General features: G+C 44.2%; 1 protein-coding gene across 1 annotated transcript; it reads right to left on the bottom strand.

Annotated features, from left to right (window-relative positions):
- Positions 1 to 72,149: 72,149 nt before the first annotated feature.
- LOC122923879 (cytochrome P450 2G1-like) lies at positions 72,150 to 129,866 on the bottom strand. Its single transcript, XM_044274729.1, has 10 exons — positions 129,780 to 129,866; positions 122,093 to 122,300; positions 121,346 to 121,508; positions 121,088 to 121,237; positions 108,612 to 108,772; positions 102,792 to 102,968; positions 100,853 to 100,994; positions 98,809 to 98,996; positions 72,488 to 72,629; positions 72,150 to 72,361 (listed from the first exon to the last, which is right to left on the bottom strand). The coding sequence occupies exons 2-10, from the start codon at positions 122,270 to 122,272 to the stop codon at positions 72,207 to 72,209; spliced, it is 1,458 nt and encodes a 485-aa protein (XP_044130664.1). The 5' UTR covers positions 122,273 to 122,300; positions 129,780 to 129,866; the 3' UTR covers positions 72,150 to 72,206.
- Between the last annotated feature and the right edge of the window lie 14,313 nt (positions 129,867 to 144,179).

The raw sequence follows: 144,179 nt of genomic DNA, 5'->3' as shown, positions 1-144,179 counted from the left end.
ATAAATGTTAAGTTATACATCTTGGTAGTAATAATCTCCGTGCATTATATGTCCTAGGGGAGGTAACACTGGGGGAGTAACTTGTAGAGAAGGATATGGGTGTTCTTGTAGATCACAGATTATATAACAGCATACAATGTCAATTAGCTGCTTTTAAGGCTTCCAGGATATTGTCATGTATTAAACGAGGTATGGACTCATGGGCCAGGGATGTATTACTACCACTTTACAAAGCTTTGGTGTGGCCTCATCTGGACTATTCAGTTCAGTTCTAGGCACCAGTCCATAGAAAGGTTTGGTTAAATTCTTAACAGTAAATGACATTAAAGCTAATGAAAATGTGTAGAAATCTGAGTCTTACTTCCTTCTGGGATTCACGTCCCCACCTATCACTTGGATGAACTTGATGGACTATTTTCAGCCGTATTAACTATGTAATTAACTATATGTGTCAAGACACGGAAAGTGTCCAATCAGGGCTGACAATGTCAGACTATGTAGAACAGTACTATTGACAAGGGGTATATTATGTAGGTCATCAAAATCTGAATGATGGCGGTCCAACTCCTGACACTCCCACTGAATAGCTGTTTGAAGGGGTTGCGGCCTCCTCACAGCCTACCGAGCACAGCTCCGTACATTGTATAGTGGTTGCGCTTGGTCTTGTAGCTTAGGCACATGCCACCATTGACCTAGGAAGAGGCCACAGTGCTGCAGCTACTTTAGAAAACTGATTGGCGGGGTGCTGGGAGTCGGACTACCACCAATCAAATATTGATGACTTCTCCTGAGAGTAGGTTTATCAATGTTCTACTCCCAGAAAAATCCACTTAATTTAGTGAACTTTCACATTAGCGGCAGGGGACTCCAGCAGGCTGTTCCGGCGGGTAACAGCCAGTCGAATCCGTCCTGCCGCTAGTTCACGTGTGCCCCCGAACTGCCCCACCATCCCCATTGACTATAATGGGGGCGAATTTCCGGCGGCGGCACGGCAGCACACGGCGAGAGGCAGCCGGACTAAAAGTACTGCATGCACACGGGGGCAGACGGGAACTAGCGGCAGGACGGATCCGACAGGCTGTTCACCCGCCGGAACAGCCTGCCGGAGTCCCCTGCCGCTAATGTCAAACTACCCTCAGTACGTATTCAGGAGAAGGAAATAAAAGGAAAGACACCAATCAAAGGTCTGACGAAAGACGCTCTAGAATTGTTATTTACAGATCTACATTAAACGGGAATATCTTGGCTGATGGGTTTTGTATCTTCCTCCCTGGTTCATGGGCAGGTTTATCTCATAGATTCCTTCACTGATTTGTATTTTTCCATCCAGAATATGGAGTTTCAGACTGAGATAGGTAAGAGGAAGAAGCTTTTAACCTGTAGAAGCAGTCTTCTGGAAATGATTTAAGGTTTAGAACGCTATAAAGTGAGCTCTTTCCATTTGATATCTCAGTTTTTGCAAGATATTTGCGATTTTATGCTGCCGGCAGCTATATCATAGGTGTTATATTTCACCACTGGTCCGCCACGGGAGATGACGAGGAAAATGTTTTCACTAAAAGCTTCTAAATCATCCCAATGACCTTGTATATATAGTGTACACGTAAGTGCATAGTGACTTGGTATACTATTATGGTGTAATATATATAGCAGAGCGGTTTATAAAAGCCAGGGCCAAAATCTACAGCGTGAATTAAACACACATATTCACCAATTTGTATCTAAAGCTAGAAAGGGTTAATTAAAGGTACATATTACTTAATTGGCCTTCAGGATGCAACCTTTTTATTTTATAGTCGCCCTGCAAGAGCCATTACATTTTACTTTCTGCTGACGTAGCTGAATGAGGGCTTGTTTTTGCAAGATGAGTTTTATTTTTCAAGGGCACCAATCCGAGTGTTTAATACCAATAGCCTATCCTCAGGATAGATCATTAATATCAGATCGGTCAGGATCCGACTTCAGGCACCTACGCCAATTAACTGTTTACAGAGACCATGACCGCTGCCGCCTCACGTTTATCGGTCACATGGCTTAGGTACAGTTCAGTCTCATTCAAGTGAATGGGCCTGGGCTGCAATACCAATCACAACCACTATACAGTGTATGGCGCCGTGCTTAGTTAGCCACTAAGAGGCTTCTTCAAACAGTTGATGGGCAGAGGTGCCAGGACCCCCCACTAATGAGATACTGATGACCTATTCTGAGGATAGGTCATCATTATTAATCACTCGCAAAACCCCTCATTCTGGGGGAGAATTGAAAAAACAGCAACTCTACCATTGGTTTTTGGGTATGTACATGCTAGGACACAGCTCTAGCCTCACCATGCTGATGTGTAGCCCTGTCAAGGGGAGGTGGGAGTGTGCAGAGCACAGGGGGTGTTACAAAGCAGTGCTCCAAGGATTCAGCCCCGCCTCCCGGTGCTTGAACTTCTCTTTTGCATATGAATAAATTCACATTTCTCTGCAGCTGTTTAGCATACAGACAAAAGAAAGGTATCGCTTTAATCAGCAAGATGAGTCCTAACAGCCAGTATGTGTGATTTAATAGGATTGATCCTCCTGGTGACAGAACCTCTTTAATGTTTTACTACTTTTGCACAATAACAATATAACAAATTTCATGGCTATTGTTGCATATAAGATAACAATAACAAATGTCAAGGCAAAAATTGTTTTCATATTGTTGCATTCAAAGTGGTATCATTTGTTTATTTGCCCGTCAATGTGGCCATACCAGGCTTTTTTTTTGTGGGAGGAGTTTATTGGATTTTTTTTTAGCCGCATATAAATTATTGATTACCGCTGAAGGGGTGACAGAGAGAACCCCCCCTTTCTCTGTCTGTTCATCTAAGGGGACAAAGACAGATAGAAGGATGGATGGGTAAATAGATGATGGACAGATGGAGATAAACCACACAACTCCTATGTGGCTCAGGGAGTAGGGCCCGAAGGTAAACATTGTCTTCAGTTCTTGAAATAAATCCGTGCATTTTCCGTCAGCTGCCACTAGGAGTAGCTCAGTGCAAGGAGATTTTTAGAGCTTCCATTAAATTCCATGGTAACTATATAATTTCCTAGTCGCAGAGCTCCCTCTGGTGGTGGCTACAATCAGCCAGATTAATCTTGTACTATTTGAAGGGAAACAGAAGATTTAAAGCAGTAAGGGGTAGATTTATTAGTATACCAAAACCATTTGTCTGATGTAAATACATTGAGTAATATGGTGCATAACATATTTATGAAGCACATGTTCAACTTTTTTCAGCATAGAAGTTGGGTAAAATGGGTAAAGTGAAACACAACTTTTTTTTTTTAATGAAAATTTCCTTTGCTTAATTAACCACGCGGTACTTTACGGCAGCCGACTGCGCCTCAAACAGTTCACGGCCACGCAGTGCTGTTGTACCCATAGCACATTTAACTATTGGACATCAGGAATTTGGGCACAAAAGTATTGGGCATATACCACAGATATTGATAGAACCATGGGGGAAGGGCTTACATCGCCCCCTATTATCCCACAACGGGTTTTCAGACTCCATTTACCAAAATATGGATGCTTTCATCCAAAAATGGTGCCACACCTGTCTACAGGTCAGGAGTGGTATTGCAGTGCATTGCCATTCACTTCAATTGAGCTGAGCTGTAATATCAGGCACACCCCATGGACACGTGTTGCGCCGTTTCTGGTAAAGGGAAGCCATTTGTTTCCAATCCTGTACACCCCCTTTAACAGACCAATACTGTCATTTAGCCTATGCCTAGATTATCATCAGTAATGTTCTTCCGCTGAACCTTGCTGACAAATTCACACTAGAAAGGAATGTGGGCAGCGACTGCTAATTAACTTCTAATCGTATGGGAGGAGGGGGAGAGAGCAAGGCCGGATTAAGAGCATCATGGGCCTGGTGCTGAAGATTTTAATGGGCCTTTTTATAGAAAAAAAAAACGCAACGCAGAGCAACTTTTTATAGCACAAATAAAGTGTGAATTTTCGCAAAATTACACATGTGAAAATACGCATGCATAAAGTTTGAAGTGTGAACGGGTCTGCGTAATCCCATTCAAGTCTATTGGACTAAAGTTCATGCGTAATTTTGAAGCAGATTTACGCACGGGTTTGCGTGTGAAAAATCTGCTGTGTGAACTTAGCCTAAGTGTACATCTCTGGCCACAGTTTAAATATACAGCCATCTATATAGATGGCTGTATTATGTATAGCCACCCCCCAAGGAGTTAACTAGTGCTGCTGGATATGTCATTCAGGAGCATGAAAAAGCTATTCACGTCTATCTTTTCCATGCTCCTGAATGGCATATGTGTTTATAAAAGCTAATCTATTATAAGCAGATATGCCATTGAGGAGCTTGGAAAAGATAGGTAGGCAAGAAATAGTCACCTAGCTTTTCCATGCTCCTGAATGGCATATCTGCTTATATGCATACATGTTTATAATAGTCAAGCTATTATATGCAGATCTGCCATTCAGGAGCATGGAAAAGCTAGAGGAGAAACAGTCACCTAGCTTTTCCATGCTCCTGAATGGCAAATCTGCCTTTAGGCATATCTGTTTATAATAGCTGATCTATTATAAGCAGATATACCACTCAGGAGCATTGAAGAGCTAGGTGACTATTTCTCACTTAGCTTTTCCATGCTCCTGAATGGCATATCTGTTTATAATAGATCAGGCTCAGCTATTATAAAGATATATATGCCTATAAGCAGATATGCAATTCAGGAGCATGGAAAAGCTAGGTGAAAAAATCATCACCCAGCTTTTCCATGCTCCCGAATGACATGTATAAATTATACAGTACACAGTATAATAGGTGAGGTGAGCCAATGCTGATTTACTTACCGCCTATGAGTTGTTTTCTGGGCAGTACACTGAAGGCTGCTGAACGCGACTCACCGCTGGCAGCACCCCTGACTCCACGCAGGAAGAATTTTGAACTTCCCGCGCGCAGCAGCCGTCACGGTCTTTCTCTTTACGGCATGGCCTACCTAGGCCCTAGGGGAGGAGTCTGACGTGACGACGCAGCGCGGCGTGCACAGCTGACCTGTCACCTGACCTGATCTGTCAGCTGTCACTGTCCTGGTGAGTTCTGTAAAGGGCCGGCCTGGGAGATTTCTTCTTGCGTGCCGGCCCTGTCATCATCTGACAGTCAGCACGGTTCGGTCCTACTAAAGGGTTGCGGGGCGGCCGCCAGGCAACCCCAGCGAGGCAGCCTATGCGGGCTGCTGGGCCTATTTTCATGCAGGGGCCTGGAGCTGCAGCTCCATCCGCCCCTACGTTAATCCGGCCCTGGGAGAGAGGCAGTGATTGCTATCCTTGGTGGGCATGGAAATTTGTGTTTCATGTTTTGCCATTATACAGTTAGTAAATTACAATATAACAAGCACTGATTACTGCTGGAAAAGTGACAGGAACGAATGACAGGAGACGACCTGCTGACACCTACAGTATATACTATATACAGACTGTATTTTACTGGCAGTGGACCTGTCAGTTCTATGGTTATGACTGTTTTAGAAGTAACAATTCCAGAGCATCTTTATCTTAGGATACTTTCACCCATCCATGGTGAGTACAATAAAGGAATTCAAGAGGGCCCTGGACGTATTTCTGGAGTGTAATAATATTACAGTCTATAGCTACTAGAGAGGGGTCGTTGATCCAGGGAGTTATTCTGATTGCCTGATTGGAGTCGGGAAGGAATTTTTATTCCCCTAAAGTGAGGAAAATTGGCTTCTACCTCACAGTTTTTTTTTGCCTTCCTCTGGATCAACTTGCAGGATGACAGGCCGAACTGGATGGACAAATGTCTTTTTTCGGCCTTATGTACTATGTTACTATGTTACTTGAGGCAGAGGATTCCGGCAGGCAGTTCCATCGCCGGAACTGCCTGCCGGATCCGTCAAAACTTATGCAAACTGATGGCATTTGTCAGACGGATCAGGATCCTGATCCGTATGACAAATGCATTGAAATGCCGGATCCGTCTCTCCGGATATGTGTCATCCAGAAAAACGGATCCAGCATTTATTTTTTCACATTTTTTGTGGTCTGAGCATGCGCAGACAGTAATGCGGGATCGGTTTTGCCAGAACACTCGTGGCCGGCATTAATGCATGTCAATGGAAAAAAAATGTTGCTTCTATCTTCATTCAGCAGGACCTGCGCTGACGTCACCGCGCTCACCACATGGTGAGTGCGATTACGTCATCAAAGGTCCTTTGGCAGGTCCTGAAAGAAGAAGATGCCGGCTGCGCGAACAGGATGAGGTGAGTAAATTTTTTTTTTTAACCCCTCCAGCCCTATTGTACTAAGCATTCTGTATTAAGAATGCTATTATTTTCCCTTATAACCATGTTATAAGGGAAAATAATACAGTAAATTGACTTCAATTTTGATTTACTATCATTTCCTACCAACCATGCGTGAAAATTGCACTGCATCCCCACTTGCTTGCGGATGCTTGCGATTTTCACGCAGCCCCATTTCTACGGGGCCTGCGTTGCGTAAAAAAACACAGAATATAGAACATGCTGCGATTTTCACACAACGCACAAGTGATGCGTGAAAATCACCGCTCATCTGAATAGCCCCATTGAAGTGAATGGGTCCGGATTCAGTGCGGGTGCAATGCGTTCACCTCACGCATTGCACCCGCACGGAATTCTCGCCCATGTGAAAGGGGCCTTAGGGTACTTTCACAATTGCGGCAGAGGATTCCGGCAATCCGGACGCAAACTGATGGCATTTGTCAGACGGATCCGTCTGACAAATGCATTGAAATACCGGATCCGTCTCTTCGGTGTCATTCAGAAAAACTGATCCAGTATTAATATTTTTTTACTTTTTTTAAAGGTCTGCGCATGTGCAGACCGGAAAGATGGATCAGTTTTGCCGGAACACTTAATGCCGGATCCAGCACTAATACATTTCAATGTAAATTAATGCCGGATCCGGCATTCCGGCATGTGATCAGCATTTTTGGCCGGAGAGAAAACTGCAGCATGCTGCGCTATTTTCTCTGTCCAAAAAACGTAAGAGGGACTGAACTGATGCATCCTGAATGGATTGCTCTCCATTCAGAATGCATTAGGATAAAACTGATGAGTTTTTTTTCCAGTATTGAGCTCCTGTGATGGAACTCAATACCGGAAAACAAAAACACTAGTGTGAAAGTTCCCTTACTTTGACAACAGGAAGTTTCCCTACACAGCAGTGATTGGACAATGTCAGTCTGTGTAAGGACACACCAGTAAGGCTACTTTCACACTAGTGTTTTTGCTGGATACGGCAGGGATCAGAAAAAATGCTTCCGTTACTGATAAAACAACCGTCTGCATCCGTTATGAACGGATCCGGTAGCATTATCTTCAACATAGCCAAGACGGATCCATCACGAATCCGTTTTCTATTGTCTGAAAAAACTGATCTGTCACCATTGACTTGCATTGTGGGTCATGCCAGTCAGATCCGTTTTGCTCCGCATCCCATGACAAAATATGGGAACACAACCAAATGGAACGGAATGCATTTTGGAACATTCTGTTCTGTTTAGTTCCGTTTTGTCCCCATTGACAATAAATGGGGACAAAACGGAAGCGTTTTTCTCCGGAATTGAGATCCTATTACGGATCTCAATACCGAAAAATGTAAATGCAAGTGTGAAAGTGGCCTAACACTCAGTTCTCAAGTTATTCCTACATTTCCTATAGGAATTGCAGAGGAACAGTGTAGCACAATGTTCTAAGAAAAGGTGCTCCAGGATGATTACTTTATGGTAGAGATGAGCAAATAGATTCTAAACAAAATATTCTTTTTTACGAATTTCCACCAAAAATTGGGTTTCCAACTAATATACATTTTTTGGGATTCGGCCCACACGATCACACAAAATGTTGGCCACTGTTTTACAGATCAGAAGACGCCTATCCCTATAAGTATGACCACACAGTGTAGCTTAATAAGACATTAACGTTTATTACGTACATAATAAAATACATATAAGTTATTAAAAGGCAGCAAATCACATGAGAAAAAGAGAGGACCACATATGTTTTAAAAATTGAACCTTAAAAGTCTATATATAAAAATGTATAGAAGAGGATAGCAGCAATATAACATATAAAGGCTGCATAATGGTATGAAGAGAACCCAAAATAAGAATATACATTCTAAAGGTATCTGGGAAATTTATGCAAGTAGTAACAACCATATAAAACAAGTCTATACTGATCATAAATGATGGGACCTCAACCCATTCAGATGAAGGCATCTTCCACCAAAAAGGCATCATTTTTGGCCTTTTTTTTTTTCATTTTAAAAAGCATTAAAAAATCAGTTATTATCGCAGCTGTTTGTTACCGCTGGCTATCATCCCTTTACCCTCAGACAAATACTGTATATCACTGTCACTCTGACATTACTAATGCCGCCTCAGTGTTAAAGAGGTTGGATACAGTTCTGGGAGACCTCAGAGCTTCATATATGACAGGGCAATTATACCACTTTCAATTCAGACAAATTAATTTGGACCAAGTCGAATCTGATGGCCTAATTCTACTTAACTGAACCTTAAACATATTTTGGGAAACTCACTATAATTGATGGCAAATACAAGTATTTAGAACAAAAGAGATGTCAGGAGAGCTGGCGAAGGAAGTCCCATCCATTAGAAAAGGGTTACAGAGTCTTTCCATGGGCTCTAGGGCCTCATCAAATATCATTATGTGACAGAGACAGGCAAGACTTGGAAGAGTAATGAATCTTTTAAGTAATGCTCAGCCATCCAAAATGTAACCAAGAGTGCATTGAAAGTGTATTCTAGGGGCGGCCATACACATTCAATAGCTGTCTGTTGTGGAAATTTTATTATGCGGACATTTTATCTTAGGATGTGTGTGTGTTTTTATAGATTGTCATCTGTCTCCCTGTGTCGGATTTAACCGAAGAACGCTCTAGCAGAGGGTACTAGGGTTGAATCAGGACCAGTGGTAAAACCGTCAGTATGAAAACCTTCTCATGGGCTTGGAGACGTGTTCTCAGTGTGTAGGGGGGCGTTTGCCGGTTTGTGAGCACTAAGTGCAATGCACTGGGCTTCTTCCCTTCAAATGTCTATACACATTAGAGAAGTGAAGTCTGCATAACGAGAGATACATATTATACCTCTGCTGCGGCTTCCCTATCCCTTTCTGGATACATATCTGCTTTTAAGACATGCATATCTGCCTTGTCAGTATACTCGTACCGTATACTGACAATAGCCGTAGCAATGTCTCGCAGATAATCTCAAACCTATAAGAACCAGTAGAATGATCTTCACTAGATACTGGTCACTTTGAGCAGTATTGAATGTGGTCCATGCTGACAGTGATGGGGGATGGGCGGCCACCTGGCTGATCAGACAATGGACATGACTCATCCTTCCTTATACAGGGATGGGGTGTGTGCATTGCACTGTCCAGCCACGTTGATGCCCTCCCCTGTCCTTTGACAAGTACCTGAACTTTCTCATCTTCCTGTGTCATCACTTCCTGTATCCTTGTTACATGAAGTAAGTGGTCGGGTGACTGGCCAGCCCCTTTTCTATTGTTACTGTGACTAAATAAAAGGTGAGCAGACTGTGAGGAGGGGCAGTTGCTCAGAAGAACTCAAGATGGTAACACCTTTGTCTGACTGCGGTTGAGGGATTTGCCTTTCCTTACACAAACTTTGATGAGAGCGGATTTCTAAAATTAATATTTCTACAACACCGTCCAATGAGCAATCTTTCACCCGACAGCTATCTCTCCCGGCTCCTGCACAACTGCCTTATACATATGTATTCGGCTCATCCGAATGCGCATGTATATTCAATGGGAAGACGATCCTCCAAACACTTCTGGGATTAGATACTCTTCCAGGAGAACAAGAGAATAGTTATGTAATGTTATGTACTATTATCTAATGTTCCGTACACCCAGCAGGACCTGGTATGTTGGCAGGGACAGGGTTAGCCATCCTTTTCCACCCCTCTTGGCAGGAATGGGCTGCTTCTACTTCCTGACTAGCGGGGAAACTAGTCTAGTAAGTGAGGAGGAAGGAAGCAAGTCCATGTGCTCCTTCTCCTTAGGTTTCAGGATCCAGAGAATAACAGATCTCTGTGAAAGGTTTTGCTTCTGGTACAGCAAGAAAGAAAGAAGGATGAACTCAAAATCTGCATGGCCAAGCATTGCAGTCAGCAAGGCAACCTGGCACTACAGATAACCAGACTTTGCTGCTTGTGAGGGATTACAGTTATGACACTCATCACACTTAATCACATCCTAGCCAGTTGTGCCTCTAAGACCCGTACCTCACAGTGGACACTACAGCCGCAATTGCCAGATTACAGTTGCCAGCCACAGATTCTAGTGAGAGAGACTTTAGCAAGATAGCATTCCAAGAGTGCCATTATTTGACAGTTTGCCAACCTTCATACCTCACCATGTAAGAAAAGGATTTGCACTGTGTATAGATTATTGTTGGACACACTACAACTCCTATTTTGAACTCAAGTAAAATGAAACATTTAATCCTTTACTTATGGTCTGGTTCCCTGACTCCTACCACACCATGCATTGGCCATTGCACTACCTCCAGGAAACCCATACAACTACCAACATCAAGGGCAACCCAAACTACCGTTAGGTAGAAGCCCCAACTACAGGGAGTGCCTTGAGGGAAAAAAGGGTGCACCTTTCTCTCACTGCCCCACCCCTAGGGAGCAATGGCCTGAGGAAAACCACTGTGACACATCCTATTGTCAGAGCCACTGCCACTCCCATCCTCCGCTACAGTTCCTCAAGGGATTGCTGCACATCAACCCTCATATAGATTTTGCTTTAGAGTCCAGAAGCTTCATGTTATGCCTAGGTGAGTATCTATAGTACTAAACACACTTGATTCCAAGTTTGTCTCTGGTGCTGCATTCCTAGGAGCAAACAACATGTATTGCTCTTGGGAGAACAGGAATCTGCAGGGAACCCTTGCAATGGGAGATGTAGCTAAAGGGGCACAAAGATCACTGTTGCACCCAGCTTCTGGTACCTGAGAGGCCCAAATACCCCTTTGCCACATAGACAAATGCATCATAAATGGCACATGATAGGTGGAGGTCCATGTCACAGATTGTTGAGGCTCAGGTTTTTCCACTACCTCAATGCCCTTTTTCTGTGAATCAGATAAACTTAAAAGGGTTCTACTTAAAAAAAAAACTTTAGAGTTTGACAGACGGACCTCCTGGTAAGAGGAGCTAGAAGATGGGTGGTGACGAGAAGACAAGCTTCAGCGATGTGATGATATTCTCAGTGACAGATAATTTTGTTACATCTGTGTACATCTCCCAGGGATAGGAGAAACATGTGTTACTTGTCAAACCATACACATGGAATGAAGCAGTGGAATCCTATGCAAGTCTATGCCTCCACCGATCTGCAGATGTACTGTACAGTAATTACTAACATAAAGCAAGATGTAAAAATGTTTGGTTATATTATATGCAATTCTTTAATGAACTGTAATGAGCCAAATTGTTCCTGTTGCAAGCAAGGGTGATAAGAATATAGAGCAGGACAGATGCTGGGAATACAGTTGCTTGTGTCTTCCCTGCAGGCCATCATAAGCAGAGTTCTATAAGTAATAGGCCTCATTCATAAGGCATTACGGTGTGCTCAGCACCATATTGTAGCCAGAAGGGCCTTTATATAAAATCTGTTTTGGAGCTTTAAATATGACACATAAGTTCTGGTTTTCTTTTATGAGTTTTGAAGGGATGATATTGAAGGGATAGCAGGACACAGGTGTGACCAAAACTTCTGCATTCCCCATACTTACGCCCCCACTGTTCAGAGTTAATATGGGTTCCTATTACAGACCTGTACAAATGACATGTTACCTGATGGTATCTATGAGATATAAAACATATTGTCTCTATATGGAATCGAGTCTATTCCATATTCTCCTAATGATAAGACGTTAAATTGCAGGTTTTGCCATGACATGTATTTACTTGCAGTGGTGAGGTAATGGGGTGTGCTTGCGTCTTACTGAGCTTTACATGGTCCTTGTACCATTAAAAGTATCACGCATAGACAGTCAATGGCCCCCTCCTATCCTTAGTCTATGTTATTTAACTCGTAATGGACCATAGATCCTCCTTGTTCTCGTCTGTCTGTAATAACTAAAAATGAAATATTTGTTTTGCGCTGCAGTGAATGTGAACACGAACGACTCGTGCTTCTCTCCGGGGAACAATTGCTCTTTTCCTCACAGCTGTTGTTTTTGTCTTGGTGTTTTTTATGTTTTACATTGTATCTCAGAAATATCTGCTGGGTATTTCATGCTTTGGTCAGTTGATGAAACCTGACACATTATGTGAGAATAGAAAAACCATGTGGAAAATTCCACAGATTTGTATTAAAGTGCAACTCCAGGCATTGCTCATATGAACATGAGTGAGTGGTATAATAGATATTCCCAATTCCCATGTTAAAAAAACATTAAAATATAGGCATTGGTTCCATTATCTTCAGTATATTTGTTAGAGGGGTTGTACAGTAAAATATACATTTTTGCAGATGACACTAAACTATGTAAAGTAATTAACACGGAAGAGGACAGTATACTACTACAGAGGGATCTGGATAGATTGGAGGCTTGGACAGAGAAGTGGCAGATGACAAATGTAAGGTTATTCACATGGGAAGGAATAATGCAAGTCACCCGTACATACTTAATAGTAAAACACTGGATAACACTCACATGGAAAAGGACCTAGGAATTTTAGTGGACAGCAAACTAAGCTGTAGAAATCAGTGTCAGGCAGCTGCTGCCAAGGCCAATAAGATAATGGGTTGCATCAAAGGGGCATAGATGCCTGTGATGAGAACGTAGTCCTTCGACTTTACAAATCACTAGTCAGACCACACATGGAGTACAGTGTACAGTAGAAAGGAGCAAGTTTTGAAAAATTTGATTTGGCCGATTCGTTCAACTTCAACAAAATCCTAACTGATCCAAGCCTGAATTATCTTTATGAAGGTTAGACTCTCAACATTTAGGAAGGAAAGATGAGTTCTCTTAGGGGTATATGTGATGAATACCACCCCTCGTGTCCGCTGACGTCAACCACGTCGAGCTCACGAGACCTGGTATGATCACGGGGTTTACCAAAAACGTGAAGTTACGCCCTCCAGAGGAGCACGTAAGGTCAGGCTGGTATAGTTTACACACACACCTCCTGTCCACGCGGGCACAGAGAGGCAACAAGCTGGAAGGGCCTTTTCACTGCCGCAGTGAAAACAGCCCACACTCAGCCCCGGGTAACTGCCACCAGTTTCTCGTTTGATATAAGCCCGGTCCGCTAACGGGATTATATAGGGTCAGAAACCAACCCGCGGTAGCTTATAACTAGGCCAAAACACGGACGTGGGGATTCGTGATCGAGATACAAGATAGCACAAGATTAAATTATATATTTAATCGCTATAAGAGCACACTAGATATAACACACTATACACAGACAATATATACAGTCATGTGAAAAAATTAGGACACCCTTTGAAAGCATGTGGTTTTTTGTAACATTTTTAATAAAGGTTATTTCATCTCCGTTTTAACAATACAGAGAGATTAAAGTAATCCAACTAAACAAAGAAAACTGAAGAAAAGTCTTTTCAAGATCTTCTGTAAATGTCATTCTACAAAAATGCCTATTCTAACTGAGGAAAAAGATAGGACACCCTCACATGTATTCCCTCTTAAATTGGCTCAGATCTCACACAGGTATATCACACCAGGTGCACATAATTAGTAGATCGTTACTCTGCATGTTGAATGAGGCTTGCCTATTTAAACCTCAGACATTTAGTTTGGTGTGCTCCTGACTGTTGAAGTGAGAGTGAGCACCATGGTGAGAGCAAAAGAGCTGTCAGAGGACTTCAGAAAAAAGATTGTAGCAGCCTATGAGTCTGGGAAGGGATTTAAAAAGATCTCAAAAGATTTTGAAATCAGCCATTCCACTGTCCGGAAGATAGTCTACAAGTGGAGGGCTTTCAAAACAACTGCCAACATGCCCAGGACTGGTCGCCCCAGCAAGTTCACCCCAAGAGCAGACCGCAAGATGCTAAAAGAGGTCTCCAAAAACCTTAAAGTGTCATCTCGAGAACTACAGCAGGCTCTGGCTACTGTTGATGTAGAAGTACATGCCTCTACAATCAGAAAGAGACTGTACAAGTTTAACTTGCATGGGAGGTGTGCAAGGAGGAAACCTTTGCTTTCCAAGAGAAACATCGAGGCCAGACTGACATTTGCCAGAGATAAAGTTGACAAAGACCAGGACTTCTGGAATAATGTTCTTTGGACAGATGAGTCCAAAATTGAATTATTTGGACACAACAGCAGAGGACATGTTGGCGTAAACCAAACACAGCATTCCAAGAAAAGAACCTCATACCAACTGTGAAGCATGGAGGTGGAAGTGTCATGGTTTGGGGCTGCTTTGCTGCAGCAGGACCTGGTCAGCTCACCATCATAGAATCCACGATGAATTCTACTGTGTATCAGAAGGTGCTTGAAGAACATGTGAGACCATCAGTTAGAAAATTAAAGCTGAAGCGGAACTGGACCATGCAACATGACAATGACCCAAAACATACTAGTAAATCAACCAAAGATTGGCTGAAAAAGAAGAAATGGAGAGTCCTGGAATGGCCAAGTCAAGTCCAGATTTGAATCCCATTGAGATGCTGTGGGGTGACTTGAAAAGGGCTGTACGTGCAAGAAACCCCTCAAACGTCTCACAGCTGAAAAAGTTCTGCATTGAGGAGTGGGGTAAAATTTCCTCAGACCGATGTCGAAGACTGGTAGATGGCTACAAGAACCGTCTCACTGCAGTTATTTCAGCCAAAGGAGGTAACACTCGCTATTAGGGGCAAGGGTGTCCTATCTTTTTCCTCAGTTAGAATAGGCATTTTTGTAGAATGACATTTACAGAAGATCTTGAAAAGACTTTTCTTCAGTTTTCTTTGTTTAGTTGGATTACTTTAATCTCTCTGTATTGTTGAAACGGAGATGAAATAACCTTTTATTAAAAATGTTACAAAAAACCACATGCTTTCAAAGGGTGTCCTAATTTTTTCACATGACTGTATACAGTGGTCTGAGGTTACAGATTACAGGGTATATGGTTACACTAGGATTAAGCAGTGTGAAAGTAAGTTACCAAGTATGATGAAAGTTCCTTGTACGGCATACATATTAGGACATCGTCAGACATCATCCACAACTCCATCCTCCGTCAGGCAAAACTCCATCAGCCCTCAGACATCAGACAAAACTCCGTCCTCCGTCAGGCAAAACTCCATCAGACATCAGACAAAACTCCGTCCTCCATCACCCAAAACTCCATCAGACCTCAGACATCAGACAAAACTCCGTCCTCCATCAGGCAAAACTCTATCAGACCTCAGACATCAGACACAACTCCGTCCTCCGTCACCCAAAACTCCATCAGACCTCAGACATCAGACAAAACTCTGTCCTCCGTCACCCAAAACTCCATCAGACCTCAGACATCAGACAAAACTCCGTCCTCCGTCACCCAAAACTCCATCAGACCTCAGACATCAGACAAAACTCCGTCCTCCGTCACCCAAAACTCCATCAGACCTCAGACATCAGACAAAACTCTGTCCTCCGTCACCCAAAACTCCATCAGACCTCAGACATCAGACAAAACTCCATCCTCCGTCACCCAAAACTCCATCAGACCTCAGACATCAGACAAAACTCCGTCCTCCGTCACCCAAAACTTCATCAGACCTCAGACATCAGACAAAACTCCGTCCTCCGTCAGGCAAAACTCCATCAGACCTCAGACATCAGCTAAAACTCTGTCCTCCCTCAGACATCAGCCAAAACTCCGTCCTCCCTAACTCAAAATTCGCCCTACTACACACACTCTTCACCTGACGGAGCTGCTAGCTGCTGGAGAGGCAAAGGACCTGTGATGACGTCATGACCATGTGACGAGTCACGTGTGTGGGAGGGGTCAGATGTGCACAGCAGCTGGTAGAGTGTACAGAACAGTAGCCATCAAATAGAGCTCTGCACTAGAGATGTGTGTGTAACCTGCATGTAGCAGAGCTGTGTACTCTGTTACAGAGATGTATGTGTAACCTGCATGTAGCAGAGCTGTGTACTGTGTTACAGAGATGTATGTGTAACCTGCATGTAGCAGAGCTGTGTACTGTGTTACAGAGATGTATGTGTAACCTGCAGGTAGCAGATCTGTATGTGTAACCTGCAGGTAGCAGAGCTGTGTACTGTGTTACAGAGATGTGTGTGTAACCTGCATGTAGCAGAGCTGTGTACTGTGTAGCAGATCTGTATGTGTAACCTGCAGGTAGCAGAGCTGTGTACTGTGTTACAGAGATGTACGTGTAACCTGCAGGTAGCAGAGCTGTGTACTGTGTAGCAGATCTGTATGTGTAACCTGCATGTAGCAGAGCTGTGTACTGTGTAGCAGAGCTGTATGTGTAACCTGCATGTAGCAGAGCTGTGAACTGTGTAGCAGAGCTGTATGTGTAACCTGCATGTAGCAGAGCTGTGTACTGTGTTACAGAGATGTATGTGTAACCTGCAGGTAGCAGTGCTGTGTACTGTAGCAGAGCTGTGTACTGTGTTACAGAGATGTGTGTGTAACCTGCATGTAGCAGAGCTGTGTACTGTGTATATAGAGCAGTGTGTAACAGCATGTAGCAGAGCTGTGTACTGTGTTACAGAGATGTGTGTGTAACCTGCATGTAGCAGAGCTGTGTACTGTGTAGCAGATCTGTATGTGTAACCTGCAGGTAGCAGAGCTGTGTACTGTGTTACAGAGATGTACGTGTAACCTGCAGGTAGCAGAGCTGTGTACTGTGTAGCAGATCTGTATGTGTAACCTGCATGTAGCAGAGCTGTGTACTGTGTAGCAGAGCTGTATGTGTAACCTGCATGTAGCAGAGCTGTGAACTGTGTAGCAGAGCTGTATGTGTAACCTGCATGTAGCAGAGCTGTGTACTGTGTTACAGGGATGTATGTGCAACCTGCAGGTAGCAGTGCTGTGTACTGTGTAGCAGAGATGTGTACTGTGTTACAGAGATGTGTGTGTAACCCTGCATGTAGCAGAGCTGTGTACTGTGTATATAGAGCAGTGTGTGTAACAGCATGTAGCAGAGCTGTGTACTGTGTTACAGAGATGTGTGTGTAACCTGCATGTAGCAGAGCTGTGTACTGTGTAACAGAGCTGTATGTGTAACCTGCATGTAGCAGAGCTGTGTACTGTGTTACAGGGATGTATGTGCAACCTGCAGGTAGCAGAGCTGTGTACTGTGTATATAGAGCAGTTTGCCTAACTGCATGTAGCAGAGCTGTGTACTGTGTTACAGAGATGTGTGTGTAACCTGGGAACTATAAAAAAAGTGTAAAAAAAACCCATAAATATTCAGATCACCCCCCTTTTCCCAAAATTAAAATAAAAGACACATCATGCGTTTCGCAATGTGTAAAAACGCCCATTGTATAAAAATATATTCCCCATACGGCAAACAGCAAAACAGAAAAAAAAAGAGTCCAAATGTCCGATTCGCCGTTTTTGGTCACTTCATTTGCTAGAAAAATGTAAATAAAAAGTGATCAAAAAGTCTTAAACACCCCAGAATGGTATCAGTAAAAAGTTTAGATATTTTAATTTTTTTATCACTATTAAAACGCAAGAAAAACTATACATATAAGGTATTGCCGGATTCGATCTGACCTGTAGAATAAAAGTAACCAGTCAGTTTTATCGCACATCGAATGTTGTAAATAAAAATCACGTAAAACTGTGGTGGAATTGCTTTTTTTTTTTTTCAACAGGAAGAATGGGCAGTTTTACCATCTGAGAAAATAAAGAGCCTCATCCATAACTACCACAAAAGACTTCAAGCTGTCATTGATGCTTAAAGGGGGCAATACATGGTATTAATAACTGGGGTGTGTAAACTTCAGGGTCATTTGGGGAGTTTGTGTTGTGATTATGATTTATAAAGAGTAAACACCAGTTGTTTGACATAAATGGCTTCAGCCGACCACTAACCGTGAGCGAGAGAGAAGTGTCTGTGGTATCAATCATATTCTCTGAACAATGGTTAAAGGGGTATTCTCATCTTAATGATCACTGGTAAATCTGTTAATGATTTGACAGTGATAATTTTTCTAAATACATTTTATTACCCAATTCCCATCCTTTTTTAGAAAATAAGTCCCCTCTTACCTGATGTTGTCTTTGGTCTCCCCTGGTCACGGCCACCTCTCCTGTCGAATCCAGCCGGGCCACGCTTGCGCAGAAGACGGAAAATTCTCTCCCGGCTGGGCCGCGCAATGTCCTGAACGCGCATGCCGCCGCGCATGCGCCATGATGACTTCTTCCTGGCCAGTATAGTACAGAGGCGCGAATGCGCACGCCGACTCTGTACTATACAGGCCAGGAATAAGTCACCATGGCACATGCGCGGCGCTGTGCGCGTTCAGGACATTGCGCGGCCCGGCCGGGAGAGAATCTTCAGTCTTCTGCGCAAGCGCGGCCCGGCCGGGAGAAGAATACAGGAAGTGAACGTCACGCTCAAGGAAGGTAAGTATGAAAAAGGGAAGATGAGAATACCCCTTTAAGAAATCATAAATTCTGCAAGGGTATGTAAACTTATCAGCACAACTGTAAGTAGCTGTGTGATATAAATCTGTGGAATATGGGAAGCACAAGAGGATGTGCACCTTAAATCCCATCTTTGTAAGGCCTCTTGCACATGGTCGCTGTGTGCCTGTGGTCGTATTGTGGACCACATACGGCAGTTCCGCAATACACAGGGCACCAGCCGTGTGCATCCCGCATCCGTGATGTCGACCCATTCACTTGAACGGAACAGAAACACGGATCGGATCCCCACAGAAGCACTACAGAGTGCTTCCGTGGTGTTTCTGGCCATGCCTCCGCACAGCAAAAAAGTAGAACATATTCACGGACCTATTCAAGTTGAATGGGTCTGGATCTGTCCCGGCTGCTGCACGCACGTTGCCCGTGCATTGGGGACTGCAAATTGCTGTCCCCAATGCACGGAATGGACCAACAACGTTCATGTGCAAGAGGCCTAACACTTGTGATCTGTGTGAAGCGCCATATATGCATTCATGCTGCATGTATTTATTAATTAGGGTTACCAATTCTGAGTAACTCGGAGTAACAGGAGATTTACAGAATCAGATTTATTTTTTTTGTCGTCATATTTTGAGCTCTATAACTTTTTTGTAATTATGTGTACAGAGCTGGATGGGGGCTCATTTTTTGCGGGGCAATCTGAACTTTTCACTGATACCATTCTGGGGTGTTTAAGACTTTTTGATCACATTTATTTACATTTTTGTAGCAAATGAAGCGACCAAAAGCGGCGAATCGGACATTTGGACTCTTTTTTTTTTCTTCTGTTTTGCCGTTTGCCGTATGGGGAATATATTTTTATACATTGGGTGTTTTTACACATTGCGACACCCATGATGTGTATTTTTTTAGTTCTTTTATTTTCATTTTGGGAAAAGGGGGGTGATCTGAATTTTTATGTTTTATTTTACACTTTTTTATAGTTCCCAGGTTACACACACATCTCTGTTACACAGTAAAAAGCTCTGCTACATGCGGTTACACACACATCTCTGTAACACAGTACACAGCACTGCTACATGCAGGTTGCACATACATCCCTGTAACACAGTACACAGCCTGCTGCATGCAGGTTACACATACAGCTCCGCTACACAGCACACAGCTCTGATACATGCAGATTACACATACAGCTCTGCTACACAGTACACAGCTCTGCTACATTCAGGTTACAAATACAGCTCTGCTACACAGTACACAGCACTGCTACATGCAGGTTACACATACAGCTCTGCTACACAGTACACAGCTCTGCTACATGCAGGTTACACATACAGCTCTGCTACACAGTACACAGCTCTGCTACATGCAGGTTACACATACAGCACTGCTACACAGTACACAGCTCTGCTACATGCAGGTTACACATACAGCTCTGCTACACAGTACACAGCTCTGCTACCTGCAGGTTACACATACAGATCTGCTACACAGTACACAGCTCTGCTACCTGCAGGTTACACATACATCTCTGTAACACAGTACACAGCTCTGCTACATGCAGGTTACACATACAGCTCTGCTACACAGTACACAGCACTGCTACATGCAGGTTACACATACAGCTCTGCTACACAGCACACAGCACTGCTACATGCAGGTTACACATACAGCACTGCTACACAGTACACAGCTCTGCTACATGCAGGTTACACATACAGCTCTGCTACACAGTACACAGCTCTGCTACATGCAGGTTACACATACAGATCTGCTACACAGTACACAGCTCTGCTACCTGCAGGTTACACATACAGATTTGCTACACAGTACACAGCTCTGCTACCTGCAGGTTACACATACATCTCTGTAACACAGTACACAGCTCTGCTACATGCAGGTTACACATACAGATCTACTACACAGTACACAGCTCTGCTACCTGCAGGTTACACATACAGATCCGCTACACAGTACACAGCTCTGCTACCTGCAGGTTACACATACAGATCTGCAACCTGCAGGTTACACATACATCTCTGTAACACAGTACACAGCTCTGCTACATGCAGGTTACACATACATCTCTGTAACACAGTACACAGCTCTGCTACATGCAGGTTACACACACATCTCTAGTACAGAGCTCTATTTGATGGCTACTGTTCTGTACACTCTACCAGCTGCTGTGCACATCTGACCCCTCCCACACACGTGACTCGTCACATGGTCATGACGTCATCACAGGTCCTTTGCCTCTCCAGCAGCTAGCAGCTCCGTCAGGTGAAGAGTGTGTGTAGTAGGGCGTATTTTGAGTTAGGGAGGACAGAGTTTTGGCTGATGTCTGAGGGAGGACAGAGTTTTAGCTGATGTCTGAGGTCTGATGGAGTTTTGCCTGACGGAGGACAGAGTTTTGTCTGATGTCTGATGTCTGAGGTCTGATGGAGTTTTGGGTGACGGAGGACGGAGTTTTGTCTGATGTTTGAGGTCTGATGGAGTTTTGGGTGACGGAGGACGGAGTTTTGTCTGATGTCTGAGGTCTGATGGAGTTTTGCCTGACGGAGGACGGAGTTTTGTCTGATGTCTGAGGTCTGAGGTCTGATGGAGTTTTGGGTGACGGAGGACGGAGTTTTGTCTGATGTCTGAGGTCTGATGGAGTTTTGGGTGACGGAGGACGGAGTTTTGTCTGATGTCTGAGGTCTGATGGAGTTTTGCCTGATGGAGGACGGAGTTTTGTCTGATGTCTGAGGTCTGATGGAGTTTTGGGTGACGGAGGACGGAGTTTTGTGTGATGTCTGAGGTCTGATGGAGTTTTGGGTGACGGAGGACGGAGTTTTGTCTGATGTCTGATGGAGTTTTGCCTGATGGAGGACGGAGTTTTGTCTGATGTCTGAGGGCTGATTGAGTTTTGCCTGACGGAGGATGGAGTTGTGGATGATGTCTGACGATGTCCTAATATGTATGCCGTACAGACAAAAAATGTGAGTTTGTGAGTTTTAAGTGTGTGTTTGTATTAAGTGTGTTTTTTTAAGATTAACGGGGTCATTTATGACCAGATATGGCGTACATTTATGGCATACATCTGGCGCAGATTCTGTTAGACGCCATGGTGCGTCAGAATCTGCAACTTATTCCCCACTCACACCAGGTCTAAAAAAATGTGGGCTTGTCAAGTTCAGAGTGGGTGTTTAGTGCGGTGGGGGCCATAGTTATCCCAAGAAGTATTTGCCTGTCCACCCAAAATGTGGAGAGACTAACCTTTGTCAAGATGAATCAGGTGTGGATCAGCCAGGATTTCCACCCACCAATGCATGATGCATCAGACTAGATTATCCATGGTACCACACCAACACTTTGACAAAAGAGACCGTTTTCGTGTGGCTATCTGCCTCAGCTACTATTCTGATGTTGCCACCCACCTGATGCAACACATTTGATGCCAAGTGCTCTTCTTTTACCCACCATCTTCATCTGGTACTCGTATTGCCACCCACCACCCCACTTTGTCACTGGGTCACTCTGTGGTCTTCTCATGCTGCTGCCACCTCCACACTATGTCACTTTGCCACTCTGTGGTCTCCTGATGCAGCTGCCACCTCCACACTATGTCACCTTGCCACTCTAGGGGTGTACCTGTAAGGGCGCTGTAACCCAATAAATCCTAGTAAACACACAAAGTGAAAGTGAACACACAGTGAACAAAATAAATTACTAAAGTAATTGTGCGCCATTACAGCCCAGACATTCAGCCGAAATTATAAAAGTTCCTCATCTTGTCAAGGCTGAAACCAAGCAAAGAGAGCTGAGTGTGCTCAAATGTGTGAAAGTGAAGTGCGTGCAAATGTACCATCACTCAGTGGGATCCCACCCCCAGTGAGTTCAGGCACCCCAGGGTCACCACTCCTGGGGCACTTCTGCACCTCGGGTTTCCAAACAATTCAGCCCATGGCTTCAATCCAGCAGAGCCCTTTGTCACCTAGCAAGGGTGCACTATGAGATATTCCAAACCAGCTCTCATCTGAGAACCAGTAAACCTCAAAGTTATTTTGCATCTGTTGGCTTGGGTGGACATGCACACCTAAATCAATATCATTAGGGCGACAAAAAGTTTTCTGATTGTCCTAACTTAATATTAACTAACCTTTCTATACAGTTTTGTCATGTAAAACTCATTTGCATAAACATGGGCATATGGGAAAGACATGCAAATGAGCAGAATCTGCCTTGTTTTTCAGCTGTCATAGGACTATAAAACCAATAGATGGTGCTATTGAGTTATGAACAGCGCCATCTATTGGTTTCACAGTCTTATGACAAGAGTAGACTAATAGTTTTGTCAGAAGACCATGAAACCAATAGATGGTGCTGTACATAACTCAATAGCGCCATCGATTGGTTTTATAGTCTTCAACAGATCAACAGATGCAAAATAACTTTGAGGTTTACTGGTTCTCAGTCAGATAAGAGCTGGTTTGGAATATATCATAGTGCACAAGGCAGCCATTGTTAGGTATGCTGGCTGTTATCTGTCTCATGGATAGATTGATTGCTTGCACATACCTGGCTTTTGGTATATAGCCTTTGTGTGGTTGTCTATTGTATGTCATACATAATAGGAGTCTAAGATGCATCCAGCTATCCTCTTAATGCTGTTTCCAAACAATTTTTATGGGCTTCCATCAATTTCTAACCTTTTTTTATGAACCAGACACCCTCTTGTCTTCCGACCAGGGGGTGCCTGGGGTTCTCCCATTGAATTCCATTGTGCTCGGTAGAACACACGAGCATACCGATGTGCTCGGCCAGAATGGTGTTAGAATGGACTGGAAGGTTCCATTTTATTCTATCTACTGCTCTGCCATACTCGCTGCCACCTGGTGGTAAACCAGGCACATAACATTTGAACATAAACAGATGCAAAACAGGAAAGGCACAATATATGGGATGTGGAATAAATGTATAAAATTAAATTGAGATTGCATACCCAGATATAAATAGGGCATAATTGTGGTAATGCCACTCAGGCATTACATTTCCCCTTACTTAAGAGGCAAGCCGTCCTCGGGTTGTGCTTAGGAGGTGCTTTAAGAGTACCAAATAAAAGTTAAGGTGCTCCATTAAACTATGTGCTGTTACTAATTGATAAAACAATGGCTACCAAAAAGGTCTCTGCCCGTATGAGTACATTTCATTCACTGTCGGTATAAACCAGAGAACCAAAAGGTGTGCAAAAAGTGCGCATTGCTGGCTTTCTTTTGAATATTGTGGCTACTAATGCCAAAGAAAGCATGGGGGTGTCTTCACTTGATAATCCCACCATTATGCAGTAAAAACATCTGTTGGGTAACCGCAAAAAATGAGGAGAGTGTCAAACAAGTGACGTGGCCCTAATAGTATTGATGCTGGTGTTGGTGCAGGGAGAAGACGTGGTCGATCTGTGCCAGCTACACGCCCAAGTGAAAGACCTTCCTCAGGTGCGAGTAGGCAAAAGAACCTTAGGCGTTATTTGGTAGGGCCGAATGCGGCTCTACGAATTGTGAGGCTAGAACTAGTACAGGTGATAGTAGATTGGGTGTCTGACAGTGCCTCCAGTTCCTTCACATTGTCTCCCACCCAGTCCCCTGCTGAAAGATCAGATTTGGCACCTGCAGCCCATGGCCAATAGTCTTTCACCTCACCCCCTTGCAAATCAACCAAGCAGTCTAAGCCCCAAGTCATGCACCAGTTTCTTTTGCTTTTTGATGACTCTGCTGACGGGGTTTCCGTGGGCCATCCACATAGCCCTGCCCCAGAAGTGGAAGTGATTAAGTGCACTGTTGTCCAACCACTTATGTCTCAGGATGTGGGCTTTCTGGTGGAGTGGGTGGAAGATGATGTGGAGGATGATGAGGTCCTAGACCCCACATGGAATCAAGGTCATGCGAGTGATGTGTGCAGTTTGGAGGAAGAGGTGGTGGTCACACAGCAACAGCTGCACAGCAAAAGAGGGAGCAGGGTGCAAAATCAGAGTGGCCATCACCTAGCCAGTATGCCTGCCCTGGCCCACCGCACACCTGCACTGCATACGTGACAGGGAAAAGAATATAGTTAATTTGTCTGTTAGTTCGGTGGGTGACCTCAAAGAATGAGGAGAGCATAAAATAAGGGATGTAGCCCTGGTCGTGGTGCTGGTGGAGCTCCTGTTGCAAGGAGAGGATGTGGTTGACCTGTTCCAGCTACACGCCCAAATGAAACACCTTCCTCAGGTGCAGGTAGGTGACGGGACATTCAGGATCATTTTGTAGGCACGAATACGGGTGTACGAATGGTGAAGCCAGAACAAGTATAAGTGATAGTAGATTGGGTGTCTGACAGTGCCTCCAGTTCCTTCACATTGTCTCCCACCCAGTCCCCTGCTGAAAGATCAGAGTTTGCACCTGCAGCCCATGGCCATTAGTCTTTCACCCCACCCCCTTGCAAATCAGCCAAGTCTGATCCCCAAGTCATGCACCAGTCTCTTCTGCTTTTTGATGACTCTGCTAGCAGGGTTTCCCAGGGCCACCCACATAGCCCTGCCCCAGGAGTGGAAGAGATTAAGTGCACCGATGCACAACTATGGATGTTTCAGGATGAGTACATGGGAGGACCACTGCAGCACGTCTCGGATGATGACGAAACACAGGTGCCAACTGCTGTGGCTTTCTGCAGTGTGCAGACCGACAAGGAGGGCCGGGGTGAAGACTGGGTGGAAGATGATGTGGCGGACTATGAGATCCTCGACCCAACATGGAATCAAGGTCATGCGAGTAACCTGTGTAGTTTGGAGGAAGAGGCGGTGGTTGCACAGAGCCACAGCACAGGAAAAGCGGAAGCAGGGTACAAAAGCGGAGCGGCCATCCCCTAGACAGTACACCTGCTACTTCCCACCCCGCAAACAGAGGATGTGCCAGCAATGCCACCACCTCGGTACCAAGCACCTCCACAATGTCCGATGGAAGCGTTCAACTGTCTATCTCCCAAACACTGGAGCGAAAGAGGAATTACCCCCCCTACTCACCTGCGATCCCTGGCCCTGAATGCCAGCATTTCCAAATTCCTTGCCTTTGAAATGCTGTCATTCCGTCTGGTGGACAGTTTTAAGAATCTGATGGCAGTAGCTGTCCCACAGTACGTTGTGCCCAGTCGCCACCAGGTGAGCCATCCCTTTTCTGCACAACCAAGTGGGGGACAAAATCAGGTGTGAACTGTGCAACGCCATCTGTGGCAAGGTCCACCTAACTACGGATACGTGGACCAATAAGCACGGTCAGGGACGTTATATCTTCCTAACAGCACACTGGGTAAATGCAGTGGCGGCTGGGCCTGAGGCGGATAGCAGTTTCTCTTTGCCTCCAGTTGCTTCCTCCTCCTACTCTGCTTCCTCATCCTCTACAATCTCCTCATCCGGTCAGCGTAACAATTTCACCACCAACTTCAGCACAGCCAGGACTAAACATCAGCAGGCAGTTTTAAAAGGTATCTGTTTTGGGGACAAACCCCACAACGCGCAGGAGCTATGGATGGGCTAGGAACAACAGACAAATGAGTGGTTGGTGCCAGTGAGCCTCAAGCCCGGCCTGGTGGTATGCGATAAGGGGCGAAATCTCGTCGCAGCTCTTGGCCTAGCCGGTTTGACGCACATCCCTTGTCTGGCTGGAATTTGGTGGTGCAGAAATTCCTGAAAAATTACCCTAATATGTCAGAGCTGCTGCAAAAAGTGTGGGCCATCTGTGCACGCTTTCAGCTTTCTCACTCTGCCGCTGCTCGCCTGTCAGGGCTGCAGCGTAACTTCGGCCTTCCCCCTCACCACATCATATGCGGCATGCCCACAAGGTGGAACTCCACCTTGCATATGCTGGCCAGTCTGTGAGCAGCAGCAGGCGATAGTGGAGTGGAGTGGCACCCAAACCAGCTCATGGGCATCACTGGTGCGTGGCTGGGGGGACAGACAATACACCTCCCACAGAGGACAGCTTTTCATTGCCTCTGGGCAGCCTGGCACACATGAGCGATTACATGTTGCTGTGTCTCCGCAACGACCGCTGAGTTGGCCACATTCTAATGTGCTGATTACTGGGTGGCCACACTGCTGCATCCTCCTGCTCCCTCTTTTGCTGCAGTCTCGGCCTATTTCCATGACTTTTTTGGAGCCATTTTAGTGCTCCAAAGTTCAGGTCCCCATTGACTTCAATGGGTTTCGTGTTCAGGGTCAAGTTCGGGTCAAGTTCATGTTCGGGTCAAGTTCACGCAAAAAGCGAAGTCTGGCCGAACCCGTCTAACCAGAACTTCCAGGTGTCCACTCAACTCTATTCACTATTTCTCTGGCATCCCCTAGGTGCTTCTGATGCTCTTTGACCCACTCAGATTGGGGAAGGAGTGGTTCAGAGTCTGGCAGGTCTGCAGATTAACGGTTCTGTCTTCCAAACATGAGGTAGTAAGGGTGTACCCAGTGGAGCATTGATTGGTACAGGTACACTAATTCAGGGAGAAGCGAAGGCCACTCAGCCATCTTGTGAGGTGGCACAGCTTTGAGCATATTGATCAGTGTCTGATTCATCTTTTCGCACAGTCAATTTCCCTGTGGGTGGTATGCAGTTTTTTGCAGTTTTACAGTGCACAAAGTTCATAGAACAACTGAGACTCAAATGCGGATCCTTGATCAGTGAGTATCTTACCAGGACACCCATACGGCAGAATGAAGCTCTTCCACATGGCAGCTGCTATAGTTTTAGCAGTTAAGTCCTTTACAGGTACAGCTGCGACAAACTTGGTGTAGTGGTCTATGATTGTCATAGTATAAGTGTATCCGGATCTTCTGGGTTCCAGTTTCACGTGCTCGATAGCCATGATTTCTAGAGGATTCCTACTCACTATGGGATGAAGGGGGGCTCGCTGATCATGTCTTTCTCCTCTGGCCACAGCACAGGTGGAACACTACTGGCACCAGGCTTCAATATCACTTCTCATGCCAGTCCAGTAGAAATGTTGCCTGATGGTGGCTTCCGTTTTTTGGGTTCCAAAATGACAAGACCTGTTAGGGTACATGTCCATTATCATTTTAGCATCTCTTCAGGGCACCACTGTCTGATAAAAGCGCTCACAGGTGACTGGATCAAGTGTTCTCCTGAGGAGCATATTTCTCTGTGGAATAAGCATTTTCCATTGTTGCCAGAGGCGAACTAATTCCGAATCGGCTCTCCGTTGCCAAATTCTCTCCGGTACATGCCCCCTGGAAAAATATTGCAATAGATCTCCGATGACTGCTCTCTGCTTGTAGTTTGAGCCAAAGCTCTTTCTCAACTGGAGGTGAGAGACCACAGGTATTTGGATAACTAGAGGCTTTGGAGATCCGCTGCTTAGTGCGTAGTGAGCCAGTGGATTATTATCAGTGTAGATAGTAAAAAGTGTGGCCACTAGTGATGAGCGGGAGGTGCCATATTCGATTTCGCGATATTTCGCGAATATTCGAATGAATATTCGTGTTATATTCGTCGAAATCGAATATTCGTAATTATTCCAATTATCGCGAATAATATGCGATTTTTTTTTTGCGTATTGCGATTATTTATCTTGATAGTATAAGGCAACGTTCCTATGCTAATTGACTATGGCTAGGCTAATATGTGTATTTTACGAAATTTCGTGATATTGCTCTAACTTCGTCTCTTAGAATATTACGAATATTCTAAAAGAAGAAGTTAGAGCAATATTACGAAATTTCGTAAAATACACATATAGATTGTAATTTAGCTAATATAGTGCTATAATCCCTTTTTTTTCCTCAAATTTTTTTTTGCCTCTTCTGAACTTAAGTTTTGTAAAATATGTACACTATTAAAAAATATTACTACAGCAGTATATTAGTTTAAATACAATCTATGTGTATTTTATGAAATTTCGTAATATTGCTCTAACTTCGTATTTTAGAATATTACGAATATTCTAAAATATGAAGTTAGAGCAATATTACGAAATTTTGTAAAATACACATAGATTGTATTTAAGCTAATATACTGCTATAGTAATATTTTTTAATAGTGTACATATTTTACAAAACTTAAGTTCAGAAGAGGCAAAAAAAAATTAGAGGAAAAAAAACGGATTATAGCACTATATTAGCTAAATTACAATCTATATGTGTATTTTACGAAATTTCGTAATATTGCTCTAACTTCGTCTTTTAGAATATTCGTAATATTGCTCTAACTTCGTCTTTTAGAATATTACGAATATTCTAAAAGATGAAGTTAGAGCAATATTAAGAACATTTGCAAAAGTCGAAATTGCGATGCGAAAAATATAACACGAAATAATCGCATGAAGATTTCAACTTAGCACTGCTATATTCCATATTAGGCTAGAATATGGAATATAGCAGTGCTATGTTGAAATCTTCATGCGATTATTTCGTGTTATATTAATCGCATCGCAATTTCGACTATTGCAAAATTTCATCAAACACACATATAGATTAGATTGTAATTAAGCTAATATGGAATATAGCAGTAAGTTGAAAACGCCACTGACTGGAGCAGCCAGGAAGCTAGGAATCCAAAGGACAGGTAAGAACAACTTTAGGGAAGTGGGAAAGAAAAAAATATAATAATAAAAAAAAAACTAAAAAAAAAACGAATATTCGAATTCGCGAATATATAGAGCGATATTCTAAATATTCGCGAAATCTCGAAATTGCGATATTCGAGAAAAAAATTTGCAATTCGAATATTCACGCTCAACACTAGTGGCCACCATATAATCCTTAAACTTCTCAGTTACAGCCAATACCAAGGCTAGGAATTACAATTTGAAAGAGCTATAGTTCTGGTCCTTTCGCTTCGGTTCTCATAAAGACTTGCTAGCGCAGACGATGACTCTTTCAGTTCCGGTTTGTGTCTGAGATAGTAAGGCTCCTAAACCTTTCTTACTTGCGTCAGTATAGAGGCAGAATGGCAGGCTAAAGTCAGGGTACACCAGAACTGGTTGATCTGTAAGTTTTTCTTTTAACAGTTGGAAAGCAGTCTCTTGCTCTTTGCTCCACTCTACCGGTATCTTAGCATTATGAACACCTTTGGGATGATCCTTCAAAAGCTCCTGGATAGGCTCCGCAATTTGAGTGAAGTGTGGGATAAATCTCCGGTAGTGACTTGCAAATCCAAGAGGATCCAAGTGAATCCTCTTCACTTCTTTGACTGTCTTAGGAGTGAGCCAGATTTGTACTTCAGCTATCTAATCGGGGTCTGGTTTCACGCCCTCCACACTCACATGTCCGATGTATTTCACTTGGGGCTTCAGTAAGTGGCTGTCATGGAACCATGAACCAGACGTACAACAAGAGATAAGTGGAAATAAGAAGGCTTTATTGAAAATCAGCTGTAAGCAAAAGTCCAAACGGATGGCTAAACCGAAGCAGGGTCTTGCGTAGACAGAGGTCAGGAACCAGAAGGGTAGTCAGACGAAGCCTGGATCAGGAACCAGCAGGGTAGTCAGACGAAGCCAGGATCAGGAACCAACGGGGTAGTCAGACGAGGCCAGGATCAGGAACCAGAAGCAGCAGCAGTCTTAGAAGCATGTGAACACAGGAGGACCAAGCAAGGAACTGAAGCCACAGACCTCCTATATATATGAGCTAGGCATCCAGCTCCTCCCAGTGGGAAGGAGAAGCCGCAGGGTGGGAGGCTACAAGAAACCCAGAAACCAAGATGGCCGCCAGCACATGTCAAACGAAGGAGAACAGTAAGAAGGTAAGACCATGACAGTACCTCCCCCTCAAGGGCCCCTCCTCCGCGGAGTAAGGAACGGTTTCTGAGGGAAGCGTGCGTGGAAGGCTCGGAGCAAAGCAGGAGCATGGACATCTGCGGAGGGAACCCAGGAACGCTCCTCTGGACCATAACCACGCCAATGGACCAAAAACTGCAACCGACCGCGGACCAGGCGTGAGTCCAGGATATTGCTCACCTCATATTCCTCACGATTGCCCACTTGGACCGGATGAGGCCGAGGAACCGAGGAAGTGAAACGATTACACACCAATGGCTTCAACAGGTAGACATGAAACACGTTGGAGATCCGCATGCCAGGAGGAAGCGCAAGGGCATAGGCTACCAGGTTTACCCTGCGAAGCACTCGGAAGGGACCAACAAAGCGAGGCGCCAGCTTGGGAGTGGGCACTCGAAGGTTGAGGTTGCGGGTGGACAACCATACACGGTCTCCGACCTGGTAGGAAGGAGCGGGCGCTCGTCTGCGATCAGCCTGGAGTCTCTGGCGCTGCGCAGAGACCTCAAGGGACCTCTGGATCTGTACCCAAGAAGCACGTAGGACGGAAAGGTGATCCTCCACAGCCGGAATATCCTGGGGAGAGAATACCTCCGGTAACACGGCAGGTTGGAACCCATAATTGGCCATGAAGGGAGACGTCCCAGAGGAAGAGTTCACCGCCGTGTTCCTGGCAAACTCAGCCCAAGGCAGGAGGTCAACCCAATTGTCTTGGTGATCGGAGACATAGCAACGAAGGAATTGCTCCAAGGCCTGATTGGATCGTTCTGCGGCCCCATTGGACTGAGGGTGGTAGGCCGAGGAGAAAGAGAGATGAATCCCCAACTGGGAGCAAAAGGCGCGCCAGAACCTGGACACAAACTGACTCCCCCGATCCGACACAATCTCCTTGGGCAAACCGTGCAACCGGAAGACCTCCCTGGCGAAAATCGTGGCCAACTCTTGTGCAGAGGGTAACTTCTTGAGAGGAACACAGTGGCACATTTTGGAAAACCGATCCACAATCATGAGAATGACCGTATGGCCTCGGGATGCAGGGAGGTCCACAATGAAATCCATCCCCAGGTGTGACCATGGGCGCTCCCCGGTGGCTATGGGTTGCAAAAGGCCCAACGGAAGGTGCCGAGGGGACTTACTCTGGGCACAAACGGAGCATGCCGCTACATATGCGGCGATGTCGGAACGTAGAGAAGGCCACCAGAACAGACGTGAAACAGCCCAGGACAGCTGATTCTTTCCAGGATGCCCCGCGGCCTTGGAGTTATGGTAGGTTCGCAACAACCGAGTGCGCAACTCTTCAGGCACAAAACACCTGCCGTTGGGTCTCCCAGAGGGAGCACCAGATTGAGCCGCCAAAATCTGCTCACCCAGGGGAGAGGTCAGGCTTGTGCGAATGGCGGCCAGGATCTGATTCGGAGGTATGACCGAAGTCGGAATCGACTCCTCCCCGGACAGCTCGGAGTACTGCCGTGATAAGGCATCCGCTCTGATGTTCTTGGAACCGGGTAGGTAGGAGACCACGTAATTAAAACGTGACAAGAACAGAGCCCATCTGGCCTGACGTGGTGTCAATCTCTTGGCCTCAGAAAGGTAGGTCAGATTCTTGTGGTCCGTCAGGATGAGAACCGGAACCACCGAACCCTCGAGCAAGTGTCTCCATTCTTTAAGGGCCTGCACGATGGCCAATAACTCCCTGTCACCAATCTGATAGTTGCACTCCGCGGAAGACAGTTTCCGGGAGTAAAACCCACAAGGAAGCAGAGGACCCTCTGGTGTTCTACGCTGAGACAGAAGGGCGCCTACTCCCGTCTCAGACGCGTCCACCTCGAGGACAAAGGGCAACCCAGGGTTGGGATGCGACAGAATCGGAGCCGACACAAAGGCGGACTTTAGAGCCTCAAAAGCTCGAATGGCCTCGAGCGGCCAGACCTGGAAATTACTGCCCTTCCTGGTCAGATCCGTGAGAGGCTTGGCTAGCATAGAAAAGTCCCTGATGAACTTCCGATAATAATTGGCGAAGCCCAAAAAGCGCTGCAGGGCACGGAGACCACTGGGCTGGGGCCACTGTAAGACAGCCGAAACCTTCTCAGGATCCATGGAGAACCCCTCAGCGGAAATGATGTAACCTAAGAAGGTTACCTGGGATCGGTGAAATTCGCATTTCTCAAGCTTACCGAACAGCCTGTTCTCTCGTAACCGTTGCAACACTCGTCTGACATCCATAATGTGGGCCTCCATGGATTCAGAATATACCAAGATGTCATCCAAATAGACCACCACACACTGCTGCAACAGGTCACGGAAAACATCGTTGATGAATTCCTGGAAGACTGCGGGCGCATTGCATAACCCAAAGGGCATAACCAAGGATTCATAATGACCGGTCCTGGTGTTAAACGCGGTCTTCCACTCATCGCCCGCCTTGATCCTTACCAGGTTATATGCCGCCCTCAGGTCGAGTTTGGTAAAGACCGTGGCCCCTTTGAGGCGATCGAACAGCTCGGAAATCAAGGGTATCGGGTAAGCGTTCTTGATCGTGATGCGATTGAGACCCCTGTAATCGATGCAAGGCCTCAACTCACCGCCCTTCTTTTTCACAAAGAAAAATCCAGCCCCTGCCGGGGACGAGGATTTGCGAATGTGTCCGCGTGAAAGCGCCTCCCTCACGTACTCCTCCATGGCCTCATTCTCCGCTACCGACAGTGGATAGACTTTGCCACGAGGAGGAACGGCACCAGATTGTAACTCTATGGCACAATCGTATGGGCGGTGCGGAGGTAGGGCAACCACGCGCACCTTATCGAATACATCCCGGTACTCTTCGTATTCAGGAGGCAACAGAGAGTCCGAGGAAGTACACAGCAACTTGACAGGCCCATGGATGCAACTAGCCCCACACTGCGGTGACCACGAGAGGATCTCGGCCGATCTCCAATCGAAAGTCGGATTATGCTTCTGGAGCCAGGGGTACCCCAAGACCACCGAGTAGTGTGGAGACGAAATCACCTGGAGACAGACCGACTCTCTGTGAACGGCACCAATGGCTATCCCCACTGGAAGGGTCTCATGAGTCACGTGTGGCGGCAGAAGGGGTCTGCCGTCTATCGCCTCAAGAGCCAGTGGGGAACCTCGAGGCTGCAGAGGAATGGAATTGGCGGCAGCGAACACACTATCAATGAACAAACCACCAGCACCAGAGTCCACCAACGCCTGGGTCGTCACCGAGCCCCCGACCCAGGAGAGGACAACAGTGATCAGTGGTTTGTCAACACGGGAAACCGGGGACGAGGAGACTCCACCCAAGATCTGCCCCCGACAGGATCTCAGGTGCGAGCGTTTCCCGGACGGTTCGGACATGCCAACCGAAAATGCCCACCGAGACCACAGTACATGCATCGGCCCTCGCGTCTCCGGAGTACCCTCTCCCCCTCGGACAGGCGAGCAAACCCCAGCTGCATGGGTTCACCCCCAGACAAGTCATCCCCAGGAGGCGTGGGAGGAGAGGGAGGCACGGGTGGGACAGCAAACGTAGGCGCCAATCTGTTAGAAGGCCTCCGCAGGCTCTCCTTAAAGGAAGGTCTCTCCCTGAGTCTGGTGTCAATCAAAATCAGGAAAGAAATAAGAGACTCGAGCTCCACTGGTAGGTCCTTAGCTGCAACCTCATCCTTCAAGGCATCCGAGAGACCATGAGAGAAAGCAGCGACCAGAGCCTCATTATTCCAGCCCACCTCTGCTGCCAGGGTACGAAACTCAATGGCGTATTCAGCTACGGATCGTGAACCCTGTCTGATGGACATAAGGAGCTTCGCAGCAGAGGCAGCACGAGCCGGCACATCGAATACCTTCCGAAGAGAAGCAACAAAACCGGAAAACTCGGCAACCACCGGATTGTTGTTCTCCCATAAAGGGCTGGCCCAGGCCAAGGCCTTGTCCGAGAGCAGCGAGATCAAGAAGCCCACCTTTGATCTCTCAGTAGGAAAGGCATGTGGCAGCAACTCGAAATAAATGCCCACCTGGTTAAGGAAACCTCGGCACTGAGTTGGCTCTCCCCCAAAGCGCTGTGGAAGGGGGGCAGAACCGGTCATACCCCGAGACACCGCAGGCGCAGCAACAGGTGTCGGGGTAGACTCTGGCGCAACAACCGGAGCGGCAGTAGGAGCGGGTCCAGGAGCGACAACCGACCCATCGGCAACGGAAGCGAAATGAGCCGTGCGTTCAAGCAGGGTTTGCAACGCCACAGCGAACCGACCCAACAGGTGATCCTGCTGATCAAGTCTGGCAACCAGCGTAGGTAGCGAGGATGGCCCTGTACCATCAGAATTCATGGCTTGGTCCTAATGTCATGGAACCATGAACCAGACGTACAACAAGAGATAAGTGGAAATAAGAAGGCTTTATTGAAAATCAGCTGTAAGCAAAAGTCCAAACGGATGACTAAACCGAAGCAGGGTCTTGCGTAGACAGAGGTCAGGAACCAGAAGGGTAGTCAGACGAAGCCTGGATCAGGAACCAGCAGGGTAGTCAGACGAAGCCAGGATCAGGAACCAACGGGGTAGTCAGACGAGGCCAGGATCAGGAACCAGAAGCAGCAGCAGTCTTAGAAGCATGTGAACACAGGAGGACCAAGCAAGGAACTGAAGCCACAGACCTCCTATATATATGAGCTAGGCATCCAGCTCCTCCCAGTGGGAAGGAGAAGCCGCAGGGTGGGAGGCTACAAGAAACCCAGAAACCAAGATGGCCACCAGCACATGTCAAACGAAGGAGAACAGTAATAAGGTAAGACCATGACAGTGGCACTTTGAAGGCTTTACTTTGAATCCATACTGGGTCAGAGTCTGGAATACTTCTGCCGAGTGCTGTAAATGCTCTTCATAGGTCTTGGAGTAGACGATCACATAATCCAAGTATAGCAATACGGTCTCAAAGTTTTTGTGTCCAAGACATCTCTCCATGAGTCTGTGAAATTTCCCAGGGGGTGTTGCACAGCCCGAATGGCATGTAGTTGAACTTGAACAAACCCATTGCGGTAATGAAAGCTTTTTTCTCTCTATCTTCTGGTGCCATGGGGATTTGCCAATAGCCACTGGTTAGATCCAGGGTTCAGAAATAAGCAGTAGTGTTGATCGAGCACCAAAGTGCTCAGGTGCTCGAGTAGAACACCTTGGGATGCTCAGGTGCTCTAACAAGCTCCCGAGCACAATGGAAGTCAATGGGAGAACCCGAGCATTAAACCAGGCACCCCCAGCTCTGAAGAGGAGAGGGTGTCTGGTTCACATGAAAAGGTCAGAAATTGATGGAAACACCACTGAAATGGTTCGGGAACAGCATGGGGAGGATGTCTGGATGCATCTTGGACTCCCAGATCGCTGCTGGGAACGATGTTGTCTGAGTAGTACGCTAATTTTACAAACTGACAATAATATGCAAAAAAACTAAGCTAAAATTAATTCTTTCCTATATATTTACTTGTATATAAAGTGCAAGTGCTGCCAAAAAATAAAGTATATCACATAAAAGAGGGCCTCATTCACATTGTGGTATAATTGTTCAGGCAGTGAGACTCCTATACTCATAAAGCCTATGTACTAAGTGAAAGGGCTGCCAAAAATTACAAGAAACCGGCACTCCAGTACACCCTTTATTACATATAAAGGAGGGCATCATACACACCATTGAAAAATTATGATTGATGGCCTGCTGATGACCCTCAAAAACAATAGGAGCAAGGGCCTGCTGGTGACCCTCTAAAACATTAGGGGCGAGGGCCTGCTGCTGATATGAGCATGTAAAACATTATGGGGTGAGGGTCTGCTGCAGAGTTGACCATCTAAAACATTAGGGGTGAGGGTCTGCTGCTGAGCTGACTCTCTAAAACATTATGGGCGAGGGCCTAATGCTGATCTGACCATGGAAAAATTTATGGGCGGGGGCCTGCTGCTAAGCTGATAATCTAAAACATTATGGGTGAGGGCCTGCTGCTGAGCTGACCATCTAAAACATTATGGGCAAGGGCCTGCTGCTGAGCTGACCATCAGGAAAAAAAATGGTTTATTGCCTGCTGCTGATCTGACCATGGAAAAAATGATGGGGCGAGGGCCTGCTGCCGAGCTGACCATCTAAAACATTATGGGAGAGGGTCTGCTGCCGAGCTGACCATCTAAAACATTATGGGCGAAGGCTTGCTGCTGAGCTGACCATTTAAAACTTTATGGGCGAGAGCCTGCTGCCGAGCTGACTATTTAAAACATTACGGGCGAGGGCCTGCTGCTGAGCTGACCATCTAAAACATTATTGGTGAGGGCCTGCTGTTGAGCTGACCATCTAAAACAATATGGGCAAGAGGCCTGCTGCTGAGCTGACCATCAGAAAAAAAAATGGCTGAGGGCCTGCTGCTGATCTGACCATGGAAAAAAATATGGGCGAGGGCCTGCTGCCGAGCTGACCATCTAAAACATTATGGGTTAGAGTCTGCTGCCGAGCTGGCCATCTAAAACATTATGGGCGAAGGCCTGCTGCTGAGCTGACCATCTAAAACATTATGGTTCTGATAGTTATTTAGATTGGACGGACGGCCCCCTCTAGATGGGGCATTATTAATCTTTCAGTTACCCCTATCTTTGTAAACTTGGCATATTGAATGACCATCTTATGTCTGTTGGAGTTGGCCTTTATATATAATGTGGAGGTTAAGGGGTTGATATGTACCTTTCCCCTGCCATTAGAGTCCACATAGATACTGGTGGAACGCACAGCCATCTTTGTGCAATCACGTGAGCACACCACGTGATCGCAATATGTCCGTACTCCCTGTGTGCACTGGTGGAATGCACGGTCATCTTTGTAGCGATCGCAAGAGCAAACTACGTGATGGCAATACGCCCGTTCTTCCTGTGTGCCGATTTGGTGAGATATTGCGTGATTATATCGTGTATCATCGCGATCCCACGCAGCGCTTTCTTATTGGGGCCATTTAACCTGCCACACGTGTTTGCGTTCCACTTACATTTGTAGTGGAACGCATAACTGTAGCGGTGATGACATAGGGAGGAGCCTGACGGATTACCTGCCCAATAGCTGCGCATACCCAGGTCATCTGACCGGGATGGGCAGTCCGAAAAGCCTGGATGCACCTATGGGGCTTTAACCCGCCTAGGGTTTAACATTTAAAAGTGAGCATGTTCCCTAGATCTAATGGAGCTGTATCTTTTTGCCCCCTGGAGACCTCCAACCGTGCATGTTGGTCTGTGTGAGGATGACGTCCATGCCATCTCTGTCAGATAAGTGAACTATTTTGAAATGAGTGGTCTTTATCTGTGGGTCACTTTTTGAATTGCCTGATTCTCATATTTGGTAATTGTTTTAGAGACCAATAATTGTCTCTTTACATTACTACAGACCACTGCAGGTTTGGGGCGCTCCGGTTTTTGTTACCTATCTTTTGCATTCCTATCTTCTGTTGTTGTCAGTTACTTAGGTATCTTATTACACTGACACTATATGTCACCTGATGAACCTTGTTTATTACAAGGGCAAACGCGTTGGGGCTTTGTATACTGTATTAGATAAGGAATTAGGACCTTATACACTGTATCAGATAAGGAACTATGTTTTTACTGTACACTGTATAAGATAAGGGATACATAATGTTGTATCAGATAGGCGATAGGGCTGTGTAGGGAAAGGGTAGCCGAGGCACGTGGGCAGAGTACTCCCAATATCAAGGCGTATCTCTGGGCTGAGCAGATCTTTTTAGGGTAAATATAGGGACAGGAAATGTCTCTATCAACCTGTTATTCCATTTGTGTTACCCAATTTTTCTTGCTACTGACCGTCCCTATGCGACAGCTTTTTCAACTTTACTGCTGTACTACAACTTTATTGGTCCGGATTGAATTTGTTTTACTGGATATATTTTAATGATATTTAAACAACAAGCACTTGTTCATGTGTCAGTCGTTAAGTAGACCTTCCCAAAAACTGCGTTGATCAGGGCACGGGTGATGTTACTGAGCATATGTTGGTGTAAGGCAGGGACGGCACACCTGGAAAAATTGTGGCGTCTGGAGACTGAGTAACGAGGGACGGCCTCCTCCATCAGGCCGCAGAAAGCCTCAGTTTCCACAACCCTAAATAACAACATTTCCAGGGCCAATAATTTGGAAAGGTGCGCATTTAGTGTTATGGCCTGTAGGTGGGTGGCTGGGTATTTGCGCTTTCGTTCAAAGGTCTGGGGTATTGACATCTGTACACTGCGCTGGGACACAGAAGTGGATGTGCTAGCTGATGGTGCTTGGGAAGGTGCAGGGCGGGAGGCATCCGGGCCTGCATCTTGGACAGGGGATTGGCCAGCACATACCACAGGGGAAGAGAAGGCAGTGGTGTGACCCGCAGACACTGATTGTGGACCCAGGCGTTCGGCCCACCTATTAGGGTGCTTTGATGCCAAGTGGCGGATCATGCTGGTGATGGTGATTTTGCTAGTGTTCATGCCCCTGCTCATTTTGGTACGGCACAGGTTGCAAATGACAATTCTTTTATCGTCAGCACTTTTCTCAAAAAAGCGCCAGACTGCGGAATACCTACCCCTTGGCAAGGGAGATTGCCGCAAGGGGGTGCTCCGGGGAACAGTTGTGGGCCTGTTTGGTTTGGCCTGCCTTCTCCCTTTTGCCACCTCCTGCCTCTTTCAGCCTGTTGCGGTGCTGCGGATCTCTCCCCTTCTGTACTGCTGTCCTCGCTCGGCTTGCCACCTTCCCAGGTTGGGTCAGTGGTTTAATTTTCCACCACCTCCTCTTCCACTTCTTCACTCTGGTCATCCTCCTGACTTGTTGACCTAACAACAACCTCACTTATTGGGGAACTCTCAGAATGCGTACGCCGAATCTTCTCAACACTGGTGGGACAGGCGCATGCAGACGCCATTATAATTGAGCGAGCCCACAGAGCCCTAAGGCCCAAGCCGGCAGAAGGGGACCCGCCAAGAGACACAGTCTGCGCACTTCTGAACTACCTAGACACGGCGAAGATCCTCAAAAAAGCAAGAGATAAAGAGGACATTTTACTGGACACCCACAAAATCCAGATCTTTCAGGACTTGGCGGCTAGCGCACTTGCTAAACGACGGGCCCTACGTCCACTGACAGCAGAATTAAGAGCAAAGAAATTGCCTATGAGATGGCTTTTCCCCTTTGGCCTGAGCACTTCAATTAAGGGCCGACAATACACAGTGCAGCACCCGGATGACCTGCCGAAGATTTGGGAAGCCCTAGAGATATCTCCTATGGACATTCCATCGTGGCTACCAGTATCTACAGCGGAAGATCTCCCTCGCAGGCCTCCTTGGGCTGAAGTTTAATTTTGAAGGGAGTAAAAAGCTACCAGTTGTAGCGGTATGATCTCCTTCTTGGGCTTATGGCCCATGTGTCTGTGAACCGCTGAGTTCCTGTTAGAATTGTTATGAGCAGATTTACCTTACCTGGACTGGTATCATCGAAACTAGCTATGGAATGCAGAACCACTGAACGCAGACAAAGATTGCTGGGTGAGAGGGAGAGTCTGACTAGCTAGGCTAGACCCTCCCAATAGCCTTCTTTGACTATCATGGAGCGGTACTCTCCCTCGGACCCTGCAATAGTCTAGGCATATGTCTTCCTGTGTTTTCATATGTTTTCATATGTTTTCATATGTTTTTCATATGTTTCATGTGTTTATATATGTTCTCTTATGTTCTCTGAATCGAGTAGGCCTGGAAAGACCCTTATACTGGCCAGAGGTGTGCGGAATCCCTGGTCCAATCGGGCTCTACCACTGATGTTCCCCCCTCCCGGTCCTATATTATTCGGTAGTCATTGTTTATATTACTATTTTTCCCTGTCGTCGCCCCCCCCCCCCCCCTCCATGTCGACCTACAAGATGATATCACTGAGGTGGTTGTGATAGATATAGAGTGTTTAAAAGTAATATGGCTGAAATAACTGTTTGCACACTTAATGTTAATGGGATGAATATACCCCAGAAAAGAAGCCAAGTGTATCACACCCTTAAAAGAGAATACGCTGACATACTGTTTTTGCAGGAGACTCACTTTCGGCATCAACATGTTCCTAATATACACAGCAGAAGCTTCACTGTCTGGTACCATTCTACCTATTCCTCAGCTGCACGAGGTGTCTCTATTGGTATAAGCGAAAATTTGCCATTCACACTAACGGCTAAGATGGAGGACCCTCTTGGAAGGTATTTGTTTGTTAAGGGGAAAGTCTTTAACAGTACCATCACTATGGCAAATGTATACGCCCTGAATGTTAAACAGGTCCCATAGTTCATGCAGATGTTAGACACTCTCAGGGAGTTTGTGGAAGGCTTATTGATATTAGGGGGTGACTCTAATCTTGCTTTAGACCACAACATAGACTCCACCTCAAAAAACCCCACTCCTCTCTAAGAAACAGATACGTAGACTCCAGTTATCTCTTTCGAACTAGCAAATTTCTGATGTTTGGAGGATTCTCAACCCGGAGTGGAGGGACTACACGCTTTTCCCGCAGGTACATGGTACCTACCAGAGGTTGGACTACATCTTTATGTCTAACAGTTCACTTACCTCTGTTACAAGGGCATAAATTGGAAATTCCACTGTCTCTGACCATGCTCTAGTCAAAGTTAAGTAGAAAATGAACGACTTACCCCCAAAAGTATGGACGTGGCGGCTCAACACCACACTTCTTGAGGATGAGGTTAATAAGAATCAGATAGAGCAGAAGATCCAAAACTATTTAAATGTAAATGACAGTCCTCAAACCCCCATGCCTATGATTTGGGAGGCTCATAAGGCGGTTATTAGAGGGGAACTGATTAGCTTAGGCTCCAGAGTAAAGAAACAAAGATCCCAACAGTTAAACTCTCTATTGACGCAGATTTCTACCCTGGAAACCTTACATAAAACTAGTATTTAGTATTTCTGTCATGGAGATAAGGGATCTAAGGTAATGACTAATCTTTTAAGAGCTCAAAAGAGTAAAACTTTTTTACAGGCTATTCAAAATAAGGAGGGGAAAAAAAACTCACTTCAACTCCAGACATAGCTAGAGAGTTTTGTAGTTTTTATTCATCACTATATAATCTTGAACGAGAGAAACAGAGAAACAGACAGCGGAGTCTGATCAGAGCCTCTTAAGCGGATACATAGATTCCTTCCTTGAATCCATCACAATCCCCACTTTATCAGAGAAAAATAGATCTGCACTGATGAGGCCCATTACCACTGAAGAGGTTGATAAAATCATTGGGTCTATACCAATGGGTAAGAGCCCAGGCCCAGATGGGTATCCCATTTATTACTATAAGAAATTTCACTGCAATCCAAGTGGGTGCTATCTTCGGTGTCAGACATGGCTTTTGATATCCTGTACCAGACTAGAGGGGTCAGTGTAGGCTAGATTGCAAATTTTAAACGTGCGTTGCTATGCACAGCGGCGGCAGAATTGGTGCGTGCCTCCTTTAAGAGTTGCTGCAACTGCGCAATTTTAGAGGATAGGCAGGATATAGTCCCAAACAGTCTTTAGCAAGGTTATTTTCCCCAGCAGTACTCACTCAGACCTCTGGATATTGCTTCTCAGGATCCAGGGCAAAAGGAACTGCATTTTCCCTTTTCCAAAATGACCACCGATTACTTCCTCTTTGTCCTCCTGAGAACTTGTACTAAGCACTTCAGTTCCTTTTGCTGTAAAATGGTTCCTCTGTGGAGGCAGGCTCTTTGGTTCGCCTCTACTGGGTGGATAGCTTCCTCTCAACACAGGAGGTCCAAATCTAATATGGCCGATTAACCCCTGTTTTGCCACAGTGCTGCAATCGCTGCATACTCACACTTTCTAATAGTGAGTAAATGCAATAAAGTCTCTTGTAGGGGTTCTACAGGCACTAAAGTAGATCCTCTATAGTCCTTGCAGTATAGGGACGCACACGTGATCCTGTTCGTAGACGCCACTTGCAATTCCCGTACGTGTGACTAGGGTCCTTTTAAGATGTGGTAATTGTCATTTTTTGTGACGCCATTTGCATTTCAGCAATGAGGGACTAAGTCCCCCTATGTAGAAGGTGATGGTGGAACCCAGGTGAAGGAATGCCAGAGTGGTGTAAGGGTGGTCTATAATGTCACTTTAGGTATTGTGGTTGTGCACGTGTTACGGTGCTCCTATCTTGATATCCGGGAACACCAGGCATCGCCGGACGAAGCAGAGCAAATAGGGTGAATAGGTATTGGAGAGGATGATGAAAGAGATTGAGTTCAGACTTTGCATATAGTTCAACTGCAGCTTTACTTTACATAAAAGTTTCTTCAAATGGTTTACAGACTTAATCTTGGTTTCCAGCAAGCTTTAGCATGAAAATGGTAGGCAAACACTATTGGCTCTGCTACATATGCTACTCTTCAGCTCTGCTATACTGACAGATTAAATAGGAACTTTTCCTTTTGCTTTCGGCTGCAACTTCTCTCTTTGTCTGACTCTATGGCAAGGCACAGGGCAACTTCTTCCTGTCTAATGAAACTTTTAGAAGTGGTCTCTCTGCTCCAGCAGAACTGGAGGTGTTCTTGCTGGTGTAGGCAGCACACATACAGGAGGGACGCAGCACTGCAGACTTGCTCCCTTAGCAGGGGTCAGCTAGCACTCAACTAGCCAACTGGAACTAACCCTTCCTGCAGGACCTGGAACTCGCCCACTTCTCCACTGTGGGGGTTAGAATGGACTGGAAGGTTTCATTTTATTCTTTCTACTGCTCTGCCATATTCGCTGGCACCTGCTGGTAAACCAGGCACATTACATTTGAACATAAACAAATGCATAACAGGAAATGCACAATATATGGGACCTGCAACAAATGTATAAAATGACATTGAGATTGCATACCCAGATAGAAACAGGGCGTAGGTGTGGTGATGCCACTCGGGGCGTTACACTTGTATTACGGTATATATGTTTTTTTTCATCTTTTTAATATGTATTCCTGTGCCTAGTACTCTGTATTATTTACTCATCACTTTGTTACTTTTTACAGGCTTCTCCATAGGTTGGGCTTTGCTGCCCTCTAGTGTTTTATAATAGTGAACAATTCTCCTTCTTGTGAGTATTTTTATTAGTGATAATTATAACTCATGAATGCACTAATCTTTTTATATTTTTTTGTAACAATCATGTTACTAGAATAATCATGTTACATTGTCAGATGAGCAAAGAGAAGAAAAGCGGAGTTTGGCAGTGTGCAAGGAGGAGTGCAGGGGGTCTTCAATCAAGCCAAATTAGTTTTACTGATAGTAATGCAATGCTATCCCAAAGATGCTCTATTGGGTTGAGATCTGGTGACTGCGGGGTCCATTTTAGTACAGTGAACTCATTGTCATGTTCAAGAAACCAATTTGAAATTATTCGAGCTTTGTGACATGGTGCATTATCCTGCTGGAAGTAGCCATCAGAGGATGGGTACATGGTGGTCATGAAGGATGGACATGGTCAGAAACAATGCTCAGGTAGCACGTGGCATTTAAACGATGGCCAATTGGCACTAAGGGGCCTACAGTGTGCCCAGAAAACATCCCCCACACCATTACACCACCACCAGCCTGCACAGTGGTAACAAGGCATGATGGATACATGTTCTCATTCTGTTTACGCCAAATTTAGAATCTACCATTTGAATGTCTCAACAGAAATCGAGACTCATCAGACCAGGCAACAATTTAAAGTCTTCAACAGTCCAATTTTGGTGAGCTTGTGCAAATTGTAGCCTCTTTTTCCTATTTGCAGTGGAGATTAGTGGTACCCGGTGTGGTCTTCTGCTGTTGTAGCCCATCCGCCTCAAGGTTGTGCGTGTTGTGGCTTCACAAATGCTTTGCTGCATACCTCGGTTGTAACGAGTGGTTATTTCAGTCAACGTTGCTCTTCTATCAGCTTGAATCAGTCGGCCCATTCTCCTCTGACCTCTAGCATCAACAAGGCATTTTCGCCCACAGGACTGCCGCATACTGGATGTTTTTCCCTTTTCACACCATTCTTTGTAAACCCTAGAAATGGTTGTGCGTGAAAATCCCAGTAACTGAGCAATTTGTAAAATACTCAGACCGGCCCGTCTGGCACCAACAACCATGCCATGCTCAAAATTGCTTAAATCACCTTTCTTTCCCATTCAGTGAGGAGTTCAGGAGATTGTCTTGACCAGGACCACAACCGTACATGCATTGAAGCAACTGCCATGTGATTGGTTGACTAGATAATCGCATTAATGAGAAATAGAACAGGTGTTCCTAATAATTCTTTAGTTGAGTGTAGTTGTCCACCAATATTGTTTATTTACAGTGTCAGTGTATATCAACACATAATGCATCACTTCCCCTTTAAAGTGGTGTCTATAAGATACAATGGGATGTTGTCCAAGGATCATTGATTCATATGTAAGCGCTATTGTTTTATGTGCCAAATCTGGACACCAGCACCATACATTATTAGATCCCTGGTAACATCCTGGATGTATGGTGCTGGTGGCCAGATCTGGCACATAAAACAATAGAGCTTGCACGCTACACAATGGTAGACCTCATCCTCTCCCCAATTTTTTTGATACATTACTGCCATCAAGTTCTAAACAGGTTAATTTTTTTTCATGAAATGGTAAATTATCTTACTTTCAACAACCCATTTGTGTTTTATGATGTATTGGGAATAAAATCTGAGTCTATGAGATTTTCAAATCATTGCATTCATATTTTACACAGTGTCCCAACTTTTTCGGAATCGGCATTTTATCATGTTGGGGTCTCTTCCTTGTCCATATTTCTCTTCCTTCCTGACATCCTAGAGAATTAATATTGCATATCCCCCATGTCACCATGGTCTCCTCCTGTTGTAATGATATTATAAATAAGTAATGTTCTGCACCCCCATATTACCAAGGTCTCTTCCTATTGTGATCACATCATAAAGCAGTAATTATCCACCTTCCCCTCCATGTTACCATGGTTTCTTACAGTTGTGATCATAAAGGCCTAACCATAGATTGATATATTAGTGTCACGGACGGTGTACAGGAAACAAGGCAAAGCAACATGTATAAATGACTCGCTGGATCCGAAAGCTAAGGAACCAAGGGAGACCCCTGCAGAAGACCTGGCACTTTCCCTGGCTGCTCAGCCTATGCAAAGATCCTAATGGTGGAGGTTTGCATATCCACGAACCTTGACTATAAAGCCCTGAGCACCCTACAATAGTGAGGGGGCACGACCACCGGCTCCCTACACAAGATACGGAGGGAGTCAGGGTCACCTGGGATCCAGCAAACAGAAAATAACAGATAAAGGTACAACACTTAGCTTTGTAGCAGGCAGGAGAACAAGGTCAGCATGCACACACACTCCAAGAAGAAGTATAGGCCGCCCAGAAAAGCATTCTGGGGAGGAATTTAAAGGGAAGCAATTAGTCCAACACATGACAGCTGAGAGAGGCTAACGAGAGGAGGAGCTGAATACCACAACACAGAAACTCAAGGAGGAGGTTCTGAAAGGCCTCTGTCAGAGCTTCTCAGCTGTCTGGTTGTGACAATTAGATTGATATATTAACACATTTGTTCTCGCAGGATGGACAAATGGATTTTTCAGAAAAAATGACGTGATTCACAACAGACCTGGTAAGTGCACAGAGAATCTACTGACAGAATGTAGATTATATCAGACTGTCAGGATGTGCTGGGAGTTGTAGTTTCACTGGAGAGCCACAATGTGGAAATCATTGCTCTGCAGCTTCTTGGTAGAAGACAGACCTGAACATGTCCAGCTTGTATCCCCCATATACATTATCTTCATGGACTTATTTATATTTCTCCTTTATTGTAATTTGTTTCTTTCTCTTCCCATTGAAGGAAAGGCTCCTGTTGTGAGGACAATGTCGGCAAAGACTTCATTCCCTGCAGGTAATTTAATAACTCTCACTATAGAATATATCCCCATATCAAACTTTACTGATCTTCTACCTGTTTTGGGATTCTTTGACAGTGTGTATACTTAGGAAGTTGGGCAAATAACAAAGTGGAAGCTTTGGAACAAAGATTACCATTATGGTGTTGGGCTTTGCCTCACTCTGTAGGTCTTACGGGAAGATGTTGGTTTCCCTCCGCATGATCTTTCCATGTCCCTGCCGTCTTTTCCACCCCTTTTCTTTATGGACAATGCAGTTTATTACACAAAATCGTATAGCCTAATATCAAAAAGGATCTGATCAACCAGCCTAGGCCTTCAATCTCAAATGACCTCACAGCAACGATAGCTGTCTCTATGGAACATATGCCCTTGCACTGAGGACACCATAATTACAGGTTACACATTTTTCTACTCCCGGCAACTGACAAACTATACCTCTTCAGCCTATTTCTAAGGTCTCATGGGAGGAGTGGGAATTCATTTCTTCTTTATCACTGACTGCCACTTTAAGAGACAGTTCAGAAAAGGAGCTTTATTCAAGCTTCTAAAGATCACCATTATTAACGGGTCACCATGTCCACCATGTCACCATGTATAACATTGGCTAGGGTCCGACATCTGGCACCTCCACTGATCAGCTGTTATCATCGTCCCGCACCAGAAAAGAAGCAGTGAATGAAGTTGGAAGCAGAAGTGGTACTGCAGTATTCCCTTGAATGGAAGCTGAGCTGCAGTATCTCAGCATGACCACTGCTCAGTGGACAGAACATTGGGCATCCAGCTTCATCCACTTGTTTCAGACACCAGCGACTGCTATAAACTGCTGATCACTGAGGGTCCAGGTTGTTTTACTTCCACTGACCTGAGGATAGGTTATCAATGCATACAGGCTGGAAAACTACTTCACTTATTATCTCCCTATACCCGCATTATATCTTTATTTTAACTTCTATTATCACTTCCTTTCCATTCATTTTATTATTTTTCCATATTAGTACACAAGTAATTGTTGTAATATTCTTATACATTCTAGTTTCAGATAAAATTGATGCCCATTTCTATGACTTGGAGGTGGCGATGAATAAACAGAATAACACCAACCTGATCTTCATCTGCAGCATAACAGCCTTCGCTTTCCTGTGTTTTACGGCAGCGGTTTTGAGTATCACTGTGCTCTTCACTTACTTCAGAACCACACTGTGAGTAAAAGATCTTTATATTTTCATTTCTTCTTATATAATTCTCAACACTTTATTAGCTTTGTTGTCTGACTGACATTTTTTTATTTCTTTCTGTTATCAGACTACCAGAAAATGATGTATAGACATGGCCGACTTCCCATCAGAAGCTGGCAATTTCCATCTTACCATGACTAAATAGCAACACAACAGGTCTCCTTGACCATATCATTGGACACATCCTGAGGACCGTTTAACAAAAGCTGATCCCATCCATTATAGGGATTATATGCAGCCTACAGATCCACAAAACTTAGCTTTCTCATTGTTTTTGAAGCTGTCAACCTCCTGATCAAGTTTCATGGACAAGCAGAAGCATCCAGGATTTCTGATGACATCTACTGACTTCTTCTTCTGACTTATGAGACTGATACATTAGGTAGTCCTTTTAATAGGACAATCTGATGACACAACATTGAATGGTTCTTTAGATAGCGCCATATGATGACCTTTATGTTGATCTAATAAGAGACCGACTTACCATGTGTTGCAAATGCTACAACATCTTACTTTCTCCTTCTCTGCCACTATTTAGGCCAGAGGAACAGTGGGAAACCTGACAGACAGCCTGACGTGTGACTTGGATGTCATTTCACATGATGATTTTTCAGTGGGCCCAGGACAGTTAGGACATGGGATGAGGATATTTGTCATTTATTTCATGGAGTTGTCAGTGGCTTGCATACTTCTGCTCGTCCAATGCAGTAAAGATGAGTATGATGTCCACATATCACTTATAGATGCACAATAAATTTAAGATCTCCGCAATCTAATAGTGATGGGTGTAGACATTGATGTTCTGGTTCAGTTTCTGATACTGAGAGTTTCACCTGAAGTTTAAATAAATAAAATCTTTAAATAAAAATGTAAAAAAAAATCTAGTAGGACTAAATTTTTTATTCATATACTAGAAGTACATGACCCGGGATACATAGAAGAACTAGATTTACAAACAAAACAACTACACACAAAGTAGAACTATTATATGACACTTTGGCTTTACATTCTTCCTTTTTGATCCCCCTCAACAATCCATTACCATTTTGTTCTATATAATGTTCTAGCTCAACTCTTCCCCCACCTGATATACAGTAGTAGAGGTCTACACATTTTTGCATTTACTACATGTCCTCTCTGCAGTGTTTTTGGTATTGAATCATCTGCCTTAGGCCTCTTTCACACAAGCAATACGGATTGGCTCAGGAGTAGGGATGAGCGAACTCGAACTGTATAGTTCGGGTTCGTACCGAATTGTGGGGTGTCCGTGACACGGACCCGAACCCGGACATTTTCGTAAAAGTCCGGGTTCGGGTTCGGTGTTCGTCGCTTTCTTGGCGCTTTTGTGACGCTTTCTTGGCGCTTTTTGAAAGGCTGCAAAGCAGCCAATCAACAAGCGTCATACTACTTGCCCCAAGAGGCCGTCACAGCCATGCCTACTATTGGCATGGCTGTGATTGGCCAGAGCACCATGTGACCCAGCCTCTATTTAAGCTGGAGTCACATAGCGCCGCCCGTCACTCTGCTCTGATTAGCGTAGGGAGAGGTTGCGGCTGCGACAGTAGGGCGAGATTAGGCAGATTAACTCCTCCAAAGGACTTGATTAATCGATCGATCTGCAGCTGTGCATCATTGAGCTGCTGAAATTCAATTGCTCACTGTTTTTAGGCTGCCCAGACCGTTTGTCAGTCACTATTTTCTGGGGTGATCGGCGGCCATTTTGTGTCTTGTGGTGCGCCAGCACAAGCTGCGACCAAGTGCATTTAACCCTCAATGGTGTGGTTGTTTTTTGGCTAAAGCCTACATCAGGGTGAAGCTGTCACACCAAGTGCATTTAACCAGCAATAGTCTGTTTATTTTTTGGCCATATACTACATCAGGGGCAAGCTGCGCCTGTCACCAAGTGCATTTAACCCTCAATGGTGTGGTTGTTTTTTGGCTAAAGCCTACATCAGGGTGAAGCTGTCACACCAAGTGCATTTAACCAGCAATAGTCTGTTTATTTTTTGGCCATATACTACATCAGGGGCAAGCTGTGCCTGTCACCAAGTGCATTTAACCCTCAATGGTGTGGTTGTTTTTTGGCTAAAGCCTACATCAGGGTGAAGCTGTCACACCAAGTGCATTTAACCAGCAATAGTCTGTTAATTTTTTGGCCATATACTAAATCAGGGGCAAGCTGCGCCCGTCACCAAGTGCATTTAACCAGCAATAGTCTGTTCATTTTTTGGCCATATACTACATCAGGGGCAAGCTGCGCCCGTCACCAAGTGCATTTAACCCTCAGTAGTGTGGTTGGTCAAGCTGTCACACCAAGTGCATTTAACCAGCAATAGTCTGTTCATTTTTTGGCCATATACTACATCAGGGGCAAGCTGCGCCCGTCACCAAGTGCATTTAACCCTCAGTAGTGTGGTTGGTCAAGCTGTCACACCAAGTGCATTTAACCAGCAATAGTCTGTTCATTTTTTGGCCATATAATACATCAGGGGCAAGCTGCGCCTGTCACCAAGTGCATTTAACCCTCAATGGTGTGGTTGTTTTTTGGCTAAAGCCTACATCAGGGTGAAGCTGTCACACCAAGTGCATTTAACCAGCAATAGTCTGTTCATTTTTTGGCCATATACTACATCAGGGGCAAGCTGCGCCCGTCACCAAGTGCATTTAACCCTCAGTAGTGTGGTTGGTCAAGCTGTCACACCAAGTGCATTTAACCAGCAATAGTGTGGTTATTTTTTGGCCATATCCCAGTCTAATTCTGTCACTAAATCCATACCGGTCACCCAGCGCCTAAATACTAGGCCTCAAATTTATATACCGCTAAATCTGTCGTTACCGCTGTACTGTTGTGGCTGGGCAAGTTATTTAGTGTCCGTCAAAGCACATTTTTTGTTCTGGGTTAAAATACAATTCCCAATTTAGCAATTTCATAATTTAGTGGTTTCTGCTATATCAGAGCTATTTGAAATCTATCCCTAAAAGGGTATATAATATTCAAGGTGCACATAGGGTCATTCAGAATAACTTCACACACACGCTACTGTGCATTTCCAAGTCTAATTCTGTCACTAAATCCATACCGGTCACCCAGTGCCTAAATAGTAGGCCTCAAATTTATATCCCGCTAAATCTGTCGTTACCGCTGTCCTGTTGTGGCTGGGCAAGTTATTTAGTGTCCGCCAAAGCACATTTTTTGTTCTGGGTTGAAATACAATTCCCAATTTAGCAATTTCATAATTTAGTGGTTTCTGCTATATCAGAGCTATTTGAAATCTATCCCTAAAAGGGTATATAATATTCAAGGTGCACATAGGGTCATTCAGAATAACTTCACACACACGCTACTGTGCATTTCCAAGTCTAATTCTGTCAGTAAATCCATACCGGTCACCCAGCGCCTAAATACTAGGCCTCAAATTTATATCCCGCTACATCTGTCGTTACCGCTGTACTGTTGTGGCTGGGCAAGTTATTTAGTGTCCGTCAAAGCACATTTTTTGTTCTGGGTTGAAATACAATTCCCAATTTAGCAATTTCATAATTTTGTGGTTTCTGCTATATCAGAGCTATTTGAAATCTATCCCTAAAAGGGTATATAATATTCAAGGTGCACATAGGGTCATTCAGAATAACTTCACACACACGCTACTGTGCATTTCCAAGTCTAATTCTGTCACTAAATCCATACCGGTCACCCAGCGCCTAAATACTAGGCCTCAAATTAATATCCCGCTGAATTTGAATACAATACATTGGGCCAAATAATATTTTTGTTGTTGTGGTGAACCATAACAATGAGGAAAACATCTAGTAAGGGAGGCGGACGTGGACATGGTCGTGGTCGTGTTAGTGGACCCTCTGGTGCTGGGAGAGGACGTGGCCGTTCTGCCACATCCACACGTCCTAGTGTACCAACTACCTCAGGTCCCAGTAGCCGCCAGAATTTACAGCGATATATGGTGGGGCCCAATGCCGTTCTAAGGATGGTAAGGCCTGAGCAGGTACAGGCATTAGTCAATTGGGTGGCCGACAGTGGATCCAGCACGTTCAAATTATCTCCCACCCAGTCTTCTGCAGAAAGCGCACAGATGGCGCCTGAAAACCAACCCCATCAGTCTGTCACATCACCCCCATGCATACCAGGGAAACTGTCTCAGCCTCAAGTTATGCAGCAGTCTCTTATGCTGTTTGAAGACTCCGCTGGCAGGGTTTCCCAAGGGCATCCACCTAGCCCTTCCCCAGCGGTGAAAGACATAGAATGCACTGACGCACAACCACTTATGTTTCCTGATGATGAGGACATGGGAATACCACCTCAGCATGTCTCTGATGATGACGAAACACAGGTGCCAACTGCTGCGTCTTTCTGCAGTGTGCAGACTGAACAGGAGGTCAGGGATCAAGACTGGGTGGAAGACGATGCAGGGGACGATGAGGTCCTAGACCCCACATGGAATGAAGGTCGTGCCACTGACTTTCACAGTTCGGAGGAAGAGGCAGTGGTGAGACCGAGCCAACAGCGTAGCAAAAGAGGGAGCAGTGGGCAAAAGCAGAACACCCGCCGCCAAGAGACTCCGCCTGCTACTGACCGCCGCCATCTGGGACCGAGCACCCCAAAGGCAGCTTCAAGGAGTTCCCTGGCATGGCACTTCTTCAAACAATGTGCTGACGACAAGACCCGAGTGGTTTGCACGCTGTGCCATCAGAGCCTGAAGCGAGGCATTAACGTTCTGAACCTGAGCACAACCTGCATGACCAGGCACCTGCATGCAAAGCATGAACTGCAGTGGAGTAAACACCTTAAAACCAAGGAAGTCACTCAGGCTCCCCCTGCTATCTCTTCTGCTGCTGCCGCCTCGGCCTCTTCCTCTGCCTCTGGAGGAACGTTGGCACCTGCCGCCCAGCAAACAGGGGATGTACCACCAACACCACCACCACCTCCGTCACCAAGCGTCTCAACCATGTCACACGGCAGCGTTCAGCTCTCCATCTCACAAACATTTGAGAGAAAGCGTAAATTCCCACCTAGCCACCCTCGATCCCTGGCCCTGAATGCCAGCATTTCTTAACTACTGGCCTATGAAATGCTGTCATTTAGGCTGGTGGACACAGACAGCTTCAAACAGCTCATGTTGCTTGCTGTCCCACAGTATGTTGTTCCCAGCCGCCACTACTTCTCCAAGAGAGCCGTGCCTTCCCTGCACAACCAAGTATCCGATAAAATCAAGTGTGCACTGCGCAACGCCATCTGTAGCAAGGTCCACCTAACCACAGATACGTGAACCAGTAAGCACGGCCAGGGACGCTATATCTCCCTAACTGCACACTGGGTAAATGTAGTGGCAGCTGGGCCCCAGGCGGAGAGCTGTTTAGCGCACGTCCTTCCGCCGCCAAGGATCGCAACATTCTTTGCCTCCTGTTGCCACCTCCTCCTTCTCGGCTTCCTCCTCCTCTTCTTCCACCTGCTCATCCAGTCAGCCACACACCTTCACCACCAACTTCAGCACAGCCCGGGGTAAACGTCAGCAGGCCATTCTGAAACTCATATGTTTGGGGGACAGGCCCCACACCGCACAGGAGTTGTGGCGGGGTATAGAACAACAGACCGACGAGTGGTTGCTGCCGGTGAGCCTCAAGCCCGGCCTGGTGGTGTGTGATAATGGGCGAAATCTCGTTGCAGCTCTGGGACTAGCCAATTTGACGCACATCCCTTGCTTGGCGCATGTGCTGAATTTGGTGGTGCAGAAGTTCATTCACAACTACCCCGACATGTCAGAGCTGCTGCATAAAGTGCGGGCCGTCTGTTCGCGCTTCCGGCATTCACATCCTGCTGCTGCTCGCCTGTCTGCGCTACAGCGTAACTTCGGCCTTCCCGCTCACCGCCTCATATGCGACGTGCCCACCAGGTGGAACTCCACCTTGCACATGCTGGACAGACTGTGCGAGCAGCAGCAGGCCATAGTGGAGTTTCAGCTGCAGCACGCACGGGTCAGTCGCACTACAGAACAGCACCACTTCACCACCAATGACTGGGCCTCCATGCGAGACCTGTGTGCCCTGTTGCGCTGTTTCGAGTACTCCACCAACATGGCCAGTGGCGATGACACCGTTATCAGCGTTACAATACCACTTCTATGTCTCCTTGAGAAAACACTTAGGGCGATAATGGAAGAGGAGGTGGCCCAGGAGGAGGAGGAGGAGGAAGAGGGGTCATTTTTAGCACTTTCAGGCCAGTCTCTTCGAAGTGACTCAGAGGGAGGTTTTTGGCAACAGCAGAGGCCAGGTACAAATGTGGCCAGCCAGGGCCCACTACTGGAGGACGAGGAGGACGAGGATGAGGAGGAGGTGGAGGAGGATGAGGATGAAGCATGGTCACAGCGGGGTGGCACCCAACGCAGCTCGTGTCCATCACTGGTGCGTGGCTGGGGGGAAAGGCAGGACGATGACGATACGCCTCCCACAGAGGACAGCTTGTCCTTACCCCTGGGCAGCCTGGCACACATGAGCGACTACATGCTGCAGTGCCTGCGCAACGACAGCAGAGTTGCCCACATTTTAACGTGTGCGGACTACTGGGTTGCCACCCTGCTGGATCCACGCTACAAAGACAATGTGCCCACCTTACTTCCTGCACTGGAGCGTGATAGGAAGATGCGCGAGTACAAGCGCACGTTGGTAGACGCGCTACTGAGAGCATTCCCAAATGTCACAGGGGAACAAGTGGAAGCCCAAGGCCAAGGCAGAGGAGGAGCAAGAGGTCGCCAAGGCAGCTGTGTCACGGCCAGCTCCTCTGAGGGCAGGGTTAGCATGGCAGAGATGTGGAAAACGTTTGTCAACACGCCACAGCTAACTGCACCACCACCTGATACGCAACGTGTTAGCAGGAGGCAACATTTCACTAACATGGTGGAACAGTACGTGTGCACACCCCTCCACGTACTGACTGATGGTTCGGCCCCATTCAACTTCTGGGTCTCTAAATTGTCCACGTGGCCAGAGCTAGCCTTTTATGCCTTGGAGGTGCTGGCCTGCCCGGCGGCCAGCGTTTTGTCTGAACGTGTATTCAGCACGGCAGGGGGCGTCATTACAGACAAACGCAGCCGCCTGTCTACAGCAAATGTGGACAAGCTGACGTTCATAAAAATGAACCAGGCATGGATCCTGCAGGACCTGTCCGTCCCTTGTCCAGATTAGACATTAACTACCTCCCCTTAACCATATATTATTGGACTCCAGGGCACTTCCTCATTCAATCCTATTTTTATTTTCATTTTACCATTATATTGCGAGGCTACCCAAAGTTGAATGAACCTCTCCTCTGTCTGGGTGCCGGGGCCTAAATATATGCCAATGGACTGTTCCAATGTTGGGTGACGTGAAGCCTGATTCTCTGCTATGACATGCAGACTAATTCTCTGCTGACATGAAGACAGATCCTCTGTTACGGGACCTCTCTCCTCTGCCTGGGTGCTGGGCCTAAATATATGCCAATGGACTGTTGCAGTGGTGGCTGACGTGAAGCCTCATTCTCTGCTATGACATGCAGACTAATTCTCTGCTGACATGAAGCCAGATTGTCTGTTACGGGACCTCTCTCCTCTGCCTGGGTGCTGGGCCTAAATTTATGAAAATGGACTCTTACAGTGGTGGCTGACGTGAAGCCTGATTCTCTGCTATGATATGAAGACTGATTCTCTGCTGACATGAAGCCAGATTGTCTGTTACGGGACCTCTCTCCTCTGCCTGGGTGCTGGGCCTAAATTTATGAAAATGGACTCTTACAGTGGTGGCTGACGTGAAGCCTGATTTTCTGCTATGACATGCAGACTGATTCTCTGCTGACATGAAGCCAGATCCTCTGTTACGGGACCTCTCTCCTCTGCCTGTGTGCTGGGCCTAAATATATGCCAATGGACTGTTGCAGTGGTGGCTGACGTGAAGCCTCATTCTCTGCTTTGACATGCAGACTAATTCTCTGCTGACATGAAGCCAGATTGTCTGTTACGGGACCTCTCTCCTCTGCCTGGGTGCTGGGCCTAAATTTATGAAAATGGACTCTTACAGTGCTGGGTGACGTGAAGCCTGATTTTCTGCTATGACATGCAGACTGATTCTCTGCTGACATGAAGCCAGATCCTCTGTTACGGGACCTCTCTCCTCTGCCTGTGTGCTGGGCCTAAATATATGCCAATGGACTGTTGCAGTGGTGGCTGATGTGAAGCCTCATTCTCTGCTATGACATGCAGACTAATTCTCTGCTGACATGAAGCCAGATTGTCTGTTACTGGACCTCTCTCCTCTGCCTGGGTGCTGGGCCTAAATTTATGAAAATGGACTGTTGCAGTGGTGGGTGACGTGAAGCCTGATTCTCTGCTATGACATGAAGACTGATTCTCTGTTGACATGAAGCCAGATTGTCTGTTACGGGACCTCTCTCCTCTGCCTGGGTGCTGGGCCTAAATATATGAAAATGGACTCTTACAGTGCTGGGTGACGTGAAGCCTGATTCTCTGCTATGACATGAAGACTGATTCTCTGCTGACATGAAGCCAGATTGTCTGTTACGGGACCTCTCTCCTCTGCCTGGGTGCTGGGCCTAAATTTATGAAAATGGACTGTTGCAGTGGTGGGTGACGTGAAGCCTGATTCTCTGCTATGATATGAAGACTGATTCTCTGCTGACATGAAGCCAGATCCTCTGTTACGGGACCTCTCTCCTCTGCCTGGGTGCTGGGCCTAAATATCTGACAATGGACTGTTGCATTGGTGGCTGACGTGAAGCCTCATTCTCTGCTATGACATGCAGACTAATTCTCTGCTGACATGAAGCCAGATTGTCTGTTACGGGACCTCTCTCCTCTGCCTGGGTGCCGGGGCCTAAATATCTGAGAATGGACTGTTCCAGTGGTGGGTGACGGGAAGCCAGATTCTCTGCTATGGGACCTCTCTCCAATTGATTTTGGTTAATTTTTATTTATTTAATTTTTATTTTTATTAATTTCCCTATCCACATTTGTTTGCAGGGGATTTACCTACATGTTGCTGCCTTTTGCAGCCCTCTAGCCCTTTCCTGGGCTGTTTTACAGCCGTTTTAGTGCCGAAAAGTTCGGGTCCCCATTGACTTCAATGGGGTTCGGGTTCGGGACGAAGTTCGGATCGGGTTCGGATCCCGAACCCGAACATTTTCGGGAAGTTCGGCCGAACTTCTCGAACCCGAACATCCAGGTGTTCGCTCAACTCTACTCAGGAGGCCTTCAGGGAACGTTCAGTCAAACTCGCACCATTTCGCAAGCAAGTTTAATCAGTTTTGTCTGCATTTGCATTCAGTGTTTGAGTTTTTTCTGCACGGGTGCAATCAGTTATGATGCTTTTTTCACTGAACCCCCATTCACGTCTATGGGGCCAGGGCTGCGTGAAAAACGCAGGCTATAGAACATGCTGTGATTCTTACACAACGCATAACTGAAGCGTGAAAAAAAAACACTGATGTACACAGACCCATTGAAATAATTGGGTCAGGATTCAGTGCAGGTGCTATGTGTTCACTTCACGCATCACACCAGCACAGAAAACTTGCTCGTGTAAAAGCGGTCTAAAAGTTAGGACTCATTTTTTTCTTCATGTTTGCTGATGTCCATGTGCTATGTTGTCACAGTAAGTACACACAGCAGCAGAGAGGTAAAAGTCATCCAGGTCAAAGCAGTCTACAAACTGCCCTTGTTAGATGAACACACATTGACATCTACCAGACAAAAATGCTGAGTACATTTCATGTATGTTTCTCACTTTATGTTCATGTTTTAGTTCTGCTTGTGCTTCTCCACTGGATCTGATCCCAGATTCTTTCTGGAATTCTCTTTCTCATTTTATGGATCTTACATTGTGTTTGTGTAACACCCCAGAGTAGCTTTACCACTTCTGCACCCTGCTACTATCGCTAATCGGCTAATATAATGTCATCTTTTACGGAGTAAAAGTCTACTTGCGAGTCCCAACAAATTAAGAACCAGGCAAAGGTAAACCCACATAGTGGGTAAAAATGTACGAGGCAATACACTAAGTTAACAGACGGAGAAATAATGAATTGCACTTAGTCATATACTAAGGACTTTTTCCTGCCAGTAATCGGATCCGCATGAATCGCAACAATATCCTGTTGATACAATAGAGACTGGATACAGTTTGCAAAGATTATTAAGTGCAGAGGAGAAGTCACATATGTGGAGCGCTACTTGTGTACTCAAATCTGGATACACATTATATTAATTAAGGACATTCAGCAGCACCTTAGCACATGTGTGCGTTTTTTATCTGGATATAGGACTGACTTGTATTATTTGATGTGTTTTAAAGAATCGGTTATATATGCCATTTTATAGAATTCTTATACGAATTCTTGTAGAAGACACACTACCTGTTTGGACGAAGGCTGCCCACACAATCTGTCCTCCCCCCTCTCAAGTCACAGATTTGCATTGGGGAAAACCACAGTGAGGATTTTTGGGTTGTCGACCTCTGCCCAAACGGTATCAATTTTTTCCATTCATATATTATATTTATCGTATTGTAAGGGGAAGTTATCATTATGGGAGACTTTAATCTTCCTGGTGTAAACTGTAAAACCAAAATAGCTAGTTCTGCCAGGAGTACAGATATTCTAAATTGCCTACTGGGATTATCTCTACAGCAAGTAGTTGAGGAGCCAACCCGAAAGGAGGCCATTTTAGATTTAGTATTCACAAAGGGGAATTTGGTATGTGATATTACTGTAGGGGAAAGCTTCGGATCTAGTGATCACTAGACAGTGTGGTTTACTATAAGTACAGTGACTGAGTCACACCACACAAAAACTAAAGTTTTAGATTTTAGAAAAACTGACTTTTCTAAAATTAGATTAGTGGTATACGAGTCCCTATCAGATTGGAACAGTTTCAATGGAGTCCAGGAGAAATGGGACTACCTAAAAGTGGCACTATTGAAGGCAACAGAAAATTGCATTAGGCTAATCAGTAAAAGCAAAAAAAAGGAAGAGATCACTGTGGTACTCAGCAGAAGTGGCCAAAATCATAAAAAACTAAAAGATAGCATTTAGTAATTATAAAAATAAAAAAAACTAGGGTGACAGGGAAATTTTAAAGATTAGGCAGAGAGAGGCCAAACAAGTTATAAGAGCTTCTAAAGCAAAGGCAGAAGAGAAATTAGCTCAGTCAGTGAAAAAAGGCGATAAGACATTCTTCAGATACATAAATGAAAAAAGGAAACTAAAACAAGGAATTACCAAATTAAAAACAAAAGAAGGAAGTTATATGGAAGAAGGTAAAGAACTAGCTGACTGCCTCAATCAATACTTCTGTTCAGTTTTTACAAAGGAAAATGTAGGGAAAGGACCTCAGTTAGGGAGGAAGACTAATGAATCTTTTGATGCATGTGTCTTTACAGAGGAAGAGGTTCTAAGTCAGCTGTCTAAAATTAATACAAATAAGTCACAGGGGCCTGATGAGATACACCCAAAGCTATTAAAATAGCTCAGCGGTGAACTAGCAAAACCATTAACAGATTTATTTAACCAATCACTGGTAACAGGAGTCGTCCGAAAAGATTGGAAATTAGCAAATGTTGTGCCCATTCACAAGAAAGGTAGTAGGGAGGAATCAGGCAACTATAGGCCAGTAAGCCTGGCATCAATAGTGGGGAAATTAATGGAAATCATACTTAAGGAGAGGATTGTGGAACATCTAAAATCCTATGGATTGAAAGATGAAAAACAGCATGGGTTTACTTCAGGGAGATCATGTCAAACTAATTTTATTGATTTATTTTGATTGAGTGACTAAAATAATAGATGGCGGAGGTGCAGTAGACTTTAGTAAGGCTTTCGATACTGTCCCACATAGAAGGCTTATCAATAAATTGCAGTCTTCAAGCTTGAACTCGCATATTGTTGAATGGATTAGGCAGTGGCTGAAGGACAAATAACAGAGGGTTGTAATCAATAGAGTATATTCAGACCATGGTCTTGTTACCAGTGGGGTACCTCGGGGATCCGGTCTGGGACCCATATTGTTTTATATCTTTAACAGCGAAATTGCAGAAGGCCTCAATGGTAAGGTGTGTCTTTTTGCTGATGACACAAAGATTTGTAACAGGGTTGATGTTCCTGGAGGGATACACCAAATAGAAAAGGATTTAGGAAAACTAGACGAATAGTAAAACATTTGGCAACTAAAATTTAATGTTGATAAGTGCAAGATAATGCACCTGGGGCATAAAATTTCAAGACCAGAATATAAAATCAGTGATACAGTCCTAACCTCAGTATCTGAGGAAAGGGATTTAGGGATCATTATTTCAGAAGACGTAAAGGTAGGCAGACAATGTCATAGAGCAGCAGGAAATGCTAGCAGAATGATTGGGTGTATAGGGAGAGGCATTACCAGTAGAAAGAGGGAGGTGCTCATGCCGCTCTACAGAGCACTAGTGAGACCTTATTTGGAGTATTGTGAGCAGTACTGAAGACCATACCTCCAGAAGGATATTGATACTTTGGAGAGAGTTCAGAGAAGTGCTACTAAACTGGTACATGGATTGCAGGATAAAACTTACCAGGAAAGATTAAAGGACCTTAACATGTATAGCTTGGAAGAAAGACGAGACAGAGGGGATATGATAGAAACGTTTGAATACATAAAGGGAATCAAAAAGGTAAAAGAGGAGAAAATATTTAAAAGAAGAAAAACAGCTTTAAAAAACAGTTTTAAATTAGAGGGGCAAAGGTTTAAAAGTAATATAAGGAAGTATTACTTTACTGAGAGAGTAGTGGATGCATGGAATAGCCTTCCTGCAGAAGTGGTAGCTGCAAATACAGTGAAGGAGTTTAAGCATGCATGGGATAGGCATAAGGCCATCCTTCATATAAGATAGGGCCAGGGGCTATTCATAGTATTCAGTATATTGGGCAGACTAGATGGGCCAAATGGTTTTTATCTGCCGACACATTCTATGTTTCTATGTAAATGGCAGAGCTATCCTTAGAGATAATGGAACTTACCATCCCATTCTCCCCCCTTTGGGCAGAAGTGGGCCAGTCCTGCTTGCTACCAGAAGGAGGTGGGGCAGTTCTAGTTTGTTCTGGTTGAGACTCCATGTTGGAGCTTCCAGGATTCTAACCTATTTTTTGGCTGAACATAAGTCCAGCTACAAGAGTGAAGTGCAGCATAAAGAGGAAACAAAGACACCAAGTTAGCTTGTCAGTACAGCAGAGTGAGAGAAATATATAGCAGAGTTGAGTTTGCCTGCCAGTTTAATGCTAAAACCTGCTGGAACCAAGACAAAGCCTGAAACTGTTTGGAGAAATTGGAGAAACGTTTATTCAAGTAAAGCTGCCATTGAACTTCATCTCAAAGTCTGGACCTATTTATTGCTTTGGGATCCAGCCATATCCAGGTAGGAGCACCGTGATACACAATAAGAGATGTTTTAGGCCGCACTATACCACTCAGTATTCTTACACCAGGGGCGCTTTACATAGAGGGCCCTGGGGCGCGCCGCCCATTGCATTTGTTTCATCCATCAGTTGTGCTCTGCCTATGTGTAAACTTAAAGGGAGTCTGTCACGTAATCTGAGCGTTTTAGACCGCTCAGATCAGGTGATAGACTGTTTGGCCCCCATTACATTGGTACCATTACATTGGTACCTCTCTTGTCTGAGTTCCTCATCGAGATCGTGAAAAATACACTTTACAAACATATGCAAATGAGCTTCGGCAAGTAAAGAGGTGTGCCACGAAAACCACACCTCTCCCATCCCTCTGCTGCCCTTCTTTCCTACTATCACATCCTCCTCTTCCCCCCTTATCTTGGAGTGCGCTGCTCCATGATTGGCCCACATATGTGCACTGCTATGCCCATTTTGAGCAGAGGAAACACTGGTCATATTGAGCATGCATCGGCCTTTGGGTGCTGCTCGTCACTTCTGCCGGCTGGATTTCGAGACAAAGACCGGTGCATGCCAAATATCACTAGAGGTTCCTCTGGGCAGAGCAGTGCACATATGTGGGCCAACAGTGGAGCGGCACACTCGCGAAATAAGGGAGGCAGAGGAGGACGTGATAGTAGAAAATAGGGGAGGCCAGAGGGATAAAAGAGATGTGGTTTTCTGGGCACATCGCTAAGGGACCTGGGGGCTTGTAGAAGCTCATTTTCTTATAAAATGTATTTTTCATGATCTCGACAAGGGACACAGACAAGAGAGGTACCATTGTAATGGGGGCCAAACAGTCTATAACCTGATCTGAGCGGTCTAAAACGCTCAGATTAGGTGACAGACTCCCTTCAAATCCCATTTAATCATTTTGGACAAAAATATTTTTTTCAATTTGGTCTTTATTTAAAATATTGGGCATTTTGCCACAAAGAGTTAACTGTTTTTCTAACTATGTGAATGGAACTTTCACTTTGTGCTGTTAATCTAATAAACCTTTTTTCTAAATTACTAAAACGTCATAAACACTTATTAATTGTCAAACATGTGGCTGTACCCTCAGAAAGCTGCATCCAAGGCTGTTAAGATCACTGGTTGCATCAAAAGGGGCATAGATGTGAGCGATTTACAGACAAATGGCCAACAATAACACTGAGACAACGGTGGCAATAAATGCAATTGTTTCTTTACTGGAGGATATGCAGCACATAGCAAACAACAGTACAACAGTATTGTGCAACGTTGCTTCACATTATTCTTGACATAGCGCCTCTGCATTGTTACTTCAGTGGGAGCGTCCTGTGATGCTTTGTGTGTAGCTTTGAGCATTGTAGTCAGGTGAATTTTGTTCCTATTTAGCATGTCCCTCCTATTTATACCTTGGAGTTTATTTTTTTATTTCATTACATCACCTCCTGACAAAGCGTGCAACAGGTGAAACATGTTTGAGGTGTCTGTGCCTAGGGGTAATTTTTATGGTTATCGGTATCTTGAGGTTTTGAGAAACCATTAGTATTTTCTGTTAGTGGTGACTATTTTGGTGAGAGCTAGTGCAATCGGCACCTCATCCCAGGGCCTCTATATCGCATCCCAGGTGTAGTAGGAATGGCGAGTGGTGGAGTGTGGCCTAATTGTCTCTTTTTGTGTCACGGTGCTCCTACCTGGATACTGCTAGACCCCAGGCTTTGGCTCAGAAGCAAATAATAGGGGGAATAATTGAGGGATTTGAAAGAAAGATCGAGTCCAGACTTTGTACAGTACAGACCAAAAGTTTGGACACACCTTCTCATTCAAAGAGTTTTCTTTATTTTCATGACTATGAAAATTGTAGATTCACACTGAAGACATCAAAACTATGAATTAACACATGTGGAATTATATACATAAAAAAAAAGTGTGAAACAACTGAAAATATGTCATATTCTAGGTTCTTCAAAGTAGCCACCTTTTGCTTTGATTACTGCTTTGCACAGTCTTGGCATTCTCTTGATGAGCTTCAAGAGGTAGTCACCTGAAATGGTTTTCACTTCACAGGTGTGCCCTGTCAGGTTTAATAAGTGGGATTTCTTGCCTTATAAATGGGGTTGGGACCATCAGTTGCGTTGTGGAGAAGTCAGGTGGATACACAGCTGATAGTCCTACTGAATAGACTGTTAGAACTTGTATTATGGCAAGAAAAAAGCAGCTAAGTAAAGAAAAACTAGTGGCCATCATTACTTTAAGAAATGAAGGTCAGTCAGTCTGAAAAATTGGGTTGATCACGAATATTCGAATTTCAAATTTGTATCGCGAATATAGGTACTTCGAAAATGCGCGAATATTTCGAATATAGTTATATATATTCGTAATTTCGAATATTCAAATATTTTTTCATTATTTTTTTTTTTATCAGTACACATGATCCCTCCCTGCTTCTAGCTTGTGGGCCAATAAGAAGTCTGCAATATACTTGACTTTAGGAGTAGTAGTGTTTGTGAATTTTGCTCTATATTCGTTTTTTCGAATATTCGCTATATTGCTATATATTCTTGTTTTAGAATATTACGAATATTCGAAAAAACAAAAGGTATAGCAATATAGCGAATATTTGAAAAAAATCAAATATAGAGGAATTTAGCTAATATAGTGCTATAATCTTCTTTGTCTAATAGTTGTAAGTTGAAAAATTCGCAATAAAATTTGAATCCGAAAATTCAAATTATGAAAATTCGCATATTACAAAATCATTACCTTGCCGATTTTTTTAGTAAAAAAAATCGTGAATTTTCAAATATTCGACGAATATTCTAAAAAATATTCGCGAAATATATCAAATTCGAATATGACCCCTGCCGCTCATCACTCATTATAACCCATAAACATTAGGCATGCTTTCTTTTCTCCTTGATGTGTGCCTTTTAACTATCATGCAATTGCTTTATTCAATAAAATTTTGATTTTTGTTATTCTTGTGGGTCTACTCTATTCATGTTTTAGGTCATTTAGTTGATTGAGGACTCATCAGTTTTTTTAGTTTTTTTTTTAAGGGCCATGGTAGGTTTTTCATATTGAAAGGATATGCCTTACATATCTGATAGACTTCCAAGCTTCTAGATATTGGGGGGCCCCTTTGTACTGCAGATAGGAGGAAGCCATGCGTGTATGGGGCACTCTCCATTGTGGATTGTGCATTTTATTACTCTCATAACCTACAATGAAGACAGTCCTCATCCTGGGTGGTCCCCTTCTGAGTTTGGGCCCCAAAGCTGCCGGTTCTCCTGCTTCCCCTATAGCTATGCCCCTGGATATAGGAATTCCAAAAATAACTGAGTTCTAGTTCTGCTATTTCCAGCAGTCTCATAGCTGCGAATGTACAGGTGGCCATGCATGCGTAGCATGCTCTCCATTCACTGCTATGGGAGAGTGCAGTCAATCGGCGACTTTCGGACCTCCCAGATCAATGAATGAAGAGTACTCAGAATATGATTAGTGTGTTCTCCTCCACTTTGGGGACCCCGTTCTGGAGGTAGGAGCGAGTCCCAGAGGTGGGCCCCACAACTATCTGACATTGATGGCATTTCCAAGGGATATGCAAATAATGTCCGAGATGGGCCAACCCCTTCGATCACCTCCCATCCGCACATTGACTTTAAACGTCCGGTAGGTGGTTCTCCATCTCTGAATGGATGTTCTGAAATGTTCATTCAGAGATGGCAGCTGCATGCTAACTGTGCAGCTGCAGATCGGGTTAGTGACAGCAGGGCAACCCTTAGAGAATGCAGGGACAGTGCCCAGGTGTCCCTGCCTTCTAGATCGCTGTATACTCATGTGACCGCCAGGGCCGGGAGAGTGCAGGAGCTGTGAGGTCTTTCACAGACCTCGATCAGCCCTGCTCTGAGGCTGTACAGCACAGTATAGTTCTGTACAGCCTCTGGTGGGGGTGTATTTCCAATGTAACTGGGGCTACTATGTCAGCTCCAGTTACAGGAGAAATCAATAGTGAAAAAAAAAAAAAAGTGAAGTTAAATGTCCCCCAGAGGTCTTGTATGACCTTATGGGGGACGAAAAGTGTAAAATAAAAAATAAAGTTTTAAAATAAGAAAAATGGTTTCACATAATAATCCCCAAGTAAGGAATAAAAAAAAAATTAGAAAAAATAATAATAAAATAGACATATTTGGTATTGCCGTGTCCGTGACGGTCAGCTCTATAAATATATCACATGATCCACCCAGTCCGATAAACACCATAAAAAATTAAAACTGTGTCAAAAAAAGAAATTTTTGTCACCTTACATCACAAAGAGTGCAAAACCATGTGATTAAAAAGGCGTATGTCCCACAAAATGGTACCAATAAAACCGTCACCTCATTCCGCAAAAAATGAGCAACTATGTAAGAAAATCGCTCAAAAAAAAAAAAAAACTATAGCTCTCATAACATGGAGACACTAAAACATAATTTTTTGGGTTTACAAAATGCTATTATTGTGTAAAAGTGAAATAAAAAAAAAGTATACATATTAGGTATCGCCGCATCCGTAACAACCAGTTCTATGAAAATATCACATGACCTAACCCATCGGGTGAACACCGTAAAAAAAAAAATAACTGTGTCAAAAAAGCAATTTTTGTCACATTACATCACAAAAAGTGCAATACCAAGTGATCAAAAAAGTGTATGTCCCACAAAATGGTACCAATAAAACAATCACCTCATTATGCAAAAAATGAGCCTCTACATAAGAAAATCTTTCAAAAATTAAAAAAACTATAGCTCTCAGAACATGGAGGCACTAAAACATCATTTTTTTGGTATCAAAAATGCTATTATTGTGTTAAAATGAAATAAATATAAAAAAGTTTACATACTAGGTATCACCGTGTCAGTACTAACCATCTCTATAAAAATATCTCATGATGTAACCCCTCGGGTGAACACCATAAAAAAATAAAAATAAAAACTGTATAAAAAAAGCCATTTTTGTTACCTTACATCACAAAAAGTGTAACACCAAGTGATCAAAAAGGCGTATGTCCCACAAAATGGTACCAATAAAACCGTCATCTCATCCTGCAAAAAATGAGCCCCTACATAAGAAAATCATAAAAAAAAAAAAATAACTATAGCTCTCAGAACATGGACACATTAAAACTTTTTTTTTTCAAAAATGCTATTATTGTGTAAAAAATTAATAGGAAAAAGTATACATATTAGGTATCGCCACGTCCATAACAATCTGCTCTATAAAAATGTCACTTGACTGAATCCCTCATGTGAACGATGTAAAAATAAATAAATAAAAACTGTGCTAAGACAACCAATTTTTTGGTCACCTTGCCCCATAAAGTGTTATAATGAATGATCAAAAAATCATATGTACCCAAAATTAGTACAAATAAACCTGGCACCTTATCCCCTAGTTTCCAAAATGGGGTCACTTTTTGGGAGTTTCTACTGTAAGGGTGCATCAGAGGGGCTTCAAATGGGACATGGCATCTAAAAACCATGTGGCACTCCTTTTCTTCTGCGCCCTGCCGTGTGCCCATACAGCAGTTTATGACCACATTTGGGTTGTTTCTGTAAACCGCAGAATCTGGGTAATAAATATTGAGTTTTGTTTGGCTGTTAACCCTCGATGTGTTAAAGAAAAAATTGGATTAAAATGGAAAAACTGCCAAAAAATGAAATTTTTTATTTGATCTCCATTTTACTTTAATTCTTGTGGAATGCCTAAAGGGTTAACAAAGTTTGTAAAATCTGTTTTAAGTAACTTGAGGGGTGTAGTTTCTATAATGAGGTCATGTACGGGGGTATCCACTATGTAAGCCCCACAAAGTGACTTCAGACCTGAACTGGTCCTTAAAAAGTGGGTTTTGGCAATTTTCTTAAAAATTTTAAGAATTGCTTCTAAACTTCTAAGCCTTCCTACATCCTAAAAAAATAAAATGACATTTCCAAAAAGATGCCAACATAAAGGAGACATATGGGGAATGTTAAGTAATAAATATTTTATGAGGTATCACTTTCTGTTTTAAAAGCAGAGAAATTTAAATTTAGAAAATTGCTAATTTTTCTATATTTTTGGTAAATTTGGGATTTTTTTATAAATACAGGTGAAATATATTGACTCAAATTTATGACTAGCATGAAGTACAATGTGTCACGAGTAAACAATCTCTGAATGGCTCGGATAAGTAAAAACGTTCCAAAGTTATTACCACATAAAGTGAGATATGTCAGATTTGCAAAATTAGGCCTGGTCAGGAAGGGGGCAAATGGCCCAGATGTGAAGTGGTTAAAGATGTCTGTCACCTCTTTTAATACTGTATATGAAAGTAACTCAAATGTACTGCAGTACACAAACTATTATGCTTCACAACTGGTATAAGGTATTGGTGTGCAGTGTAATTTTTCCTCCAAACTTTATGCATTTTTACTAAAATGTTTCCCTTTTGAGTCATCTATCCATAGAACATTTTTTTTTTAAGAAGATTTGTGGAATATCCAGTTTCAGCCAAATTTGAGACTGTATGCAATGTTTTCTTTGGGAAGCAGCAACTCCCTTTATTGTGTCCTTGCACAAACACCATTATTGTTCATTGTTTTTCTAACAGTGGACACATAAACAGAGCATTTTGCAGTTTGCATAGTTTTCTTTAAGACTACATTCATACATCAAAATGGTCCGTTTTTACTGAGGCCTAAGGGACAGACTTTAAAGTGTAACTGTCATATTTTTTTATTTATTTGTGAGTTTACTAGAGCTAGTCATGTATACCTGAGTTAGTTTGTCTGATTGTAAAAGATCTGTAATTACCTTATAATAACATATTTCAGTAATGTCCCCTGTCCCTGAAAAGACCGTTGCTATGGCTTGTCTGTCTTCCCTTTAGTGTAAACAAAAGACAGAGGGGTGGTCCTCCAAACTGTATGTCTGCATTAGGCTTCAGAGTGAGGAGGCGTATCTCTCAGTAATTCAATCTGATTGGCTGGCAGGGAGCTGTTGACTAAAGCAAGTGTGTATGGGAAGTGAGGGAAGGCAGTATTGGCTTCAGAGAACTGGCAGAGGAGCCATCTTGAGAAGATCTGCATATTGTAGGGTTCAAAACAGCTGTAATTAAGGGAAAAGCTCAAGGAAAACAGTGTTATGTGAAGAAACTACTGTTTTATGCATAATTGTGCAGTAGCAGTAACATATGGTAATACAGATTTTTTTAATGAAAACTTGACAGTTATACTTTTAAAAATGTACCCTTCATTTGTATGGCAGCTGTCGGTCATTAAAAACAAACATAATAGAACATGTTCTATTTTTGACACCCGTTATTCACTGGCCATAAAAAAAATTGTAATGTGAACAATTCCATAGTCTATGACTGTTCTTAAAACGGGTTGTTAAAAAAAAACATTTATTTCATGTCTGTATTTCACTATCATGTGAATGTAGCCTAAGTTGGTTGCTGTTACCCTTAGGTTTTTTTTTCACCTGTTTTAGGATCGCCCATTGTGATCTTCACAGGCCACCTATTCCAAGGCAGATTAGCAACAGTTCTGGTTTCTCCATTTGCAGTAAGTATAATTTACACTAACCAATCTTTCTTGATGAGAACAGGGGTTTGTCCCTCAGTAACTAGGCTTTGCGTGTCTTTATGTAATGCACTTTGAAACCCACACTTCCAATCTCATCTCCATTTTCTAACTCTTGAAGCAGTCATTAACAGAGAGGTTAACTCATTTTCTACCTAGACTGTAGATATTTACTTAATGAGCTCAGTAAGGGTACTTTTACACTAGCATTTTTCTTTTCCGGCACTGAGTTCTGTCAAAAGGGCTCAATGCCGGAAAAGAACTGATCAGGCATATCCCCATGCATTCTGAATGGAGAGTAATCCGTTCAGGATGCATCAGGATGTCTTCAGTTCAGTCTTTTTGACTGATCAGGCAAAAGATAAAACCGCAGCATGCTACGGTTTTATCTCCGACCAACAAAAACTGAAAACTTGCCTGAATGCCGGATCGAGCATTTTTTCCCCCAAAGGAATGTATTAGTGCCGGATCCGGCATTCAAAATACCGAAAAAAAAAGGTGAAAAAAATAAATGCCAGATCCGTTTTGCCGGATTACACTGGAAAGACAGATACGGCATTTTTCTGACTGATCAGGCATTTTTAAGACTGATCAGGATCCTGATCAGTCTTACAAATGCCATCAGTTGGCATACGTTTTCCGGCGATGGAACTGCTTGGTGGATAACTCTGCCGCAAGTGTGAAAGTAGCCTTAAAGATTTGAACCGTAAAAATGTTTGTATGTTGTTCATTTAGTCATTGCACATTGTGTTTATACATAATTGTGACTATTTTAGCAATCAGACCACATTTTATGAGTAGGGATGAGCGAACACGAACTGCAAAGTTCAGGTTTGTACTGAACTTTGCGAGTTCAGGTATCCGGGCCCAAATCCAGACTTTTTCACTGAAGTCTGGGTTTGGGCGATTTATGAATTACTTTATTATTTTCCGTTATAACATGGTTATATCGGAAAATAATGTACTGTATTTTTTGCTTTATAAGATGCTATTTTTTCCGCCGATAGTGTGGGGAAAATGGCAGTGCGTCTTATTTAAAAGCGAATACTAGTGACTTAGTGAGTGCTTCAATTGGAAACGTTCACTTGTATGCATTAGGTGCTGGGAGAGGGGAGTGAAGCAGTGTGAGCGTTTCCTGTTTCATATGGGGGTCTGATCTAAGGATCTGATATGAGGTATAATGAAAAATATTTTTTTCTTATTTTCCTCCTTTAAAACCTGGGGTGCGTCCTATCAACAGGTGCGTCTTATAAAGCAAAAAATATGGTAATTCTTAAGACAGAATGCAAAAGGTAAACCTTTAGAGGCATTTTGCATTCCATTATAATAGATGTCTATGGGAGCATAACTGATGGCAGAGAGGTCTAATAAAAAAAAAAAAAAAATTTGTATTTTCCTCCTCTAAAACCAAGGGGCATCTTATGGGCAGGTGTGTCTTATAGGGTGAAAAATACAGTAAGTATACCTATTTTTTTTATTTATTTGTAAGATTATTTTTCCTGCACAGCCCCTTTAAAGGAGGAGATGAGCAGTTAGGGCTTGTCTCATTTCAGCAAATGGCAATCATCATGTAGACAAAGTTAATACAAGCCACTTACTAATGTATTGTGACTGTTCATATTGCCCTTTTTGCTGGCTGTATTAATTTTTCCATTACGTTACACACTGCTCGTTTTCATGGTTATGACCACCCTTGAATACATCAGTGGTGGTCATGCTTGCACATAATAGTGTAGAATGTCTTTCCAATACTGTGCAAGCACAACCACCACTGATGGACTAGGTGGTTGTAACCCCTGGAAATGAGCCATGTATAATGTGATGGAAAAATGAATCCAGCCAGCAAAGGAGGCAATTAAGACAATCACAATACATTAGTAAGTTGCTTGTATTAACTTTGTCTATATAATAAATACCATTTCCTGAAGTCAGACAACTTCTTTAATGGCTGAGACACAAGGGACCTACTCTTTTTTTAACTCTCCTGCTGATGTTGATCATGGGTAGAAGTGAGCAGCAAAGTTCTTGAAAATTAGATTTGGCTGCTTAACCAAATTTAACCAAAAAAATTTGCTTCATGATTACTTTGTCATGAAGCGCATTTCTTTGCAACTAGTGTGTGCAATGACAGGGAACAGTGATTGCGCCGCTCCCCGTCATTGTACCCCTCAGATGCTGTGTTTATCTCTTATTGCAGCACATGACATTAATATTAAGGTCTATAATAAAAATAAATAAAATCATACTTCCATTTGATCGTGAAGAGCCCACCACCACCATCTTGATTGAAGATCCAGAGTGAAATCTCACATGGCGCGTGATGACGTCATCACGTCAGCCGACATGGTAACGTCATACGTCACCGCGCATAAGATTTCACGCAGGATCTTCATTCAAGATGGCGGCGGTGGGCTCTTCATGCTGAAACCAAATGGATGAGGTGAGTATGATTTTTGTACTCCATTTCGGAAAAAAATTGATTAGTTACCACAAAGTAAGAAATTCGGCTTCACAGCAAATCGAATTTTCCCAGAAATTCGGATCAAAGTCAACTTCAGACAGCTCGTTCACTCAGTACTAGTCATGGGGTCATGGCATCTGGCACTGTGCCCCATGATTATTTATAATATTCCTGAATGGCTGATTTAGTGGATTGGCTTTGTTTAGGATTGTAGACTGTCCTAAGGACTTCATGGTCACAGAACAACCAAACAATGGTATCTCTGGATGCCAGGACCACTAAATCAAGACTAAGTTTCTGAACTTCCTACATCAGTGTTTTGGTCAGTGATTTCCATCAGTGATTGTGAGCCAAAACAGGATTGGAGCCTCAGTAGACCTAAGGTATAAAGGGAAAGATCTGCACCTGTTCTGTGTTTAGAGCCGCAACTAGTTTTGGCTCAAAAACACTGATGCAAATCACTGACAAGAACACTGATGTGTCAATGAGACATAAGGCTAACTGTTGGGCAGTCACACATGAGTCTCTTTGATGGCCACACCTACTGGTATAGGTTCTGTCCACCCAGCCAGTCATGATGCTTGACCATTCAGTCAATCCGGAGGTTTGACTAATTGGCCAACCAGGAGACTCAGTCAGTGGACCAACAAGGGGAAATATTAGTGCAACCTGGGAGGTTGGCTCTCTGTTTGGACTAAACCCTGCCCTTCTAACCTGGATTTACCCTTGGACTGTCTGGATTCCCATTCTTCTGTTATTCTGACACTTGTAGTCCTGACCAATTATTAGAACTGGCTCTAAACTTGACTCTGTCCTTAGATTTTTTCTTGTTCTGATGTTCCTTTCTGATTATCCAGCTTCTACCCCAGATTGTCTGATACTTCTTTTATCGGTTTGCACCACCAGTCAGCAGATAATATCCCTCACACAATGCCTACAGGTGATTCAATAGGAATGTTTTTTATTTTTTTATTTGACCCTATTATACTACAGCAATTAGCGAGGGACAAAACGCATCTCATATGGATGAGGGGTAATCTCAATATCCGAAGGGTCTTCATCTGATTCCAAATTGAATGTCTGCAGGATAGAGATGAGAAAAAGGAAAATCTCCATTCGTGCCATTCCTTCTCCTAGGCAAATCCTTCGCCCTGCCAAAAAAAAGTTCAGATATTTGCTTTTGAACAACATCTTAGTAAACAGAAAATTGTAATTCGGCTTAATCTTATCATCAAAATGCATGAAATTTGTATTCCATATCAATGCCTGAGTAATACCTGATGAGAATGGCATGAAAGCTTCATTCTTCTGAAACTCCCCTTTTTCATTCAGAAAATGTCCCGGGTCAAATTTTGTTGGGTTCCTGAAGTATTTGGGGTCTTTCAGTACAGAGGAGAGGAAAACAAACACTGTGGTATCCTTCAATGCAATAAAAAGAGACAATATAAGAATGATTTACTACTACATATAATATAGTTTTTTTTACTAGGAGGGTTAAATCTGTGGGAAAATTAATCAACTAATGATTCTCCAGCAGCAACCCCATGAAGTAAATGAAGCATAAAATTTTGATTAAAAAAATAATGAAAAAATATATCAATGGTATCTATATCAATATATTAATATTAGTGTTGGGTGAGCATGTCTAGTAGTAAGTATTCCTATACAGCAGAAGTCTCACATTTTATTTATTTTTCAAACACCCAGCCATGCAGATCTATAGTGTAGTGGTTAACATTATGGACTGTAATGTAGAAGGCTGTGAGTTTGAAACTTTTCAGAAATAGATGCTAAATTAAATTTATATATTTTATTTTTTAGCAATGGTAGAAAATGTTTAATAAAAAAATAAAAAAGAATTTTATATATATATATATATATATATATATATATATATATATATATAGAAAAAGAAAGTCCAGCGGGAGCACCAACCATAAAAAATGGGTGCAAAATCCAAGGGGGATAACGGCAGTCCCCAATAATATAATCGAAGAAATAGGACTGCACTCCAGATATTGACGAAATCAAGTGGTTTTATTCACCCATATTATGGCAAATCTTGCGACGTTTCAGCTCTTGCGAGCCTTTCTCAAGCATAGAGTAAGTGAAAGTGAACACATATAAAGCGTTACAAAAAGTGTTACACCCATCGGGGTGTGGTTACAATCAACTTAATTACAGACATGTGTTACAATTTTAAAGTGCATGTTTAACATAGTAACTAGTGGAATACATTTTTTCATATCAGGATATAGTTCCTTTACACACAGAATAAAAATATATCCAGGACCAGTGTTCCAATTAGAATCATAAAGTGTTATAAACATACTGAATAGGGATCCCAGGAGAAGACTCAGCAAGCCATGGAGCCCACATATACCATCACGTATCTTTAGCGTCTCGATCTCATCAATGCGCATGCCCAGAGTGACGACATCATGTGAGTCGCCGTGTAAGATTGGTGCGCATGCGTTCTACCCAGTAACATCTCGCCGCACCATCTTGGTTAATGGAAAATAGCCCCAAGTGACAGCTCTGCGCCCATCATATAGATGGTAGCTAAACGGAGTAAATATCCTCCCAATATATTTTAAGAGCCATAACTATAAAATAAGATTCATAAAGAGTGTTGCAGACCGCAGCAGGGATCTCCTACAGAAACCAGCCTCAGGACCGGGGTCCCCACCTCTCGGGAAGGACACCGGACCGTGGGGTCGTACACGTCAGGGGGGGACATCTCCATGCACCCCACCGACGTGTCTGGCCCTCTTGCTGGAAATAAAGCAGTCTGGGAGGGATAATCCCTCACCCTTACAAAGAGTAAAAACATACTGGAGCTTAATGATATATCTGGAGTAGCGCATACACCATAGGACGCTGTAGTTGGTACTGGGCTGCACCGCTTCCATTGAGTCAAAGTCCAGGGGTCCGTACCCAGCACTGTGAGGGTTAAAAATTCTAAAAGGCAAGAAAAAAATATATATTAGTTTCCAAATCTGTCAGTTGTGCAATTGCATATATTACTTTCACAATTCTGATGCACCTATTACATACGTGGAAAAGGCGCAATCACATACATGCGTGGAAAGGACGGGCAGGCGACAGATCAACAGACACCTATCTAAACTCCACATTTAATCCTCTGGGGTGCAGAGTATCTAAATCATAAATCCACCTCAGTTCTCTTTTCTTGAGAATTGCCAAGCGGTCTCCACCTCTCCTTGGGAGCTCAACATGGTCTAGTATCCAGCATCTCAAGTCCCGCTCGGAATGCCCAAGGGACGTAAAATGCCTGGAGACCGGTAAATCGGCACGTTTTTTTCTTATTGAATTCCTATGGTTATTCAATCTTAGTTTTAGTTCTGTAGACGTTTCACCGATATATATTAAATTACATGGACATGCTAACACGTAAATCACATAAGAAGATGAACAATTTAGGTGAAACCTAATGGGATATTCTTTATGTGTGGTAGGATGTGTAAAGGATCTAGATTTGCATATATAGCGACAGTTAACACAATTGAGACATGGATAACAACCATGTCCCGATTTAGACAATGTCGTTGTACTGCTGATTTTTTTAGGGCCTACATCCGCTCTAACCAAATGGTCCTTAATATTTTTACTTTTTCGGTATGATAGGAGAGGAGGGGAATTCAATTCAGGTATATCTTTTATGGACCTACTGAGGATGTTCCAATTATCCTTTAGAATACGTCCCATCTCCACACTGCACTCAGAATATGTGGACATGAAAGGTATTCTGCGGGTCCTCTGTAGGTTAGAGGTAATTTTCTCAGGGCTATTCTGTAAAACGTCATTTTTTTGGGCAGATAGCAATCGGTGGGGATAACCCCGTCTCTTAAATTTATCCACCATCATATCCAATGTGGATATTAGCTCAGTCTGCTCCGATACTATGCGTTTAGCACGTAGAAATTGTGAATGTGGAAGATGTTTAATTAAACTACGAGGATGACTACTTTCGTATCTTAAAGTGGTATTCCTGTCAGTTGGCTTCACATAAAGGCCTGTATTGATCGAACCATCAACCAATCTGACATTGGTATCAAGGAAGGATAGTTCAATCTTGGAGTAAGACACCGTGTACTGGAGGTCAGAATCAATGCTATTTAAATATGCATGAAACTCAGTCAGCTGCACTTCTGAGCCTGACCACAGGAGGAAGACGTCATCTATGTACCGCCACCACCCAATAACATACTGAAGTGGTGGGATACATAGATGAAGTCCTCCTCCATGTGCCGCATGTAAATATTTGCGTACGTGGGGGCCACGTTGGACCCCATCGCAACGCCACGTTTTTGATTAAAAAAGGTATCCTGGAAAAGAAAATAATTATTTTCCAGAATAAGTCTCAGCAGGATATTAATAAAACATTTGGACTGTTGTGTAATAGACGATCCATCCAGATATTTATTCACAGCAGATATGCCCTTCTCGTGTCCTATTGACGTGTATAAAGATACAACGTCAAAGGACACGAGAGTAGCAGTCTGCAACTCGGCTGTATCAACTGCTCTCAGTTGCTGTAAGAAATGCCCAGTGTCCTGAATATATGATTTACCGGCCGTCGAGAATTCTCGCAAAATCCTATCAAGAAACATAGCGATTTTACTAAACACAGAGTCCGTACCAGAGACGATGGGGCGGCCGGGGGGGTCCACAAGAGTTTTGTGGACTTTGGGCAAGATATATAAAACCGGAGTAATGGGAGAAGACACGGTTAAATATTCCCTTAGCCCTTCATCAATAATGCCCCCGGCCACAGCATCGGACAAAATATTTTTGATAATATTCATAATCTGAAATTTAGGGTCATGCTGTAACAAACCATACACATCTGTATCACGGAGTTGACGTTCAATTTCCTTAACATAATTACATGTATCAAGAACAACCACCCCACCCCCCTTATCGGCGGGTTTAATAGTTAATTGGGGGTTGCTTCTAAGTTGGGATAGGGCCTCTACTTCCGCAGTCGTCAGGTTAGATTTATTTAATTTTTCTATATCACCAAAACGGGATTTTAACTCCCTGACATCCCTTTTGACTGCGGCAATATAGGCCTCAACAGCAGGTTCATCTACATAAGGAAAAAAATTACTTTTATTCATTAAACCCAATTTCTTGAGTGAAAATTCACTCGTATGTGTCAGTGTGTCAACAGTATGATGCTTAAAGAAAACCTTCAGTTTAATAGATCGAAATAAATCATTTAGATCCATTTCTAGATCGAACCAATTTACCTTGGATCTTGGGCAAAATGTAAGCCCTTTAGAGAGGACACTATGTTGGGCTACAGTCAGTTCAGCCGAAGACAAATTGAAGACTATTGTCTCTTTCTCTGGGGTGGTACTTTCGTCGATTGTAGTCTGGTCCGGTTGTATCGCTGCTTCCCTTTTCCGTTTATACCTGCGGCCTCCTCGCCTTGTCCTTGATCCTTTCCCTCCTTTATATCCAGAATGTCCCCTAAAAAAGATTTATTCTCATCTGGGGGTAGTTGCATAAATCTCCGACTTTTTTTATTGCGGTTAGAGCCCGTAGATGGTGTATCCGATTGCCACAATGTGTGGCAATCGGATACACCATCTACGGGCTCTAACCGCAATAAAAAAAGTCAGAGATTTATGCAACTACCCCCAGATGAGAATAAATCTTTTTTAGGGGACATTCTGGATATAAAGGAGGGAAAGGATCAAGGACAAGACGAGGAGGCCGCAGGTATAAACGGAAAAGGGAAGCAGCGATACAACCGGACCAGACTACAATCGACGAAAGTACCACCCCAGAGAAAGAGACAATAGTCTTCAATTTGTCTTCGGCTGAACTGACTGTAGCCCAACATAGTGTCCTCTCTAAAGGGCTTACATTTTGCCCAAGATCCAAGGTAAATTGGTTCGATCTAGAAATGGATCTAAATGATTTCTTTCGATCTATTAAATTGAAGGTTTTCTTTAAGCATCATACTGTTGACACACTGACACATACGAGTGAATTTTCACTCAAGAAATTGGGTTTAATGAATAAAAGTAATTTTTTTCCTTATGTAGATGAACCTGCTGTTGAGGCCTATATTGCCGCAGTCAAAAGGGATGTCAGGGAGTTAAAATCCCGTTTTGGTGATATAGAAAAATTAAATAAACCTAACCTGACAACTGCGGAAGTAGAGGCCCTATCCCAACTTAGAAGCAACCCCCAATTAACTATTAAACCCGCCGATAAGGGGGGTGGGGTGGTTGTTCTTGATACATGTAATTATGTTAAGGAAATTGAACGTCAACTCCGTGATACAGATGTGTATGGTTTGTTACAGCATGACCCTAAATTTCAGATTATGAATATTATCAAAAATATTTTGTCCGATGCTGTGGCCGGGGGCATTATTGATGAAGGGCTAAGGGAATATTTAACCGTGTCTTCTCCCATTACTCCGGTTTTATATATCTTGCCCAAAGTCCACAAAACTCTTGTGGACCCCCCCGGCCGCCCCATCGTCTCTGGTACGGACTCTGTGTTTAGTAAAATCGCTATGTTTCTTGATAGGATTTTGCGAGAAATCTCGACGGCCGGTAAATCATATATTCAGGACACTGGGCATTTCTTACAGCAACTGAGAGCAGTTGATACAGCCGAGTTGCAGACTGCTACTCTCGTGTCCTTTGACGTTGTATCTTTATACACGTCAATAGGACACGAGAAGGGCATATCTGCTGTGAATAAATATCTGGATGGATCGTCTATTACACAACAGTTTAAATGTTTTATTAATATCCTGCTGAGACTTATTCTGGAAAATAATTATTTTCTTTTCCAGGATACCTTTTTTAATCAAAAACGTGGCGTTGCGATGGGGTCCAACGTGGCCCCCACGTACGCAAATATTTACATGCGGCACATGGAGGAGGACTTCATCTATGTATCCCACCACTTTCAGTATGTTATTGGGTGGTGGCGGTACATAGATGACGTCTTCCTCCTGTGGTCAGGCTCAGAAGTGCAGCTGACTGAGTTTCATGCATATTTAAATAGCATTGATTCTGACCTCCAGTACACGGTGTCTTATTCCAAGATTGAACTATCCTTCCTTGATACCAATGTCAGATTGGTTGATGGTTCGATCAATACAGGCCTTTATGTGAAGCCAACTGACAGGAATACCACTTTAAGATACGAAAGTAGTCATCCTCGTAGTTTAATTAAACATCTTCCACATTCACAATTTCTACGTGCTAAACGCATAGTGTCGGAGCAGACTGAGCTAATATCCACATTGGATATGATGGTGGATAAATTTAAGAGAAGGGGTTATCCTCACCGATTGCTATCTGCCCAAAAAAATGATGTTTTACAGAATAGCCCTGAGAAAATTACCTCTAGCCTACAGAGGACCCGCAGAATACCTTTCATGTCCACATATTCTGAGTGCAGTGTGGAGATGGGACGTATTCTAAAGGATAATTGGAACATCCTCAGTAGGTCCATAAAAGATATACCTGAATTGAATTCCCCTCCTCTCCTATCATACCGAAAAAGTAAAAATATTAAGGACCATTTGGTTAGAGCGGATGTAGGCCCTAAAAAAATCAGCATACAACGGACATTGTCTAAATCGGGACATGGTTGTTATCCATGTCTCAATTGTGTTAACTGTCGCTATATATGCAAATCTAGATCCTTTACACATCCTACCACACATAAAGAATATCCCATTAGGTTTCACCTTAATTGTTCATCTTCTTATGTGATTTACGTGTTAGCATGTCCATGTAATTTAATACATATCGGTGAAACGTCTACAGAACTAAAACTAAGATTGAATAACCATAGGAATTCAATAAGAAAAAAACGTGCCGATTTACCGGTCTCCAGGCATTTTACGTCCCTTGGGCATTCCGAGCGGGACTTGAGATGCTGGATACTAGACCATGTTGAGCTCCCAAGGAGAGGTGGAGACCGCTTGGCAATTCTCAAGAAAAGAGAACTGAGGTGGATTTATGATTTAGATACTCTGCACCCCAGAGGATTAAATGTGGAGTTTAGATAGGTGTCTGTTGATCTGTCGCCTGCCCGTCCTTTCCACGCATGTATGTGTTGCGCCTTTTCCACGTATGTAATAGGTGCATCAGAATTGTGAAAGTAATATATGCAATTGCACAACTGACAGATTTGGAAACTAATATATATTTTTTTCTTGCCTTTTAGAATTTTTAACCCTCACAGTGCTGGGTACGGACCCCTGGATTTTGACTCAATGGAAGCGGTGCAGCCCAGTACCAACTATAGCGTCCTATCGTGTATGCGCTACTCCAGATATATCATTAAGCTCCAGTATGTTTTTACTCTTTGTAAGGGTGAGGGATTATCCCTCCCAGACTGCTTTATTTCCAGCAAGAGGGCAAGACACGTCGGTGGGGTGCATGGAGATGTCCCCCCCTGACGTGTACGACCCCACGGTCCGGTGTCCTTCCCGAGAGGTGGGGACCCCGGTACTGAGGCTGGTTTCTGTAGGAGATCCCTACTGCGGTCTGCAACACTCTTTATGAATCTTATTTTATAGTTATGGCTCTTAAAATATATTGGGAGGATATTTACTCAGTTTAGTTACCATCTATATGATGGGCGCAGAGCTGTAACTCGGGGCCATTTTCCATTAACCAAGATGGTGCGGCGAGATGTTACTGGGTAGAACGCATGCGCACCAATCTTATACGGCGACTCACATGATGTCGTCACTCTGGGCATGCGCATTGATGAGATCGAGACGCTAAAGATACGTGATGGTATATGTGGGCTCCATGGCTTGCTGAGTCTTCTCCTGGGATCCCTATTCAGTATGTTTATAACACTTTATGATTCTAATTGGAACACTGGTCCTGGATATATTTTTATTCTGTGTGTAAAGGAACTATATCCTGATATGGAAAAATGTATTCCACTAGTTACTATGTTAAACATGCACTTTAAAACTGTAACACATGTCTGTAATTAAGTTGATTGTAACCACACCCCGATGGGTGTAACACTTTTTGTAACGCTTTATATGTGTTCACTTTCACTTACTCTATGCTTGAGAAAGGCTCGCAAGAGCTGAAACGTCGCAAGATTTGCCACAATATGGGTGAATAAAACCACTTGATTTCGCCAATATCTGGAGTGCAGTCCTATTTCTTCAATTATATATATATATATATATATATATATATATATATATACACAGCGATCTTCTGTATAGACATATAGGCTAATTTGGATTTAAATACACTGACTCGAGCACAAGCGATGTTCACTCAACACTAATTATTACATATTTAGAATATATAATATATTATTGCTAAAACATCAGTAGTAGTTTCCCACATATATATCAGAAGTATGATTATATATAATCATACTTCTGATATATATGTGGGAAACTACTACTTATGTTTTAGCCATAATATATTTACATATATTATAATATATTATATATTCTAAATATATAATAATTAGTGTTGAATGAGCATCGCGTGTGCTCGAGTCAGTGTATTTAAATCTAATTTAGCCTATATGTCTATGCAGAAGACTGTACAGTGTGGGAATCCCCCAGTGTGAGTCTGCAGCTTAGGAGTCCCTGCTTTGAAAGGGACCCTGTCACCTCCAAAAGTAATATAAAACTGCCAGCTTTACCTTATAGCAGCAGCCAGTCTGTAACTGAGCCATACATTTATTAATTCATACTTCAGAAAAATGCTTTTTTAAATCTCCCTGAGCGCTCTGTTTGCAGTGTGCTTGAAGTCAAGGGGGCAGCGGCCTCTTTTTCTTCAAGTCAAGCAATGCCCGCCTTTTCCTTGCCCCCTCCTGACTATGATTTACATATTTACCATTCCTTGGGATCGTGCCAGTCTGGCGCCTGCGTGGTGCGCCGCTTGTAAATGCACGATCCCATCTCGGGCTCCCGCAGTCAGCCGGGCATACTTTTGGAACTGCGCATTCGCCGTCCGGCTCGATTTAGCAAGCGCGCACGCTGATTAATGCCAATGCGTGGCTACTTTGAAGAACCTAGAACTATGACATATTTTCAGTTGTTTCACACTTTTTTGCTATGTATATAATTTCACATGTGTTAATTCATAGTTTTGATGCCTTCAGTGTGAATCTACAATTTTCATAGTCATGAAAATAAAGAAAACTCTTTGAATGAGAAGGTGTGTCCAAACTTTTGGTCTGTACTGTATATATATAAAAAAAAGAGAGAAAGCAGTGGCAGCACCGTCCTGATGCAAGCTGGTGGGTGCAGCAGCCCAATACAGATTAAAGCCAATCCAAAAATACAAAATAAAAAAGATGGGCAGCACTCCAAATAGTAAAAATGAAAAAATCTTTATTTACCCCAGTGGGAGATGCGACGTTTCGGCTCTAGACAGGAGCCTTCCTGCTTGAGGAAGGCTCCTGTCTAGAGCTGAAACGTCGCATCTCCCACTGGGGTAAATAAAGATTTTTTTCATTTTTACTATTTGGAGTGCTGCCCATCTTTTTTATTTTATATATATATATATATATATATATATATATATATATAAATTTGTAATTACACATTTAGTTTGTGCCATACATTTTTTACAATTACTAAAAAACATATAAAATATATAAATTTGATCTCTATTTCTGAAATGGATCTGCTGGGATTTAAACTCACAACCTTTTGAATTAGAGGCAAGAATCTTAACCACTTGGCTATACAACCCAATGATAATTTGTGCTAGAAAATACTCATAGTAGTTCCTAAAGTAGTAAGTATTCCTATACAGAAGGAATACTTACTGATACAGAGCACCCAGGCATCGGGAAGTGTTCTACTCAAGCACTTTGGTGTTCGACTAACACTAATCAATATCCATATATCAATGCTAATTTCTGTTTGTATCCATTCTCAGCTAGGGCTTGATAAGGAAATCTGCAAGAGGCCTGAAAGGGGACTACCCCTTTAAAAAAATTACTGTATTTTTGCAGACTATAGGACGCAACTAGGATTTGGAGGAGAAAAATAGGAAAAAATAAATAAAATGTGCATCAGACCCCTCAACCTCCATCAGCCTCCCATCAAACCCCCAACCCTCCATTATCCCCAGACCAGCCTCTAATCAGACCCCCCGAGCCCCCCTCAGACTCAGATCATACCCCCAATCAGCCACAAATCAGACCCCCCCAGCCCCAATCAGCCTCGGATGGAACCCCACATCCCTCATCAACCCTTTAGATCAGACCCCCAATCAGACAGTATCAGCCTCTGATCGGACCACCCCAGCCCCACTTAGCCTCAGATTGCACTCCCAGCCCCCATCAGACCTCAGATCAGATGTTTAAAAAAAAAATGTAAACTTACTTTTCTTGCTCTAGACAGCACTGCATATCCAAGACTCACTGCACTACTTCTTCCGGGTCCAGCTGTGTACAGTCATAGTGTGAACCTATGTGCACTATGTCCTGCCACTGTGCATGGTCAGAACACCACAGCAGAACCTGGTAGAAGACCAGGGGAGGTGAGTACAGCCAGCACTGACCTCACCTCCCCATGCCTCCCCCATGTTAATGACCACTACCATAATGCAACCAGTCATTAGCATTCAGACTATAAGATGCACTGCCACTTTTCCCCCACTTTTTGAGATCGTTCCCTTTACATAAGATTAGGATTTAGCAAATTGTCGGGAAGGAAGCGTTCCTTCCCGGCCATCTGCTGATCACTAGCGGGGGAGACCACAGCATTTACATGCACCAATCTCCCCCAGCTCCTCCAGAGTATGGGAGGAGTGATCGCTATTGCCATTGCTCTTTCCCGTACAGTATCATTGTTTTCCGGCAGCAGATCGTGTTTACATAACCCCATCTGCCAATGGGAAACGATGATCCAATTACCTGATGAATGAGCATTTTGCTCGTTCATCGGGTAATCGGCAGTGCATTTACACTGCCAGATCATCGCTAGTGAGTGTTACTCGTAACGCTGGTTAGTGAATATCTGTTCAAGGGCCATGTAAAGCGCCCTTTATAGTCCCAAAAATACGGTATGTCATTAAGAGAATTATAGTGTGCATACCACCCTTTGTTATGGAAATTGCACAGCTAGCAATGGAGTCTCCATACATGTTGATAGGATTAGCCTGGCTCCCTGTAATAGCCACTTTGAGCTTTTCATGTCTAGTAGCCACAGGCTTTTAGAAAAACTCTCATATTGTACCTTTGTTAAAGATTTAAAGGAAATATGTCCCCAATTTTTTTCCTGTCCAGATAGCAACACATCCTTTTTTGCTGATCTGTTTTTATTTCATGATTGCAGACTTATTTATTCTATTTCTTTTTTTTTTTATTTAAATATTTTATTTGTAATACAAAAATACATATCCATATAACATTTATGCTGTTATAAGATCCTGAAGTCCGTAAGTTTCTGATTTATAAACATAGTTAATAATAATTTCATTCAATTACCCATACTTATGGGGATAGTACAGGTCAAATGGAGATCTCACTTGCTAAGAGGAGAGCGGGGCTCCCCCGACATCGGCAGCCCAATCGGGCAAACACATACAGCATCTAACTTAGCATGTTAGTGTCTATAAAGGGCAGAGATCGGGGGCCCGCGGCCCGGGCGGCCACCAGGAAACAAGCGCGCACCCCACGTGTCCTCTCCCAAATATGGGTGAAGAAGGACAGGATTAACAATCTTAGATCCATTCACCTGGTGCTCACATTAACCATGCATAGCGGGCTTACAACGATCTTTGATCGAAAACATTTCTTGAGGCAACCTAGGGGGTCCAGCAGTCTTCTACCGCAGTGGAGAAAGAAAAAAAAACCCACATGCATATTTTGGTGCCTCATCCCCAGATAGTTAAGATTGAAAGTTAATGCCCAGCTTAACCGTACCTCGCATACAATCACACCAGTATCTCAGGTGCAAGGGGACTCAGGTCGAGTATCACTCGGCAATCACCGGCATTTTAAAAGGAATGTGGACAGAAACACCACCAGAGACCGGCCCTGTCCCCTAATAGCACCCATACAACATGTATCGTATCACTGCCTACAGTCAAACCGCATATCAACAGAGAGAACCGCATTTCGGGTCGCACCCCGCCCCCGGGCCGCCCAGGGTCCCGAGCCCCGGGTCCCCACCCACAGAGCGCACAGTGTCCTGATTTAACAAAAAACTTTGGCCATTATTCAGTGCCGGCGAGTCCCGCTATCCTCCAGCGTTCCTAGAGTAACTTCACATCCTTCGCCAATTACAATGCATACGGAAATACCGGACTAATAAGATCATCCCCAGCCCACCCCCCCCCCCCCACCCCCACCTTGCAGGGGAAAAAAAAAAGAGAAAATAAAATAAATGAATAAATAAAAACTAAAAAGGATATATGATAAAAAAAGGGCAGTTCCAGATTGATTAATTAACCATGTCCCAATCTTCCCAGAGTTTACCCCACTTTGAATAAGATCCTCTTTGTTTATACAAAATCCTCTCATAACTTTTCACTTTCTCGACCAGGGCCAACCAGTTACTACAATCTGGAGCGGAAGAGCAAAACCATAGCCTAGAGACCAGAAGCCTGGCCAAGAACATAACCTTAATCAATAGTTGGCGTTTTATGGGCTGGTAGTTAACCCCCGATAGGTCTCCCAGAACCCATATCCTGGGAGACAAAGGAACAACAATATTAAGTTTACGAGCCAGGGTAATTTGGACCGATCTCCAATAGCTGCCCACCATTGGGCAGTCCCAAAACAGATGTAAATTATCTGCCTCGGAGTCGCCACAGCGTGGGCAGTCAGAGGAGGCTCTAAGTCCTCTCCTATATAACCACATAGGTGTCACATATATTTTGTGCAGAATATTGAATTGTACAACAGTGTGATTAAAATTCTGTGAAACAAGTTTTAAGCTTTCCCCTATGTCCTCCCATTCTGGAGGACCCACCTCTGGGAATATCAAGGACCAAGATTTCTGTCCTGGAGAAAGAAGACCCATAAAAATTTTTTTCATTAAGTGTCTATAACTAGAGTTGAGCGAACACCTGGATGTTCGGGTTCGAGAAGTTCGGCCGAACTTCCCAGAAATGTTCGGGTTCGGGATCCGAACCCGATCCGAACTTCGTCCCGAACCCGAACCCCATTGAAGTCAATGGGGACCCGAACTTTTCGGCACTAAAACAGCTGTAAAACAGCCCAGGAAAGGGCTAGGGGGCTGCAAAAGGCAGCAACATGTAGGTAAATCCCCTGCAAACAAATGTGGATAGGGAAATGAATTAAAATAAAAATTAAATAAATAAAATTTAACCAAAATCAATTGGAGAGAGGTCCCATAGCAGAGAATCTGGCTTCCCGTCACCCACCACTGGAACAGTCCATTCTCAGATATTTAGGCCCCGGCACCCAGGCAGAGGAGAGAGGTCCCGTAACAGAGAATCTGGCTTCATGTCAGCAGAGAATCAGTCTTCATATCATAACAGAGAATCAGGCTTCACGTCAGCCACCAGTGCAACAGTCCATTGGCATATATTTAGGCCCAGCACCCAGGCAGAGGAGAGAGGTCCCGTAACAGAGGATCTGTCTTCATGTCAGCAGAGAATTAGTCTGCATGTCATAGCAGAGAATCAGGCTTCACGTCACCCAACATTGGAACAGTCCATTGGCATATATTTAGGCCCTGGCACCCAGACAGAGGAGAGGTTCATTCAACTTTGGGTAGCCTCGCAATATAATGGTAAAATGAAAATAAAAATAGGATTGAATGAGGAAGTGCCCTGGAGTCCAATAATATATGGTTAAGGGGAGGTAGTTAATGTTTAATCTGGACAAGGGACGGACAGGTCCTGTGGGATCCATGCCTGGTTCATTTTTATGAACGTCAGCTTGTCCACATTGGCTGTAGACAGGCGGCTGCGTTTGTCTGTAATGACGCCCCCTGCCGTGCTGAATACACGTTCAGACAAAACGCTGGCCGCCGGGCAGGCCAGCACCTCCAAGGCATAAAAGGCTAGCTCTGGCCACGTGGACAATTTAGAGACCCAGAAGTTGAATGGGGCCGAACCATCAGTCAGTACGTGGAGGGGTGTGCACACGTACTGTTCCACCATGTTAGTGAAATGTTGCCTCCTGCTAACACGTTGCGTATCAGGTGGTGGTGCAGTTAGCTGTGGCGTGTTGACAAAAGTTTTCCACATCTCTGCCATGCTAACCCTGCCCTCAGAGGAGCTGGCCGTGACACAGCTGCCTTGGCGACCTCTTGCTCCTCCTCTGCCTTGGCCTTGGGCTTCCACTTGTTCCCCTGTGACATTTGGGAATGCTCTCAGTAGCGCGTCTACCAACGTGCGCTTGTACTCGCGCATCTTCCTATCACGCTCCAGTGCAGGAAGTAAGGTGGGCACATTGTCTTTGTAGCATGGATCCAGCAGGGTGGCAACCCAGTAGTCCGCACAGGTTAAAATGTGGGCAACTCTGCTGTCGTTGCGCAGGCACTGCAGCATGTAGTCGCTCATGTGTGCCAGGCTGCCCAGGGATAAGGACAAGCTGTCCTCTGTGGGAGGCGTATCGTCATTGTCCTGCCTTTCCCCCCAGCCACGCACCAGTGATGGACCCGAGCTGCGTTGGGTGCCACCCCGCTGTGACCATGCTTCATCCTCATCCTCCTCCACCTCCTCCTCATCCTCGTCCTCCTCGTCCTCCAGTAGAGGGCCCTGTCTGGCCACATTTGTACCTGGCCTCTGCTGTTGCCAAAAACCTCCCTCTGAGTCACTTCGAAGAGACTGGCCTGAAATTGCTAAAAATGACCCCTCTTCCTCCTCCTCCTCCTCCTCCTGGGCCACCTCCTCTTCCATCATCGCCCTAAGTGTTTTCTCAAGGAGACATAGAAGTGGTATTGTAACGCTGATAACGGTGTCATCGCCACTGGCCATGTTGGTGGAGTACTCGAAACAGCGCAACAGGGCACACAGGTCTCGCATGGAGGCCCAGTCATTGGTGGTGAAGTGGTGCTGTTCTGTAGTGCGACTGACCCGTGCATGCTGCAGCTGAAACTCCACTATGGCCTGCTGCTGCTCGCACAGTCTGTCCAGCATGTGCAAGGTGGAGTTCCACCTGGTGGGCACGTCGCATATGAGGCGGTGAGCGGGAAGGCCGAAGTTACGCTGTAGCGCAGACAGGCGAGCAGCAGCAGGATGTGAACGCCGGAAGCGCGAACAGACGGCCCGCACTTTATGCAGCAGCTCTGACATGTCGGGGTAGTTGTGAATGAACTTCTGCACCACCAAATTCAGCACATGCGCCAAGCAAGGGATGTGCGTCAAATTGGCTAGTCCCAGAGCTGCAACGAGATTTCGCCCATTATCACACACCACCAGGCCGGGCTTGAGGCTCACCGGCAGCAACCACTCGTCGGTCTGTTGTTCTATACCCCGCCACAACTCCTGTGCGGTGTGGGGCCTGTCCCCCAAACATATGAGTTTCAGAATGGCCTGCTGACGTTTACCCCGGGCTGTGCTGAAGTTGGTGGTGAAGGTGTGTGGCTGACTGGATGAGCAGGTGGAAGAAGAGGAGGAGGAAGCTGAGAAGGTGGAGGTGGCAACAGGAGGCAAAGAATGTTGCCCCGCGATCCTTGGCGGCGGAAGGACGTGCGCTAAACAGCTCTACGCCTGGGGCCCAGCTGCCACTACATTTACCCAGTGTGCAGTTAGGGAGATATAGCGTCCCTGGCCGTGCTTACTGGTCCACGTATCTGTGGTTAGGTGGACCTTGCTACAGATGGCGTTGCGCAGTGCACACTTGATTTTATCGGATACTTGGTTGTGCAGGGAAGGCACGGCTCTCTTGGAGAAGTAGTGGCGGCTGGGAACAACATACTGTGGGACAGCAAGCGACATGAGCTGTTTGAAGCTGTCTGTGTCCACCAGTCTAAATGACAGCATTTCATAGGCCAGTAGTTTAGAAATGCTGGCATTCAGGGCCAGGGATCGAGGGTGGCTAGGTGGGAATTTACGCTTTCTCTCAAATGTTTGTGAGATGGAGAGCTGAACGCTGCCGTGTGACATGGTTGAGACGCTTGGTGACGGAGGTGGTGGTGGTGTTGGTGGTACATCCCCTGTTTGCTGGGCGGCAGGTGCCAACGTTCCTCCAGAGGCAGAGGAAGAGGCCGAGGCGGCAGCAGCAGAAGAGGTAGCAGGGGGAGCCTGAGTGACTTCCTTGGTTTTAAGGTGTTTACTCCACTGCAGTTCATGCTTTGCATGCAGGTGCCTGGTCATGCAGGTTGTGCTCAGGTTCAGAACGTTAATGCCTCGCTTCAGGCTCTGATGGCACAGCGTGCAAACCACTCGGGTCTTGTCGTCAGCACATTGTTTGAAGAAGTGCCATGCCAGGGAACTCCTTGAAGCTGCCTTTGGGGTGCTCGGTCCCAGATGGCGGCGGTCAGTAGCAGGCGGAGTCTCTTGGCGGCGGGTGTTCTGCTTTTGCCCACTGCTCCCTCTTTTGCTACGCTGTTGGCTCGGTCTCACCACTGCCTCTTCCTCCGAACTGTGAAAGTCAGTGGCACGACCTTCATTCCATGTGGGGTCTAGGACCTCATCGTCCCCTGCATCGTCTTCCACCCAGTCTTGATCCCTGACCTCCTGTTCAGTCTGCACACTGCAGAAAGACGCAGCAGTTGGCACCTGTGTTTCGTCATCATCAGAGACATGCTGAGGTGGTATTCCCATGTCCTCATCATCAGGAAACATAAGTGGTTGTGCGTCAGTGCAGTCTATGTCTTCCACCGCTGGGGAAGGGCTAGGTGGATGCCCTTGGGAAACCCTGCCAGCGGAGTCTTCAAACAGCATAAGAGACTGCTGCATAACTTAAGGCTGAGACAGTTTCCCTGGTATGCATGGGGGTGATGTGACAGACTGATGGGCTTGGTTTTCAGGCGCCATCTGTGCGCTTTCTGCAGAAGACTGGGTGGGAGATAATGTGAACGTGCTGGATCCACTGTCGGCCACCCAATTGACTAATGCCTGTACCTGCTCAGGCCTTACCATCCTTAGAACGGCATTGGGCCCCACCATATATCGCTGTAAATTCTGGCGGCTACTGGGACCTGAGGTAGTTGGTACACTAGGACGTGTGGATGTGGCAGAACGGCCACGTCCTCTCCCAGCACCAGAGGGTCCACTAACACCACCACGACCATGTCCACGTCCGCGTCCCTTACTAGATGTTTTCCTCATTGTTATGGTTCACCACAACAACAAAAATATTATTTGGCCCAATGTATTGTATTCAAATTCAGCGGGATATAAATTTGAGGCCTAGTATTTAGGCGCTGGGTGACCGGTATGGATTTAGTGACAGAATTAGACTTGGAAATGCACAGTAGCGTGTGTGTGAAGTTATTCTGAATGACCCTATGTGCACCTTGAATATTATATACCCTTTTAGGGATAGATTTCAAATAGCTCTGATATAGCAGAAACCACTAAATTATGAAATTGCTAAATTGGGAATTGTATTTCAACCCAGAACAAAAAATGTGCTTTGACGGACACTAAATAACTTTCCCAGCCACAACAGGACAGCGGTAACGACAGATTTAGCGGGATATAAATTTGAGGCCTAGTATTTAGGCGCTGGGTGACCGGTAAGGATTTACTAACAGAATTAGACTTGGAAATGCACAGTAGCGTGTGTGTGAAGTTATTCTGAATGACCCTATGTGCACCTTGAATATTATATACCCTTTTAGGGATAGATTTCAAATAGCTCTGATATAGCAGAAACCACTAAATTATGAAATTGCTAAATTGGGAATTGTATTTCAACCCAGAACAAAAAATGTGCTTTGACAGACACTAAATAACTTTCCCAGCCACAACAGGACAGCGGTAACGAGAGATTTAGCGGGATATAAATTTGAGGCCTAGTATTTAGGCGCTGGGTGACCGGTATGGATTTAGTGACAGAATTAGACTTGGAAATGCACAGTAGCGTGTGTGTGAAGTTATTCTGAATGACCCTATGTGCACCTTGAATATTATATACCCTTTTAGGGATAGATTTCAAATAGCTCTGATATAGCAGAAACCACTAAATTAGGAAATTGCTAAATTGGGAATTGTATTTCAACCCTGAACAAAAAATGTGCTTTGACGGACACTAAATAACTTGCCCAGCCACAGCAGTACAGCGGTAACGACAGATTTAGCGGGATATAAATTTGAGGCCTAGTATTTATGCGCTGGGTGACCGGTATGGATTTAGTGACAGAATTAGACTGGGATATGACCAAAAAATAACCACACTATTGCTGGTTAAATGCACTTGGTGTGACAGCTTGACCAACCACACTACTGAGGGTTAAATGCACTTGGTGACGGGCGCAGCTTGCCCCTGATGTAGTATATATATGGCCAAAAAATGAACAGACAATCGCTGGTTAAATGCACTTGGTGTGACAGCTTCACCCTGATGTAGGCTTTAGCCAAAAAACAACCACACCATTGAGGGTTAAATGCACTTGGTGACAGGCGCAGCTTGCCCCTGATGTAGTATATGGCCAAAAAATGAACAGACTATTGCTGGTTAAATGCACTTGGTGTGACAGCTTGACCAACCACACTACTGAGGGTTAAATGCACTTGGTGACGGGCGCAGCTTGCCCCTGATGTAGTATATGGCCAAAAAATGAACAGACTATTGCTGGTTAAATGCACTTGGTGTGATAGCTTGACCAACCACACTACTGAGGGTTTAATGCACTTGGTGACGGGCGCAGCTTGCCCCTGATGTAGTATATTGCCAAAAAATAAACAGACTATTGCTGGTTAAATGCACTTGGTGTGACAGCTTCACCCTGATGTAGGCTTTAGCCAAAAAACAACCACACCATTGAGGGTTAAATGCACTTGGTGACGGGCGCAGCTTGCCCCTGATGTAGTATATGGCCAAAAAATAAACAGACTATTGCTGGTTAAATGCACTTGGTGTGACAGCTTCACCCTGATGTAGGCTTTAGCCAAAAAACAACCACACCATTGAGGGTTAAATGCACTTGGTCGCAGCTTGGATGCACTTGATCGCAGCACCGCACAAGACACAAAATGGCCGCCGATCACCCCAGAAAAAAGTGACTGACAAACGGTCTGGGCAGCCTAAAAACAGTGAGCAATTGAGTATCAGCAGCTCAATGATCCACAGCTGCAGATCGATCAATTAATCAAGTGCTTTGGAGGAGTTAATCAGCCTAATCTCGCCCTACTGTCGCAGCCGCAACCTCTCCCTACGCTAATCAGAGCAGAGTGACGGGCGGCGCTATGTGACTCCAGCTTAAATAGAGGCTGGGTCACATGGTGCTCTGGCCAATCGCAGCCATGCCAATAGTAGGCATGGCTGTGACGGTCTCTTGGGGCAAGTAGTATGACGCTTGTTGATTGGCGGCTTTCAAAAAGCGCCAAGAAAGCGTCACAAAAGCGCCAAGAAAGCGACGAACACCGAACCCGAACCCGGACTTTTATGAAAATGCCCGGGTTCGGGTCCGTGTCACGGACACCCCAAAATTCGGTACGAACCCGAACTATACAGTTCGAGTTCGCTCATCCCTATCTATAACAATGTGATATTTTAATTTTCGTGACAGCTTTCTTAGTAATTAAATCATGTAAGAATTCAGGAGTAACTATAAGAAGAAGGTGACTATTCAGAGTGCTAGAGAGTGCTGACCTCAATTGAAAATATGCATACCAAGCCACCTCGCCCAAATCTGCCCTCTGCCCTAGCTCCATCGGGGGCAAAATTTGTCCACCACTAACCACCTGATGTAGGTACTGAACATTCTCAGTCCTCCAGTACTGGCAACAGTTCAGATCCCTTAAATTCAAAAGCTTTGGATTATGCCACAATGTGGTGCAGATAAGTGATGCCTCAACTCCACACCAACTCCTAATAACCAGCCAGGTCTTTATAGCCATTCTGCAAAAAAGTGTATACCCAGTCTGTATGTTCAGTAAGTAATCGGACTCCAATACAGTAAAAAAGTCAGTGGAACCTGAGTCTTTCACCACCCTGTTGCAGAAGTGGCTATTTCCCAGTCATTAGCCACCTCCGGACCGCCTAACGCACATGTGCGTTCCGGAGGTGGCAGCCCCGCGCACAGTCACGCATATATGCGTCATCTCGCGAGACGCGAGATTTCCTGTGAACGCGCGCACACAGGCGCGCGCGCTCACAGGAACGGAAGGTAAGCGAGTGGATCTCCAGCATGCCAGCGGCGATCGTTCGCTGGCAGGCTGGAGATCCGAATTTTTTAACCCCTAACAGGTATATTAGACGCTGTTTTCATAACAGCGTCTAATATACCTCCTACCTGGTCCTCTGGTGGTCCCTTTTGTTAGGATCGACCACCAGAGGACTCAGGTAGGTCAGTACAGTCGCACCAAACACCACACTACACTACACTACACCCCCCCCCCGTCACTTATTAACCCCTTATAAACCCCTGATCACCCATGATCACCCCATATAAACTCCCTGATCACCCCCCTGTCATTGATCACCGCCCTGTCATTGATCACCCCCCTGTCAGGCTCCGTTCAGACGTCCGTATGATTTTTACGGATCCACGGATACATGGATTGGATCCGCAAAACGCATACGGACGTCTAAATGGAGCCTTACAGGGGGGTGATCAATGACAGGCGGGTGATCACCCATATACACTCCCTGATCACCCCCTGTAATTGATCACCCCCCTGTCATTGATCACCCCCCTGTAAGGCTCCATTCAGACGTCCGCATGATTTTTACGGATCCATGGATACATGGATCGGATCCGCAAAACACATGCGGACGTCTGAATGGAGCCTTACAGGGGGGTGATCACCCATATACACTCCCTGATCACCCCCTGTCATTGATCACCCCCCTGTCATTGATCACCCCCCTGTAAGGCTCCATTCAGACGTCCGCATGATTTTTACGGATCCATGGATACATGGATCGGATCCGCAAAACACATGCGGACGTCTGAATGGAGCCTTACAGGGGGGTGATCACCCATATACACTCCCTGATCACCCCCTGTCATTGATCACCCCCCTGTAAGGCTCCATTCAGACGTCCGCATGATTTTTACGGATCCATGGATACATGGATCGGATCCGCAAAACACATGCGGACGTCTGAATGGAGCCTTACAGGGGGTGATCAATGACAGGCGGGTGATCACCCATATACACTCCCTGATCACCCCCCTGTCATTGATCACCCCCCTGTAAGGCTCCATTCAGACGTCCGCATGTGTTTTGTGGATCCGATCCATGTATCTATGGATCCGTAAAAATCATGCGGATATCTGAATGGAGCCTTACAGGGGGGGTGATCAGTGACAGGGGGGTGATCACCCTGATCACCCCCTGTCATTGATAACCCCCCTGTAAGGCTCCATTCAGACGTCCGAATGTGTTTTGTGGATCCGATCCATGTATCCATGGATCCGTAAAAAATCATGCGGATGTCTGAATGGAGCCTTACAGGGGGGGTGATCAGTGACAGGGGGGTGATCACCCTGATCACCCCCTGTCATTGATAACCCCCCTGTAAGGCTCCATTCAGACGTCCGCATGTGTTTTGTGGATCCGATCCATGTATCCATGGATCCGTAAAAAATCATGCGGATGTCTGAATGGAGCCTTACAGGGGGGGTGATCAGTGACAGGGGGGTGATCACCCTGATCACCCCCTGTCATTGATAACCCCCCTGTAAGGCTCCATTCAGACGTCCGCATGTGTTTTGCGGATCCGATCTATGGATCCGTAAAAATTATACGGACGTCGGAATGGAGCCTTACCAGGGGGGTGATCAATGACAGAGGGGTGATCCGGGAGTCTATATGGGTGATTACCCCCCTGTCATTGATCACTCCCCCTGTCATTGATCACCCCCCCCTGTAAGGCTCCATTCAGACATTTTTTTTGGCACAAGTTAGCGGAAATTTTTTGTTTGTTTTTGTTTTTGTTTTTTCTTACTGAGTCTCATATTCTACTAACTTGTGTCAAAAAATAAAATCTCCCATGAACTCACCATACCCCTCACGGAATCCAAATGCGTAAACATTTTTAGACATTTATATTCCAGACTTCTTCTCACGCTTTAGGGCCCCTAAAAAGCCAGGGCAGTATAAATACCCCACATGTGACCCCATTTCGGAAAGAAGACACCCCAAGGTATTCGCTGAGGGGCATTTTGAGTCCATGAAAGATTGAAATTTTTGTCCTAAGTTAGCGGAAAGTGAGACTTTGTGAGAAAAAAACCAAAAAAATCAATTTCCGCTAACTTATGCAAAAAATTAAAAATTTCTAGGAACTCGCCAGGCCCCTCATTGAATACCTTTGGGTGTCTTCTTTCCAAAGTGGGGTCACATGTGGGGTATTTATACTGCCCTGGCTTTTTAGGGGCCCGAAAGTGTGAGAAGAAGTCTGGGATCCAAATGTCTAAAAATGCCCTCCTAAAAGGAATTTGGGCCCCTTTGCGCATCTAGGCTGCAAAAAAGTGTCACACATCTGGTATCGCCGTACTCAGGAGAAGTTGGTGAATGTGTTTTGGGGTGTCATTTTACATATACCCATGCTGGGTGAGAAAAATATCTTGGTCAAATGCCAACTTTGTATAAAAAAATAGGAAAAGTTGTCTTTTGCCAAGATATTTCTCTCACCCAGCATGGTTATATGTAAAATGGCACCCCAAAACACATTCCCCAACTTCTCCTGAGTACGGCGATACCAGATGTGTGACACTTTTTTGCAGCCAAGGTGGGCAAAGGGGCACATATTCCAAAGAGCACCTTTCGGATTTCACCGGCCATTTTTTACAGATTTTGATTGCAAAGTACTTCTCACACATTTGGGCCCCTAAATTGCCAGGGCAGTATAACTACGCCACAAGTGACCCCATTTTGGAAAGAAGACACCCCAAGGTATTCCGTGAGGGGCATGGCGAGTTCCTAGAATTTTTTATTTTTTGTCGCAAGTTAGTGGAATATGAGACTTTGTAAGGAAAAAAGAGAAAAGAAAAAAAATCATCATTTTCCGCTAACTTGTGACAAAAAATAAAAAATTCTAGGAACTCGCCATGCCCCTCACGGAATACCTTGGGGTGTCTTCTTTCCAAAATGGGGTCACTTGTGGCGTAGTTATACTGCCCTGGCAATTTAGGGGCCCAAATGTGTGAGAAGTACCTTGCAATCAAAATGTGTAAAAAATGGCCTGCAAAATCTGAAAGGTGCACTTTGGAATATGTGCCCCTTTGCCCACCTTGGCAGCAAAAAAGTGTGACACATCTGGTATCGCCGTACTCAGGAGAAGTTGGGGAATGTGTTTTGGGGTGTCATTTTACATATACCCATGCTGGGTGAGAGAAATATCTTGGCAAAAGACAACTTTTCCCATTTTTTTATACAAAGTTGGCATTTGACCAAGATATTTTTCTCACCCAGCATGGGTATATGTAAAATGACACCCCAAAACACATTCCCCAACTTCTCCTGAGTATGGCGATACCAGATGTGTGACACTTTTTTGCTGCCAAGGTGGGCAAAGGGGCACATATTCCAAAGTGCACCTTTTGGATTTCACCGGTCATTTTTTACACATTTTGATTGCAAAGTTCTTCTCACACATTTGGGCCCCTAAATTGCCAGGGCAGTATAACTACGCCACAAGTGACCCCATTTTGGAAAGAAGACACCCCAAGGTATTCCGTGAGGGGCATGGCGAGTTCCTAGAATTTTTTATTTTTTGTCGCAAGTTAGTGGAATATGAGACTTTGTAAGAAAAAAAAAATATAAAAAAATCATCATCATTTTCCGCTAACTTGTGACAAAAAATAAAAAGTTCTATGAACTCACTATGCCCATCAGCGAATACCTTAGGGTGTCTACTTTCCGAAATGGGGTCATTTGTGGGGGTTTTCTACTGTTTGGGCATTGTAGAACCTCAGGAATCATGACAGGTGCTCAGAAAGTCAGAGCTGTTTCAAAAAGCGGAAATTCACATTTTTGTACCATAGTTTGTAAATGCTATAACTTTTACCCAAACCATTTTTTTTTTGCCAAAACATTTTTTTTTTATCAAAGACATGTAGAACAATAAATTTGGCGAAAAATTTATATATGGATGTCGTTTTTTTTGCAAAATTTTACAGCTGAAAGTGAAAAATGTCATTTTTTTGCAAAAAAATCGTTACATTTTGATTAATAACAAAAAAAGTAAAAATGTCAGCAGCAATAAAATACCACCAAATGAAAGCTCCATTAGTGAGAAGAAAAGGAGGTAAAATTCATTTGGGTGGTAAGTTGCATGACCGAGCGATAAACGGTGAAAGGAGTGTAGTGCCGAAGTGTAAAAAGTGCTCTGGTCATGAAGGGGGTTTCACCTAGCGGGGCTGAAGTGGTTAAAAAAGCTAAGTTGAGAGGCCATAAAGTATCCCTTAAAATAGGGGAGATTAAGACCTCCCTGGTTGTAGGGCATGGAGAAATAGAGCGCCTTCAATCTCACGCGCTTCCTCCCCCATAGTAGGTCGTTAAGCATCCGCTCTATCAATCTAAAATACTTATCTGCGATCCATACAGGCGAGTTACGCAGGACATAAAGGACCTGGGGCAGCACTACCATTTTTATTAAAGAGATTCTGTCCGCTCTTGCATATACAATTTTTTGCCATATCTTGATTTTAGCCCTCAGTTTTGTCAGCAGGGGAATCAAATTAAGTTGTAAATATTCCTGAGGTTTGGCAGAAACTGAAATCCCCAGGTACTTTATTGATTCAGAGACTGTTAACTGGTTATCCCAATCACCTCGCAGCTCGTCTATAGGAAGGAGAACAGTCTTCTCCCAATTGATCTCCAAACCAGACGGCACAGAAAAGGAACCAACCAAATCCATTATGCGAGGGAGAGTGGTTTCTGTTTGATGAACAAAAACCAAGATATCATCTGCTTAGAGGGATACACGGTCATGCTTCCCCATTATGCCAAAACCGGCCACCTGCAGATCCTGCCTTATGCTAGCTGCTAAGGGTTCAATGTAGATATTAAACAAGAGAGGGGAAAGAGGGCAGCCTTGACGGGTACCTCTTCCTAAAGTGAAGCTCTCTGTGATCGTATCATTAATCCTAATCCTAGCAACTGGGGAGCTATATAATAACTGAACCATCGCCATAAATCTAGGGCCATATTCTATTTCTTGAACGTGATTTATGTGGGCGGCCATCTTGCCTGAGCTGTTCTTAACAGCATTTAGAAAGCATCAAGAAAGTTGCTTTACGGCAACCGCAGGGGCCATAGACAATGGATAGTGTGCAAGCATGACCACCACAGATGGATTGCAGGGCGTTGGTAACCATGGAAACAAGCAATGTATAATGTGATGGAAATGAATGAAGCCAGTAAAGGAAGCGATATGGATCATAGCAATACATTAGTAAGTGCCTTGTATTAATTTCCTCTACATAATACATGCCATTTGCTGAAAAGATACAACCCGTTTAAGGATGTAAGCCAAAGCATAGCCTTATCTGAAAAAAACCTTAGAGGTATATGTGGAAACAGCCTAAGCTTTGAGCTATAGTCTACTGCCATCGTTTTCTGTGGGTTACATGGTGGCAACTTCAAGTCTTCTGGTCAACCTATATTTTTGGGTGAAGTCATACTGTTTGTGAACTTTGTGTACTAGTTCTGCAAGATGGGGTATACCTCAAGCCAAATTTTTAGGGGATATCGGGGTTCTCTAGATACAAATACAGTTAGAGGGAATTTTGTTGGTTTGGTGACAAGCTCTATACTTACATGGTTGAATTCATTTAAGGAATATTCCTAGATTTGAATCATTGACTGCTGTGATACCAGCTAATATGTCACTGGTAGCATCCACCGTTCATTCGCCCTAAAGCTGCATTGACATGAGCCAATAATCATCCAGATTATTGAAACGCTTGTTCATCGGGTGATCCTGTCATTCATGCAGACACCATCGATCATAGTTTATGGGCAGCAGATCGTGTCATCTAAACAGCGATCTGCTGCTCAGAAACCAGTAGCGACCCCTCATCCTCATACAGCGAACGAGATCTCTGCATGTAAATGCAGCGGTCTTCTTACCTGAACGACCAGCTGACTGTCGGGACGGAACGCTTCTTTCCTGACAATCGGCTGTAGAATCGTCCCATGTAAATTCACCTTTAGTCATTTTAATCCAAGGACATTGTCTGAGTCCCTTGATAAATCACAGTCAGAGAACACTGGATAAAAGTAAAGCTCATTTACCCCTAGGTGCACAGTAACTTATTTTTCTAATTTTTTAATCCCTATTGGTGCCTGTTTCGGGCATCCAACAGAAGATAGGGAAGTTTCATTAAGCTCTTTTAAGGAACATTTAGAACCTCAATTAGCATTTAGCTGGTAAATGATCAGTTTCCATTGCATAATGCTTTTATCTGTATGGTATGATGACTACGTATGATCCTCAAGTCAATATGATATTGCTGAAAAGTATTAATGTGTACATTTCTGCTGACCTTTGGGATAGTGTATCCTCTGAACGTGGTGGTCTCGGCCGCTGCATGGGGAAGACCCAGAGGAACAATGTCTGAATGTCTCTGGATCTCATGAATAACAGCTTCTGTGTATGGCATCTTGCTCCGATCCTCTAAAGAAGGACACCGATCCTGACCAACCACTGCATCAATTTCTTTTTGAACTTTAGCTGAGGAGACAGAAATCAAATTACTTTCGACTTTTTCTAACCTGGTAGCTAAGGGGATTTTGGGGGGTTTATAATGCATAATTAACAAACGTGCCTCTTGTGCCACGTGCTAATTTGTGATGTCCACAGCATTCTAGTGAGATGATGTCACCTAAGCACACAGACTAGATGTTTATATTAGGCCACATAGACCTTTAAAATCTGTCCTACCAAATACAGGGCACCATTTATGGCATTCAGTTATCTTCAAATCAAGTTGCAGTCTATCTGACTGGCCAGAGACTTCTTACAGACTAGGCTAGGATTGTGGCCCAGTGGTAATCACTGGGGTTCTGGGTTCAAATCTAACTAAGGGTAACATCTGTGGTTACTGATAGGTTAGAGTAGGTTTCTGATATTGGGAAATTGCTGTTGATTGTGAGCCTTACTGAGCAGAGAGATTGATGTAAATCAATTCTACGGAATATGTAAGCACTAGTGTGGAGCGCGAATATTTTTATAGCAAATGTGAATATCGGCACTTTGAGAAATATATATATTCGTAATTGCGAATATTCAATTTTTTCTATTAATTTTTTTTCCATCAGTAACCTCCCTTCTTGCTTGTGGGCCAATGAGAAGGCTGCAATGTCTTTGTCAGAGCTTAGCAACATCCCTAGCAACCAATAGGAAAGTTGCCTACCCCTTACTATATAAGAACCTCCCCAGCAGCCATTTTCTGCTGCTTTTTGCAGTTCTGAGAGAGAGAGAGAGAGCAGTGACATTTCTGTGCTCTGTGCTTTCATCTGGATCCTATTCCTCATCCAATTACATTAGATGGTTAGTAAGCTCATATATATAATACAGATAGTTAGTCGGAGATAGTCAGTGTAGGTTATATCCTGATATAGTGTAGCTGATCCATACATGCTACAGACATAGTGCTGTGATGTCACAACAATACTTAGTGCACCAATCAGTAATATCTACTCAGACCTGATAAAATGTGAAGTTGCATGTATTGCGCGAAAAATATGCACATCATTATTGCCGATTTGCGCAATTGCGAATATATTGGAGCACTCTATCAGGAGTTGCTACCAACCATTTTCTCCAGTCTCAGGAAACTTCTAGCAGCTTGACAAATGTAGCAAAAATGAGCCATGCCTGTATTGCGTGTGCGATACGTGCAAATGACATTGCAGATTTTCGCAATCAAGAAAATAATGACTGGAGATCGCAAATTTTCGAATTTGCAAATTCATGACGAATATTAGGCCATAAATTAGCGAAATATTGTAAAAACGAATATTGCCTATGCTACTCATGACTAGTAAGGACTATGCCAGCAGGAGTAATTTTTTTACTTCCAAATATGGACAAGGATTAGAACGTGCTCTTAAAATTTCTGTCACTTTTGACATCAAGAAATGTGTACATTTAACGCTTTGTATGTTGTCAAAAAACCTGGCCTTGATGGCATAGATATGATATATTTGGCCCAGCATCATGGCTTCATTATAAATAACACCCATGATGCACCTGTAAACAGCACATGACGAACAGTTCCACCTTTAAAACCCCAATCAGTTGAATCGTGTTTCCATTATCTAATTTTGAAACTTAAAGTGTATCTGTCATTTTCTCGGCAGAACTCTCGATCATTGGGGTCTGAGTGTTAAGATCATTATGATTTCTAAAACAAGAGGAAAACATGCTCAGCGTTGTACAAACTCGGACTTCCAGGACCCTGTAGGCCTCTCTCTTTGCTGTCTAAATAGAGCTGAGAGGATTCAATCAGAATTTAGAAAAACTACAGTATATCCTAACAAATACATATATGTATGTCATGTAATGTATAATTCAATAAACAATACCTTGTATGTCTCGATGCTTGGTCAGGATTCTGAAGCTGTGTCTCAATGTAGTGCTTGTTGTTTCTGTGCCAGCAAAGAAGAGGTTCAAAACAGTGACAAACATGTTATCAAAGTGGAACTCGGTGTTAGGGTTTCCCTTTTCCTGGAGGTACAAACAAAAATTATTTTTTAACATAAACCATAAATTATATGACAAATGTATCATTTATAGTAAGCGCTAAAGATGAGAATCGATTCTAATCAGATTCATTACGAATTTCATGAAAACTTGTCTGCCAAACGAATCCAAACATTTGACACTCCTTTTTGGGTGAATTTAAAAAAATCGCCCATCACCGCTTTACTGTGAAAATTGGCGGGAAAAATCAGGAAGGAGGAAGAAAATAAAGGAATACATGAGGGTGGGGGAGGGCTCAGAGCAGAGGCTGACATACAGCCTAATCAGTCAATCAGGATGCAATATGAAGACAGGTCCTCATGCTCAGAAGGAAGAAATGCCATTCTGTGTTCAACTTGTGACCTGAAAGGATGTGGCTGTATCTAGAGATGAGCAAAGTTATAAAAAATTTGATTTGGCTGCTTCGACAAAGTTCGCAAAGAAATTTGATTAGTTACAAATTACTTTGTCATAAATTGCCTTTCATTGTATGTAGTGGGTGCAATGACAGGGAACAGTGATCGCCCCCCTGTCACTGAACCCCTCAGATGTCGCGTTCAACTATGATCGCAGCATCTAACATTGATGTTGAGGCCTTTCAGGGGTTAATCAGGAGTTAAACAAAAAAATTGATACCTCATCCGTTTGCAGCCTTCTTGATTAAAGAAAACGTGCCAAATCTCTGGCGCACTGAACGCTAGCCATGTGTGGTGATGTAATCACTGATGATGTCACCGTGCCCAGCCTGTGTGATGATGTTGTGACGTCACATTAGCCCTTCTAACCCCATACTACAGAATGTTAAGCCAATAAGATAACTCAGTTTTTACTCATTTTTACCTTCTATGAGAACTTGGGCCTTGACTGTGGAACATGCAGCAGGACCAATATCATAATGTCTAAGGGGATTTTGAGGCCTCAAGGCCTCAGAAAATCACTACTATAGTATATATGAAACATAACGGTTGGTGGATCCTATTACTTAGTTTGCAACCCACAAACTTCACTTTGCCCATCTGACTTTAACTATGCCCCATCTCCACCTGCCCTCCTTCTTCAATCATTATATGAAACATAATGGTTGGTGGCTCCTGCTACTTGGTTTTTAGCCTAAGCACTTAAGTTGACTCCTCTGGCCTTATGTAGCTGGCTGACATGAGCGATGTGCTAATGTCAGCAGAACATGACTGTATGACGTATATCTCCCTGCCTGCTGCCGATCCCTCAAAATATAGACTTTAATAATATGCTAGAGGCTTACTCTAGGTGCTAGTGGGGCATTGCTGTAACACCTAGAGGCTCTGTCTTCTCACCCTTTGGCATGCCCATGTCCAGTTGATTGACATCCTAGTTCTCCTCTGTGCCTGTAAAGTCCCGCGCCTGCGCCGTCCCGTTTAATATTCAGTGCAGGCACAGTGAATGAAGACGGCAGCAGGAGAGTGCCCTTCACTTACTGCGATTGCGCCGAATACTAAACGGGACGGCGCACGCGCAGGATTTCGGGGGCACTTAGGAGAACTAGGATGTCAATCAACTGGACATAGGCGTGCCAAAGGGTGAGAAGACGGAGCCTCTAGGTGCTGCAGCAACGCCCCACTAGCACCTAGAGGCTCATTAGCATATTATAAAAGTCTTTATTTTGAGGGAACGGCGGCAAGCAGATAGATATAAGTCATACAGTCATGTTCTGCTGACATTAGCACATCGCTCATGTCAGCCAGCTACATAACGATTTTTCTGATGACAGAAACCCTTTAACCATCTCCATTCCCATTTTCTCACCTCTTCCATCTTTATAAGAAAACAATCTATAAAATCTCTGGGACAGTTCTGGTCCAATGTTCCTTGATGTGCCTTCACTTTGTCCAATACAAATGATTTCAGAGTTGAAATATTTTGGAATATCCTCTGATGTTGTCCAGGGATTTTAGTGAGGAGATTGGGGAAGGCGTTAAGTAGCTGTACGGGAGATAAAAACAATAATATCTTTAATACTTTTCTAAAGATAACCAGAAGAAATCATCATTACCAACTTCCCTCAAGTAATTATCTACATTCTGTATTTCAGGATTCCATACAGACAAAGCTGTTGAGTCTACTTCCAAAAATAGCAATGACATCAGCATCTCCAGAAAACGGTGACCTTATTGGGTCAGTCCAACATGTGCAAATCTGGGACGTTTCAGCTACAACATTTTTCAAGCATGCTGAGTCTATCATCACTACTTTTTGTCATATGCCTCCAGATGTACTTACAACATTAGTGTCACAAGGCCTCAAAGACTGCAAGCCATAGGGTAGTGTAAGACTGGTTAAAAGAACTATAAAATGGAGGCTCACCTTAAAAAGTTGTGCTGTCAATAGGCACAACGTTACTGTAGGTTTATCGAACTCGTGTGTCCACTTGTCGGTTTATGCTGCCAAAGTATCCAAAAATTCGGGAGAAGATGCCCAGTCTTCCCCAAAGGCAATGTAGTAGGGATATATCAGGACAACGACGTGGCGCAAACACACCGGCCAGGACACTCACATGAAGAACAACAAGGTTCCTCCTCTTCACTGAGCCCCCCTTTCAGACGACCATGTATTTCCTGTAAATGGCCACAAGAGATCAGTAGAGTCCCTTAATTAGCAGCTATCGCCTCAGTCCGACGACTACACTAATCATTTTTTTCCTAGTTATTTCCCTCTCAGTTGCTTGTGAACATCCGAGAAGGCTTGGATGTTCACGAGCAACAGAGAGGAAAAGAACTAGGAAAAAAATGATTAGTGTAGTCGTCGGACTGAGGAGATAGCTGCTAATTAAGGGACTCTACTGACCTCTCGTGGCCATTTACAGGTAAGAGATGGTAGTCTGAAAGGGGGGCTCAGTGAAGAGGAGGAACCTTGTTGTTCTTCATGTAAGTGTCCTGGCCGGTGTGTTTGCGCCACGTCGTTGTCCTGATATATCCCTACTGCGTTTGCGCACAGTAAGAAACAGATACGGCCTGTCTGGTGGCCGGAATCACAGGAGTGCGCACAGGCTCACATTCCCAGCCACCTCATATCTGCTTATAGTCTGCAGTAAAACAGCTCAGAGGCAGGGGTATCTCTTACACACAAACTTATTTTTTTTTCCATTTCCGTTCCGTTTTTGCAGTTTCCGTTTGCGGTCCGTATGTGGAACCATTCATTTCATTTGTACTCCGTGTGCATTCCGTTTCCATATTTCCGTATATCCGCTCTACTCAAGTAAATGGGTCCGCAAAAAATACGGAATGCATATGGAACACATCGTTATGTCATCCGTATTTTGCGCATCCATGCCCACTTTGCCCATGTGTTTACTGTTTACAAACATTACAGTACATTACAGTAAGGCCTCTTGCACACAAACGTTTTTTTTTTTCCGTTTCCGTTCCGTTTTTGCGGATTCCGTATGGGGAACCATTAATTTTATCGGTTCTGCAAAAAAAACAGAATGCACTCCGTATGCATTCCGTTTCCGTGTTTCCGTATATCCGTTCCGCTGAAAGATAGAACTTATCCTATTATTGCCCGCAAATAATGATCCACGGCTCCATTCAAGTCAATGGGTCCACAAAAAATACAGAATACATACGGAACACATCTGTATTTTGCAGACCCATGCCCACTTTGCCCATGTGTATACTGTTAAAACACATTACTGTACATTACAATAATGATTAAAAATATTATGTTTCTGTTTGCGATCCCCAAACAACGGATCTCATACGGGAACCATATAGAGACTTTTTGCGGAACTAAGGAACGGAAACAAACACAACGGAAACATAAAACTGAACAATGGATCCATTAAAAATGGACCGCAAAATACTGAAAAAGCCATACGGTCGTGTGCAAGAGGCCTGAAGCTGTTTTACACAGCTAGAGCAGCTCCAATCCCTGCTAGATGCCATCTTCTGATAGATGACAATTAGTAAGGCGGCTGCTGGAGATTTGAAACACTGCTAACATCAGAGGTCAGGCAGAGCTGCGGGAAGCCACTGTTATCAGTGGGAGAAGGTGCACTCCAGAGCAAACCCTTCATGGAGAGGGCTGAATTTAAGTTTGGCTATGAATAGGGGGCAGGGTGAAGGGAGAGAATATATGAGTTGAGATCAAGGACGGGATGCAAGAACTTTTTTACTATGGTATAAAAACACAGGGCTGGCGTCAGCACCCGGCGGCCCACTCAAGTCTATGCTGAAGATCTCTGTACGGGGAATCTACCAGTGTTACTGAACACTCAGGACTCTAGTTCCCGACTTAGGAGTCCCTGCTCTGACTCCATATATGGCTATGTCCATACATGGAGTCAGTACTATGAACATGAAAGGGGTATCCCCAAGCATTATCAGTATGCTTGGGGACACCCAGTGCATTTAAGTTTAATTTAGCCTCTATTTCTAAAATGTTTCTGCTAGGATTTGAACTCCCAACCTTCTATATTAGATGCAAGAACCTTAACCACTGAGCTATGAAGCTCAATGACAACCTGTGCTAGAAAAACCTCATATTAGTTTCTCATGTATTAGGTATTCCTATACAGCAGAAGTATAATTTTATATATTTTTTGTAATTGTAAAAAAATGTATGGCACAAAATAAATGAGTAATTACAAATATATATATATCCATAGAAAAAGTCAGGCAGCACTCCCTTAATATACAGCTGTAGCTGTAAGGTGCCCGCGGTGGTCCCTCGATTCAGGACGTTAAACAGCCAAGAAAATCCGCAGCACTCCTTGAAGTATAAAAAAATGTGTAGTTTTATTCACACCTCTCACCTGACTTCAGAAAGGTTCTGTGAGAGAACCGAAACGTTGTCTAATTTTTGTGTGAATAAAACTACAAAAAATTTTTTACTTCAAGGAGTGCTGCGGATATTCTTGGCTATATATATATATATATATATATATATATATATATATAAAACCATACTTCTGATATATATGAATGCATATTATGTGGGAAACTACTACTGAGGTTTTTAGCCATAATATATGTACAGCAGGTTAATATGAAGCTCTATAGCCCAGTCATTAAGGTTCTTAACTTTAATGTAGAACGCTATGAGTTTGAATCCCAGCATAATCATTTCAACAATAGAGGCTAAAAAAAAACTTAAATGGACACACCAACCTTTTTAAATTGTGTAACTATTATTTTTTGTTGGGAAAGGTGGCAACCGTAACAGACCCCCATAACTTTTTTATAGTTATGTCTACAGATATATGTGGGGGCTCATTTGAGGGAAATTTGTCTTTTTTTTACAATAACATTTTGGGGGGTGTATGAATTGATCACTTTTTAATACATTTTCTTGGGAGGTAAAGTGATGAAAAAACGGCAAATCAGCCTTTTTTTTTTTTACATCTTTCACTATATGGGCTAACTTTTTTATATTTTAATAGTATGGGTGTTTTTGCATATGACAATTGTCACGGATGATCCGCGAGAATATTGAACTGTCCTCCCAATATTATCAATATTACTCTGCCTTATTGAACAGTAGGTCTATTAAACAGTAATTATTTCCCTAGGCCCCAGAACCTACAATTTGATTATTCAGAGCGTCTCCTTCTGTCCTTCTGTTGTACCCAGAGAACAACATAGTCCTTTTGTTCAAGTCAGTCAATAGATGCCCAGCAGATAACGCAATTACAGCTGGCTTCCTCAGGTTGACAAAAGAACTTCCCTTTCTGAAGAGATATCACAGCTAGGTGTGAAGACTGCACCTGGGGGGAGCCATATGGTGTCGCTGCCATAAGGGTCTGTAAGCTAGCTTGCTGCAGACAGGCCGGCACCAAGGTTTCCCAGATTGCAACATGAATCTGAGATATGATTTTTACCTTTTTAAGAGAGCCCATGCATCTTACGGACGTAAAAATTACATCATCGTGTCACTCAGAATTCACTGGACGTTTACATAGGACAAACATAACTCTAAGATGTGCCCAGGTAAAGTTATGGTGTTACCCCATCATAGAACCAGTTATAATAGTAATATTTGGTATCCCTGAACTCCATATTTTGTGGGGAATGTGAATATGTGCTTGTTACTTGTGTACAGCGGAGACATCCCGCGATATGGCACATGCCATATTTCAGAACTGACATTCACCTCAGGAATACAGCCTGCCCAGCAGGCGGACTCTCAATTCCCCGCCTTGATTCTGGGAGCCTTTATAACAAAGACCTAGAATCTGCTAAAGGAGTTCTCCACTTTTAACACCTGAAGAGGGCCTCAGCCAGAGAACCCGTGGGCTGAAGGCATATTACACTGGACAAAGGCTTCTTGGACTTTATCCCTGCAACGGACTATTTCACCAACGGACATCTTTTCTGCGGAAACTAAGTATTTTCTTTTCTCCCTTTTGTTTATTGGACTATACTTTCCTTGATTATTGTGTTATAATTACTGTGCATCGTGATAATTTGTATTGTATATAGATATATAATAAATGACCTCCAAGTCATTTCTCTAGCCATATGCCTGTTTTCAAACACTGCAAAAACTTACCCTAGCCTCTCCGAAGAGAAAGCTACTCGGTTGTGTTATCTCGATAGTGGGTTCCTTGCTCCCATAAATTGCAAGGTGGTGGCAGTTAAACTACCCGGTGTGTGGTTCCGGTCCAGTTCGTCACACGCTTACTTGCGGTCAATCGGCGGTCCACTCCCTGCGCTTTCAGCCTATCGACTGTACGGACTCAAGTTAGACTGTCGGTGTGCTGAAAGTGGCTGGGAGGCCTGTTTGCGGATTGACCACTAGGGGCGCTGTGACGGTTTTGTGACGTATTGTGGCCGCGGCGGTCGCAGTTCGTCACAACAATGCCTATAACTTTATTATTTTTTTGTTCATTTTTGTGGAAAGTGATTTTAATTAATTTTTTGTTTTTTTATATTTTCCAAACTTTTTTTTTACTTTTTTAAATTACTTTTCATCAGATTGCAATTTATACAGAATAATGGAATTTGCTCCATTATTCTCTATAGAAATAATATATCACAGTTTAGTGCTGCCACCTAGTGGCCTGACCTGGGATATACTAACAATGAGCCTGGAAGCCTAGTACAGGCTGCGGCTCATTTTTAGAACAGGGTGCTTTCCCCGATTTCTGCTGGGGGAAGGCGTGTCTGAGCAGGAAGCCCGCGCTTCCTTTTTTCAACACTCTCAGATGCCATGGTGACATTTGACAAATGCCACAACAGGGCCCACTGAGATTTATCGCCTAAGGGCCCACATGAACCTGGAGCTGGCCCTGGGGGGACAGCATGGCAAAATAATGACAGATTGTGGCAACCAGAATTACTATAACTAGCTGGTTGTCACGATCTGGAGAAGGTCCTCAGCGCTAAAGCTGCTAGTGAATATGATTCATTGTCCGCTTCAGGAGCGTGCACTCACAGGCAAGGGGCGGCATCATCCTAGCTACTTGCTTGTGCCATCATTCAACCTTACAGTCACCACTCTCCTACAGAGCAGAAAGTGCAGAGCTAGCCAGCAGCCTCAGCCTGAAATAGCGAGGTGAGACAACCCCTTTAATGAAAAACAAGAAAGAAGATTAAGAATCTAACAAAGAAATACTCAAATGCGTACCTGACCAGCCCCCGAGCTTAATATACCAAAAGTTTCCTTCAACAAGGCAAGAAGTCCAAGAAATTTTTTGTCTTCATAGTCAAAACGTTCACCAAAAACAATGGAACAAATCATGTTGGAAACCGCCAAGGACAAAAAGTAAGTCGGATCACAAGGAAAACCTGGGATAAGTTGTGAAAAGGTTAAACTCAGTTTAGGAGCAAAACTTGAGGTATTTTTTAATTGTATTATGACCACAGCAGCAGAATCTGTGATTAGTTTATAGTTGGGGGTTTTAAATTAGGCTGACCATAGGTTAGGGTGATCTGTGGGGTTGCCTAGACGGCTAGGCCCTTAACTGTAGTTATAAACCCCTTTCAGCACTCCCCCATTCACTGAAGGGGGGACTGCTGAAAGGGGTTAATAACTACTGTGAAGCCCCTCCCCCCGGTGGCGATGAGGGCGTGGCTTCACGACGATGTAAAAGGAGTGCGCTCTTTCACTCTATAGTAGAATCTTGGGCCACTGCACGGTTCTTTATACCTGATGTTAACATTGACCTCTAAGGCTGAGTTCACACTTATTGGTTATTTGGTCAGTTTTAGCCCCGTAACTAACCAAATAAGTAAAGTGTGAAGTGATTCTAGCAATGACGCCTGTCTACTGCCTGTCATACCGACGCACAGTAACTGTTTCACTACCACAGCGGACTAGCTATGCATGTTTCTGCGATGCACAGTGCTTTACACCGATATATAGCCTCTCTGCAGCCGGGAAATAGCGGATTTTTAATGCGCTTCATCACAAATAAATTCATATCAAATTTTTTGGGGGGGCAAATCACCGAAGTGTCCGAACCCATTTTTTTGAAAACTTCGCTCATCTCTACTTATTGCCTGTCCTGTGGATTGAAGATAAGTGCAAAAAACAATTTACAGTAAATGGAGTTTTTCAAGTAGTATGTCCAATAAGCTATTGTAGTACACTTCCGGCCATTTAAAACCATACCTTACTTACTTACCAACTAATTTACATTACAAATAAAACTTTTGTTACTCACCAATAAGAAGGTGTCAACGGTCAGAAGGTGATGGTGATGGAAGTGCACTACATGTTGCTTCTAATGGTTTATTGGGCATACAGTAAGTAAATTGAAAAACTCCCTTTAAATAACAGAATTCTGTCTGTCTTCGGTCACCAGTAGAGGGAGCTTAGGATCTCATTCCACACTGTTGCATCATGAATAGGGATGAGCGAACTCGAACTGTATAGTTCGGGTTCGTACCGAATTTTGGGGTGTCCGTGACACGGACCCGAACCCGGACATTTTCGTAAAAGTCCGGGTTCGGGTTCGGTGTTCGTCGCTTTCTTCGCGCTTTTGTGACGCTTTCTTGGCGCTTTTTGAAAGGCTGCAAAGCAGCCAATCAACAAGCGTCATACTACTTGCCCCAAGAGGCCATCACAGCCATGCCTACTATTGGCATGGCTGTGATTGGCCAGAGCACCATGTGACCCAGCCTCTATTTAAGCTGGAGTCACATAGCGCCGCCCGTCACTCTGCTCTGATTAGCGTAGGGAGAGGTTGCGGCTGCGACAGTAGGGCGAGATTAGGCAGATTAACTCCTCCAAAGGACTTGATTAACTGATCGATCTGCAGCTGTGGATCATTGAGCTGCTGATCCTCAATTGCTCACTGTTTTTAGGCTGCACAGACCGTTTGTCAGTCTCATTTTTCTGGGGTGATCGGCGGCCATTTTGTGTCTTGTGGTGCGCCAGCACAAGCTGCGACCAAGTGCATTTAACCCTCAATGGTGTGGTTGTTTTTTGGCTAAAGCCTACATCAGGGTGAAGCTGTCACACCAAGTGCATTTAACCAGCAATAGTCTGTTCATTTTTTGGCCATATACAAAATCAGGGGCAAGCTGCGCCTGTCACCAAGTGCATTTAACCCTCAATGGTGTGGTTGTTTTTTGGCTAAAGCCTACATCAGGGTGAAGCTGTCACACCAAGTGCATTTAACCAGCAATAGTCTGTTCATTTTTTGGCCATATACAAAATCAGGGGCAAGCTGCGCCTGTCACCAAGTGCATTTAACCCTCAATGGTGTGGTTGTTTTTTGGCTAAAGCCTACATCAGGGTGAAGCTGTCACACCAAGTGCATTTAACCAGCAATAGTCTGTTCATTTTTTGGCCATATACAAAATCAGGGGCAAGCTGCGCCTGTCACCAAGTGCATTTAACCCTCAATGGTGTGGTTGTTTTTTGGCTAAAGCCTACATCAGGGTGAAGCTGTCACACCAAGTGCATTTAACCAGCAATAGTCTGTTCATTTTTTGGCCATATCCCAGTCTAATTCTGTCACTAAATCCATACCGGTCACCCAGCGCCTAAATACTAGGCCTCAAATTTATATCCAGCTAAATCTGTCCCTAGTGCTGTAGCTGGGCGAGTTATTTAGTGTCCGTTCAAGCACATTTCTTGTTCTGGGTTGAAATACAATTCCCAATTTAGCAATTTCATAATTTAGTGGTTCCTGCTATATCAGAGCTCTTTGAAATCTATCCCAAAAAGGGTATATAATATTGAAGGTGCACATAGGGTCATTCAGAGTAACTTCACACACACCCGCTACTGTGTATTTCCAAGTCTAATTCTGTCACTAAATCCATACCGGTGACCCAGCGCCTAAATACTAGGCCTCAAATTTAATTCCCTCTAAATCTCTCGTTACCCACCGCTGTACTGTTGTTGCTGGGCAAGATATTTAGTGTCCGTCAAAGCACATTTTTTGTTCTGGGTTGAAGTACAATTCCCAATTTAGCAATTTCATAATTTAGTGGTTTCTGCTATATCAGAGCTATTTGAAATCTATCCCAAAAAGGGTATATAATATTGAAGGTGCACATAGGGTCATTCAGAATAACTTCACACACACCCGCTACTGTGTATTTCCAAGTCTAATTCTGTCACTAAACCCATACCTGTCACCCAGCGCCTAAATACTAGGCCTCAAATTTAAATCCCTCTAAATCTCTCGTTACCGTTGTCCTGTTGTAGCTGGGAAAGTTATTTAGTGCCCGTCAAAGCACATTTTTTGTTCTGGGTTGAAGTACAATTCCCAATTTAGCAATTTCATAATTTAGTGGTTCCTGCTATATCAGAGCTATTTGAAATCTATCCCAAAAAGGGTATATAATATTGAAGGTGCACATAGGGTCATTCAGAATAACTTCACACACACCCGCTACTGTGTATTTCCAAGTCTAATTCTGTCACTAAATCCATACCGGTGACCCAGCGCCTAAATACTAGGCCTCAAATTTAATTCCCTCTAAATCTCTCGTTACCCACCGCTGTACTGTTGTTGCTGGGCAAGATATTTAGTGTCCGTCAAAGCACATTTTTTGTTCTGGGTTGAAGTACAATTCCCAATTTAGCAATTTCATAATTTAGTGGTTTCTGCTATATCAGAGCTATTTGAAATCTATCCCTAAAAGGGTATATAATATTGAAGGTGCACATAGGGTCATTCAGAATAACTTCACACACACCCGCTACTGTGTATTTCCAAGTCTAATTCTGTCACTAAATCCATACCGGTGACCCAGCGCCTAAATACTAGGCCTCAAATTTAATTCCCTCTAAATCTCTCGTTACCCACCGCTGTACTGTTGTTGCTGGGCAAGTTATTTAGTGTCCGTCAAAGCACATTTTTTGTTCTGGGTTGAAGTACAATTCCCAATTTAGCAATTTCATAATTTAGTGGTTTCTGCTATATCAGAGCTATTTGAAATCTATCCCAAAAAGGGTATATAATATTGAAGGTGCACATAGGGTCATTCAGAATAACTTCACACACACGCTTCTGTGCATTTCCAAGTCTAATTCTGTCACTAAATCCATACCGGTGACCCAGCGCCTAAATACTAGGCCTCAAATTTAAATCCCTCTAAATCTCTCGTTACCCACCGCTGTACTGTTGTTGCTGGGCAAGATATTTAGTGTCCGTCAAAGCACATTTTTTGTTCTGGGTTGAAGTACAATTCCCAATTTAGCAATTTCATAATTTAGTGGTTCCTGCTATATCAGAGCTATTTGAAATCTATCCCAAAAAGGGTATATAATATTGAAGGTGCACATTGGGTCATTCAGAATAACTTCACACACACCCGCTACTGTGTATTTTCAAGTCTAATTCTGTCACTAAACCCATACCTGTCACCCAGCGCCTAAATACTAGGCCTCAAATTTAAATCCCTCTAAATCTCTCGTTACCCACCGCTGTACTGTTGTTGCTGGGCAAGATATTTAGTGTCCGTCAAAGCACATTTTTTGTTCTGGGTTGAAGTACAATTCCCAATTTAGCAATTTCATAATTTAGTGGTTTCTGCTATATCAGAGCTATTTGAAATCTATCCCTAAAAGGGTATATAATATTGAAGGTGCACATAGGGTCATTCAGAATAACTTCACACACACGCTTCTGTGCATTTCCAAGTCTAATTCTGTCACTAAATCCATACCGGTGACCCAGCGCCTAAATACTAGGCCTCAAATTTAAATCCCTCTAAATCTCTCGTTACCGCTGTCCTGTTGTAGCTGGGAAAGTTATTTAGTGCCCGTCAAAGCACATTTTTTGTTCTGGGTTGAAGTACAATTCCCAATTTAGCAATTTCATAATTTAGTGGTTTCTGCTATATCAGAGCTATTTGAAATCTATCCCTAAAAGGGTATATAATATTGAAGGTGCACATAGGGTCATTCAGAATAACTTCACACACACGCTTCTGTGCATTTCCAAGTCTAATTCTGTCACTAAATCCATACCGGTGACCCAGCGCCTAAATACTAGGCCTCAAATTTAAATCCCTCTAAATCTCTCGTTACCGCTGTCCTGTTGTAGCTGGGAAAGTTATTTAGTGCCCGTCAAAGCACATTTTTTGTTCTGGGTTGAAGTACAATTCCCAATTTAGCAATTTCATAATTTAGTGGTTCCTGCTATATCAGAGCTATTTGAAATCTATCCCAAAAAGGGTATATAATATTCAAGGTGCACATTGGGTCATTCAGAATAACTTCACACACACGCTTCTGTGCATTTCCAAGTCTAATTCTGTCACTAAATCCATACCGGTCACCCAGCGCCTAAATACTAGGCCTCAAATTTATATCCCGCTGAATTTGAATACAATACATTGGGCCAAATAATATATTTGTTGTTGTGGTGAACCATAACAATGAGAAAAACATCTAGTAAGGGACGCGGACGTGGACATGGTCGTGGTGGTGTTAGTGGACCCTCTGGTGCTGGGAGAGGACGTGGCCGTTCTGCCACATCCACACGTCCTAGTGTACCAACTACCTCAGGTCCCAGTAGCCGCCAGAATTTACAGCGATATATGGTGGGGCCCAATGCCGTTCTAAGGATGGTAAGGCCTGAGCAGGTACAGGCATTAGTCAATTGGGTGGCCGACAGTGGATCCAGCACGTTCACATTATCTCCCACCCAGTCTTCTGCAGAAAGCGCACAGATGGCGCCTGAAAACCAACCCCATCAGTCTGTCACATCACCCCCATGCATACCAGGGAAACTGTCTCAGCCTCAAGTTATGCAGCAGTCTCTTATGCTGTTTGAAGACTCCGCTGGCAGGGTTTCCCAAGGGCATCCACCTAGCCCTTCCCCAGCGGTGAAAGACATAGAATGCACTGACGCACAACCACTTATGTTTCCTGATGATGAGGACATGGGAATACCACCTCAGCATGTCTCTGATGATGACGAAACACAGGTGCCAACTGCTGCGTCTTTCTGCAGTGTGCAGACTGAACAGGAGGTCAGGGATCAAGACTGGGTGGAAGACGATGCAGGGGACGATGAGGTCCTAGACCCCACATGGAATGAAGGTCGTGCCACTGACTTTCACAGTTCGGAGGAAGAGGCAGTGGTGAGACCGAGCCAACAGCGTAGCAAAAGAGGGAGCAGTGGGCAAAAGCAGAACACCCGCCGCCAAGAGACTCCGCCTGCTACTGACCGCCGCCATCTGGGACCGAGCACCCCAAAGGCAGCTTCAAGGAGTTCCCTGGCATGGCACTTCTTCAAACAATGTGCTGACGACAAGACCCGAGTGGTTTGCACGCTGTGCCATCAGAGCCTGAAGCGAGGCATTAACGTTCTGAACCTGAGCACAACCTGCATGACCAGGCACCTGCATGCAAAGCATGAACTGCAGTGGAGTAAACACCTTAAAACCAAGGAAGTCACTCAGGCTCCCCCTGCTACCTCTTCTGCTGCTGCCGCCTCGGCCTATTCTGCTGCTGCCGCCTCGGCCTCTTCCTCCGCCTCTGGAGGAACGTTGGCACCTGCCGCCCAGCAAACAGGGGATGTACCACCAACACCACCACCACCACCTCCGTCACCAAGCGTCTCAACCATGTCACACGCCAGCGTTCAGCTCTCCATCTCACAAACATTTGATAGAAAGCGTAAATTCCCACCTAGCCACCCTCGATCCCTGGCCCTGAATGCCAGCATTTCTAAACTACTGGCCTATGAAATGCTGTCATTTAGGCTGGTGGACACAGACAGCTTCAAACAGCTCATGTCGCTTGCTGTCCCACAGTATGTTGTTCCCAGCCGGCACTACTTCTCCAAGAGAGCCGTGCCTTCCCTGCACAACCAAGTATCCGATAAAATCAAGTGTGCACTGCGCAACGCCATCTGTAGCAAGGTCCACCTAACCACAGATACGTGGACCAGTAAGCACGGCCAGGGACGCTATATCTCCCTAACTGCACACTGGGTAAATGTAGTGGCAGCTGGGCCCCAGGCGGAGAGCTGTTTGGCGCACGTCCTGCCGCCGCCAAGGATCGCAGGGCAACATTCTTTGCCTCCTGTTGCCACCTCCTCCTTCTCGGCTTCCTCCTCCTCTTCTTCCACCTGCTCATCCAGTCAGCCACACACCTTCACCACCAACTTCAGCACAGCCCGGGGTAAACGTCAGCAGGCCATTCTGAAACTCATATGTTTGGGGGACAGGCCCCACACCGCACAGGAGTTGTGGCGGGGTATTGAACAACAGACCGACGAGTGGTTGCTGCCGGTGAGCCTCAAGCCCGGCCTGGTGGTGTGTGATAATGGGCGAAATCTCGTTGCAGCTCTGGGACTAGCCAATTTGACGCACATCCCTTGCTTGGCGCATGTGCTGAATTTGGTGGTGCAGAAGTTCATTCACAACTACCCCGACATGTCAGAGCTGCTGCATAAAGTGCGGGCCGTCTGTTCGCGCTTCCGGCGTTCACATCCTGCCGCTGCTCGCCTGTCTGCGCTACAGCGTAACTTCGGCCTTCCCGCTCACCGCCTCATATGCGACGTGCCCACCAGGTGGAACTCCACCTTGCACATGCTGGACAGACTGTGCGAGCAGCAGCAGGCCATAGTGGAGTTTCAGCTGCAGCACGCACGGGTCAGTCGCACTACAGAACAGCACCACTTCACCACCAATGACTGGGCCTCCATGCGAGACCTGTGTGCCCTGTTGCGCTGTTTCGAGTACTCCACCAACATGGCCAGTGGCGATGACACCGTTATCAGCGTTACAATACCACTTCTATGTCTCCTTGAGAAAACACTTAGAGCGATGATGGAACAGGAGGTGGCCCAGGAGGAGGAGGAGGAGGATGAGGAAGAGGGGTCATTTTTAGCACTTTCAGGCCAGTCTCTTCGAAGTGACTCAGAGGGAGGTTTTTTGCAACAGCAGAGGCCAGGTACAAATGTGGCCAGCCAGGGCCCACTACTGGAGGACGAGGAGGACGAGGATGAGGAGGAGGTGGAGGAGGATGAGGATGAAGCATGGTCACAGCGGGGTGGCACCCAACGCAGCTCGGGTCCATCACTGGTGCGTGGCTGGGGGGAAAGGCAGGACGATGACGATACGCCTCCCACAGAGGACAGCTTGTCCTTACCCCTGGGCAGCCTGGCACACATGAGCGACTACATGCTGCAGTGCCTGCGCAACGACAGCAGAGTTGCCCACATTTTAACCTGTGCGGACTACTGGGTTGCCACCCTGCTGGATCCACGCTACAAAGACAATGTGCCCACCTTACTTCCTGCACTGGAGCGTGATAGGAAGATGCGCGAGTACAAGCGCACGTTGGTAGACGCGCTACTGAGAGCATTCCCAAATGTCACAGGGGAACAAGTGGAAGCCCAAGGCCAAGGCAGAGGAGGAGCAAGAGGTCGCCAAGGCAGCTGTGTCACGGCCAGCTCCTCTGAGGGCAGGGTTAGCATGGCAGAGATGTGGAAAACTTTTGTCAACACGCCACAGCTAACTGCACCACCACCTGATACGCAACGTGTTAGCAGGAGGCAACATTTCACTAACATGGTGGAACAGTACGTGTGCACACCCCTCCACGTACTGACTGATGGTTCGGCCCCATTCAACTTCTGGGTCTCTAAATTGTCCACGTGGCCAGAGCTAGCCTTTTATGCCTTGGAGGTGCTGGCCTGCCCGGCAGCCAGCGTTTTGTCTGAACGTGTATTCAGCACGGCAGGGGGCGTCATTACAGACAAACGCAGCCGCCTGTCTACAGCCAATGTGGACAAGCTGACGTTCATAAAAATGAACCAGGCATGGATCCCACAGGACCTGTCCGTCCCTTGTCCAGATTAGACATTAACTACCTCCCCATAACCATATATTATTGGACTCCAGGGCACTTCCTCATTCAATCCTATTTTATTTTCATTTTACCATTATATTGCGATGCTACCCAAAGTTGAATGAACCTCTCCTCTGCCTGTGTGCTAGGCCTAAATATATGCCAATGGACTGTTGCAGTGGTGGCTGACATGAAGCCTGATTCTCTGCTATGACATGCAGACTAATTCTCTGCTGACATGAAGCCAGATTGTCTGTTACGGGACCTCTCTCCTCTGCCTGGGTGCTGGGCCTAAATTTATGACCATGGACTGTTGCAGTGGTGGCTGACGTGAAGCCTGATTCTCTGCTATGACATGCAGACTGATTCTCTGCTGACATGAAGCCAGATCGTCTGTTACGGGACCTCTCTGCTCTGCCTGTGTGCTAGGCCTAAATATATGCCAATGGACTGTTGCAGTGGTGGGTGACGTGAAGCCTCATTCTCTGCTATGACATGCAGACTGATTCTCTGCTGACATGAAGCCAGATTGTCTGTTACGGGACCTCTCTGCTCTGCCTGTGTGCTAGGCCTAAATATATGCCAATGGACTGTTGCAGTGGTGGGTGACGTGAAGCCTCATTCTCTGCTATGACATGCAGACTGATTCTCTGCTGTCATGAAGCCAGATTGTCTGTTACGGGACCTCTCTGCTCTGCCTGTGTGCTAGGCCTAAATATATGCCAATGGACTGTTGCAGTGGTGGGTGACGTGAAGCCTCATTCTCTGCTATGACATGCAGACTGATTCTCTGCTGACATGAAGCCAGATTGTCTGTTACGGGACCTCTCTGCTCTGCCTGTGTGCTAGGCCTAAATATATGCCAATGGACTGTTGCAGTGGTGGGTGACGTGAAGCCTCATTCTCTGCTATGACATGCAGACTGATTCTCTGCTGTCATGAAGCCAGATTGTCTGTTACGGGACCTCTCTGCTCTGCCTGTGTGCTAGGCCTAAATATATGCCAATGGACTGTTGCAGTGGTGGGTGACGTGAAGCCTCATTCTCTGCTATGACATGCAGACTGATTCTCTGCTGACATGAAGCCAGATTGTCTGTTACGGGACCTCTCTGCTCTGCCTGTGTGCTAGGCCTAAATATATGCCAATGGACTGTTGCAGTGGTGGGTGACGTGAAGCCTCATTCTCTGCTATGACATGCAGACTGATTCTCTGCTGACATGAAGCCAGATCCTCTGTTACGGGAGCTCTCTCCTCTGCCTGGGTGCTGGGCCTAAATTTATGACAATTGACTGTTGCAGTGGTGGGTGACGTGAAGCCTGATTCTCTGCTATGATATGAAGACTGATTCTCTGCTGACATGAAGCCAGATTGTCTGTTACGGGACCTTTCTCCTCTGCCTGGGTTCTGGGCCTAAATTTATGAAAATTGACTCTTACAGTGGTGGGTGACGTGAAGCCTGATTCTAGGCTATGATATGAAGACTGATTCTCTGCTGACATGAAGCCAGATTGTCTGTTACGGGACCTTTCTCCTCTGCCTGGGTTCTGGGCCTAAATTTATGAAAATTGACTCTTACAGTGGTGGGTGACGTGAAGCCTGATTCTAGGCTATGATATGAAGACTGATTCTCTGCTGACATGAAGCCAGATTGTCTGTTACGGGACCTTTCTCCTCTGCCTGGGTTCTGGGCCTAAATTTATGAAAATTGACTCTTACAGTGGTGGGTGACGTGAAGCCTGATTCTCTGCTATGATATGAAGACTGATTCTCTGCTGACATGAAGCCAGATTCTCTGTTACGGGACCTCTCTCCTCTGCCTGGGTGCTGGGCCTAAATTTATGACAATGGACTGTTGCAGTGGTGGCTGACGTGAAGCCTGATTCTCTGCTATGACATGCAGACTGATTCTCTGCTGTCATGAAGCCAGATTGTCTGTTACGGGACCTCTCTGCTCTGCCTGTGTGCTAGGCCTAAATATATGCCAATGGACTGTTGCAGTGGTGGCTGACGTGAAGCCTCATTCTCTGCTATGACATGCAGACTAATTCTCTGCTGACATGAAGCCAGATTGTCTGTTACGGGACCTCTCTCCTCTGCCTGGGTGCTGGGCCTAAATTTATGACAATGGACTGTTGCAGTGGTGGCTGACGTGAAGCCTGATTCTCTGCTATGACATGCAGACTAATTCTCTGCTGACATGAAGCCAGATTGTCTGTTACGGGACCTCTCTCCTCTGCCTGGGTGCTGGGCCTAAATATATGCCAATGGACTGTTGCAGTGGTGGCTGACGTGAAGCCTCATTCTCTGCTATGACATGCAGACTAATTCTCTGCTGTCATGAAGCCAGATTGTCTGTTACGGGACCTCTCTGCTCTGCCTGTGTGCTAGGCCTAAATATATGCCAATGGACTGTTGCAGTGGTGGGTGACGTGAAGCCTCATTCTCTGCTATGACATGCAGACTGATTCTCTGCTGACATGAAGCCAGATTGTCTGTTACGGGACCTCTCTGCTCTGCCTGTGTGCTAGGCCTAAATATATGCCAATGGACTGTTGCAGTGGTGGGTGACGTGAAGCCTCATTCTCTGCTATGACATGCAGACTGATTCTCTGCTGACATGAAGCCAGATTCTCTGTTACGGGACCTCTCTCCTCTGCCTGTGTGTGTGCTGGGCCTAAATATATGCCAATGGACTGTTGCAGTGGTGGCTGACGTGAAGCCTCATTCTCTGCTATGACATGCAGACTAATTCTCTGCTGACATGAAGACAGATTCTCTGTTACGGGACCTCCCTCCTCTGCCTGGGTGCTGGGCCTAAATATATGCCAATGGACTGTTGCAGTGGTGGCTGACGTGAAGCCTCATTCTCTGCTATGACATGCAGACTGATTCTCTGCTGACATGAAGCCAGATTCTCTGTTACGGGACCTCTCTCCTCTGCCTGTGTGTGTGCTGGGCCTAAATATATGCCAATGGACTGTTGCAGTGGTGGCTGACGTGAAGCCTCATTCTCTGCTATGACATGCAGACTGATTCTCTGCTGACATGAAGCCAGATTCTCTGTTACGGGACCTCTCTCCTCTGCCTGTGTGTGTGCTGGGCCTAAATATATGCCAATGGACTGTTGCAGTGGTGGCTGACGTGAAGCCTCATTCTCTGCTATGACATGCAGACTAATTCTCTGCTGACATGAAGACAGATTCTCTGTTACGGGACCTCCCTCCTCTGCCTGGGTGCTGGGCCTAAATATATGCCAATGGACTGTTGCAGTGGTGGCTGACGTGAAGCCTCATTCTCTGCTATGACATGCAGACTAATTCTCTGCTGACATGAAGACAGATTCTCTGTTACGGGACCTCTCTCCTCTGCCTGGGTGCCGGGGCCTAAATATCTGAGAATGGACTGTTCCAGTGGTGGGTGACGGGAAGCCAGATTCTCTGCTATGGAACCTCTCTCCAATTGATTTTGGTTAATTTTTATTTATTTAATTTTTATTTTAATTCATTTCCCTATCCACATTTGTTTGCAGGGGATTTACCTACATGTTGCTGCCTTTTGCAGCCCTCTAGCTCTTTCCTGGGCTGTTTTACAGCCTTTTTAGTGCCGAAAAGTTCGGGTCCCCATTGACTTCAATGGGGTTCGGGTTCGGGACGAAGTTCGGATCGGGTTCGGATCCCGAACCCGAACATTTCCGGGATGTTCGGCCGAACTTCTCGAACCCGAACATCCAGGTGTTCGCTCAACTCTAATCATGAAGCTTAATACATCAGTTAGCCAATGTATGACATTTCACCTAGAAAGTATAAACAGCTATAAGTTTTTCCTTACTAACCTTTCTTTTTACTAAACTCCTCTCTCAGGTATCGAGCTTCTTCTTGAATCCGTTCCTCAAGACTTTTTTTGCCCATTCCAAAATTTCTCAGGGTGGTGAGGGAAAACCGGCGGAGCTGCCTCCAGCGTTCATCATTGCTTAAAATAACTCCTATTAATATAAGACATTGAATGTGTGTTATCCTGTGGGATTGTCATTGTACCTTAATTCCATCTGTAATCTGATGTCATGGGTGGAAGTCTTAAGGGTAATGCTTACCAAAATCCTTAAAGATTAGTGAAGCTGCAGGCACTTTCCCTCTTTTGCTGAAGACATGTGCATTGTCTATTAAAGCCTCCTTAACAGCATCACATCCATGTAAGATGACCACTCTTCTGGGGCCCAGATAGACAGTGAATACATCTCCGTAACGTTTGGCAAGCTGTAGCAAGAGGTAAATAAATACAGTACATTAAAGAATTTGTCTCATCTGGACATTTATAGCATGTCAATAACATATGCGATAAATGTCAGATAGGTGAGGGTCCAGATTCTAGGACCTACTCCTACCTCAAGAATGGGGCTCCAATGTGAATACAGAGGGACAGTGCATGTGCTCTGCTTTCTTAATTCACTGGTATGAGTCTTCCCAAAATAGCCAAGCTCTAGCATATGGTGGTTGTAGTACATACAGAACATAGAACTTAGTTGTCAATGGAAACTTGTTCTGCTTACCATACGGTCACCAAATATTTACATGTAGAATTCCCAACCACATCAAGTACATGTGTCTTGTTGGTCTGGTTTTATGAAGAAACCACCGTTAACCACAGCACAAGTGCACTTGCAGACTAGACCCATTCAATGGTGCTAACATGTGAACCCGCTGTAGAAACCTGAGGATCAGCCTAGGATTTTTGCTATGGTTTCCACTGCCTATTTTTCTGTTGGAAAGAAAACACCAAAATGTACCCTAACATATACTATTAATATTATGGTTACACACAGTAGATGATATGTTCTCACTTTTAATAATGACTGAGGCAGTTTATCCATGTTCAGCTGTAGAATGTTTCCTAGAAGAGGGAGTGGAGTTGGTCCAGGAGGCATAGCCTTCCGCTTACTGTTCTCCGACCACAGAGCAAATAGAATAAGACACGTTACAACAAGAAGAAGTATCAATGATCCAGGTCCTCCAAAATCCATGGTCACAGGTCAGCATAAGAAAATGTCACTAAAATACACAAAGAGGAAAAGTAGTTTAAGTTGATCCATTGAACTTGGATTTGTTAGGAATTTCACAAAAGTTTGTCCACCAAACAAATTTGAACCTTTTGCTATAAGTTTCAGAGGAATTGAGTAAAAATTGGAGCTCAGCGCCATTTTACTGTAAAGATTTTTGGGGAGAACACAAGGGAGGAAGAAGATGGAGGATCACATGACATTGGAAGGATGAGAAGGGAGGACTTGGTCTGATTGACTCAGAGACTGAAAGACATCATTGGGCAAACAGGGGGGCAGTATACAGGCAGATCTTTATGCTGTGCAATAAGAATTGCCATACAGTGTTCATCTTCTGACCTGGAAGCAGGGACAACAGGTAGGCAAAGGTAGGCACCCGCCTAGGACGCCACCTTGTTACCTATAATAGGGGCGCAATGTTAGGGCCAAAAACACAAACTCTAATTGTAACTAGTGAGCGCTTCCACTGTGGAAGTGCTCAGCTGAGGACAAAGGAGCGGTAAATATCGCACTGCTATTACTTACACTTCCCTGATCGTGTATTTGATACACTGGCGATTTTGCAAGTTTTACCATCTACAAAGAATAGAGAGGTCTGGAATTTTTATCGTAGGTACACTTCAACTGTGCATTTTATTGCATGAAATAAGTATTTGATACAATAGAAAAACAGAAACCTTTGTTTGCAATTACAGAGATCAGATGTTTCCTGTAGTTTTTGACCAAGTTTGCACAGACTGCATCAGGGATTTTGTCCCACTCCTCTATACAAATCTTCTCCAGATCTTTCAGGTTTCGGGGTTGTTGCTGGGCTACAATGAGTTTCAGCTCCCTTCAAAGACTTTCAATTGGGATCAGGTGTGGAGACTGGCTAGGCCACTCCAGGACCTTAATATGCTTCTTACAGAGCCACTCCTTAGTTGCCCTGGCTGTGTGTTTCGGGTCATTGTCATGCTGGAAAAACTAGCCACGACCCATCTGCAATGCTCTTACTGAAAGAAGGAGGTTGTTGGCCAAAATCTCACGATACATGGCCCCATCCATCCTCTCTTTAATACCGTGCATTCGTCTTTTCCCCTTTGCAGAAAAGCACCCCCAAAATATGATGTTTCCACCCCCATGTTTCATGGTTGGGATGGTGTTCTTGGGGTTGTACTCATACTTCTTCCTCCAAACACGGCGAGTGGAGTTGATACCAAAAAGTTCTATTTTGGTCTCATCTGACCACATGCCCTTATCCCATGCCTCCTCTGGATCATCCAGATTGGCGAACTTCAAATGGGCCTGGACATGTGCTGGCATGAACAGGGAAACCTTGAATGCCCTGCAGGATTTTAATCCATGACGGCATAGTGTGTTACTAATGGTAATTTATGAGACTGTGGTCCCAGCTCCCTTCAGGTCATTGTCCAGGTCCTCCCGTATAGTTCTGGGCTGATTCCTGACCTTTCTCAAAATCAACCTTACCCCACGAGGCGAGATCTTGCATGGAGCCCCAGACCAAGGAAGATTGACAGTCATCTTGTTTTTTTGTTTTCCGGTATTGAGTTCTGTCACAGGAGCTCAATACCGGAAAAAAAGTTTTATCCTAATGCATTCTGAATGGAGAGCATTCAGTTTAGGATGCATCAGTTCAGTCCCTTATGTTTTTTGGACGGAGAAAATACAGCAGCATGCTGCAGTTTTCTCTCCGGCCCAAAATACTGATCACTTGCCGGAATGCCGGATCAGGCATTAATTTTCATTGAAGTGTATTAGTGCCGGCATTAAGTGTTCCGGCAAAATGGATCCGGCTTTCCGGTCTGCGCATGCACAGACCTTTAAAAATGCAAAAAAAGTAATACCGGATCCGTTTTTCCGGATGACACGGAGCTGGTATTTTAATGCATTTGTCACACGGATACGCATCCGTCTGACAAATGTCATTAGTTTGCGTCCAGATTGCCGGATCCTGCAGGCAGTTCCGGCGACGGAACTGCCTGCCGGAATCCTCTGCCTCAAGTTTGAAAGTACCCTTATGTTTGTACTGCTAATGTAATGCACTGTACAGCCAGTATTGTTAAACATGAGACAGGCATGGCCAGAGTTAACTATCATGGCCCGTCATCTCTGGAGCTTAGGATGTGTACTAGACCGTCCCCTGAGTTGCAAGAAAAGATTCTAGCTGTGCTAGATGTTGAAAGTGTTAGGATGGGCATGCAGAATGCACGGAGCAAAAAATATTCACTCCTTTTCTCAGGCATTCAATGCTTCTGGAGACTAACAAATCCCAGTGTTTCTTCTGCTACCATCAGAGAGAGAGAGAAGAGTTGGAGAGTCAGCAAGGTACCCATCGTAGAACACTACAGACTTTGCTGCTACATCAGGGAAACAAGTTAATACTAGTGGAGTACAACATTTTATTCAGCTAGCTAGCTAGCAGTGTATAGCATACTCAGGCGCTGAAGCAGTGGATGGATAATGAGTTAAGACACCCTGCACACTTCAGGTACAATTTTGGCTAGTCGTATTACTAGAACCACCCATCCACTTGTGAATTGCAGAAATGGGCTAGCCAGAAATCCCAGTACTAGAGTTTGTAGCAAGAGAAAGAGTAATCAGAAGGCCATTGCTGCAAACTACTTGATTAGCTCATGCCTGGACATATGGGAGGAATTTGCACTGTGTACACAGAACATGACATGCGCTGCTCTCATTGCGCACCATGTTCTCCTGAGCTGGAACAGTGGAGAAGGAGGGAGTCCCCCCCCCCCCCACTGTGAATCGGCCACCATTGCCACCAATAAACAGAGGAGGAAGAGAGGGCTGTGAAGCTGCCGCTGCCACCAATGCATATATAACACCAAAAGAGAGAAAGACTAGCACAAATAGCAATGAATATAAACTTTATTATAGTCTCAAAAAGAGACGGATAATCCAATAAAATACAATGAAAGACAGTACAATGGTGAATGGACAACACACAGGATAAAAACGGAACACCACTAGGCAATATGTATACCAGTGCTGGCAAGGTCATAGAAATGCTACATAATACATAGATAACCCAGAGTGGGCATATAGTGTATGGACCCAGCCAGGGCCGTCAGCACAATACTAAAACCAAATACAGTACATGAATATAAAGTGCAAAGTGCAGAGTACAAAGTACAAGGATAATTTAATGAACGGTTACTGAAAAACCATACCAAACCATAAATACCTAAGTGGTCAACCAGAGAGCGCCGACGCGCGTTTCGCGTAAGCTTCCTCAGAGGGACCTCTTTTACAGATTCCACAAGTCATAAGACCTACCAAATTACCCATACGATCACCTGTAATACCATTGGGGTAGTCTATGCTGCGAGTTGTCAGTGCGGCCTTCAATATGTGGGTCTTACCTCACGCGAATCGAAGCGCCGGACCAGAGAACATGTGCTGTGGATACAGTCTGCTGCGAATGAGGAGGACGATACCTGTCTCAAGACGATTCCACGTCATTTCAAGGCCCACCATGCTTGTGATGGTTCTCTTTTGAAGGTAAGAGGTATAGATAGGGTCTTCGTGGGAAGTAGGGGTGGCAATTGGAAACGTATGTTGGCCCAACGCGAGGCCATATGGATTTTCCAAATTAACACTGTCACTCCCTATGGTCTGAACGAGGGTCTTAGTTTCACCCCCTTTCTGTAATTGCTCCATCAATACCCAAAGACTGGCCGCGGAGGAGGGATTCTTGATTCTTATTTATTTTTGGTGTTCCTTTGTGAACTTTTATATGTGTGTGTCCCTATACACCTGTGCATGTATGGCCGGCCGGCATACATCCACACATGGTTGCTTTTAGGTCTTATCGATTTGGAGGTATGACCACTCAGCAGGCTGTCTACCTGTATGCATTTATATATTTGCTCTGTCTTTGTGATTTTTAATTTTGTCTTTTTGTTAGTTATCTAGGTGTGGCTGCTCTTTATGTGATCGATTCTTGATCTGATATTATCCCCTTTTTGGAGAAGATCCTACGGAGGAATTTGTATACATGATTGCATTTTTATGTATTCCTGACATCTATATAAATATACAACTTTACCTGTACTGGTATCCAAATTTTTTCATGTACTTGCCTGTACCTGACCAACATCCCCATTTATGTATGTATTTTTGCACCATTCATCATATGTTGATCTGCGCATGTTTCCTTGTTATGGACTTTGCACAGTTACTCTCTACACTATTTTCACCGTTTTTCACTCTCTTACATATGCACTTCCTGCATGTTCTTGGTGTATGCGGATGTGCACACATGTGCATGCAATGTTGCACCACCACACACACATTATTCGTCTCCCTTGATCCCTCCTGCTCCATTAGTGCTCAGGTTTACATTCACACACTTATTTAAACTCTGGTTTTATGCTAAATTTTTTACGGCTTATAATTTTACATAAACTGTAATGTACTTTTTATATTGATTTTATATATTATTGCTGTTGCGCTTCACCAGTTTCACCTATGGCACTGCATTCTTCGGCGTTCTGAGATATGCGTTCCAATGGTCATGTGATCGATTTGCGTTCCATGCCTGTTGTAGGCATTTCCGGTTTGACCGATCTTATTATTCTATATTATTATGTACACTTTGCATATATATCTTTCCCAGTATGTTGGTATTCGCAGTGTAATCATTCTTGTTACCTTATACTCACTATATGCCTATGCCCTAGTGTTTGTATGCCTCCCTCTTTTTCTTCTCCCGAACCGGAAGTGACGCATTGCGTCTCACGACGCAGTGCGTTCCTCCTGGTGACCGGAAGTGACGCGGTGCGTTCCACGGTGGAGAGCACGCGCCTCCCTTCCATGTGTGGCCACACATGTGCTATGTTCTTCTTCAGCCGCTTGAGGAAGCTGAGGAAGCTTACGCGAAACGCGCGTCTGGGCTCTCTGGTTCACCACTTAGGTATTTATGCCATGGTTTTTCAGTAACCGTTCATTATATTATCCTTGCACTTTGTACTCTGCACTTTGCACTTTATATTCATGTACTGTATTTGGTTTTAGTATTGTGCTGACGGCCCTGGCTGGGTCCATACACAATATGCCCACTCTGGGTTATCTATGTATTATGTAGCATTTCTATGACCTTGCCAGCACTGGTATACATATTGCCTAGTGGTGTTCCGTTTTTATCCTGTGTGTTCTCCATTCACCATTGTACTGTCTTTCATTGTATTTTATTGGATTCTTCGTCTCTTTTTGAGACTATAATAAAGTTTATATTCATTGCTATTTGTGCTAGTCTTTCTCTCTTTTGGTATTATACTTGGCGTGCAGGCTTAGCACGGGTACTCACGTTCGTGAGTCATTTATTATTGGCGTTCACCAATGCATATAGTTAACATGATTACAATACTGAGAAGGAGGGGAGGGGCTGTGACCACTGTGCCACTAATGCATATTATTAACCTTTAAATACAAATGTAGGCTGCGGGTGTCGGCAGTATCACATACCCCGCCTCCGGCCTCTATTATCCGCCGAACTGCGGCACCTGAGGGGTTAATTGACGGGGATTGCAGTGCCCTGTCATAGAGGCAGGGTGCCACAGGTTCCCCTCCCTTCCTACTCAGTATTCTCATTGGTGGCAGTAGCAGCTTCTGATTGGAGCCCCAGCAGTAAAATTGCGGGGCTCCATTTGGTTACCATGACAACCAGGATGGTACTGAAGCCTTCCATGGCTGCTATGGTAAGCTCCCTGCTGCCATGTGCACAATGCACAGGGACAGAGTAAAATCCTATTCACCCTAATAGAGCTCTATCAGGGTGAATAAGACGAGGGATTAAAGGATCCCAGCTTCTAGCCCATTTCGAGGGCTAATAGTTGTTTAAAAAGTTGTAAAAAAAAACACCAAAATATAAAAAATTTAAATCACCCACTTTACCAATTTTGCACATAAAAATATATAAACAGTAAAAAAATAAGCATATTAGGTATTGCCACGATCAAAAAAGTCTGAACTATTAAAAAATATCTCCTATGTAGCGAACGCCATAACATAAAATAACATTTTTTAGTCACCTCGTCCCCCCAAAAAAAAATTGGGATTGCACATGGCTTTTTTGGTGTTTTATTTTTTTCACATGGTTTTGAATGGTATCAAGTATCGCAATACTTTTTTATGGTATCAAAATAAAATCAAAATATTGGTATCGTGACAACTCTATATCCTAGCATAAATGTTGAGATGCAACAGTCCCTTTAAGTGCAGTACTACAGGAACACTACTGCTACAAGTGACTGCCAATCACTGATTTAAATGGGCATATTCACCCCTGTTCCCCTGCAATCCGGAGCTGGGATACATTAAGCAGAGCAGACATAATGGAGAGGACCTCCTGAGCGCACGATTGTATTCCAGGGCCAGGGGAACAGAGACGAGTATGGACGTTTCTAATAGCGAATGGCAGGGGCGGATTGGGAACTTAAATTGGCCCTTTGAGCTGCATTCTTAGGGTACTTTCACACTAGCATTATTCTTTTCCGGCATTGAGTTCCGTCCTAGGGGCTCAATACCGGAAAAAAAAACGCTTCAGTTTTATCCTAATGCATTCTGAATAGAAAGCATTCCTTTCAGTATGCATCAGGATATCTTCAGTTCAGTCCCTCTTACGGTATTTGACCGGAGAAAATACTGCATCATGCTGCAGTATTTTCTCCGGCCCAAAATCCGGAACACTTGCCGGAATGCCGAATCCGGCATTAATTTCCATTGAAATGTATTAATGCTGGATCCGGTGCCTAGTGTTCCTGCAAAACGGAGCCGGTTTCCCGGTCTGCGCATGTGCAGGCCTTTAAAAATGCATAAAAAATAAATACCAGATCAATTTTTCCGGATAACTCCGGAGAGACGGATTTTCAATGCATTTGTCAGACGGATACGCATCCGGATCCGTCTACAAATGATATCAGTTTGCATACGGATTTCCGGATCCGGCATGCAGTTTCGCCAACGGAACTGTCTGCTGGATCCTCACAACGAGAGTGTGAAAGTATCCTTTGATTGATTTTTAGTGGTGTTTTTTGCACCTGCATTTTCTTTTGTAAAAACGCCAGCCCCAGATGTTAGCTGAAGGTCTGTGGGAAATATGAAACTCAGGACACACACAAGTGTTTTTTTGTTAAATAGGTAGTGTTCTTTGTCTTTCTGGCTTCTGTACAAAAACGCAGCATGATAGCGCTCTCAGCGTTTTTCAGGCAAGGGAAAAACACCACGAAGAAAAAAACTAGTTTGCAAACATACTGTTTATAAAAAACACATGGAAAAAAAAAGCTACCAAAAAGAGAGCAAAACACACAAGGTGGCAAAAAAAATTTTTCATGGTTAAAAAAGGCCAGACAAAATCTGGATGTGCATAAATCTTTTCAAGTCTTGCTGCAGAAAAGCATGTCTTTCCTATTCCCAAGTACTTGTCCCACAACCTCAGTATGTCTGTGCTTACCTTAGATGTGTGCTTGTTGCCCCTATCCAGGAGATCTGCAGAATTCCAGATTAGACAACATGCGGTCTTGTTTTGTCAGGCTCTCCGCCCATGCAGTTTGAAACCTTTAACCTCCTAAGCAGTAAAGCCTTTATATTGCACAAGCTGTGTCCCTGTTTTCCTTTCAGTGTAGATACAGTATTTCAAGCAAAAATGTTGTGTCAGAGGCAATTGTAGCTAATAACTTCAGGCGTAAACGAATGTACATAACTTATATATATCTTAGGGTGCAGCAACATGGTCAGTTTTACTGATGCAGTTTTGGAAGCCAAAACTAGGAGTGAATAAAAAAAAAATATGAGAAAAAGTTGTATCTGTTGTTTGTATTTTGTCTTTTTTTATGATCCGTCTGATTTTGGCTTCCAAATCTAAATGCAGAAAACCTGAACGTGTGGCCGTACCCTTTATTCCATTAGAAATTGAAATAAATCATAAATTATACGTTCATCTTTGTAAATTTACTTTGTAAATGCTTTGCATTACTTACGTTGAGCGGATCCTGAGTTACGGTATATTCTGTCTTTTACTCCAGAGCTGCATTCAAAATTCTGCTGGTTGCAGAATATAAGATAGGTGAAGGGTGGAGATAAAGGATGGAGACAGAAAAAGAGCTGAAGGGGACAGGGCATCCTATACCCGGGGTATGCATCCACCTGGGGTGTAACCTTATAGCACGAATTTGGGACTATTAAGATTATGGAATTGAGGCAAAATCACTTTCAAAGTAGCCAAAATGAGGGTAGGACTGTCTCATATTATACACATACCTATTTCTGTAAAATCCAATCCAGCAATCTTGAGAAATTCATGTTTTAGTTCATATGATGTCATTGTTTATAAAATTATTATATATAATATATACTATATACAATACACCCTCGCACTGGGTCTGATTTGAAGGTTGGATCCAATAAATGAGACACAAGAGTGAGCATATAAAAAAGTATATTGTATAGTGTGGAAAATTGATACTACAGTTATTATTGATGAGTATATGGGGAGATGATGAACAAAAATAAATACATATTACAGGTAAAGATTTATACACACATAACGATAATTACAATTACTAACAAATTCCAAGATACAATATTATGCTACTTTCAAGACCATTTGGTAACTCAACATTAAAATTCCTTACAGTACCACACATGGGCCTCCAATCCTCATCTCTCCTCTGCCCTCTTCAGTCCTCTCTTCCTTGCAGCTCCCCCAGTTCCTTCCAGTCTCCATAATGCCCAAAGCATGGGTTTTTATCTTTTAAAAGCTTGTCAGCAGCTTATGTAGGTTATCCAAGAGTCTGTGGGCCTTCCCAGAAACACAATTTTGGTCAACCAGTTATTTTACCATTTTATGACACTTCACTCCTATTCACACATTTTTGGTACATTTGTTCTTTACCATTCAGCATATGTAAGAGATACAGGATCCTCCAAGACCTTTATATGTGAAAATCAGAGTAAGACAAAAGCAGCTAGATACATACTAATGAATATGCAAAATAACCGTGGAGCCCCAGTATCCCTCAAAGGAAGGAAAACCCAAACAAAGGGGTGTCCCCATTACAGAGATCACCAAAACCACCATATTAAGTGGCCCCTATGTCAAGATCCTACTCTTACAAGCTTTAAGGATGTGACGGGGAAGACCTAAGCCAGTTATCCATCCACAGACAGCTGTTTCGGGGTGTTGCCCCTCATCAGTGTGGAGTAGGATTCTGGCTAACCGGGAGCAATGCTTGGAGACTACTCAAACAAAACAATGGCTGACCTTAGAGAGACCAGCTACAGAAAACATTGTGGAGCCTCATTTAAGAGTCTTAACACAGCAATCCAAAGTGCAAAGCTCCCTGGGAAACAGTAATATGCAAAATAACCATGGAGCCCCATACTAATGAAGTCAGACATACAGTCACCTACCTCTGCATCTGATTCAAGTACTAAATTGCTCAATTTCTCAATTTCGTAAAAAGTTTGTCTCGATCCGAATATATTTGCGGCTAATTATGTAAAAAAAATGGCTATTTCCTGGCTGCTGAGAGCCTTTATAGTGGTGTAGACCACTACACTGTGCCTTGCAGTAACACGCATAAGGAGTCTGCTATGGTAGTAAAATAATACTGTAAGTCCATATGAAATGCAGATGACAGGCATCGCTTAGTGTTGATCGAGCATGCTCAGCCGAATACCAGCACCCGATGACACGTGTTTGGCTCAGTATTAGGGCTCATGCACACGACCGTATGCCCTCCGAGACATATGGTCTGTGAGCGGGCTATATGTCCCAGAGCGGAATACATCGTGCGCACGGGAGCGCACAGCATCATATTGTCCTGCACTTATAATATCATAATATCAGTAACCTATGGCCTGCTCAAGGACCGTATGTCTCGGAGGGCATACGGTCGTGTGCATGAGCCCTTAGTCAGGGAGAACTGTGCTGAAGAAGGGAAAGATAGTTTAGGGAGTGAATTATATATTTTTTTAGTTGAAAAACTTGTCAGAGACCCAAAGGTCCTTTTAAGGACTATTGTTGTGAGTGGCAGCAGCAATATATATTTTTAGCGCAACCTACACTAAATTGCTAAAACTTTACAGACCCAAAAGTCCTTTTAAGGGCTATTGTGTGTGGCAGCAATATCTATTTTTAGTGCATCTTGCGCTATATAGCATGCAATAGTTAGGACGCTACAGACAGCAACATTATCTAAGCTACGTCTCCTGTGTAACGTGTGCACATCCAAAAAATATCAGTGACATCCAGTGTACTTTTTCCATAGATGGTGTCTGCTGCAGACAGTGACATTATATAGGGTACATCTTTTGTGTAACAATTCCACATCCCAAATACCTGTGACATTCCCTGTAATTTTTTATTAGCCGCTGGTGACATCAGCGACATTATCTGCGGTATTTCTCCTGTGTAACGTTTCCACATCCCAAATACCTGTGACATTCCCTGTAATTTTTAATTAGCGGCTGGTGATATCAGCGACATTATCTGCGGTATTTCTCCTGTGTAACATTTCCACATCCCAAATACCTGTGACATTTCCTGTAATTTTATATTAGCCTCTAGTGACATCAGCGACATTATCTGCGGTATTTCTCCTGTGTAACGTTTTCACATCCCAAATACCTGTGACATTCCCTGTAATTTTTAATTAGCCGCTGCTGACATCAGCGACATTATCTACGGTATATCTCCTGTGTGACGTTTCCACATCCCAAATACCTTTTTTTATTTTTTTGCGCATACACTTACAAATCCTACGCTACTGTACGTGTGACATACTTTCAAGCATATATAACATTTATTATGAAGAAGGCAAGCAGTAAGGCACAGGGAAGTGGCCGTGATGCTGATGGTGCACGCAGAGGCCGTGGCCCTGGGCGCATTGAAACTGTGCCTGCTGCCAGAGCACAAGAAAAACAATCATCCGCGATACCTAGCTTCAGTAGCCAAGAGTCTGGTCAACACAATCCTCACCCTGATCCTCCTACCATAGAAAGTCTTGCCAAACAAGTTATACCACACTCCGAGGAGCTCTTTTCAGACCCATTCCTTCATTTCAGGGACATGAGATATTGTGCCCTGATTCCCAAACTCTGAGCATCCACAGTCACAATTTGTGTTTCACGAAGTGGATGATGATGATGAGACACAGTTGCCAATAAGTCAACAGCAATTAGTGTCTCAAGAGGTTGATGATGAGGATAAGACACAGTTGTCAATAACTGAGGTTGTTGTTAGGTCAACAAGTCAGGAGGATGAGCAGAGTGAGAAAGAGGAAGAGGAGGTTGTGGACGATGAAGTCACTGACCCAACCTGGGATGGTGGGAAGCCGAACGAGGACAGCAGTACAGAGGGGGATGCATCCGCAGCACCGCAACAGGCTGGAAGAGGCAGTGGGGTGGCAAAAAGGACACACCAAACAGGCCTGCAACTGTTCCCCGGAGCACACCCTTGCAGAAATCTACCTTGCCAAGGGGTAGGTGTTCCGCAGTCTGGCGCTTTTTTGAGGAAAGTGCGGACGACAAAAGAATTGTAATTTGAACCTCTGCCATACAAAAATGAGAAGGGGCGTGAACACTAGCAACCTCACCACCACCAGCATGATCCGCCACATGGCATCAAAGCACCATAATAGATGAGCCAAACACCTGGGTACACAATCTGTGTCTGAGGATCACACCACTGCCTCATCTTCTTCTGTGCTACGTGCTGGCCAATCCCCTGTCGAAGGCGCAGGCCCGGATGCCTCCCTCCCTGCACCTGGACCTTTGCAAGCACCATCAGCGACCACATCCACTTCCGTGTCCCAGTGCAGCATACAAATGTCCCAACCCCAGGCATTTGAACGCAAGCGCAAATATCCAGCCACTCACCCATAGGCTATAGCATTAAATGCGCACCTTTCCAAATTACTGGCCCTGGAAATGTTGCCATTTTGGCTTGTGACACTGAGGCCTTCCACAGCCTGATGTTGGCGGCCGTCCCTCATTATGCAGTCCCAAGCCACCACTATTTTTCATGGTGTGCCGTGCCCGCCTTACACCAGCATGTGTCCCGTAACATCACCCGTGCCCTGACCAACGCAGTTACTGGGAAGGTCCACTTAACCACTGATGCATGGACAAATGCTTTTGGCCAGGGATGCTTCATTTCCCTGACGGCATACTGGGTGAATGTTGTGGAGGCTGGGAGCGAGTCGTACCCTGGGATGGCACAGGTGCTTCCGATGCCAAGGATTGCAGGTCCTAAGTCGATTAGGGTTTCCGCCAGCAGCTACGTTAGTGGCTCCAACCTCTACTTCTTCTCCTCCTACGCCTCCTCCTCCACTTTCACTTTAGAATTATCCTATTGCAGCACCAGTCAGCCATCAGTCGGTAGATGGAAGCAGTGTAGCGCTGCAGTGGGAAAGCGGCAACAGGCCGTGTTTAAGCTGATCTGCTTAAGGGACAAACAGCACACCGCCACAAATCTGTTGCAGGGGATAAGAGACCAGACTGAGCTGTGGCTCTTGCCACTCAACCTAGAACCAGGCATGGTTGTGTCTGATAATGGCCATAACGTGGTGGCAGCTTTGGAGCTCGGCAAGCTCAAACACATCCCATGCCTAGCGCGCGTCTTCAACTTAGTGGTTCAGCGGTTTATCAAAACCTAGCCCAATTTGCCTGAGCAACTGGTGAAGGTGCGCTGCATGTGTGCCTATTTCCACAAGTTATCGACAGCTTCCGCAGGTCTTTCAACGTTGCAGCAGCACTTACAATTGCCAGCTCACTGACTGTTGTGAGAAGAGAACACGCACTGGAATACCAGCAGCAACATGGTCGTCGCCTTTCCAGTCAGCTTCTGCTCTTCACAAGCGAGGAGTGGGCATGGAAGTCTGACCTCTGTGAGGTTTTAAGAAGCTTGAGGAATCAACACAGATGGTGAGTGGCGATAACGCTATTATCAGCGTCACCATCCCCCTTCTGGGTCTACTCAAACGCTCGCTGCTCACAATTAAGGCCGACGCTTTGCATGTGGAAGAGGTGGAAAGACAGTACACAGGGTGATAGCTAGACCATCCTTAGTTCGTCTTCTCAGTGCAAATTGGATGATGATGATGATGACGAGGAGCAGGAGGAGCAGGAGACGGTTGCCTCCGCTACAGAGGGTAGTACCCATGGAAGTTTATTTCCATCTGTTCAACATGGATGGGCAGAATAGGAGGAAGAGGATGAGAAGATTGAATTTCGTCCACCTGATGACGACTGGGAAGTCTTGCCTGTTGGGACTCTGGCATACATGGCTGACTTTATGTTAGGCTGCCTTTCCCGTGACCCATGCATTTTACGCATTTTGGAGGACACCGATTATTGGTTGTTCACCCTTCTCGACCGCCGCTACAAAGAGAAATTCTCATCTCTCATTCCTATGGTGGTGAGGATGAGCAAAATGGTGCAATACCAGAAAGTCCTTGTGGAAAAATTGCTCCAAAAATTTCCAGCTGACTAGCGGCAGAGTACGTAGTTCCTTGGGCAACCGAGGAGGGGAGACGAGGGGAACACACAGCAGTTCCAACAGAGGCAGAGCAACACTCTCCAAAGCCTGGGACAGTTTCATGACACCTCTCCAGCACCCTCAACCTCATGCGCGGCCTAGTGTCACAAGGAGGAAAACATTTTAGAAGATGGTGAAGGAGTACATAGCAGACCGTGTCAGCGTCCTCAATGATCCCTCTGTGCCTTACAACTACTGGGTGTCCAAACTGGACACGTGGCACGAACTGGCACTCTACGCCTTGGAGGTGCTGGCCTGCTCTGCCACCAGCATTTTGTCAGAGCGGATATTTAGTGCTGCTGGGGGCATAATAACTGATAAGCGCATCTGCCTGTCAACTGAAAATGCTGACAGGTTGACTCTTATAAAAATGAACAAGGCCTGTATTGCCCCTGACTTCTATACTTCACCAGAGGAAAGCGGCTAAACATAAAGGCACTTTAAATGTGTTTTTTATAATGTACTGAACACTGTATTCCCATGCACCCTTTCCACCACAAAAAAGGATAAATGGTTCAATCTTCCTTTTCTAGTCCCCCTCCTCCTTCTCTTCCATCATATCAACATGCTTATTAGTCTGTCCTCACTCCTAATGTTGAAGAGGCTCAGCTCACCTGCAGGCCCTTGCATATAATGTTTTTGAGGGTCAGCTCACCAGCAGGCCCTCACCTACAATCTTTTAGAGGGTCAGCTCACCTGCAGGCCCTCGCATATAATGTTTTAGAGGGTCAGCTCACCAGCAGACCCCCAACCATGTTTTTCAATGGCTAGCTAAGCAGCAGGGACTCGCCCAATATTTTTTCAATGGTCAGCTCAGCAGCAGGCACTCGCCCATCATTTTTTCAACGCTCAGATCAGCAGCCGTTATTTGCCTTTGTGTGGTGAAGTGAGAAAATGACAGCCCTTTTTGCACACAAATGATTTTTTTTCTGTTTACGTTTCATTTTTTGGGTTCCGTAGACAGTCCGTTTACGGAACCATTCATTTCAATGGATCCGCTAAAAAAACTGAAGATATGCCTTCCGTTTCTGTATGCCTTCCGTTTCCGTATTTCTGTTTTTCCGTTCTGTTCAAAGATAGAACATGTCCTATTATTGTCCGCATAATTGACAAGGATAGTACTGTTCTATCAGGGGCCAGCTGTTCTGTTCCACAAAAAAGCGGAATGCACATGGACTGCAAAATACTGAAAAAGCCATAGGGTCGTGTGCAAGAGGCCTAGGGGGTCACAGAGCATGTGGCATATATGGGGGCACAGAACATGTAGCACTATAAAAGAGGGCACTGAGCATGTAGCACTGTACAAGGGGGCACAGGCCATTTACCTCTATATAAGAGGGGAAGAGCATGTAGCACTATGGAGGCTAAAAGCATGCAGCATTATATAAGGAGGCACAGGACCTTTGTGCCGCAATCTTCACCAGAAATTATCCTAATATAGGCATATTTCTGTTTAATAAATGACCCCCTATTTTTTTTTTTATTGAGCACATTATACAGCAATAACTAGTACCCGACTGGGAAGAAAGAACTGGGAAAGCATAGGTTGTGGGTTTCCTGAGGAAAGCAATAGGCTAGGAAATGCCACCAATTTCAGACAGGTGCAGAGACTGAAACCTATCTCTAGAACAGAGCTCTCCAAAGTGAACAAGAGTACACCACACATGTGTGGCCTCCCTCCATTCATTTCTAGGAGTTCTCGTTGGCCTCTACATTAATTTCTATGGGAACTTCTGTAGAAGTGTATAGATGCGCTCTCGTTCAGTTTGGGGGCCCCTTTTTAAGGAAAGATATGGGTCTCTGAGGTGGACCTATCTGACATTGGTGACATATCCTAGCAATATGCCAACAATGTGTAAGGTGACAAACCCACTTTAACATGAGCCATGTTGCTTTGGCACTTGTTGGAGCAACAGTGCTGCTCAGAGCTTTGGGGGAGTGTGACTGTTGTTGCAATTAGTGCCAAAGTGGTATGGCCCCATTATCAGGAGTGTCTCTGGCTCAGGAAGAGAGGAAAGACTGGTCCCATCTCACTAGTGACGCGACTAGCTTCATCACAAAAGACCTGAACCTTTAGAGAAGTATGAGCGTCAGTTCCACTCTAACCATACTGTCTCCAGCTTCAGGTCCAGAGGCACAGCCCTCAGACTAAGCATGAAAAAAAGTCCCTGACTGGGATAAATGGCAGCCATCACTGTGGCCAGAAGATGGGACCACATTAAAGACAGAAGAAGATGACCAACAGCAGAAACTTCCATCTGCTGGAAGTGTGAGCAAGTGAACAGCAGTGCTGTTAAGATATCTTCATGATATGCCACAGTCAGTGTGCAAGGATGGGTGCCCCAATGCATTGCTGGTGGGTGTGCAGTACTCACCTTAACATAGCTGCGGCAAACCCAAAGTATTGTTGCTTTTGATCAGGAGAAGAGCGTTCAGCCTCACCTTCCCAGTAATTGAGCTAGTGTGTCACCATGAAAATCTTGCCCCCTAGAGGAGGATGAGCATTGGTACTGCTCCAACTGTAATAGGGTTTATATTCCTGGAGGAATTTGCAACATGTAAAAAGATTTACGGATGTAGTAGAATTGACACTCATGATTTATGAGACGTGTTATCTAAACTAAATGCGTTAAGCAAACACCTTCAATTGCTTTTCAATGGCTTTTGTCTCAAGATAACGAGATGAGTTAAGAAATTTGAGTTAAGAGCTTTCCTATATCTCATAAAGGAAACAGGTTCTTGGCAATAACCAAAGACAATTACCTCTCCCAACTGGTTCAGGACCCCACTAGAGGGACGGCCATACTGGACTTAGTATTAACCAATAGGCCTGACAGAACAACAGACAAGCAGGTTGGGGGACACCTGGGAAATAGTGACCATAAAGTAATAACTTTCCAATTATCATTCAAAAGAGCATTTCTACAGGGAGGAACAAAAATACCAAACTTCAAAAAAGCTAAATTTAGCCAACTAAGAGAGGCCATAGGCCTAACTAACTGGGACAAAGTCCTTAAAAAAATAAAAATACAGCCATAAAATGGGATATCTTTAAAAAGCATCCTAAAATCTCATTGTGAGAGGTACATACCGTATGTGAATAAAAGGTTAAGGAACAAAAAGAAACCAATGTGGATAAATAGAACTGTAAAGAAAGCAATGAATTACAAAAATAAAGCATATAAATCACTAAAACAGAAGGGGAGCACGGAAGCACTGAAAAACTCTAAGGAAAAAAATAGAACATGTAAAAAACTAATAAAAGCGGCCAAACTAGAGACCGAGAGATTAATTGCCAAAGAGAGTAAAACTAACCCTAAAATATTCTTCAATTATATATATGTTAAAAAGTATAAATCTGAAGGTGTCGGCTCTTTAAAGAGTAATGAGGGCGGAGTCGCAGAGAGCGAAGAGGAGAAAGCAAAGCTGTTAAATATTTATTTCTCCAATGAATTCACTGAGGAAAATAAACTGTCAGATGAAATGCTGAATGTAAAAATAAATTCCCCATTAAAAGTGTCCTGTCTGACCCAGGAAGAAGTACAACAGTGACTTAAATTTTTTTAAAAAAAGACAAATCGCCAGGACCAGATGGCATACACCCCCGTATCCTAAGGGAATTAAGTAATTTCATAGCCAGACCCTTATTTCAGATATTTGCGGACTCTATACTGACAAGGAATGTCCCACAGGATTGGCACATAGCAAATGTGGTGCCAATATTCAAAAATGGTCCATAAACAGAGCCTGGACACTACAGGCCGGTAAGTTTAACATCTGTTGTGGGTAAACTGTTTAAAGGTTTTCTGAGAGATACTATGTTAGAGCATCTCAACGGAAATAAGAAAATAACGCCATATCAGCATGGCTTCATGAGGGATCGGTCATGCCAAACTAATTTAATCCGTTTCTATAAGGAGGTAAGTACTAGACTTGACAGCGGCGAATCAATGGATGTCGTATATCTGGACTTCTCCAAAGCATTTGACACTGTACCACATAAAAGGTTAGTATATAAAATGAGAATGCTCGGACTGGTAGAAAATTTCTGCATGTGGGTAAGTAACTGGATGAGTGATAGAAAAGAGAGGGTGGTTATTAACGGTACACACTCAGATTGGGTCACTGTCACTAGTGGGGTACCTCAGGAGTCAGTACTGGGCCCTAGTCTCTTCAATGTATTTATTAATGATCTTGTAGAAGGCTTGCACAGTAAAATATAAATTTTTGCAGATGACACTAAACTGTGTAAAGTAATTAACACTGAAGAGGACAGTATACTACTACAGAGGGATCTGGATAGATTGCAGTCTTGGGCAGATAAGTGGCAGATGAGGTTTAACACTGACAAATGTAAAGGTATGCACATGGGAAGGAATAATGCAAGTCACCCGTAAACACTCGGTAACACTGACATGGAAAAGGATCTAGGAATTGTAATAAACAGCAAACTAAGTTGTAGAAACCATTGTCAGGCAGCTGCTGCCAAGGCCAATAAGATAATGGGTTGCATCAAAAGGTGCATAGATGCCCGTGATAAGAACATAGTCCTACCACTTTACAAATCGCTAGTCAGACCACACATGGAGTACTGTGTGCAGTTCTGGGCTCCTGTAAACAAGGCAGACATAGCAGAGCTGGAGAGGATCCAGAGGAGGGCAACTAAAGTAATAACTGGAATGGGGCAACTTCAGTACCCTGAAAGATTATCAAAATTAGGGTTATTCACTTTAGAAAAAAGTTGACTGAGGGGAGATCTAATTACTATGTATAAATATATCAGGGGTCAGTACAGAGATCTATCTCATCATCTATTTATCCCCAGGACTGTAACTGTGACAAGGGGACATCCTCTGCATCTGGGGGAAAGAAGGTTTGTACACAAACATAGAAGAGGATTCTTTACGGTAAGAGCAGTGAGACTATGGAACTCTCTGCCTGAGGAGGTGGTGATGGTGAGTACAATAAAGGAATTCAAGAGGGACCTGGATGTTTTTCTGGAGTGTAATAATATTACAGGCTATTATTTAAAGAGACAGGGGGCACACCAAATAATTCAGGGAGTGCAAGGGGTGGTGCAACTGCATATAACAAATAACCTGACCCAAGAGAGAGTCAAAAAGAGCCACCCTATGATTGCACATCCAACAATAAGAGAATATTAAAAATGTATATAAAGTTTATTAGACACAACAACAGACACGCATTAAAAAATTGTATACAATATAGAACAAAGTGCGGTATGCAATAAGATAAATGTAACCGACACACACAGGTCCACTGGATTACCACAAATAGATGTATGCGTTATCAACCAGCATATAAAGCAATACAATAAATCCCATAAAGCAAATGTAAGATAAGGTAAGACCACTAGAGATGAGAATAAGGACAAACCGACATAAGGTCAAATATCAAGAGACAAACCTACATAGCCAGCTGGTACAGTGGACCTGGAAACATGAGAAGCGCCCAATGCTGGTTGATAACGCATACATCTATTTGTGGTAATCCAGTGGACCTGTGTGTGTCGGTTACATTTATCTTATTGCATACCGCACTTTGTTCTATATTGTACACAATTTTTTAATATTACAGGCTTTATGTCATGCCCCACTCTGACGATGTGCGGAGGTCGGCTAGGATAGCAGCACGAGTTTAGTGTTTGTTTTGGAGCCGTGCTGGATCCGCCTCTCATCAGTTGCACTGGGTGGGGTCATTAGTTTAAATAGCACACCATCCCAGTGCTCTGAGCGGATTATAGGAATCATTGTGGTCTTGGAAGCTAGGAAGGAAGGTTGTCTGTTCCAGCTCAGAAAGATAAGTGTGATTTCAAGTTTGGTTGTTTTGTGTCATCTCTCCCATCCAGGTTCTGTGCGAGTAGGCTTTTCCTATTTCCCCTCTTCACCATCTCAGGGAATTTAGGGTGTTTTCAGCCCAGGCACGGGGACACATCATACCTACCATAAAGGTCTGCATGTGGGCTGAGCAGTGCAGGGAAAGACGTCAGGTATTAGATAGGAGGTGATCCTTCCCCTGTCTCTCGCCCAGAGCCTGGTTGGTGGGTTATCTGTGAGTCTGAGTGCACGCCCGCCGTGACATTATAATCCGCCATACTGTGACTGCCATTACTCTGCAGTTTTTTGATGGCGTCAATTGAAGCACTGGTTGACCGCTTGCAGGGGCTATCCCTAGAGGTTGTGGAGCTACGTGGTTCGATCACACGGTGTCAGAATGCTCTGGCAGCTGGTGCAGGTCAAATTTGTGTGGAGCCTAAAGTGGCTCTTCCTGATCGTTTTTTTAAGGAGGTACGGGTGACTTTATCCGTTTTAGAGAATCCTGCAAATTGTACTTTCGGCTGCGTCCATCGTCGTCAGGTGATGAGAGTCAGAGGATAGGTATAATTATTTCTCTGCTTAAAGGGGACGTGCAATCCTGGGCCTTTTCTCTGCCACCTGGTTCTCGGGCCCTCCGGTCGGTGGAGGAATTTTTTAAGGCTCTGGGATTAATCTACGATGACCGAGATCGGGTCTCGAGATCGGATCTCGAGTCGAGATTACGTAATTTGTTTCAGGGAGATCATACTGCAGAGGCTTACTGTGTTGAGTTTAGGAGGTGGGCTACTGAATCAGAGTGGAATGATCCCGCGTTACGTAGTCAGTTTTGTCAGGGGTTATCTGAAAGAGTGAAGGATGCCCTTGCTTTTCATGAATACCCAGACTCTTTGGAGAACGCCATGTCTTTAGCAGTATGGCTAGATAGACGTATCAGAGAGAGGTATAGGGCTCCCCCTGCGCGAGGTATCCCTTCTGTGAGTGGTTTCGTCTCTACTGCCTCCCCGGGTGATGTTACAGGTAACTCTGGGGTAGCGGAGGAACCCATGCAGTTGGGTCAGGTTTCTTGCCATTCTGATAGTAGAGACTTTAGGAAAGTGCACAAACTATGTTACTATTGTGGAAAGAGGGGTCATTTTATTTTTGCTTGTCCTTATGTTAAACCACAGGTGGAAGAGAAAAAGAAAAAAGAGAAAAAAACTTCCCTGACACTTGGTAGTATGAATGGTGTGGTGGAGCAGGCAGGTATGCAAGCTCCCTGCAGTTCCCATTTTCTCCTTCCAGCTATGGTGGCGCTAGAGTCCAAAAATGTTTTTGTTGAAGTATTCCTTGATTGTGGTGCTGGGGTAAACCTAATTGACTTTCTTTTCCTTCAAAACCTAGGACTAAGTACTTGCACTTTAGAGAACAAGATTCGTGTTTTTGCAATTGATTCTTCCCCTCTTTCTCAAAGGAGTCTTACTCACATTGTTCATGATATTCACTTAAGGGTGGGTGATTCACATGTTGAAATTATTTCTTGTTTTGTCGTGAAGGATTTGCCAGCTCCTATAGTTTTGGGGTTGCCATGGTTGACTAGACATAACCCAATTATAGACTGGCAAGCGAGACAATTCATTGGTTGGAGTGAGTTTTGTTCGGATAATTGTCTTGGCACATCTATCTCTGGTGTGTCCATTACGGCTTTACCTCAGTATCTCTCGGATTTTGCGGATGTCTTTTCGGAGGGTGGGGCTCAGGAATTTCCCCCTCATCGAGACTATGATTGTCCAGTGAATCTCATTCCGGGGGCTAAGTTGCCAAAGTCTCGGCTTTACAACCTCTCTCAACCCGAAAGAGAGGTCATGCGAAAGTACGTCGCAGAGAGTTTGGCAAAGGGTCATATTAGACCATCTAAGTCTCCAGTGGCAGTAGGTTTGTTCTTTGTGAAGAAAAAGGATGGATCACTGAGACCGTGTTTGGATTTCGGGGAATTGAACCGTATTACAGTCCGGGATCCATATCCCCTGCCTTTGATCTCTGATCTTTTTGATCAGATTGTTGGAGCCAAGGTGCTCTCCAAGTTGGATTTGAGAGGGGCCTACAATCTGATCGGAATCAAGGAGGGGGATGAGTGGAAGATGGCCTTCAATACGCACGAGGGTCATTTTGAGAACCTGGTTATGCCTTTTGGGTTGACGAACGCGCCAGCAGTATTTCTGCGATTCGTCAATGACATTTTTCATCATTTGGTGGGGAGGTTTGTAGTAGTTTACCTGGATGACATTTTAATTTATTCTCCTGATCTGAAGACCCGTCAGGATCATGTGAGACAGGTTTTGACGATCCTTCGGGAGAATAAATGATATGCCAAATTGGAGAAATGTTTGTTTGCGGTGCAAGAGCTTCTGTTCTTGGGATACATGCTTTCTGATTCTGGTTTTCGTATGGACCCCGAAAAGGTCCGGGCGGTTCTGGAGTGGGACCGACCAGAGAATCA

This window comes from Bufo gargarizans, unplaced genomic scaffold (genome assembly GCF_014858855.1).
Source record: "Bufo gargarizans isolate SCDJY-AF-19 unplaced genomic scaffold, ASM1485885v1 original_scaffold_2032_pilon, whole genome shotgun sequence".
Taxonomy (NCBI): domain Eukaryota; kingdom Metazoa; phylum Chordata; class Amphibia; order Anura; family Bufonidae; genus Bufo; species Bufo gargarizans.
Note: the sequence above shows the minus strand (reverse complement) of the source record. Positions and strands in the feature narration are given on the sequence as shown.

Excerpts from the sequence above, each read along its gene's own strand:
- LOC122923879 (XM_044274729.1), bottom strand. The coding sequence starts at position 122,272 with ATGGATTTTGGAGGACCTGGATCATTGATACTTCTTCTTGTTGTAACG. Across the intron at positions 121,238-121,345 it reads ACTAATCTTTAAGGATTTTG|GAGTTATTTTAAGCAATGAT; the intron begins GTAAGCATTACC and ends TTATATTAATAG. Across the intron at positions 108,773-121,087 it reads GGAGTTTAGTAAAAAGAAAG|GTTTTCCTTGTGATCCGACT; the intron begins GTTAGTAAGGAA and ends AACTTATCCCAG.